We start from the raw sequence: 100,977 nt of genomic DNA on the forward strand, positions 1-100,977 counted from the left end.
CCGGCAGACCACACGCAGCCAGCAAGAGCCGGGCCCATGTGCTCGCTAGCGCCTGCTGCGTAAGAAACACACACGCCTCTCCCGGCGTCAAGCCACACGCACCTATCGTGGCTTAGTTTCCAGATGTCGGTGGTCTGGGCATGGTCTGGGGCTCCTCTGCTTGGCTCACCATCCGCAGTCAGGTGCCAGTCCAGCGGAAACCCTTTCCAGAGCTCCAGGGCCTTGTCCACGCTCACATCGTGGCCGGCGGTGTTCAGCTCCCGTGGCTGTAGGATTGAAGTCGCCGTTTCCTTCCGGGCTGTTGTCTGGGAGTGGGGTGCTCTCGGTCACGGGGACGCGCCAGCCGTCTCCCACCGTGTGGCTCCCTCCAGACCCCGAATACCACGGCAGCTTACCTCTGCAAGGCCAGCAAGAGAGATTCCGCTGGGAAGAACCCTACCACGACACACGACACACGACCATGAGAGAGATACCTATCACCTTTGCCGTACTTGAGTGGCTACAGGAGGGCTTTCTTTATACAGGACACTACGATGCCATCAGTCGAAGATCTCGGGGACCATGCTAGCCTTCTGCTCACCACCCAGGACCATGACCGTGCCTTCTGAAGGCTACGAAAGTGTGATTGGCCATGGAAATGTACGCATTTGCAAGTGTTTCTCTTTTTGCTTTGCCCGCCGGGAAGCTCAGAGCCAATGCCGTGGCCCACCTGTGGCAAGGGTTTAACACCACCCGATGTGGGTTTAGTGGACTAACTTGTCTCCACCTGTGGCAAGGGTTTAACACCACCCGATGTGGGTTTAGTGGACTAACTTGTCTCCACCTGTGGCAAGGGTTTAACGCCACCCGATGTGGGTTTAGTGGACTAACTTGTCTCCACCTGTGGCAAGGGTTTAACGCCACCCGATGTGGGTTTAGTGGACTAATTTGTCTCCCCATGTCTCGTCTCCTTTGTTTCTCAGGCTCCCTCACCTCTCTGTGTCTCCACCTCAACTCTCCGGACCCCAAGCAGGCCGAGAAGGACGCTTGCTGAACCCTCCCTGGTGTGGACAGGGCGATGCCACCCAGAGCAGTTGTGAGAACGAGCCCAGGAACCCAGCAAATGCACGTAGTAGAGAACCAGGACAGAAGCCGGTCTGGACTCCAGATGACCGGGTTTGAGAGCTCGGGCTACGGGCACTGGACGCCTTCAGTGAAAACACCCGCGGAGACAAAGGGGCCCGGAGCAGGTTGCTGGGAGCAGCAGGAAGATGGCAGGGCAGCGGCCCTTCCCCTGTCCTGAACCCAGAGCTGGGTCGTGGGATGTGGCATGAATGACCGTCCACAACGGGCCTCTGCCCACACGCTGACCCGTGGCGGGGAGGGTGATGCCGCTTCAGGGAAACGCAGGATGAGAAGGCCTGGGAAGTCCACGCACCAGCCCGCCCAGGACGCTCGGCTGTGGAACCGGCTGGCTTGGCCCAGCCGCCCTCCCGAGTCCCGGGGGGAAAGGGACTGCCGCAGCCTGTGCTTTCTCACGCTGTGTGGTCAGCTGCCCTCGTGAACTGGATGGGCCCTGACCCAGCGCCCCGGGTGCAATTGAGCGGACCTCCCAGGCACATGCCCCCGCCATGTGGGGGACACCGGGGCACCCCAAACCCTCGGAGCCTGGTCCAGGGACTCCCAGGCTGGGGAGAGAAACCACAGGCCACTGGAGGAGAGCCCGCAGTGCTGGGAGCAGAGGAGACCTCACGGGACAGGGTGGGGTCAGCACAGGGCCGACTTGGGGTGCTGTCTCCGCAGACTCCCCGAGCACCCCCTTCGGAGCACCCCCTTCGGAGCCTCTTTCCTGAGCTGCGTCTTTCTGGCCCAGCACACCCTTCCACACTCAGACCCAGGTTTGCATCAGAACGACTAAGGCGTGTGAGCCCTTAGCATACCCCAGGGCCGGGTCCGTGCGCCTAATTGTAGGGTTCACAACAGTTCAACGTGATCCCCGTTTTCCAGATGGGGAAACTGAGGCATGACACTCTGAGTGCATAGCTCAGAGGCCATCAGCAGGAGGAGCTCCTCTGCCTGTCCCCGCCCCTGCCCACCGCCCAGGCCCAGCTGGTATCCCAGGCTCGGGCCCTGGTCCTTTGGGTCCCTCTGCCCTCACCGCCCACCTGGTTTCGCTCCCTCGGTCTGGGCCAAGGACACAGCTCGGTGGCTTGCCTGTCACAGGCGTTTTCTAATCATCCAGCAGGTGCGCTCGGGTTCACGCCATGTGGTTTATGCCCATTTCACAGCTAAACGGAGCCTCTGGACGGTCAGGCATGCGTGTAAGGGCTGCTCCTCCGGGACCCACAACGTGCCCCGGACTGTGCAGGGGCGAAGGCTGTGGAACCAAAAGGTGCTCGGCTACGCGCCCTTCATCCCCGGGCAACACGGCACCCGCAGGAGGATGGCACCCCCAAGGTTAGGGGTCAGCGGCCCCACAAAACAGCCGAGGTGGGACTCAGTCTCCCCACGCACGAGATGGGGGAGGGAAGGAAGCCCCTGGCCAGCCGGGGGGGGGGGCCGCGGGGCCAGGGCTCGGCCGACGCACACCCACCTGCACCCCACCTCTCCTTCCACACCTGGGCTCCGACGGTCTTCGATTTTCCCTGTTGTCCCGCGCAGCTGAGGGGCACCTGCTCTGAGAGGTTTTCCCACTGGATGGCGAGCGAGGGGTCCGCCAGGGACCCTCGACCCTTCCCAGCCCCTCTCCTTCCAGCAGGTGCTGCGACCACCACACCCCCCTCCCCCCCCCCCCCCCCCCCCGTCGCGGGACCCTCCTGACGGCCGGGCCTGTGCCCGAAGGATGCCCCCAGTTTCTCACTCCACCGGGTAATCCTGCTGTCTCTCCCCTCTGGGCAGGGGTGAGGGGGGCGGGGGCTGGAGGAAGTTCTCTCTGCCAGGTCCCCGGAGAGGCTGCTGAGAGAGGCCTGTCTTCACGCCTCTGAGGCCCCGCAAGTTCGATAATAACAGAATGTTGTGTTGTGTTTGTGTTTTTTAAAAGTGAGGGGGAGGAAGACAGGGAAGCCCCCTCCCCGTTCCTGCCGCCGAAGTGCGGGATTTACTACGGAGGCAATTACAGAGGGAGGCCGCAGGACGGCTCTGGGGGGCCCCGGTGCTCGTTAGGGAGGTGTGCGGCCCCACAGTTACAGCTGTCTGCCGCGGAGGGAGGGGAGGGCGAGGAAGAAGGGGGGAGGCCAGAGAGGAGGCCAGAGTGGGGGAGGGGAGGGGCAAGGGAGGGAACAGGAGGAGCCTCAAGGCTCCCCCTCCCCTACCGGTGGGAGAAACTGAGGCCACCCTCGGCCTCCCCGCCCAGCTCTGCTTCTCCGCCGCCTGGGGCTCCCCCAAGGATTGGGCTCCAGCGTTCACGGTGTGGCGGGGGGAGGTGGGGGTGGCCTTTTCCAGGAGGAAAAGGGGAGGGGAGGCTGACCCTTGCCTTTCTGGGTCCCTCCACATGTCACTGGCTGGTGAGGGGCAGGGGAGGCTCCAGGACCTCCGCAGACCCCCCCCACCTTCATCCGGGCAGGGGGCAGCCCAGTCCTGGAGAGGGGACCCCCGCAAGGTTGGGAGGGCTGTCCCTTCTGGTCTCTTGCTGTTGCCCCCCACACTTGTGGGGCATGGGGGTCTCTGAGATTGTCCAAAGGACTAGGTCAGAGGGATGTTCTGTGTAGCTGGAACCCACAAGGCCAGCCGGGACAGCAGCCGGGCCCCCCAGTCCTGCAGACTGTGCCTGGGTCATGGCTGGCGGGGGGCTCAGGCGGTTCCCAGAACCCCCAGGCTCCTGTTTCCTCATCTGGAAAGTGGGTATAATTAGAGTGGCTGCCGCAGAGCTCCAGCTCCCCCAGCCTGCAGAAGTCACAATGGGGAAGGGGCAGGCAGCGGACCTGGGGCTCTGCCGGGTGCGTTACTCCCCAGGGGAATCTGGGACGCGCTCCAGCTCCTGGGCAGGAAGGAGCGCGGCAGCTGCGATTGAAGGGAGAAGGGCCTCCTCCCCTCAGTGGGACGCACCTGCCGGGCTCAGGAGTAAACAGTTCGCCCCCCCAACCGCACCCCCTCGTGGCATGAGGTCAGGTTCATTCTCTCCCCACCGCATCTATCATGAGCTCCATTTGTGCCAGCCGAGTGTGGAAGGAGCTGTTCTCAAGGCTTCCCGGCCCTCTTCTGCTTGGCCTCCCCTGGCTGGCACTGAAGGCTCGGTCCGACACCAGCCCCCACTCTGCTCCCACTTTATCTCATTGACTCATTCAACAAATACTTCCTTAATGCAGGAAACCTGGCCTGTGAGGAACCGGGGGACGGGTAAGGCCAAGCTCCCAGCTCCAGCCACTTCTTCCCCAGATCCCAAGGGGGCTTTCGTTCCTTGACTCACCTACCTGACGGGACTCCTACACACCCCACAAAACCCAGCATCCAAGTCCTCCAGCTGGGAAGGCTGCTGCCCTCCCCCCAGCCCTTACTCAGAAGGAAGGAGGGCCCTGTAGTCTGCCCCCTCCCCAAGCCCAGGAGATCCACAGGGTGGGTGGTGGGTCTGCACTGCCAGGTCTGCTCAGCAGGGAGCGGCCCAGCTGCCCGCCACCAGCTTGGACTCATAGGTTCTGCCTGGTGGGTGTGCCCCCCGGGGCCCCAGTCTCAACTTCCCAGGATCCCTCTGAGAGGGATCCCCCAACACCCAGGGAGGCAGCAAGGGTGTTGGGGGCAGCCAGCCCTGCGGGGATGGTGATGCGGAGTCCTGGCCTCCCCTGACTTCCTGGCCAAGCGGAAAGGTGCCATGTGTTCAGATAAATGGTGCGTTAATGGGGCGCCAGGTCAGGGCGAGGCTCCGCAGCCGGATGCCGCCCGGGGTTACCTGGGGCGGAGCCCCCCCCTCCTGGAGCAGGAGGGGCGTCGTGCTGGGGCCTCCTCCGGCGTCTGGAAGTTGGGCGCTCTCCCAGGCCGGTCCTGCCGGCCTCCGCGTGGGGAGCCGGGGCGGGGTGGGGGGGTCCTGAGGCCGCATACTCCCGGGGTGTCTAAGACGGCCTGCTGGCGTCCGCAGAGCCAGCGCCGCGACCCCAGACAAGGCGACTCCTGAAAGCGTCCCGAGGGCGGCCTAGGCGCAGCCCGGCCTGAGCCCCCTCCAGCCCCCAGCCTCCGCCAACCCACCCGCCGCGCCCCGCGCGCCCCCGGCTCCGGGATCCGCGCACCCCTTTCTGCAAGGCAGAGAGCGTCGTGGATTAAGTCTACATACATATTTACATTTTTAATTGTTGAAGGAACCTCCCTTCCGGGAAGAACCGGAGGGCGCTGAGGGCTGCGAGGGGGCGGGGGTCTCCCTTAGGGGCCGAGGCCCGGAGCTTGGCGGCGGGGGTGGCGCGTGGGCCTCTCTGGAGCCGCGCGCGCCCGACGCGGGTTTCGTTGCGCCGGGGAAGTCCTCCGCCTGCCGAGCCCGGGCCCCCAGCGGTCCGCGCAGCGGGGCGGTGGGGCGCCCTCGAGCTCCCCGGCCCTCCCTGTCCCCTCCTTCTTCCTCCTGGAGGCCTCCACCCGCGTCCAGCGGGCCTGGCCTCAGTTTCCCCGACTGCTCAATGCTGGGCAGACCCGCAGACTCCTCTCTAGCTCCTGAAGAAGGAGGGGCGATCTCCACAGACCCGAGAGAAGCGGGGTCGGGGCCTGACGGCGGGTGGGGCGCGTTCGTCTCCCGGCCCCCCCTCCAACTGGGCCTTACCCTATCTACAAGGGAGGCGCCCCAGGCTCTGTCCCCCCCCCCCCCCCCCGGCCGGACTGGAGACCCGCGCGGCGCAGGCTGCGCTCGGAGGAAGCGAAAGCAAGTGGAGGCGGAGGGCAGAGAGCGGGCAGACCTCAGGCGCCCTGGGATCCCTCAGCCCCTGCGGGTCACTCTCCAGATGGGGAAACCGAGGCAGGGACGGAGGTCGGGGCGCCCTGCGGCTCCTCCGCGTCCGGGTCGACCGCCCACCCCAGAGTATAGTGGGATGCTGTGGGGGGAGGGAGTCCCTCCTCTAACTGTGTTCGTGTAAGTCCCCGGCCGGCAGGGGAGGGGACGAGGACCCGGGGCCCCAGGGACACACACACGCCCCTGCGCCCCGCGAACGCCCAGCTCGGGCCCCCCCCCCCCGCGCAAACAAGAGCGATGTTTGCCGAGAGCGCGGCGGGCGGTGCGGCCCGGGAGCAATGAGGATTCGATGGAGCCGCTGCTGCGGCGGGGGCAGCGGGCCGGGCCGGCGCGGGGATCGATCGAGCGCAGCTGTCCCTGACACGCCCGCGGGAGCATCCACCCCGGGGGCCAGCGCCCTCGGGCGCCGCCGGCTGCGGGCGAGAAGCTCGGGACGTCCGGCCCGCCAGGGGCGCAGCCCCAGCGTCGTGGCGCCCCAGGGCCGGCCCTCGGAATGTCCCCGCGCCCAATGTCCGAAATTGGAACCTCCCCACGCCGGCGCGCACAGCCCCTCCAGGACCCCCGGCCAGGCCTGAAAAGCCCAGCACCCTCCCCCCAAAATCTAAATGAAGTCCAATGACCCCGCCCGAACGAAGGCGCCAAAGTCCGGCGGGAGGGTGCCGGCCTACAGGTGCGCGCCGGCCAGGAGTTGGGGGTGCCCGCAGGTTTGCGGGACTGGAACTAGGGGCGGGCACGGATGTCAGGCTCGCGCGCGGCTGGAGGGGGATATTCATAGCCTCTATTTATTAAGACCTTACTCTAATAAAAACAGGGGTGCGCAGCGGACGATGACCTCCATTTCCGTGGGGACAAATCAAATCGCAAAATTAGCCGCGGACCATGGAGGGATCTAGGGGAGCCTCTGCAAGGGAAAATCTTGGGTACACCCCCCTCCAATTTGTGGCCTGAATGTTGAGCCAGAACCAGAGGAGAGGAGGTGGACGGAGTTTTGAGCTTGGGAGGGGGGTGTGGTTGGAGCCGCGACATGGCTGGGCTCTCCGGGTGGGGAGAAGGTCCGAACTGGGCACAGAGAGGGTGGCCGTCGGCCGGGGGGCAGCCCAGCGCCAGCACACGCGATGTCCCAGAGTCCATCTCCAATTTTCCCCGGGGGGGGGGGGGGTGGCGGATACTGAGAGCATCCCCGAGGTGGCTAAGGTCCCTGTAGGAGCGAGAACGGGGGTCTCCCCGCCCCCATCCGGCCCACCCCTCCCCCGCCGCAATTTGCCTAATGACCCAAGATCGATCAGGGCCCGAGCCACCCTCCTGCCCCGAAGCCGGCTCAATTCTATTTTACTAATTACTAAAAGGCCGCTGGTGGGGGACGCCGGTTCAGGGGTTCCAGGGGGCCTCCTCCCTCGCTGGATGCCGGCAAATTTTTGTTCAGTCTCCCGGTAGGAGCGCAGCCTCTGTGGGGAGCGAGATCCCTGTTCCCCGAGGGAGTCCAAGTCCAGGCCAGCGTGAAGGAGGCGGGCGGGGGTGGGGGGGCTGCCTGCGCGGGTCCGCGGCCCTGCCCCTGGCCCTGCGGAGTCCTGGGTGTCCGGAGGCCGCAGAGCCGAGGGGGCTCAGTCTCCAAGCCACTGGCTGGCGTCTTTTATTTCAAAATGGACGCTTTCTTCGTTACAAAAGCCACACATGCTTGTTATTAAGAAAAAAGAAAAAAAAAGCAGTGATCCTCCAGCCGGAGAAGGAAGCAAAAGGCCCCGCAGCCAGGCCCCCCGTGGAGCATCCCTGGGCGCGCCTTGGGGGCTCCTGCCTTCCACCTTTGTATTCCCCGCCCCGACTCCTCCGCCCGGCCTGGTCTGCCACTTGGGCCTGGGGTGCGATCATTTTATGTAGGCTGATTGATTTTTAGATCCCACGATTATTTTTAATTATCTGTGATTGTTGGAGGGTAGGACTGGGGGGCTCAGGCTGGGGCTCAGCCCTGTGGAACCCGGCTCCTAGACTCCATCTGCGTGGGGTGGGGGATGTCAAGTTGTCTGGACCTGTCCCTCTCCCTGTCTTCCCACCCAGAAGATGGGTGTGACAATGTGTAACCTGGAATCCCACAGAAACCCCAGGATGGAGAAGCCCATGGACTTGGACCCCAGGCCACGCTAGCGCTTGCACAACATGGGGGAAACCAAGGCCAATCCAGGCCATGGTGCTCTCTACCTCGGGCCTGAGGCACACGGAGAATGGTGGCTTGACACCGGCTCAGGGCGGATGAGGAAAGAGTGCGTGCCTGGTAAACAGTAGGTGGCTACTAAATGCTGAGTCCTAAGCGCGAAGCACTGACGGGTCCCCTTTAGCCCTATCCCACCCCAGGACGTGGATCAGGCCATCCCACTGTCTGATCCCTGCAATCTGGGTCGCGGTCACCCAGGCCCCCCAACACCCCTCCCTCCCCCACGATGGTGGCCAGGAGAGCCCTCTCCTCCCCATGGAGGAAGGAAAGTAGACACAGAAAGGGCTCTGCATTGGGGGGGGGACAAGCTCAGCGGCTGGTCCACATCCACAGGGGAGGGGTGGGGGAGGGGCGAGCGGGTTTTCTGGGTGGGCGGCTCCCTGCTGGGGTGTTCTTTCCCCTGGAAGCTTACAGCCCACATCCTTCCCACCAAAATGGGAGTGGGGGGTGCTCAGCAGAGGCCTCACTAGTCCCCCCCCCCAAGGTAACCAAGAGGTTACCTTGTGTGGCAGATGATCTGGGGAAGGAGGAAGGGGGGGTTGATTCGGGATTCCGTCCCCCACTCTGGCCTCGAGACAGGGGTGCCCTTTGGGGTCTGGCCTGGTCACAGGGATGCATCTTAGCCCAGCAGAGGGACCATGGAAGGGGACTTCTCTCTGAGTGTGGGAGGCTCCCTGTTCCCCCTGGTTCCCAGGGGTCCCTGGGTCTCAAGTGTCTCCAGGGGGTGAGGAAAAGGAGCGCCTTCGCCCCCCACCCACAAGAGAAAACCTGGCGTTGGAAGCTGGGGCTTCTTAAGAACTGGAGAGGACACATCCTCTGTCCACGGGCTCTGGAAGAGGACGCGGACCCTTTAAGGGTCACCCCCTGAGCTGCTGCCACACAGGGGATGGAGGAAACTAGAAGAACTTGGAAGCGGGAGGTGTCTCTGGCCCCCTGAGGACAGGTGCTCCAGTGTGCAGCTGGGCAAACTGAGGGCCAGGAGCCCACATCTGGACGCAGATCCGGACATGCAAACAGGGGGGACCCAGCCCCAGGACCCCGCTTTCCAGCCCCAGACCCCCCAGAGAGGTGGGAAGGGGCCTGTGGCTCCTGGAGAGTGTTCGGACAGGGGAGCTGAGCCTGCAGGGACCCTGCCTTCGGGGGTCAGTGTGCTGGGGGGGGGGGGTTACAGGTGGACCCTGGGCCCTCACCCTGCCACATTCCTACGGGCTCCCTGGAGACGGACTGGGGGGCGTCAGGCAGGAAAGTAACCTTCCTGACCCTCTGGGGAGAGACACAGAAAAAGAGAGGCAGAGATGAGGGCCCCAGCCCACCTCGAGGGAGTCTGCCCTAGGAACCCCGCCTGCTGTGCCCGGTACACGGCTGGCCCTGGGGAGGCACGGGCGGGCGCAGAGGCAGGGGAGCCCCAGAAGCCCGATTCCGGCCCACTCCGGCCAGCCGGGCGCTCGAGGGGGCCGGAGCGGGCGGAGAGCGAGGCGGCGGGAGGCGGCGGCCAGGGGAGCGGGTGGGCGGGGGTGCTGACGTCAGACCCGGGCCCGGGCGCCGGCGGCCGCTCCCCCGCCACATCCTGGTGGCCGCGCTCGCAGCCGGGCCGGGCGGTGCGCCGCGCAGCCGGGCAGCCTCGCGCGCAGCCACCGGGGAGCGGGCGGGGGCCATGCGGCGGCCTTGAGCGCGCCGGGCCGGCGCCGAGGAGCGCGCGCGGCAGGCGAGCGGCCGAGCATGGAGCTGAGCCTGGAGAGCCTGGGGGGCCTGCACGGCGTGGCCCACGCGCAGGCGGGCGAGCTGCTGAGCCCGGGCCACGCGCGCTCGGCGGCGGCGCAGCACCGCGGCCTGGTGGCGCCCGGGCGCCCGGGCCTGGTGGCGGGCATGGCGAGCCTCCTGGACGGCGGCGGCGGCGGCGGGGGCGCCGGGGGCGCGGGCGCCACGGGCGGCGCGAGCGGCGGCGCTGACTTCCGCGGGGAGCTGGCGGGTCCGCTCCACCCGGCCATGGGCATGGCCTGCGAGGCGCCCGGCCTGGGCGGCACCTACACGACGCTCACGCCCCTGCAGCACCTGCCGCCTCTCGCGGCCGTGGCTGACAAGTTCCACCAGCATGCGGCGGCCGCGGCGGTGGCCGGGGCGCACGGCGGCCACCCCCACGCCCACCCGCACCCGGCGGCTGCGCCTCCCCCGCCGCCCCCGCCGCAGCGCCTGGCGGCCAGCGTGAGCGGCAGCTTCACCCTCATGCGCGACGAGCGCGCGGCGCTCGCCTCCGTGGGCCACCTCTACGGGCCCTATGGCAAGGAGCTGCCCGCCATGGGGTCCCCGCTGTCGCCTCTGCCCAACGCGCTGCCGCCCGCCCTGCACGGCGCCCCGCAGCCCCCGCCGCCGCCGCCGCCGCCGCTGGCCGCCTACGGCGCGCCGGGCCACCTGGCCGGGGACAAGCTGCTGCCGCCCGCCGCCTTCGAACCGCACGCCGCGCTGCTGGGGCGCGCCGAGGACGCGCTGGCTCGCGGGCTGCCCGGAGGCGGCGGCGGCGGCGGCGGCGGGGGCGCGGGCGGCGGGGGCACCGCGGGGCTGCTGGCGCCGCTGGGCGGGCTGGCGGCCGCCGGGGCGCACGGGTCCCACGCGGGCGGCGGCGGCCCGGGCGCGGGAGGCGGCGGCCCCGGGGCGGGCGCCGCGGCGGAGGAGATCAACACCAAGGAGGTGGCGCAGCGCATCACTGCCGAGCTGAAGCGCTACAGTATCCCGCAGGCCATCTTCGCGCAGCGCATCCTGTGCCGCTCCCAGGGCACGCTCTCCGACCTCCTGCGCAACCCCAAGCCCTGGAGCAAGCTCAAGTCTGGCCGGGAGACCTTCCGCAGGATGTGGAAGTGGCTGCAGGAGCCCGAGTTCCAGCGCATGTCGGCGCTGCGCCTCGCAGGTAGGAGCGCGGCGCGCAGCGGCGAGCCTAGGGCTCCAGCTCAGGGCTCCCCGGCGCCCAGCCGAGTGGCCGCGGGGCACCCCAGCCCCTTCTCAGGCCGGGGCCGCGCGCCCGGCCGCTGGCTCAGGACTCCCTGGCGGGAGGCTGGAGCGTGATCTGTGCCCCGGCCCCGTTAGTACTGTCGCCAAAAGGGAGAAAAGAATCGTGCCGCCTCCCCCCCGACCACCACCAACAGCCCGCCCGACCCCTTCGGGATCGGGGAGGGGTCCCTGGTTCCTTTTACACTGCGGGGAGGATCCCCGAAGCAGCCTGCAAGGTCGCTCATTGTGTGTGTGGCGCGGGGATGCTGTGCCCCAGACGCGCCGCTGCTGTCCCCTCCGGGAGCCACTCCCCTCCTCCCGAGGAGCCCCGGGCTGCGCTCCCAGCTCCCCGCAGAGAGCCCAGACCGCGCACCGGGCGCGGGCCGAGGCGGCCAGGGCCGGGCCCGCGCTCAGCCCTCGGCCCCAGCGCGCGCTTCTTTGTAGCTCGGCCTCAGCGATCGATAGCCCCCTCCCCCGCTCCGGCCGCTGGCAAAGGTCACCCGAGAACGGGCGGGGGAGGGGCGGCCCCGGGGACCCTCGCCCCCGCGGCCTGGAGGCCTTCACACCCGGGCCGGCTGCCCTGCGCGCGCGGTTGCTTCTGGCTCGGGAGCGCGCCCTCCTGCCTGGCTTTTCCGTTTTGTGTCTCCCTCATTTCTGCCTGTCTGTCGGGACAGGCCGCTGTCTGTCTGTCATTCCCTCGCTCTGGTTCTGCTCCTGCTCCTCGTCCTTTCTTCTACTCTCCGGTGCTCTGTCCGTCTCTCTCCGGCTGGCTCTCAGCCCCTGGCCCCCTGGGGACCGCGCTCCCTCCCCCCTCCCAGCTGACAACAGCTGGGTCCACACCTGCCCTCAGCGAGGCCGCCTGGCCAGGCCCCCCTCTCCCGGGTGCCTGTGGGGTGCAGGAGAGCCCCTGCCGCCGTCCCCACAATGGGCCTGACCTGGAGGGGGGTGTCTCTCCCTGGCCGCTGGGGGAGGGGGCTGCGGCTGCCCCAGCCATGGGGACAATAGCCGGCTCGGTGGCCGGATCGATCGCTTCTCTGCGCACAGGGGCAAGAGGAGCTGGAGGGCTGCCTCTCAAACCGGGCGCCGCGCCCCCCCCCCCCCAGCGAGCGGGGAGGCAGGGACGGATCGGAGCCTGGAGTCCACCCAGGGAGCGGGTGGCGCGGGGAGGAGGACCCGCGAGGGAGGCAGACGGGTCTGTGCCGTTTCCTCCCCTCCCCCACGCGTACCGGACAACCAGGGGGGAGCCTGCGCTCACACACGGCCTCAGTTTCCCCCGTGTGCCGTTGGGGTGACCAGCGGAGCCTCCTATAGGCTTCTCCCTCCTATGTGGCAGCTGACCCAGGGTGACAAGCTAGAAATGGCATGAGGAACCTAGACAGGGCTTGTGTGAGGGCAAAACCTGTTCTGTCCTGCCCCTCCCCCCCAGTCTCAGGACCTGGGTGTGCTCCCAGGGGTCTCTCAGTCACAGCAGCACACGCGGCCACAGCCTGCTGTGGGCAACACAGGTGACATCAGGGACCGGAACACACACCCCTGTACTCTGGCCACGGCCAGAGCCGGAAGGTTGGTGCGCTAAGTGGCACTCTTCGAGACCACTGCAGCCACCTCTGCCTAGTCCCCAGTGCAGGTACCGAAGGGGACAGGGTGTCTGACTTGGGCGCCCCGCAGAGAACACAGGCCACTTTCCATTTTTCTCACCGCCCTCCCCTTCAGTAACTTCACGGCCCATTCACGCGCTCAGCCGCACCTTCCGGGGCTCCAGAAGGACAGACGGCAGGCGGGGAGTCCCGAGCGGGGGGGGCTGCGGCGGGCTGAGTGGTGCCAGCGGGCAGAGACGCACTTGGGGCGTCCCTTCTGACGCACCTGCTCCGCGCCCCGGGCCCTGGGTGCCCCCCGCAACTCGCCGGCGCTCCGGGCCACGGCTGCACCACGGGGCTGGGCCTGGGAGGCAGGGGTGGCCGGCGGCAGGCGAGCGGTAATTAGGCGCCGGGCAGCGCAGAGGCCTTTAGTTCCGGTCGCTGCGCAAATGAAAAGCAGTTAAGTGGCGGCAAATCGTAGTGCTTACGGGGGGGGGGGGGGGGGGGGCAGCGGGGCGCGTCCCCCTCCCCAATGCTGTGCCCCACACCGTGGCCTGGCGCGCCCCCAGGTTCCCCAACCCCCGTGCCCCCCCCCCCCACGCCCGCGGCAGGGCTCCTTGCTCACCCTCCGCGGCTGCTGAGCCCTGGCCCTGGCCCAGCCCTCGCCCGCCGCCGGCCTGCCCGCTCCCTGCTCCGGGACGGGCCACCGGGCTGAGCTCACGCGCTGGGGCCCGGAGACAGAAGGACACAGACAGAGAGACGGACTGGGAGAAGCAGGGGTCCGCAGGGAGGGAGAGAGCGACACAAACAGAGAAGGAAAAGGACCAAACTGGAGGCAGAGAAACACAGAAACAAAGCTGGGGACAGAAAGAGAAGCCGCAGCAGGAACGGAGAAAGACAAAGACGGACGGGGAGAGACACGGCGACAGAGAAGGGCGGGCGCCGGAGGGAAGAGCCGGGCCACCTCCGGGCCGCGGAGTGGGGTCCCCCAGCCTGGGTCCCCCCCCCACCCCCGCCTCTCTCCTTCCCTAGTCCGGGGCTCAGGGGCAAGGGGCGGCTTTATTTCCTGTGAAGCACCTGAGGAATCTGGCTGGGCAGACCTCAGGGTCCACCCCACGGCCCTGTGCCTGCCTGGTCTCCGTGCCTCAGTTTACCCATCTGTAAACGGTTGGGGAGGCGGCAGGAGCCGGGTTCCGGGTCTAACGTTCTGAGATTCTGGGACCTGCTAATCGGGCCGTCCTGCGGCCCTGCCCCCCCCACCACCACTGGGGGCCTCCGCTTCCCACCCCACTCCAGGGTCCCGGGAGTGTAAGGCTTGCCAGCCGCCTCCTCCCGGAAGCCTCTCTGGCTCGAGCTCAAGCAGGAATTGTGGACTCGGCTGGGGCGGGGCGGTCGATGAATTCGAATTACCGTCTCTAATTCATCACTGCCGCTGGTCGATCGCTTTGGCCGTCTTCAAATATTGTTTAAATTGCAACTCTGGAGGAAAAGTATTTTTTGTAACTGATCAGAAAATATATATAAAATTAATACCAGGTGGAGGCAGTTGTCTTCCTCCTCCTCGTCTCGCTGGGGAGTCATGGAAACTGAGGCACGGAGGGAACTATCTCCGGGTTCAAGATACTGCTGAGGGGGCGGCAGGCCGGGCTGGGGGCTCTGGAAGGGACAGGAAGGAGCAGGAAAGGCAAACCAGCCCCTCACCCGGGGTCAGGCCGGCACTGCCTGCCTCTGGCCGCTTCCCCACTCTGCAGTCACCATCCCAGGGGGCAGGGGCATCGGCTGTGTCTGAGCGTGAAGGGGCCCAGCCCACAGGGTCAACCCAGCCCCCTGGGAGGGCTCGGTGTGCAGCTTCCCTAAGGCCCGCCCAGGGGCCCCTGAACTCCGTAAAAACCTCACTTGGAGCGGCAGGGGGCCCTCGCACCTTACAGATCCCCCCAGGACGTCCCACCAGGGGACTTGACCACATGGGCCTCACCGAGGCTCCCTCACTCACTGGTGGGGTGGGAGGTGAGGGTCTGAGTCTCACTTTTCTCATCTGAGAAATGGACCCAGTTAGATGCCCCCTAGTAGGTGCCTATGGAGGTCTTCTGGTCACCTACTTCCTTCAGGGCACAGTCCCAGACCCTGCACCCTGAGGCCACCTCGCTTAACCACCACCCCCCACGCACCTCTCCTCATCTTCAGGGGGTCCCCCAGGGCAGCCGGGATCTGAGAGATGCCTGGAGAGTGGACAGGGGGTCCGGTGGCCCCACAGCGACGCATGGGGTGAGGTGGACCAGGTCTGGGATTGTGTGTGTCCCAGCCCTGTGAGCTCTGCAGACACTCAGAGTGACCCTGGGTCCCCCCACTCCCAAACCGGGCCCTCCCTCCAAACTGCAAAACCGGGCTGGGACAACCCCAGGACCCTGCCCAGGTTCAGGGATTCTGTGCTGCGCCCGTGCAGACAGGGAGATGGGGAGGGGCAGGCTCTGAGATGGGGACCGGGCTGGCTGGGGTGCCCGAAGCCCCCTCCCCTCTCCTTGGCTCAGCCACCAGGAATGAGAGATGGAATCATCTGGAACGACCACTGAAGCTAGATGTGATTATTGTGCCCACTTTACAGACCAGCAAGCTGAGACCAAGACAACGGAGAGCAGTTCCCAAAGCCCCCACAGTGTGAGACAGAGCCAGTTCCAGCGGGAGAGAGAACAGACTCAGTTTCCCCAGTGAGAAACAGGGTGCCCCAGGGGAGGGGGATGCAGGCCCCATAGGCTGAGTCTGGAGGGGTTCCCGCCTCCGGCAAACGGGGGACCGTCCAGGCGAGTGGTCCAGCAGGGACAAAGGCTGGAAGAGGCCTCAGGGGACTGAGGCCACGACAGGAAGATGTCTCAAGGTCATGGCTAGTTCCAGTTTATAAGCAGCTTGGACCCTCAGGCAGGTGGACTGTGGGGGCTGGCTGGCAAGGCCTGCTTGTCTCCCCTGGGGCTCCTCGGAGGGTTACAGGATCCTGGGCCCACGTGAGCCCCCCCAGGGAGGGGGTGTGGGGACCAGGTCCCGGCTTCACGCATCTGACTCAGAGCCACCAGCATCCCTGCCGCTGCTTTCCCTGGACAACCACCTCCTCACTGAAGCTGCCCTCAGGGTCAGCCTGGGCTCAGCATTGGATTTCCAGCCCTCCCTGAGCCCCACACCCAGCAGCCCCTTCCCGTCTGTGTCTGCAAGACAGGGACAGTCACCCGCCCCCCCAGCACAGGTAAGCACCTGGACAGGTGCGCACAGTGAGGGGCCGATGCTGGTTTTCTTTGATTCCCAAGTCCCCTTAGCCTAACACCCCAGAACTGGGCGGCGCTCTGCTCCCTAACTTCTCTCCTGTTCCGGCTGCTTCTGGCAGCCATCACCACGCTAGTGAGTGACCTCTGGTGCTGCTTCCCTCTCCCCCTCCTCCTCCTCCTCCTCCTCCTCCAGGCTCCACTCCCACCCCGTGCCCTCTCCTTCAAAGCCGGAGGGCGGGCGGAGGGCTCTTACGGTCACTTTGGAGCTCGTCACACCCGTGCTTAGCATCCTGCCACCGCGTAGCCTCCCTAGATCCTAAGAGGCAGAGGAAGCTTCCTGCCCACAGCTACAGATGCCCTAGGTCCTGGCTGGTGGGCCCCTGAGCACAGAGGATGGGAGGTGGGGAAGCCCAGAGCGACTAAGAGGAGCTATGCGCCCCTGCGGCTGGCCTGCGCCTTTGTGTGTAGCAGCAAGCTCAGCTTAACCAGGGGAGCTCAAGCTGGTTTGAATCAAGTTTTTAATTAAATAGGGCCCTTGATCAATAAGGAAGGCAGTGCTAGCGGGGGAGGGGAGAGGCTAGGCCTGGAGCCAGGGGCTGCCGTGGGACCCTGGGCAGTGTGTGGCAGCTGCGGCCTCAGTTTCCCCTCTGCTAAGTAGGCGTAGGTGTGGGTGGGTTTAGGAAACCGCCCTGCCCGTAGACTTGTCCCTGGCAGGCAGATGTGGGGAGGCTTAGACCCAACAAGTCACAGATTCGCAGCAGATGGAAACAGGGACAAGGAGATGGGTCCATGACGGGTGACCGAGGAAGGGACCTGCAGGGGAGCAAAGCCAGGTGCGACCGGGGCGGTGGCGTTTCCCTGCGGCTGCACCCGCAGACGCACCCGCGTTCGCTCTGGGACACGCGGGCGCAGGCTCTGGCTCAGGAAGCCCATCCGTTGTGCTCGGATCTGGATCTGGCGTGTTGGGGGCCGCATGTGCCTCGGGACGGTGGCCGGGATCCCCCTCTCCCCCAGACCCGGGCAGGCGACTGGGTCATCCCTGCGCCCCCAGCTGGGCCCGCTGGAACACCTGTCTCGCGCGCCTCTAGTTACTGTCCGACTCCACTCCCCGGTGCTTGCGGTGGAGAAAGGGTCGCACCCAACCACGGTGACTGGGGAGCCCGAACCGCGCTTCTCCGAACGCCAGGCGCATCCGCCCGCGAGCTCGGGAAGCGTCAGGGCCTCGATTTCTCCCAAAAGGCGAGCGCCGCCGGGCATTGCCGTGGAGACCGGCCACGGAGATGTGCCGCACTCCGCGCCTCTGTCCTCCGCGCGCGTGCGGATCCCCTAAACCCGAGAGGAGGCAGCAGTGCTCTCGCCGTCCGCAGCCTGGCGGGACGTGCGGAGACCGCAGGCCCCTGTAGGGCACACGCGCGGGGGCGGCGGGGGAGCGCCGGGGTGTGCGCTCCGCGCCTCGTGGGCGCAGCGCTGGGAGCTTGGACACCAAGCGCGGGCTCCCTGGGACTGCGGCGGGGGTGCTTCGCGTGAGCCTGGGGTGGTGGCGGCGTCGGAGGCCTGCGACCAACGCTTCCCCCTCTCCCCGCGCGGGTCCCTTCCCCAGATGGAGACTAGAAGCCCCAGCCTAGTGGGAGCGCAGGGACTGGAGAGAGAAACAGGCCCCCAGCAGCAGGGGCGCCCGGGCCAAGCCGCTGCCTCCGTAGACAAGGCTGCGTTATCACCCCCAGTGCTGGACACATTCGCCTCCTTCCAGATTTAAGGGGAGCAAGACCCCGGCCTCCAGGACCCTCCTTCCTGCCGCCCGGCTCCTGTCCTACGAGCCTGAGCCGCCGCAACTTAACTGGGCAGCTAGAGTCACCGTTCCTTCTGCTTTCCTTCTCCTCTTTGTAAAAACAACGTCTCGGGAAGCCTGTTCTGTTTTGCTTCCTTCTCACCCAGAACATTCCACATCAGGAAAGAGAGTGCCTCCAGGGTCATTTGTGCTGGCTACGTCCTGTTCTTGTGGGCCGTTTCCCTCTTACCCCGGCCGTCTCCTAGCCAGAGGACAGTCAGGCTGTTCCAGACGGTTCCGGGCCAGCCCCTGACCACCTGCCCGGGAATACCCGAGTTCTGTGAGTTGATCTGTTGATTGGTTTTTCCTCATCACTGAGGTGCTGGGTCACGCCCCCCTTTCTGGGTTGGCCTCTCTGTTCTTTTCTTATCACGGGTTCCTTTCCGGTCATCTTTTTCAAATCCATTTCCAGCCGCTGGCCGCGGTGGCTTCTTAATAGGTTTTTAAAAAGAAACGCTGTGTGCAGGTTGGGGATGGGTGTGTCCGTGCACCGGCTCCGCTTCCCCGTGCGAGGGTGTCCGAATGGGGGGGGTCTCCACGGCCCACAGTCCGAGTGGGAGCCACCCCGACGACACCCCAGTCCCCTGCCCTCAGGCACTGCAGCCCCCAAATGGAGTCCCGGAGGGGTTCCTGCGGAAACGTTCATTTTCCGCTAAGTCTTTGAAAGGCTCAGAACTAATTTGAAAACGTGGCCATTAAGATCCCATCTGGGGAGCAGTGGAGGGGGGGGGAAGGCCGGCCACTGGCTGGGGGAGAGGTGGGGGGCCAGGCAGGGCAGGGGATGGGGACGGAGAGCGGCCGGCCGAGGGCACATGAGGAGGCTGAGGCCTGAGGGTCCTCGCCTGGGGGCAGGGGTCTGTCTGTGCACCTGTCTCCTTGGAGATGACTCCGCGCCCACCATGGGGACCCCTTTGGGCTCCCCCAGGGGTACAGGGTATAGATAAAGAGGGTCCATGTAGCGACTCCAGGTCCCCTTAGGGACTAGCTGTGTGACCTTGGGCAAGTCACCCACCATCTCTGGGCTGCGGAGGCCATAGGGCAGGCTTCAGGGCAGCTCAGGCCAGTGGGGACAAGCCATCAGGGTGGGGGCATCAGGGCTCCCCACATCTGGGCCTGGGCAGCTGGTGGCTGGGGCAGGACGCGTCGCCAAGGAAACCAGTCATCATCCCAGCCGGAGACCAGGCTCCGTATTGAATTGTCTGCTCCTCAAAGCCTAAGTTGAGCACAGGAGGTGGCCCAAAGGGGAGGGGCAGCGGCTCCAGCTCCAGCGCCGCCCACACCCCCCATCCTGAGCCCAGGTGCAGGGGTGCAGGGGAGAGGGCAAGCAGAGGAGCCGAGGTGTTGCCCTGGGCATGACACAGATGGAGGGACACAGAGGGACAGGTGCCCCCATGGCTGAATTCTGCTGCTGCGGCCCAGCTCCTGTCCCTCCATGTCAAACCCAGCCCTGAGCCGCTCTGGCTCATTCCTCTTGCCCTCCGGGCATCACTAGACACCCTCCCCCGCCCCGTCCAAGACCTGGGCTAGATAGCCAGGCCCACCCTGCACTCCTAGCTCTGTCCCCTGCTGGAGCGTCCCAGATGGGCTCCCGGCTGCCCCTCCCAGCCCCTCCCAGCCACCGCACACCTCCACCTCCACCGCTCCCTGCTCCAAGCCGGGTCAGCCCCGGCTTTCCCTCGTCCCTGGGATCATTAGTGACCCCTCTCAGACACCAGAGCTCGGCTGGCAAGTGAGGTCGCCCTGCCCCCAGCTGTCCCCAGCAGCCCCTGGCACACAGCAGCTGCTTGACAAAAGCATGAAGCAGGCCTGGAGGAAGGGACGGGCCCAGGGTCCCACCTGGGTGCTCCTCCGGAAGGCAACTCGATGCTCCAACCCCCTGCCCCGGGGCTCCCTCCTGCCCACAGACAGGGACCTCGGGGTCACGGGGTCCCCGTGCTCACCCGATAAAGCACGAAACCAGTGTGCACAGTGTGCGTGCAAGACCCCAAGCCAAGACCCTGTGTCCGCACGGACGGGGCAGGCAGCCAGGAGCCGGAGGGTCCGCATGGTCCCGGGCCACAGGCCCCCGCTCAGACACAGTGAGCCAGAAAGGGGCCGGGCACATCTCTGCTGCCACTAGCCTCTTCACATCACACCGCCAGGTTTTCCTGCGCCTCCCAGACATGCAGAAGTCTGCCGGCCCCCGGGCCTTCCCACACACCCTCGGGGCTCTCCCCTCCTCACCCCTCTCCCCTCCTCACCCCTCCAGACACCCGCGCCACTGCGCACAGCCCAGCCCTTCGCGTGCACCGATGGCTCTCGCTGGGGTGGCACAGGACGTCCCAGTTGCTTGCCTCAATCACACATCACCCTCCACCCCGCCAGGTGTTTGTGGTGGCCCCACGTGGACACCCCACAGGATGAGGGGGACAGGAAGATGCCCGCGTGGGCAGCCCACTGGAGCGGCACTGCCCCGCCCCCAGGCACCTGCTCCTGCCTGGTTCTGTGGCCCAGACAGTGTACCTCTGGGAGCCAGGATGGGAGGGGGGGAGGGGGAGGGGGAGGGGGGAGGGGGAGGGGGGAGGGGGAGGGGGGAGGGGGAGGGAGGAGGCCATTAGGTGACCTTGGGGGAACAGGTGCAACCGGCTCCCTCCCAGCAACCTGATCCTCTTCATCCGCGGAGGTGAGTGGCCTGGAGGCCCCGGCTGCTCCCTCCCTGACATCAGATGGGCTCCCTGACCCCCTGCTGGGGGTGCTCGGGGGTCCGCTCCCCTGAGCGGCCCACCCACGGGCCAGTGGCTGGCTGCGTCTCCCTGGGCGAGTCTGGGCTGAACCCCCTCCCTGCTCCCACCCCCTGCCAGGAGGGCGCGGAGAGGTGCCAGTCACCGGACAAACGGAGAAACGGAGAAACGCTGCCAGCCAGCTGTCTCCTGGGGCCCACCCTGCGCTGGGCAGCAGAGGGGACTCAGGCTCAGGCTTGAGCCCAGGAGGTCAGGACTGGGGGCCCCCGGGGAGCAGCGAGCCAGGCTCCTCTGGGGTGACCGCTGCGGGGACCTTGAGAGGTGGGTCGGACTTCTCGGGCTGGGGCAGGGTCTCCATCTGTGCCTGTCTGGGAAGATTCTGGGAGAGATGCAGAGGCCTGAGGCCAAACCTGAGGTGGGGGTGGGGACCTCATGGCCCTGTGACCCTCCATGGGTCTCAACACCTCATCTCAGCCCCACCATGACATTCAAGACTTTTCTGGCTCAATCCCTTCCCGTAGCTGGGAAGGCCCAGGCCATGTGAAGGTTTCCATCTGGAGCCTGAGGCCCCCCCCAGTGCACCTCCACCCTCCTGCCTGGACCCCTGCCCAGGGCCGGGGTGGCCAGCTGGCCGGGGCCCTTCGTGGCTCCCTTGCCGGTGCCCATCAGGGGCTTGGCCCCGGGAGGGGGGGACCCGGGTCTCCTCTGGAGCACCTGGGATCTTATCCCAGGGCCTCTGGGAACCCCCCCAGGACCCAGCCGCACCCCAGACCCTCTTCATCCCCGGACTCCAGAAAGAGCTAGAGCGGTAGGAGTGTGGGGCGCTAGTTGTTCTAGGATCAGAGCATCTCAGAATCGGTGGGGTGTTGTTTTTTTTGTTTTTTTTTTTTTTTTTTTTTTTTGTTTTTAGATTCTATTTACTTGTTTGTGGGAGCACAAGCAGGGGAGGGGCAGGCAGAGTGAGAGGGAGCAGCAGACTCCCTGCTGGGTGCATCCCAACACCCCGATCATGACTCAGCCAACGGCAGACTCCTCACCCACGGAGTCCCCCAGGCTTCCCAGAGTCAGTGGGTTTTAGTCCCTGGAGGCCTAGAGGGCGAACCCAGACCCACAGTCCGCGGGGCCCCTGGACGGAGGGGTCACTGCGGTGCTCCATCAACATAAAGAAAAGAAAGGAAGCAGCGTCCCAGGCCGGAGGACCTGTTGGGGGGCACTGACTTGCCCCTGGTCCCCCAAGCTTGTCTGGTAGCTCCCCCAGGGGCCGTGACAACCCTGGTGGGTGGCGAGGGTCTGTGTCTGGGGCCACTCCCCGCCCCCCAACCACAGGCTGGGAGCCCCTGGTGAGGGACACAGGGTTGAGTCCTCCTGAGCTGGGCACATAGGTGGTGGCCCTGCGGCGGGCCCTGCGGCGGGCCCCGCGGTGTGGACCCGGTTACTGGAGGAGGTGCTGGGTGCGGGCGAGGCCAACAGGAGGCGGGACAGACGGGGGAGGCCATAGGGAGAGGCGATATGGAGGTGGTGGCAGGGGAGGGGGTGATGCAAGCAGAGCGGGGGACGGAGGTGGTGGGGGTGTGGCGAGGGGGGCCCAGGCGGGGGCGGGGCAGGTGTGGGCAGAAGCGATACTGATGGAGGAGGCCCTGCCGGTAGAAGGGGGCGCAGGGAAGGGATGGCGGAGCGGGGGAGGGAGGGGGAAGCCACAGGGGCAGCCCCCAGTGGAGGTCTTCCTGGAAGAGGTGGCCACGGCGGCATCGCAGTAGGAGGCTGGTGGCTGGCACTGTGGGTGAGTGCAGGCTTCCCCGCGAGGCGCTCTCCCAGCCCCGCTCTGGGTCAGTCCCTGTCTGCCAGCCTGGGCTGTCAGTTCTGTAAAGGGGCCCAGGGGACACAAAGATGGCCGCGCTGGGCCCGTGGGAGTGCGCTTGGGCACCAGCCAGGATGCTCTTGAGGGGAAGGTGGCCATGCTGATGGGGGAGGGTTGGGGCCGCCCCCCTCCGACTGGCACTCACACCCCTGGGCCTCCAGGCTGGGCTCCGGGGGGCTGTGGGGGATGGAAACCAGGACAAAAGCTCCTCCGGTAAACAGCTCTGACGGGGCCCAGATCGATTCGGGCTGTGAGGAGCTGTAATTAGATTGAACACTGCACGGGGGTGGGGGGAGCCTCTTTTTGCTGTGATCGACAAAACACCAAGTTTTTTCATGACTCTGCTTGGCCCGGCCCCTCCCCCAGGCCCTGCCTCTGGGGCCCCCATTAGGCTCTTGATTGGAGAAGCGGAAGCAGTGGGAGAGAGGGGAACCTGGTCTTCACGCCCTCCCATTCTGGCCCATCGCTGTGGCTCTTGCACTGGCCCGGGCTGGACTTGGGCAAGGGCCTTACCCTCTCTGAGTGAACTAGGACAACACCTGCCTACTGGGTCGACAAGAGACACGCAAGGCTCTTGTGAGCTTGCTTTCTTTTCTTTTTTCTTACATAAGCTCTACGCCCAGTGGGTCTTGAACTCAGGACCCCGAGGTGGAGAGTTCCTGCTCTGTGCACCGAGCCAGCCAGGCGTCCCTCTGGTATCTCGGTCCCCACTGCAGACGTGCGATGAATTGGGGAGTAAAGTGAAGGAACAAGGGATGTGCACATCAGCCGAAGATGACAGCTGCTGGGCAGGCAGGGCCTCTGCTGAAATTCAAAGCCTAGGCCTGAGTCTTGACTCCTGCCCTGGACTTGATGCCGGAGACTCCACTTTCTCTTTGAAAGAAAGGGGGACCTCGCCCCTTCCCTGCCCCCCCCAAGGTGGCCAAGTTCCAAAGAGATGGGAGATCAGGCCCCTTCCTGGCCCTCCCTTCCAGGGTCTCTCTCTCTCTCTTTTTTTTTTAAGATTTATTTATTTATTTGACAGAGAGATAGGCAGAGGCAGGCAGAGAGAGAGAGGGAGAAGCAGGCTTCCCGCTGACCAGAGAGCCCGATGCGGGGCTCGATGCCAGGACCCTGGGACCACGACCTGAGGCCCAGCCCACTGAGCCACCCAAGCGCCCCAACTTCCAGCGTCTCTTAACGCAGACAAAATAGAGCTCAGGTCCTTGTCCCCTCTTCTGCACACGAAGGGCCCCCTGGAGCACAGCTCCCCGCCCGCTCCCCTGGCCATCCTTCCAGACGCCCACCTCACCCCACCACACCCTTCCCTCCGTGGGCTTCTCGGTGTCGAGAGGAACACAGTCTTTTGGCTGAACCCGTATTCAGCTTACATTATTATGCTTTTGGCGAACGCTGCCCACCTCCGAGTCACACAGAGTGCTAGGACGGCGTCTTTCTTTCTTGTACAACTCTTTGTTTTTCCAGGAGTTAGTAGTCGCCGATTACTGGTTCTTCCCACGCTCCCCAGCAAGACACAGACAGACTCACCACGACCTTCCACACGTTAGGCCGTGTCCCCTTGCCCCTTGGCTTGGTGCTGGGTGGGGCAGACCCCCGGGGCCATCCCAGTGCCTCTGACCCTGGTCTTCGAGGCTCGGCCCTCCCCATCACCTGGAGGATCCGCTCCTTTTCCTATAAGGAAATCACACCTCCTGAAGTCACAATTGCCTTTTTTAATTTACCTCCTCGTTTTGCTGAAACACATCCTCCAGGAGTCTTCTGAGAAAGGGTGCCCAGGAGTCAACTTTTGGAGACTTTCATCAGTCTGACTCGGTCTCCAGGCCGCCCTCCTGCTTGACGCCCGGCGAGCACACGATTTCAGCTGAACCGAATCTCCCTCAGAATTTCGAAGACATTGTTTCCCTGCCTCCTAGTTTTTGAGAAGCCAAAGCCACCAGGACTCTTAGGCCCTCCCGGGACGTCTGGCTTTCCTCTCTGGGAACTTTTAGTTTCCTCTCTTTATTGTACGTCTCAGAAATCTCACAAGGACGAGCCTCAGGGAATATCTTTGTTCACCCACTCAGCCGCACGCCATTGGCTCTTAAGCGGGACTCTCGCGTGTCCTTCAAACATGGATTTTTTTTTTTTTCATTATTTACTTGGGAATCTCTTCCTCCAGTTTTCGAATCCGAGGACAGGCCCGGCCGGTCCACACTCCGTTGTTCCCTTTCTCGCGTCTCCCATCTCAGCACCTGCCTTGCCCTGCTGCCGGGGATACTCGCTCAGCGCCGGGTCCAGTCCTTCGCCGGTCTGGCCCGGCCACTGTCTGTGTAATTCTAAGAGCGTCGTCTTCCCTTTTCACCGTCCTGCTCACGGCGCCGGATCCTGTTCTTGTTTCGTGGGTACAGCCCTCCTCCGCTCCGGGAGAGTCTGCTACAGCTTCCGCCTGCTTTTCCTCCTACCGTCCTCGCTCTGTCCCTCCCCTCCCCCTCCCTCCCCCTCCCTCCCCCTCCCTCCCCCTCCCTCCTGTTCCCTCCCCGGTTCCCCCTCCCCACCCTTCCCTCTTTCTCTATCTCCTTCTGTCTCGCCCCCTCTTCCCTCTCTCTCTCCCTCATTAGAGGCTTTTCTAAACTGTCCAGTAATCTCCAAATATCACCTTTATTTAATCATAAAACCTGAAAGCCCTGAAGCGCCGTGTGTTTCAGGTCAGAGGGAGACAGGGAGTGAAGTGGGGTGTCGGCCCAGGAGAACCCCTTGTCCCTGAGAAATGAGCCACAATACAGGGAACATTAATCTATTTCTGCAGACCTGTGTGGACATTGATCTGGCACGCCATCTGGCTCAGACTCTTCTGGAACCAAAAAAAAGCCCGTTTGGTGTGTAGTCCCAGTGGGTCACCAGGGCTGGGGGCAGGGCTCTCCTGGTGTAGCTCACAGCACCAGCGACTTGTGGACTTGTAGGGGTGACAGACTAGCGGCCGAGGAGGAGCTGGGGTGGGGAGGCACGGGAGCGTGGGCTCTCTACCTCCTGCAGTCCCTGACTAGTACCTGGCGGGGAAGCGGAGATCCTGAGAGATCCCTGGAGGGGCGTGGCCGGTGCTGGCTGGGGAGCTCATTTTTCCCACCCACTGGCCCCACTGTCTCCAGGGCAGGGTCCACTCTGGAGCTGGGGCCCCGTGGAGCAGCCTGGGGTCCTGCCAGGTGCCCTGAGGTGCCGCCAGCTCCCTTTTGCCAGCCACCGCCAGCTGGGGGCATTGGGGCAGCCTCCTGAAGCCTTCTCCCCGCTCCCAGTGCAAGGTGGAGGGGGGGGTCGGTCCTGCCGCCGCGGTCTTAGATCCTGCCGGCTCCAGGGGGTCCCTTGGGCAAGTGAGGGCCTCAGCCGGGGGTGGGGGGGGGAGGTGGGGGGAGCTGGGTCTCAGAGTCACATCAGCCTCAAGACACGGGGTCCCTAAGTGGGTCAGGCCTGCCGGACAGCCCCGGGAAGGAGGCAAGGACCAGTACTCCCGTCGCCGGGGAGGGGGGCTGGTTCCGGGGGTGACTCACACGCCCCAGTCGTTCCCAGCCTCTCCCACCCCGTTCCCAGCCTCTCCCACCCCGTCTACCTTGAGCCACAGAACTCGCGCGTCCTTTCCCGCAGCATCCAGGCGGCTGCGAGGCGCGCCCGCGGGGCGCCCGGGGCCCTGGGGGCGGGCCGGGCGCGGGGGTGCCGGCCGGTGGAGCAGTGCTCACGCCGCGCCCCGTCTTTGTCTCCCGTCCGCCGGCGCAGCGTGCAAGCGCAAGGAGCAGGAGCAGCGGCAGGAGCGCGCGCTGCAGCCCAAGAAGCAGCGCCTGGTGTTCACCGACCTGCAGCGCCGCACGCTCGTCGCCATTTTCAAGGAGAACAAGCGGCCGTCCAAGGAGATGCAGCTCACCATCTCGCAGCAGCTCGGCCTGGAGCTCAACACCGTCAGCAACTTCTTCATGAACGCGCGGCGCCGCTGCGTGAACCGCTGGGCCGAGGAGCCGGGCGCCGCCCCCGCGGGCCCCGCCGCCGCCGCCACCTTCTCCAAGGCCTGAGCCCGCGCCACCACCCCCCGCCCGGGCCCGGCCCGCGGGGGGCCCCGCCGGAGGGGTGCAGCCCGCGCCCCCCAGCCCAGTGCACAAGAAGGGCCCCTCCTCCCCCGCCTCCCGTCCCCCCCAGGCCAAAGGGAGCCCTCCACCCCCCCAGACGGGAGGGGGTGGCCGAAGGGGCTCCCCAGCTCCCTGCGTCCGGGACGCCCGGAGGGCCCCGGAGAGAACCAGGGCTCGCTGCGGCGTCCCCGAACGCGGGTCAAGAAGCACATACGAGAAATCTAAACCGGGTATTTGACAGAAGGAATTCGGAGCGCAAGCCCTTCGGCGCCAGCCCTCCTCCCCCGGCCCTGCCCGCCCCGAAGTCGCCAAAGCCTCCGCGTCGCGCGGGTCCTCGCCGCGCCCGCCCGCACCGCGACCAGCCCCGCCGGCAGAGCCGCCCCGGGCCGCCAGGCCTCCTCGTGCCAAGAGCCGCCTGCCTTAACGTCCGGCGCGGGGCCGCCGGGGACGCGCGGGGCCGCCGTCCGTCCGCTCTACCTGTAGGCACCTCGACGGCACCCCGGGGAGAGACACGGCCCGGGAAGCAGAGAAGCAAACCCGAAAGCCCGTCCGGATGTCGCGCGCAGAAACCAGCACCGGGAGCGCGCGGAGGGCGCCCCCATCCCTGCGTGCCGGGGCCACCTGCGAGGAACCTTCTGGAACTCCCCCAACACCTCCCGCGCTCGGGGCTGCCGCTCTGGGCCGGAGGAGACGCCGGGGGTCGAGCCTGGGCGGCGACTCTAGTCTACGAAGGGGGAGAGAAGACGCTGACGGCGCGGGATCCGCTTGCTCTTCTTTTGCCAAAAAAAAAAAAAAAAAAAAAAAAAAAAACCAAAACTGACGAGGGGGAAGGAAGGGTCGGAAATGAAGATGAGCAGCCCGCGCACCCCTGCTCGCCTCTCCTCCCTTCCTGGGGACCTCCAAGGTGACCTCCAGGGCTGGCCGGCGGCTGGATCCTGAGAACCCCCTTCCCGCGGTTCAAGGTCTGGAGGCTCGAAGGAACCTCACCCCCCAGCCCCTGCGCGCCCGCTGCCTCCCAGGGAGGTAGTCACCCCTGCCCCCTCGAGAATGCAAAAGACATTTCTAGTGAAATGCCCCCCCCCCCCAGGTAAAGGCTACCTCACGCAAACGTTCTTGTCTGTGATTGGATAAATCACGCCTGATACCAAAGATTTCCCCCCAGGACCTGTGCTGGAGGCTGAGTTCCCTCGCCCGCGACCAGGGGCGCCGCCCTGCCCTGCAGAGAGAGAGAGAGAGAGAGGGAGAGAGGATACTGAGGTCGATGAGTGCCTTTTTCTGGAACCAAAGATGCGTGTGGAATGTTCTCTTGTCCTTATCAACTCGCTGTTCTCCCAGCTTCCTAAGCAGCTGATCTGAGTGATGCTTCTAGAACCTTTGGGTGTTGGGACAGAGTCCTAAGAGTCCCTGTTCCCGCTCAGCAACCAGCCCCCACCCCAGCTCACACACACACACACTCACTCACACACTCTGCTGTCCTTGCTGGGCGCAGGAGCCCGGCTGGCTGGACCCCTTCCTTCCGCCTCCCAGGGTCACCTGGCCCCACTGGACTGAGTGCCCGCTTGCAGGGGCGGGGCTTTGGGGACACCCCCTGCTGGGTAAGTCCCTTGCTCTCCCCAGCATTTGAGGTCCAAGGGTCAGAGGCCAGAGATCTCCACTCTGTCCCATGCTGGATAGTTAGGAATTGGCTTGGGACCGATCTGGTTGTGGAACTTTCTAGTTATGGTGACCTGTGGGCAGATGGGGTCAAGCCCCACCAGCCAGAGTCACAGCCGCATTCCCGGATTCCGGGGTCCCTTTCAAACACACACACACACACACACACCAGCTCCAGCCCCCCCCCCAGGGGCCCTTAACCCCCCCATCTCCCCCCACTGCCCCCCCCCACCCAGCTGGTTGTCACATACCAAAGACCGTTCTCCACGCAGGGACTGACACCTCCAGCACAGCTCCTTCGAGCCTTTGACAATTTTCTCTGAAATACCTCAAAATATTTAATGTATAGTTTATGTGATTAAAAAAAAAAAATCCTTAGCTAGTTTTTGGAATACGTGACTTGAAGCTTTATACCGTTAAATTATAATTTTGCAGACGATGGTATGTCATTTCTTTGAGGAGTTCCGTGGGAGACACATTGAATGTCAGGGCAGTGAGAGCCCCCTGTGTCAGAGGCCAAGGGCAAGGCAGCGGAGCGAGAGGCAGAGCGCAGACCGGCGTTTACAGATTTCTTACTCAAACGAGTCCTTTAGGAAAGACAGGAAGAGAGAGAGTGTACCTTTCTGTTCTCTGGCGTGTTCTGTCCCTTGTTTTTTGGAGTCATGTCTAATAAGAGTATTTATTATTCTATGTGTTCTGTGTTCAAATGTAATTTAAGAAAAAAAGTAAGAAAAAATCCAAAAAAAAAAGGACAATGGAATTTGATTTGATGCATGACTAATGTGCTAGGCGGGCGGGGGGTGGGGCGGGCCAGGTCAGAGCCCAGGTTCCGTGTCGCATGGCTGTGTTTCGTGCCTGAGTTCGGTCGGTGCTCCTTCTCGCCGAGCCGTGTTCCTTCCCCCCTTTCTAAGGTCCGGCGGCGGGAGGGGGACGGGGCCTTGGGTGGCCAGGAAGATGGAGGAGGCCGCAGGGCCCGGTACCCAGAGCCCGGTCTGCACCTCCCGGTGTCCCTGCGCCTCCCGCCTGTGCCGACCGGGTGGGAGATCGAGGGCCTCCTGCTCCCGGTCTTGGGTGCAAGTGGGTGTCGCTGCCACCTCGGACCCCCGACCCCACCCCAGCTGGTTTCATGAGAGCATGAATTCCCAAGTGTCTTGTTCAGAGGAGAGAGACAATCAGCCAATTCGAGTCTTGTCGCCCAGGGTGGTGGGGCTAGGGTGTGCCCCAACTTCCCCCAGGTCAGGAGGGCCCTCCTGAGACACCCCCAACCCCCCCCCGCCCCCACAGGCACCCAGCCAAGCGCCACCCACACCGTCAGCCTCCCTGGCCCTGGGCTGGAAGGGAGCTCCCCTGTCTGGCCTGGGGTGTGGGGGGCAGGACCCCAGAGAACAGAGAGCTCCCCAAGTGCCCATCAACGGGGGCTCCGGGCGGTGTCCCTGCTGCTGAGCTCCCGCAGGCCCCAGGAACGGGGGTCGGGGTGTGGAAGGGAGGCCCTGGCCCTGAAGGAAGGAGGCCCCAGATGGGGGGGGGGCAGAGGGGGGCATGTTCCAGGACCTGCCCCCACACCCAGCCCATCATTGGCCCGGATTCGGCCGCTCCACTCCTGAAACCAAAGCAGTGTGAGCCACGCCAACCCGCCAGATCCCTGGGCTCCCCCCAAGGGCTGGTCCTTGGGTGGATACTCTGCAGCCCAGGTGAGGGAAGACCAAGGCGCCGTGTGGCCCTGAGTGTTTCATCAGTTCTGGACACTAGGGCTGTTTTCTGGGGAGACACAAAGTCCGGGTCATGCAAAGTCCCCCCGAATGCTAGAGGGCGCAGAAGCCCTCTCCCTCCCACCCTCAGGTGACAGGCTGAAAAGTTAAAAAATATATCTCTATCATCGTCATTGTTAACCATTGCTGTGCTGGATTTGTTGTTCCGTTTTTCTCCAATAAATTATTTTCTACTCAGTCACCTGGGCTTGTGTGCTGGCGGAAGGGGGGAGGGGGCGGTGCGCGGAGGGTGGGGGGTGGGAGTGGGCCTGGGGCGGAGGGTGGGGCTTTGGGGGAAGCGGGGGACCGGGCGGGAGGGGGTGGGGGCAGCCTGGTGGGGACGAGGTTGCGCGGGCCAGAGCTGGACCTGACCGGTGCCCTGGAGGGCCTCCCCTGCCCGCCCAAGAAAGGCTGGGGTGGGGGCGGGGCTCCCCCTGCGAGGCCCCATCGGGTCACCAGACGGCGGTGTTTGGGGCCCCAAGCCGCGGCCGGTCCCGGTTCAGGAACACGCGGAGCCGAGAGCAGGCCAAGGGGCGGCGCGCCCCGCTTTATTGGCGAGCGCGGGGCGCAGAGCCCGGCGTTCGGGGAGGGCCGCGCGCGCGGGTGGCCGGTGCCGGGGCTCCCGCGGCCGCTACAGCGAGGACAGCGTCGTCCCCGGGGGGGACGGACTCCGCGGGCGCGCGCGGGCCTCCGGGGGGCGGCGGGCGCGCGGCGGGCGCGGGGCTCCGGCCGGGGAGGGACGCCGCGCGCCGCCTGGGGCCCTGCAGCCGCTGCCGCCAGCCGGAGGACCAGCTCCTCCAGGACGCGAACGGGGCCTTCCACGGGGCCTCCCTGTCCTCCTGGCCCGCGGGCGGCGGCTCCCGGCGGGACCCGGACGGCCGGGCCTCGGGGGCGCCCGGGCTCGGCGCGTCCTCCGCGGACGCCGGGTCCTGGGGCGGCGGCCGCCTCCTCCCCGGGGCCCACGTGTTCGCGCGCGGCCGGAGCGACTCCCTGGCGCCCGGCTCTGGCTCGGGGGTCCCCGCGCGCGCCCCCAGCACGTCTCCGCCGAGCGCGGGCGCCTTGCGCAGGCTGGTGCCCTGCGTGATGAGGTCCGCGTAGCCCTCGCGGTGGGAGAAGGCGTAGCTGGAGCGGCGGCCGCGCGACCCCCGCTGCGGGTAGGGCCCGGGCTCCACCGCCGCGACCTCCTCGCTGGGGGCCTCCTCCCGCTCCTGCGGAACGGAGCCCGAGGTCACCGGCTGCCCCCGCTCTCGGGGCACCTGCCCGCAGCCCGTGCCACTCACAGCCCTTCCGTGGCCGCCACCGACTGACCCTTCCCTACCCGGAGAGCCCTGAGACTGACCGCGGTGCACCCCGTGTCCTTCCCTGGGACCGAACCCCGACCGGCCGCCAGCGGCCTGGGGTGCCCTCTGGTGGCAAAGCCAAGACAGGGGCGCCTGGGGCAGCCACGTGGCCAGTCCCCCGGGCAGAGGATGGCAGGTTCTGGCCACGTCTGGGTCCGTTTTTCCAGCCAATTCTAGGGCCCATCGCAGCTGCAACCCGCCCTTCTAGATCTGGGGGTTTTCCTCTGGGGCACTTCTATGTCCCTTCTCTTCCCTAAACCATTTCCAAGTTGCTCAGTCACCTGGACCCCCAAACCCCCATCCTCTGGGGGTGGGTCTTGTTATTGGTGCCCCGAGGGTCCTGGGCGTGTGCCTGGGTCTCCATCCCTCCCACTCCCAGCCCCTTGTCTTGGAGTTATGGCTCCCAGCACAGGCTCTGGCTGAGGGGACCCCCGCCCCCTCACCTTGGGGCCCGCCTTCTTGAGGGCCTGGCAAATGACGCGCAGGGCCAGTGTGGGCAGGGTGTTCAGGGACACATTCAGCAGAACGACCAGCAGGATGGAGGGCCGGGACAGCACGTTGCGGTCAGCATCTGGCAACAGGTCAGGGTCACAGCCCAGCCCCGGGTGGAGCCTCGCCAGAGCCTGTCGTGTGCCCCCTCCTGCTGACAGCCCGCCTGCCCCCTCTCCCTCTGCCCCCAGGACACCTCTGTGCCAACTCCTAGAAGGCACCGAACCCCCTCCACGGCACCACTGCGTGCCCCGTGAGAACACAGAAGCTCGGAGAGGGGCACGGCGGTGCACAGACGGGGATGTACCCGTCTCCAGGGCCTGCCACCCCGTCCCCTGCTGGGGGCTCACACAGAAACGGGAAGGTCTTGGGGGAGATCTGGAAGAGCCAGAGGCTCTGGCTGAGCGAAGTCGCAAGCACGTAGAAGAGGAGACTGAGGAAGACGGCGAGCACGGACAGCGCCGTCCAGTATCTGATGGCGAGTACGACCTGAAGGGGCAGGAGGGGCGGGTCGGGGCAGGGCTCCATGGAGGTGCCCCGGGGCCACGGATGGCACCTGCTAAGGCCCCCCCGGTAGGGTCACTGAGCGGGCACTCCTCAGTGGCTCGCATCTGAGGCCCCCCTGGGGCTGGACCGGCTGGGGTCCTGCCTACCTCCATGGTGATGGACAGCAGGCCCGACATGGCCACGACCACAGCGAAAGACTGATAGTCGCTGAAGCTGACGGGCCCGGCCGAGTCGTGGCTGACCCACAGGGGCACGAAGAAGTTGACCAGGGAGGTGACCGTGCCGTGGGCAAGGGCCTGGAGAAAGACCCAGTAGTTAAAGAGCTCGTCCTTCTGGCCGGCGATGTACAGCTCGGGCAGCTCCAGGCTCTGCTCGGCACTCACGTCCTGGGGGTGGGTGGGGCGGGGGGGAAGTGGCGGGCTCTTGGGACCAGGTGGGGAGAGGGGCGCAGCCCCATTCCCGCACCAGGCCCTCAGGACGGACACGGGAGCATCTCCGGGGAAGGAGGAGACAAGGCGCTGCTCACCTGCTCGAAGAGCCCGATGTAGAGGATGGGGAGCGCGCTGTACAACAGGTTGAAGAGGGCGAGGAACCAGCCTTCGTACAGAGGCTGGCAGAGAGGACATGGAGCGCGGTCAGCCAGGGGAGAGGAGCAAGGCTTTACCCGAGGGCACCACCCAAACCAGCTGGACCCCTGGGGAGGCTTCCAGGCGCACAGGGAAGCGGAGCTACAAGGAAGGCTGGTGTTGGACCAGGGCTGGGCTGTCTGAGGCCGGATGAAGACGGGAAGGTGAGAGGCAGAGTGGAAAAGCAGGGTCTAACTATTGCAAAACTGCACCTTTGGGTCCTTGTTTTAATGGGCTGGCTCCAGTGTAGAAATATGGGGGGGGGGGGGCGGGTTGGCTAGACGATGTGGGGTTTTCGGGTCATTTTAGGGTTGGGGGAACCCGGTGTGGAAGAGGCCTTCCGACGACAAAGCCGATCCGGTTACCAGAACACGAGCTCTGGAAACCCCTGATGGGCCTTCTGGTTTGGAACAAGTAAGTAAAAACAAGAAAATTTACGAGAACCAAGTTCCTCACTGTTGGAGAAAAGAACCCGCAGTGAGTCCATGGGAAAGGCTAGGCTGGGCCTTGTCCCTCGGGCCCGGAATCAGACGGACGGCCGGGGGCTCGCAGTGTTCAAAGTACACACACAGAGAGGACAGACAGACACGGAGAAGACACGGGACAGGTGTGTGTCTCCACGGGGGCGACACCCGTGCACTAGCAGCTCCTGCCGACCGCGCAGTCCAGAAGCGGCCAGTCCCAGCAAGCGCACCCGGCACGTCGAGTCTGGGGTCTGACCACCAGGACCCAGGTCTCCCTATGGGAAATGCAGCAGGAGTGTGGGGCCTCCCATGGCCCCTGAAAGCGGGGCTGTACTCGGAAAAGAGCAGGCACATGTCAAAGCGACAAATCAGGGACGATCGGAGCCACAACGGATGCAGTAGGAGAAACAGCCATGCGTCTACACTGATAGAAATCGACATTGGAAAATAAAGAGAAGAGTAAGCGGCAGTCCTTCCCGTTAACAAATGTGAGAAACAACAGCTCAACGCCGGGCAAAGATCCTGCTTTCCTCACTGCACTGGAAGTCGTCGCCAGAGCAATTAGGTAAGAAAAAGAAATAATTGCTATTTAACTAGAAAAGGAAGAAGGAAAACTATCTGTGTTTGCAGAGGACGTAATTCTATATGTAGAGAAGTCCCAAAAGGGTCCCCAGAAGTTTATGAAAGGCAGTAACCCGATTCAGCAAAGCTGCCGGGCACAGACCGAAAATCAAAACCTCACTCCTGTTTCTAGACACCGGCAAGGAACAATCCCAAAAACAAATTAAGAAAAGAATGCCACTCATAGAAACATCTGAAAAATACCTATAAGTAAAACAGTAAAAGGAACAGACAATACATCTTTATGCAGGGTGCGCCTGTGAAGCCCCCCAAACCCCTGGGTTTCAGTGACGGGGAGCTCACCCCCTCTCAGCTGGCCCTTCGAAGACACGTCCCTTCATGCAGGGCGAATCCGTGCCAGAGAGCCTCGTAGAGCTCCAGAGGGCACCTGTCTTGTTCACCTGATACCGCCTAGAGCCTCACAGTCAGCGGCCCAGCCCCCACACTGTTCTCCGGGGCCCCAGCTCTCCCCTTGGGTCCCCTAGACGGATAGACACGGGGGCATCTGCCCTGCCCCCACTTCAAAGCTCCAATTTGCCAAGACCCCTGCAAACGCTGGGCCCAGAGGGGGCGTGTGGCCGCTGCCCCGGCGGGGCCTACACAAAGCACACCTGGGCAGAGAAGCCGTTGTAGAAGGAGAACCAGATCTGCACCATCATGCTGGCCGCCGTCTTGTAGATGAAATAGCGCAGGAACTTGCAGACCCGCATGTAGGACCAGCGCCCGTGCACCAGCAGCAGCCGCTTCAGGAAGCAGAACTGGGCCAGCACGTAGTCGCTGTTCTGCACGGCCTGCAGGCCCTCCTGCCCCGCCAGCCCCACGCCGATGTCCGCGGCTGCGGGGACATGCGGCTGGTTAGCCTTCCGCCAGCCCCGGCCGGCCGCCCCGACCCCCGCCACCCCGGCTGCCCCCACCCCCCCCCCGCCGCCCCGACCCCCCCGGCCGCCCCGACCCCCCGCCGGCCGCCCCCACCCCCCCCCGGCCGCCCCGACCCCCGCCACCCCCGCCGGCCACCCCGACCCCAGCCAACCGCCCCAACCCCCCGCCGCCCCGACCCCCCCTGACCCCCCCCCACCCACTCTTGATCATGTTGATGTCGTTGGCGCCGTCCCCGATGGCCAGGGTCACCACGCGCTGGTATTTCTTGACCAGCGCCACAATCGAAGCCTTCTGCTTGGGCGTCACCCGGCAGCAGATGACCGCCTGGCACTGGGACGCCAGCTCCACGAAGGCCCGCTCCCGCCGCACCTCGGGGCTCTCGCTGGTGCTGCTGCTGGAGCCCGTGACCTGCGGCGTGACCGTGGCCCTCAGCTGGACGCCGAGGATCCGCCACATCAGGGACAGGCGTCGGTCCTGCTGGACGTCCTCCGTCTGCGCGTCCGGTTCCTGCCACGACGCATCCCCGTCTTCGTTCACATTGTGGACCAGCGCCCGGGGCTCCTTGCGCAGGGACAGCAGGAGCTGGTCCTGGCCATGGAGGGGGCATGCAGGGGGCTCATCACTCTCCGCGCACCCCTCCGCTCCGGGGGCGCCCCACACGGGCCCTCCTCCCAGGCCAGACGGTGACCCTCCGAGAACCGCCTCTCGGCGGCTCCTGCCGGCCCCCTCCCCAGTCCCGGGGGCTCTGCCGGCGGCCCCGAGCGGACACTGACCAGTAACTCCCCGCTGATGACCATGGCCACTTTGACGCGTGGCAGGAACAGGTGCTTCCGACGGCCTTTGCCGCGCGGCGCGCTGTTGTCGGTCTCCCAGTAGGCCTCCAGGATGCGGCTGCAGGGGCCCAGCTGGGCTCAGCCACGCGGCGGGCGCAGGCTTCCCTGCGCCCCCTTCCCGCTGGGCCTGGGTCTCCCCCTCTGGGAGTCCAGCCAGGCAAGGCTGAGGGCGGCCTGCAGACCCCGGGAGCCCCGCTTCTGCCCTGGCCCAGCCCCTTGTCTTACAGGATCTCCTTCTCCTCCAGGATGAGCATGTTCTCTGAGAGGAGCTGGCAGGCAAACCCGATGTTCACCGCGGTCTCTGCAAACCAGCCTGGCTCAGCACCACTGGGCCCCGCTCGCCGGCCACGCCCACCCTGCGGTGGAGACCCAGCCCCCACCCCATCATGCCCCTGCCCAGGCCCCCCTTGAGGACTGGCTCAGAGGGAGGCACGGACTCGGGCCGCCAACGGCCGCCGGCCCTGATGGTTTGGCCGCAGCTAGGAGCAAAGGGGCCCCCACTCCGGTCCTCCGGCGGGATCCTGGGGGCCAGGGCCAAGCTGTCACTGGATGGGGCATGCCTAGGCCCCCGGCACTTCTTGGAACCCACAAAGATGGTTTAATTTCTTTTAAAATTAGAAGGAAAAAAAGCAGCAGCAGCTTGGCTATGTTTGTCTTTATAGGACCACGGCCGCGAACTGACATCTTTTGACTATTTTGTCCGTCTGCACCACGTCCAGTGCCCACGAGAGCCCTGACGCCGCCTGGCCGCGCGCACGCCCAGCGGGCCCCAAAGAACCCGCAGGGGAGAGTAGGGGATCCGGGGCTCTCAGGACCCGAGCCCTGCGCAACCTCCAGCGTGCCCCGAGTTCTCGGAGCCCTGCCCGGCCCAAGGGGGTGAGGCATGGAGGCCAAACGCGCAGGAGGGCTCCGCACAGTGCAGGGCCTCCCGGCGGGACAGGGGGACCCCGGCACTTTGAACAGTTCCCCTTTCTCCCTTCCCCGGATGAGGTGGGGGGCCGGGCTGGGCCCGGCTGTGGGACAGGCTGTCGGGGGCGCTCCGGTCAGGAGAGGAGCTCCTGCCCACCAGGCCCCCCTCTCTGCGCGGGGCCGGGCCGCCCTGGGACCCACCTTGCTTATCCCCCGTGAGTACCCACACTTTGATGTTCCCCTGCTTGAGGCACTTGATGGTGTCACAGACGCCGTCCTGCAGTTTGTCCTCAATGGCCGTGGCTCCCAGCAGCTGGGGGGTGGGGGCAGCCTGAGCGGGAACCCGGCCCCCGGCAGAGGAGGGGGCGCCGCCCGGCCGCCCACGCCCCGCGCACCTGGAGGTCCTGCTCCATGTCCTCGTACACCTGGTGCAGCGCGTGGGCCCGGTTCTGCAGCAGGACGCTGGCCTCCTGGTGCCGCTGGCGCCACTCCTCGTACGCGTCCTCCCCTACCTGCTTGTAGGCCAGGCACAGGGTCCGCAGCGTCTGCTCAGCGAAGGACTGGGGGCCGGGGGCCGGCACCGCCCCGTCACCACCCTTCTCCCCCAAACCGCCCCCCACGCTCCGCTCCACTGGCCTGCGCACTGCCCCTTCCCTCTCCCGTGCTGGGAGCACCTCCCTTCGCCTCCTACAGCAACTTCTGAACATTCCTAAGACCCTCCCTGCCCCCCGCCTCGGTCAGCCCCAGGCCCTCCCTCCCTGCTTAGGAGTGTCTGGACACCCACCCCCCGCCCCAGGCTTTCTGCCCCAGTGGGCATTTGTTCTTGACTAGAAGTGGGTCTGAGAGGCCGGCTGGGGCACGACAGGGGCTCCCCGCACATCACAAGGCAGCGGTGCGAGGGCGTCACTGTTCTGCATGTGCTTCCCCGGCTTGGAGTCAGAGATCAGAGGCCCCCCCAACTCCCTCCCCCAGCAGAGCTCCACACTGCCCCCCACTCCCAGCAGACAGGGCTCTGTGGGAAGCCCCCAGCGGAGGGACACATGACGTTCTTTCCATAAACACCCCCACTGGCCCCTGCACCAGGTGATGCCGCAGACCTAGCAAAGCCCTTAGGGAGCCCTACAGGGTCAGGGCCAGAGAGAGGAAACCTGACGTGACAGGTCAGCCTTGTTAGGACTGGGGCAGGAAAATCCCCCTGGAGGTAATCACGTCTGAGACTTGAGGACTAGAAGATCCTGAGCCACAGAGTGGAGGAAGGCATTCTAAGCAGAGGGGTTAGGTGTGCAAAGGTCCTGAGGTATCATCTGAGCAAGGGGAAAAACTGTAAGCCAGAAACCGGGGTCCTGGGAAACCCCCTGGGGGCAAGGAGATACCAGGCTAGAGAGAGCAGCAGGCAACAGGCAGAGCCTCATCGGCTGGGCGGTGGAGTTTGGTCATCACCCATGGAGCAAAAGCCTCGAGGCAAGGAGAGCTGCGCATGTCTTGGACCCCAGCCTTGGCTAGGAGAAGGGAGGCAGTGTCCAGTCTAAAACCCAACCACAGGGTGTCCTTGTGTGACTTAGAAAAACATGTCCCCCCTGGACAGATAGAACTGAGAGTTCAGGTCCTTCCCAGTCCGTGTGTGTGCAGGCCTACATGTGCACGCTCACACTGGGGGAAGGTTGGGAAGTGTGCAACCTGGACAACTGTACACGGCCAGCAAGGGTACTTTCCATTCCTCTACACACTCTCCTCCTCTGTTCTTGTCCCCTCACGCCCCCCCACAGCCCCTCCTCCCACGGGGACTCACAGCCAAGGCCTCCTCCGTGGCCCACTCTTTCACGCCTCTCTTGTGCAAGCGCTCAAAGATAACCACGTCAGCGCCTTTGGTGTAGAGGTAGATGGAGCCCTCGGGGCTGCGGACTGCAGAGGGAGAGGCCCGGCTGCCACACGCTCTCCCCTGTGGCCCGCCGCCCCCGGGGCGCCGGCACTCACCCAGCACGGACATGCGCTTGCGTATGCTGTTGAAGTCCATCATGGCCAGAACTTTGTACACCCGCTTCTCCCCCAGCTCCAACACCGTGATGCTGTCCTGCGTGCGTGCCACGAACACGTACCCGAAGTTCCGGGCCGCCGTGACCAGTGCCTCCTCGTCAGGGGATGCCGCCTGGTACACCAGCTGGCCTGGTCAGGGAGGGAACCACGCGCTGGGCAGGGCGCCATCCCCGGGAGCCTGCCCTCCACCAGGACCCGCCACCCCTACAGCGGGTCCCGCCGGTGTCTCCAGAGCGCGGGGCCCAGAAGGCGGTCACAGACGTCTCCCGGGCTCATGTGACCATGGACAGCAAGCACAGCTCTCAAGTCACAGCCTGGACACCCCGCGATCCCGAAGACAGGGGAAGGGGGCCTGGCGGTGGGGCCGGGCCATCTCTCAGGCCGGGGGAGTGGGCCGGGGGAGCGGGCGGGCGCACTCACGGTCCTCCTCCTGCACCATCACGGTGTGGCAGATGGCCAGCAGGCGCCAGAACTCGCGCACCGTCTTGTCCTCGTTGTCCCGGACGGCGCCCAGGAGCGCAGCGTTTTGGTAAAGCAACTTCCCATCAGCAAATTCGTTCCAGAGGTAGGGGTTCTCCTGCGGAGCCGGAGCGCGGTGCGTGGGCTCTGGGCGCATCCCTGCCTCCACCGCTGCACCTCCCACCCCCGCGTGACCCGGCGGCCAGGGCTCACCTTATGTGGGGTGTCCTCCTCTTCATCGGGGCCTGGGGAAAGACCCCCTCGTCAGGCCTCAGCTCCCCCAGATCCACGGGGACCCCACAGCCCCCAGCCTCATAGTCAGGCTTCCTGGGGCCACCAGATACAGCGGACAAGCTGGGCCTGAGGCTCTGGACCCCACACTCCAAGCCACCAAGGACCCCCAGCCTCTGCTCTGCCTTCTGTATGAAGGAGGCCAAGACACAGCCACAGTTTCTGGGGATCCCAGAGGGCAGCCGGAGCACACAGCTGCACGGAGGGCCCTCCGTGGTCTCTCCTCACAACTTGGACTCGGCTGCTGATTTGGAAAAACTGGGCGGTTCCACATGAAAACCTGGGTCCGCGGCCCTTCTAGAAACATCTGAAGACCTAGCAGGGGGTAGATACTGCCCACGGCCGACCCCGCTGCTCCCTCTCGCCCCTCGGGCCCAGGCTGAAGGTGGGGTGCGGTTTCTAGCTCTGTCTCCCATGGACCACCCGGGCGGGTCCTCTGTCACCTCCCCAGTGCCACCCCCGGGCCCTGGTTTCCAGAGAGGACAGATGAGCCCCGCCTGGCACGGTCCCCGCGGTCTGTGAGCTGAGAACGACGCTCCTGTTCCCAGAGCCCAGGGAAGACTCGGACCTCGTGGGACCCCTGGAGCAGCCCGTGACCGTCCGCACCAGCTCTGGCCGCGAAGACCCAGAGCGGAGCCCCGTCCCGGCGCGGGGGCGGGGGCACCCACCATAGGTGATGCCCCCGATGCAGCATTTCTTGAAGGTCATGATGTTCTGGGTGAGCGTGCCGGTCTTGTCCGAGAAGACGTACTGCACCTGGCCCAGCTGGTCATTGAGGCTGGTGCTGCGGGCCCTGGCGGGCTGGTCCTGCGGGGCGTAGTACATCTCCACGTCCCAGTTGATGAACATGCTGTTCCCCAGGTAGATGAACTCGACCCTGCAAGGCACGCGGGGTCACGCTCCAGCCCCCATGCCGGCGGGCGGGGGGTGCGGGGGCGGCGGCCGGACCCACATGATGAACATGGCCATGGGCACCATGACACTCAGCAGGATGAGGAAGCCCCAGAAGATGAAGAAGGTCTCTGCGGCCACGCTGTACAGGTACCGGGAGGACACGTAGTAGTGCCTGGCCTTGAACTCCGTCACCTTGAACCAGAAGCCCAAGCTCAGGGCCATGGAGACCAGCACCAGGGAGACGAAGATCTGCAGGGAGGGACGGAGGGGGGTGGTGGAGCCCCGGGCAGCTCACGGGTCCCCCCGGAGACCCACCAGCAGGGGGACGGCCCCCTCCCCAGCCAGCCCTGCCTGCGGGCCCAGCAGAGGGGCCCGGAGGGCGGGGGGCAGAGAGGGGTCCGCTGGGCGGCTCTCATCTGACCCTGTGGCTGTGGTTTCATTTTTCTTCTAAAGATTTTATTTATTGGGCGCCTGCGTGGCTCAGTGGGTTAAAGCCTCTGCCTTCGGCTCAGGTCATGATCTCAGGGTCCTGGGATCAAGCCCCGCATCGGGCTCTCTGCTCGGTGGGGAGCCTGCTTCCTCCTCTCTCTCTACCTGCCTCTCCGGCTGCTTGTGATCTCTGTCTATCAAATAAATAAATAAAGTCTTTTTTAAAAAAAGACTTTATTTATTTATTTGAGAGAGAGAGTGAGACAGGAAACATAAGCAGGGGGAGAGGCAGAGAGAGGAGGAAGCAGGCTCCCAGCTGAACAGAGCCTGATGCGGGGCTCGATCTCGGGATCCCGGGATCATGACTGGAGCCGAAGGCAGAAAGTTCCCTGACCAAGCCCCCCAGGCGCCCTGATTTCTTCAGTTAACTTCAAAAGAGATAATTAAGGAAAAAGGGCCGTCTGCTGTCAGAGGAGGGAGGCAAGACTATCGCGACCTCCTGCAGGCCTGGAAAACATCGCCATCAGCATTTCCTTCCCAAGGACACTCCTGCTTGGCCCTTCTCTTCCGGGAAGGCTCCGGTCCACAGCCCCGGGCCGGGATCGGGCCGCGGGTCCGCACCCCCGCCGGCCGCAGGCTCACCAGCACCACCAGCCGGTTCACCAGCCGGTCGATCTTGGTTCTCTTCAGGCGGATCCTGCCACAGTTCTTCATGATCTTGGTGTCAAAGCCTGCGAGGTCAGCGTCCACTCAGCCCCGCCCGCCGGGCCGCCCGACCTCTTTCTCTCCAGCCGCCCCCACGTCCGTCCGGGGCACACCCCTCCCGTCTTCAGCCACGGCAAGGGCGCCGGCCGCCTCAGCCCCTGCTACGCCGCAGGGACCCGGGCCGGGCCGTGCGACCTCCTGCCGGTGCTTCGGGCCCCGCCGGGGGCCGTACCCGCATAGATGACCATCCCGTAGCAGGTGTCCGTGTTGCGAACCCTGCAGCCGCGCAGAAGTATGTTGCCGCTGTCCAGGGGGTGCTTTCTGCCGTCCCAGTCCAGGCACCCCACAAAGTGGTGCAGGCGGCTGCTGGGCTCTTCACACACCACCTTGCCTGGGGGCAGCGGGGGGGCAGGGAGCCGAGGCTCGGCGTGGCCCGGCGGCCCTCCCGCTCTAGCCACCCTCACGGGCCCGGCCCTGCCCCACGCCGCCCCCACAGGACTCACACCCCCTCGCAGAAGCCCTCCCCTTGGAGCCCCCTTGCTCATGGGTAGCACCCTGGGATGTCACGAGACGTCACTCTGGGGCGGGCCCCACTGACGTCTGTGAGCTCCGGGAGGGGGAGGGGGAGAGGGGGGGAGAGGGAGGGAGAGGGGGAGGGGGCACCGGCCTCGTCCTGGTCACGTTGGGGTCCCCAGAACCCAGCCCAGCCCCCGGCCTACAACATCCGCTCAGTAAACCTGGAGGGGGAGAAGGAGAGGACACCTCCATCCAGCACCCTGAAACCACAGGGGACAAAGGGGGTCCCGCAGAGTGTTCTAGGTAGTGGGAGAGGGCCGTTCTGTCCCCACCGCCCAGAGACCGGGGCTTCCAGCCCCACTTGTGTTTGAGAAAATAAACTGAGGGTCAAAGGATGGCCCAGGGCAGGGGAAAATGACAATGAGCGGTGGCCTGGGACCCCGGCAGGAGAAAGCGGGGGGGCCACAGGCCTGCTCCAGGACTAGAGCCGGAGCTGGTCCTGAATGGAGACGGGAGCTGTCCACTGGCGGGCCTGGCGGGGGGCAGGGGAGCCAAGGGGCAAGCCTGGGACCCCCTCACCTCTCTGAACCCGGTCTCCCCGCTCTGAAAGCTGGGCCATGCCTCGCAGGACCCCCCTGGGGCGGCTGGGGCAGGTGGAGGCCCAGAGGGAGGGACGGGGGCAGCCGCCCTCCACACAAGCAAGGCTTTTCCCAGATGCGGTGACCGACTGGCCATGAGCTCAAGACCCAGCTTCTGCTCCGTGACCCGTCAGAGCACCGTGCCTTTCCGGCAAGCCGGGGATAAGGAAAGTCGCCCCTTGCTGGGGTGTGACGAACCCTAACGGTACCCCCAGGGATGAAAGGTCCTGCTTTCCAGGCAGCAAAGGAGACACGCCCAGGACGCCCTGTCCCGTGGGCCCTTCCCACCCACACGCACGTCTTTAGCCCATGTCCACCGGCTGCCTTTTCGCATCAGCAGCCGAACGTGCGGTCATAAGCCCGACCAACGCCACCCTCGTGCCGTCACCACGGGAAACGCCCCGTGCTCGCGCTGATGGCGGGGCCGCGACACCAGCCCGGGGCGAGCCCGCCTCTTGAAGGCTGCTCCGGCCCCCAACATCCCCGAAACCCAGCAAGGTGGGGAACTTGGGCACCCACTGCATAGGGGGCAGGCGGAGGCCCGGGAGGGGCGGATGGGTCTGTGGCCGCTCACCTCGGAAGGAAGCCATGCTCCTCACACTGGTCAGCTGGAGGTGGGTGACCAGCGGGGCCTGCCGGAACTTCAAGTTGGTCTCCCTGGAGATGAGACGCGGAGCGGGCAGAAGGCGGGGGTCTCGCTAAGCCCCTAGTGGGTGCCGGGCCCGGAGAGCAGGGCCTCGCTGCTTCTCCGTGCGCCGAGGCGGCACGCGGAGCACGCGAGGGCCCCGGGGACGTCGGTGCGAAGGCGGCTGCTTGCCGGCCCCGCTGGCTTGCAGGTGCCCCACACATGCTCACGGGGCAAGCGACCAGCAGGCCCAAGCAGGCGTGCGGTGCCGACTCCCCGGCCACCGGGGCCCGTCTCGCCCCCGGAGCCCCCAACCCCTGCGGTGACCCCTGCTCACCCGTCGATGTCTGCGGTCTCCACGTAGCACAGACTGCTGGGCTCCGTGCTGGCCAGCAGGAGCAGGTCGGCCTGGCGCGGGGCGGGGGAATGAGGCAAACAGAGCTGCCGGGGGGCGGGGGGGGCAGGAGGAAAAGGAGCCGGACGCCGCCCCTGCCCCGGCCCAGCCGCCAGCTCACCGGGACGATGTTGTCTCTGTGCAGACAGACCACGTCTCCCACACACAGGTTCGCCCATTTCTTCCACAGGAAGCTGCGGAGGTGGGGGTGGCGGCAGGTGCGCAGGGGCGGGGCTCCCACGCCCAGACTCCACCGCCCCCCGCTCAGAGAGGTCTTGGCTCCAGCAGGCCTCGGTCCTCCCGGATGGCCAGGCGGCCCTGACCCCCCACTCCCAGGTCCCTCTCAGGCCTCCCCCGCACCGCACCCCTTCAGACCCTCAGCCTCCACCCCTACTGCCGGGCCCACCCAGGCTTGGGGGACAGGAGCTGCCAGGGAAGTTGGGGCTGAGAAGCCACAGAGAAGGCACCACTGGACTCGAGCAGGACGTCCAGGAGCCGAAGCTTCCAGGCGTTCTGCCAGCGGCTCCTCCCTGTCGTGCACCCCCCCAGCGCTGGAAGCCACTGGCCGCCCCCACCGTCCAGCCACCCTCCACCGGGCCGCGGGGCCTCACCTCTTCCCCACCAGGATCTGGCAGGGCCTGTTGTTGATGAGCCTGTCGCTCCTGTGTCGCCCCTGGGCTGACAAGGGCCGGGTCAGAGGGACGGCCCCAACCCCTCCCTACCACCCCTGCCCCCGGCCGCCCGGTAAGGGCCCACGTGCAGAGAAGCCACCCACACAGGCGGCCCCTGGCCAGAGCAGGAAGCGGATTCTGCCCCCCACCCTCTGCCCGCGGGAGTGCCCGCCCCCGCCCCCACCTGCCCCCCCATGCGCCGCGCGCCCCCAGCCACACTCACGATGTCGTCCACCAAGTCGCGGGTGGCCCGGATGACAAGGAGGCACACGAGTGGGGCAAAAAGAGTGAACCAGGGCAGCGTGGAGATCTCAGGGAAGCCCTGCCGTGGAGGGGGGTCATGCCAGGCCGTCCCCCCGGCGCCACCCGGACCGTCTCCCCTGCCCTCACACCCAGCACAGCCAGCCTCTCAACCCGGGCCCCGGGTCCATTTGCTGACCACCTCAGCCAGGGCCAGGACGACCACCTCTGGCCCCTCTGGCCCTTCTCCCGGCCCTGAGTGCTCCCCAGAGCGGTCCTTCCCCTCCGTGTCCAGCTGCCCACAGACCAGCCTGGCTGGGCGGTCCCTGTCCCCACCCCTGGCGCCCACCACGTGCTGTGACGTCACCCCCAGTCCCCAGGTGCTGAAGCCACTGCCAGGTCCCCGATGCCTAGCACAGGACCTGCACCCAGTAGGTGCTCAATGAGCTTTTATTGCATCTTTACTCAGAACAAAAGGAGATGACCCTGGTGAGGGTCAGGGTGCTCTGGATACAGGCTACCCTCTGAGAGAGGGAGAGGACCCAGCTGGAAACCAATCCCCCTCGCCGGGACCACCCCGGCAGTGGGAAGTCGCCCAGCAGGTTCTGAGAACATGCACTGGACCCCTGCTTCCTCCTTGCCTTCTGGGGTTGACTAGGAAGGCTGCGGCCAAGAGGTCCGCTGTCCATGGGGGCGGGGGACGTGGCCCCCTTGGACCAGAAGGAGCCACGCAGGCACCCGTCATCATTCAACATACATAGAGCCCCTCCTCTGTGCCAGGCCCCGGGCCGGGTGGTAGGGCCCCAGCGGTGAGTGTGGGGCACCGGACATGGACTCACTAGCCACAGGCAACAGTACAGTTAACCCGCCCTGGGTCTCCAGAACCCTGGGGCAAGGGTGGTCAGGGGCGGCTCCCCAGAGGAGGCAGGGTGAGCCAGGGCTGACCCTGAGGGCTGCCCCCACCCCACCCCACCTGGAGGATGATGATGAGAAGGAAGTAGAGGTTGGAGATGCGGCAGAACTGCTCATACAGGTTCAAAGGCAAGAAGGAGAAGACGTTGTACTTGGCCGTGTTGATGACATTGCTCTGGAACGGGAGCCAGCACAGCATTGCCGCCCAGGCCGGGGACCCCCACCTACCCCGCCCGCCCCTTGGCCGCCCCAGCCTCGACCCTGCAGCTGCTGAACACAAGGTCCTGACCCCGAGTTTACTGAGCGCCCAAGGCTGCAGCCGGAGTCTCTGAGCCCCACCGGGTGTGAAGACCCAGGGCGGGAGCCACGTCCTTGGGGTTGCCCAGAGTGAGACGCACACAAGGAGCTCAGGGTAGAGCCCCACTGACGCACTGCCCTTCCGAGGGTTCTGAGTAACTCCTGTTAACTCCAGCTGGGGCGGGGCGGAGGCGGCCAGGGACAGCGACCCCGGCACAAGGCTCGGAGTGGGGGTGCGGGGTGCCACGGGGGAGGGCGGGAGCCGAGGGCCGGGGCGCGCACCTTATGCTTCTGCCTCTGCCAACACAGGAAGCTCTTCTTGAACTGGTTGTTGTAGGCCCTGCTGTTGGCTTTCACCTCCCAGGTGAACGCTGAAGCCAGAGGGAGCAGCGCGGGGGGCGAGGCCTCAGACAAACACAGGCTGACGACACCCCAGGGGACGGATAATGGGCCCCCAGGGCTCCCGGCACGGGGCACACTCCGCGCGGCCAGGGAGCCGGTAAACAAGCAGGACTTGCTCCCTCCTCCAGGAAGCTTGCCAGACGCCAGCCGGTTTCCGAGGATCGGGCCCCGGCCCCACACCCTGGGCCAATCCCTAGGCTATGAGAACAGGCTCCGGGAGACCCCTTCACACCCGCTCCTTCTGCAGAAGGGGTAGACGGAGGCCCAGTGAGGGGCTCCCAGGTGGCGGGCTGCGGCCCTAGGTTTCAGTCGTCAGGTGTGCGACCATCTGTAACCCGAGGAGAGCCCCACGCTGGGTCTGTTGTGTCGGTGTGGGGGGCCTCCTCAGTCCCCCACCTCGGCCACTAAGCTCTGTGGAGCCCCTCCCCACTCCCCCAGACCCAGGACGCGCACCTGAGTTCTCCTCCTCCAAGTCCTCTCGGTAGGCGAGACTGCCCATGCTGGTGGGGCTGTGGGGAGAGAGACCAAGGTCACACCAGGGGCCCAGCCCTTGCCGGACGAGCTGGACCACTGCCCCATTCTCTGCCCTCCCAGAACTCCAGGCCTGAGACCGGACCCTCTAAACTGCCCCTTCCCATGACCACCAGCTGTCCCACCGCAGGGCCCTCAAGTCCCAGCCCCTGGCTGTGTCCTTCTCCGGGTATCCTCAGGTCCAGTGGGGCCCAGGCTGACCCCCATACCTGCAACAGCCTCACATCCAGCAGCCCCCGAGCGGGCACTAGAGCCCGGCCCTTAGGAGGCCCCGCCGCCCGTCCTGGTGCGCCCACACCCACCCCTCCCAGGCTGTCCTGCCACCCCCTCCCGCCCCAACCCCCGCTCCCCACATGCCCAGCCCACTTGGGCGCTGCTCCATTTGCCGACTGACTCCGCGGCCCCAGGGTCCCATGTTGGATCTGGAAGCGTGTCTATGAGGGCTGAGCTACGCAGAGGGTCTGACCGTGGTCTTGGGACAGCTGACCGTGATGGGGGAGATGGGGGCACACACCATGCCTTTCACGGAGCCTGGAATGCTGCCGCCACCCACTTCACGCTGGATTCTTGCCCTCCCATGCCAGGAACTTGAGTCTAACCAGGGGACCCTCAGCAGCTCCCCGAGTGACCCCACCCACCCACCCAGCTCTCGGCACCCCCCACCCGAGCCTTTGCCGGCTGTTTCTTCCACCAGGAGTAGGTAGCTCAGCAGGGCAGCCTGGCCGGGGCCTCCTCACCCTTCTGGTCTCAGCTCATACTTCTCAGACCGACCCCGCTTGTTCAGACGGCTCCTTGGGGCTCCCCCTCTGCCTAGAGCGTCCCCCATCCCAGGGCTGATGCCCCCTCTCTCCTCTGCTTCTCTCCCTGTCTGGGCTGCCTACTAAATTCAGAAATGTTCAGGGCAGAGACCGCTGGCATCTGAGTCAACAGCGTCCCCAGGCCCCGCGGGGGAGGACCTGGCTCTGAGCCAGCTCCCTGGCTCCCAGGAGCCTGAGCCAGGCGGGTGCCCATTCTCCAGATGAGGAACAGTGAGGTCCAGAGTGAGCGAGGCTTAGCCCAGCGGGACCCACAGGCGGGGAGGCCCAGCGGGGTTCAGGTGGGCCGCAGAAATGCATAGGTGGCCAGAATGCCCTCCAAGGTCATGCGGGGGCAGGAACTCGCCCCTTGCCCCCCGGGCTGGCTGCCCCCTGCCTTCCCACCCTCCGCTCACCAGAAGACTCGAGCATCCCGCAGCGGCGGTGGCCCAGGCGCTGGACACTCCCTGGACGGGAGACCTGAGTCCACAGCACCCCGGGCGCTGCGGCACCCCCACTGGACTCCGCCCCTCGCGAACCTCCGGCGACGCCCCGCCGCGGCCGCCGCGACCTCACACCTCCAGGCTGGGCGGAGGCCAGAGAGGGTGCGCGGGCACCCGGGGACGCACAGCAGCGGGGGCGCCGCCGCTCACCTGCGCGGGCCTGGGCGGGCGGTCCGCGGGTGGCCAGGGCGGTGGACGCGGCGCAGCTGTTAGCCCGGTGCCAACCGGCCTGAAACGGGCGGCGCGGGCGCGACCGAGGGGCGGGCCCAGGACGGCCTGGGGGCGGGGCCTTCCAGAACTGGGCGGGGCCGGGATGACCCTGGGGGTGGGGCCTTGTCAAGCTGGGCGGGATCCGGGCGGGGCCGGGATGGTCCTGGGGGGGTGGGGCCTTGTGGAGTTGGGCGGGGCCAGAGCCGCCTGGGCCCCGGGCTTGGCAAATGGGCGGGCCCCAAGGGGCGGGGGCGGGGCGGCCCCGGGAGGGCGGGGGTGTGGCTTCTCAAGCTGGGCGGGTCCTGGGCGGAGCATGGGTGGTCCTCGGGGCGGGGACTTGCTAAGTTTTTCGGGCCCAAGGGGCGGGGCCGGGGCAAGGCAGGGTGGAGTCTCGCCGAGAGCGGCCTGTTCGGGGGCGGAGCCTCACCTAGAGGACCAGGGTAGGGGGCGCCGGTCAGAGGTGGAGGCTGGGGCGGTCTCTGCAATGGTGCGGCCCAGAGGAGGGGCGGGCCCAGATCCAGGGCTGGGGCTTTGCAAGTTGAGGGGTGCCAAGGTAGGGGCAGGCTGGGGAGGGTCAGTGGGCGGGGCCTCGCACAGCAGGGCCAGGGTACCAATGAGCTGGCAGTTAGGAGCGGGGCCTCCGGTGACCTGGCCAAGGTTGGATGGGGCCGGAGTGGGGCTGGGAGCACGGGAGAGACGCGCAGGTGATCACAGGTCCCAGCCGTGTGCCCGGGCTTGCACCCACTCATCCTGTACCGTCTAGCAAAGCCCCTGCTATGCACAGGTGCAGTGCCGCGCGCAGGGCTGGGGAAGCTGATGGAGGAAGCCCATGAGGTTCCAGCCCAGGGCATGTCCACCCAGCGAGCAGCAGGACCCCAGGGCCCTTCCTGAAGGTGACAGGGGTGGCAGACGGCCATGAGGGGGGTCAGCGGCAAGGCCCAGAGGTGGACGACTTGGCCCAGGATGGGAGGGGCTGCTGAAGCTAGCTCCCCTGCGTGGCGCTCGAGGGGCAGACAGGAGAGACTGGTGAGTGCGGTCTGTCTTATTTTCACTTTTCCAAACCACCTGCAGTGTCTAGGAAGGGAGCACTTTCCCACTCTCACCGCCCTTCCCTCTAGGTCCTGGGATCCGTCCCTCTGGCCCACTCCCGATCCAACAGACCTGGTACCTGCTCCTGATCCCAGGCCCCGGCCTGCCGTCTAGGCCTGGGGCTGGGGCCCTTCATAGAAACACCTGTGAGCAGATGTTGGGTGAATGAATGAATGCGTCAGGGCACGGAGAGGACGGCGCACAGGATGTGACCTCCCCCATCGGAGCCCCTGCCTCCCACTCCTTGTTCTTTGAAAGCCTGGTCTGTACATCCTCCTTGGCCTGGGGTGGGGCAGGCAGGTAAACCTCTCATTTATTCATTCAACAAACACCGAACAGCCTACCCAGTAGTAAATGGGAAAGAGCCTGGGGTGGTGGCGGGGGAGGGGCACTGCACAAACTTTTCAGTCTCCAGAGAGACCTTGCTGGTCCGAGGCCCCATTCCCTCCCTCGGATCTGCAAAGGCCCTGTGGCCTCCAGGAGTCAGCATCTTTGGGCAGTGGAGACCTTGCAGCCCCTTCCCCCCGCCTCCCTGGGGGCCCTCCTTATGCTCTGGGGAGGAAGCAGTTACCACCAGAAGCACAGAAACGAGGTGGGGGCTGCTCCTGGGGGGACCCAGTCGCTGAAGGGTCCGACTCTTTTTGCTTTCAGCCGAGGGCTTGACCTCAAGGTGGTGGGATCCCAGCCCTGCGTCCGGCCGGTGCTAGGCACGGAGCCTACTTGAGATTCTCGCTCTCCCTCTGCCTTCCTCCAAACAAAAACAAAAACACAGAACCTGTGCCACTGGTTTAGCAAACAACTACCTGTTTGTGGAAGAGAAAGTCAAAACAGTCACAAGAAGGACCTCAGGGGGACACAACAGCAGCTGGGGCCCCAAATCAGCCAACATTCCCCCCAAGGGCCTCCCGGGATCCAGAGGGCAACCAGTCCTCGGCAGCGATGGCCCAGGACGCCTCAGAGGTAGAGACTGCTATGTCCTCAGCCTGGGACCCTGCTCTCCTGGCCTTCGGCGGAAGCTTGACAGAGTAGCAGGGGGCCTCCTCCAGGAGGTCCTCCCTCCAGCACCTGTGTGTTCCTGCCTCCAGACCTAGGTCCTCCCTCCAGCACCTGCCCCCTCCACTAGGTCATTTCTGGCTTCATTTTGCATTTTAAATGAACTAAAAGTAGAGACCTGAACAGCCCCAGCCCTTCCACCCCCAAGAGGCACAATGATCCACAAAAGCCTGACTGTATCCCTGGGTGCTGTGCACAGAGCATGCCCTGGGAGCAGCGGACAGGCACACATGCTGGGTGGGCGACACCCTCTCAGACCCCCCGCAGATTCACAGCCCTGCAAGGGCGAGGCACGGTGGCTCCCTGGGTCTCCTCACCCCCACCCCGCCCCCCGCGGGCCAGCCAGGCGGCTCCACTCACAGGACAGGGGTACCACCTCCCCCATCACGGCGCCCCTGGGGAGCCAGGCCACCCAGGGATCTGCGTCTGCATCTCTAGGCCCGGGGACAGCTCAGGCACTGGAGATGGTCCTCAGCAAGTCGGACAAGGATGTGCTCCTGCTTTCTCGGTCAGCGGCGGGTCCTGACCACCAGGCTTACCTGGCACTAAGACCACCACCAGATGCCACACGAACTAAAATCCATACAAACATTTATTCTGTCCCTGCCTCGGGTTGGGGAAGAAGGGCTGGGGAGGCTGCAGGCCTTTACAGACAGCCCCCGGGGAGGGGGAGGCTTCGGCCGGAAGACAGGGTCCAGAGGCTGAGGCGCCCTGAAGGGGCCCGGAAGGCAAGGCCCTGGGGAGGGGAGTGGCGGGGGGTGGGGGCTGGCTTGGTTCCCAGAGGTCATGGAGTCCAGTTCCCACCCGTCCGGCCCAGGCCAGGCTGGACTCTTGGTCCTGGTGGCTGCCCAAGTGCCAGCTTGTTGACCCCCGGCCCCCCAACTTCTCCCCCTCCCCCAACAGGGAAGGCAGCACCAGGGTCTTGCTTCTCCGGGTAGGGAAAAGACAACTGTGCGAGTCGCCAGGTTTAAGTTACAAATAATAAAAATAACAATACAAAATAAAAAAACCCCTGTCTCAAACACACCCACGAAAAGCCTGCCCGGCCGGAGAGCCAGGAGGCCTGGCTGCCAGGGACGCAGCAGGCTCGGGGGCCGGGGGGAGCGGGGAACGTCTGTCCGGCCTCCTCGGGGAGTCAGCAGCAGTCTCAGAGGACAGAAGGCAGGGGCGGCGCAGGGGGCCGGGTGGGGGGCAGGGCTCCAGGTGGTCTCCGTGCGGGGCTCTCGTGCCGCCGGCTCGTCCCGCTCTCTCTGTTGCCATGTCTTGGCGACGTGGACAGGGTTAGCTCTCGAGATTTATTGCACTGTTTTGGAAGAGGCTGGGGCAGAGGCCGGGCCGGGCCGGGGCCGCGGGGAAGGCGGGAGGGCGGCAGCGGTCACCGCTTGGTCTTGGCGTCTTCTCGGATCTTCCAGATGACCAGGTGCATGCAGGCGCTGGCGTCCTCGCTGGAGCTGTGCCCATCCACTGTGGGGCACGGGGGAGCGGTGCGTCAGGGTGGGCGCCCCCCGGCTCGGCCCGCACCCCCACCGCCCGCCAGCTCACCATTGTCCTGGATGATCTGTCTGAGGTAGTCGGCCATGAGGTTCCGCAGGGAGCGCTTGTACGGGAGGCCCAGGCGGTGCGGGAAGAGCACGGACGTGTCCACCACAGTGCTGTGGATGACCTGTGGGCAGGCGGTCGGGCACACTCCACGGGGGCCCGGGCAAGAAGGGGCCCCACAGGACCGCCCAGCCGCCACCCCTCACCGTGCTGAGCGCCCGGGGCCCAGGACAGCCCCAGCTACCCTCCCAGACCCTTGGCGAGCGCAGCCTGGGGCGGACAGTACCTTCAAGGCCAGCAGGTCGCTCTCCAGGCTGTGTCCGATGAGAACGGTGTCGGCACTGAACATGCTCAGCAGGACGGCCTGGACGTCCCGGAGCGAGATGCTCGTGTCGGCGAGGTCGGCCGCCGTCACCCCTGAAAACCTGCAGCGGGCAGAGTTGGGGCCTGAGGGTAGCGACGGAGGGTTCCGGGCTTCCCAAGCCAGGGGCGCGGAGGGGGGCGGGGCAGCGGGGCCTCACCTGGTGTTGTAGTCCACGATCTCGTTGTCCGGCTTGACGAAGGTGTCGTACACCACGTGCATGTCTGTGTCCACTACCGTGACGCGCGTCAGCTCCAGGCCATACGTGGTGTAGGACTGCGCAGCCGGGAGGCTCGTATGACAACGCGCCCGCCCCGCCCCGCCCCCCGGGGGAGCTCCCGGGGCTGCTCTGGGAGCCTGAGCCGTCGAGAACCCAGGGTGCCCTCACGAAGCCCCGGCAGCCCCCTGCACGCCAGGCCCGGGGTATGGCGGCGCCGCTCCGCGCACCTGGGGCGAGCCGAGGGCCGAGGCCAGAGCCGCTCCGTGGTGGTGTGGGAAACGCCCGCTCTCCACGTCCGAGCCACCAGGGAGACGGCACCCGCCGCAGGCCACGCTCTTCCCCTCACCTGCTGTCCTGAGACCCACGCCGGCTTCAGGCTGCAGACGCAGGCGCCAGGCGACCGAGCACGCGCAACTCACCATTTCACAGTCGAGGGCGAAGATCCCGGGGTGAGCGTCTTCCGAAAGTTCTTTATCGAAAGTCTTGACAAAGCCTTCGAGGTTCTCCTTCCGGCCGTCCTGCACGTGTTGCTGCGGACGGCGGGGGGAAGGCCGCTGAGGGCGGCGGACGCCCCGCTCTTTCCAAGGCCGCCGTCAGAGGCACACGGGTCGAAGGACAGGAAAGGGGGTCAGGGCTCCGGCGCGGGCTGCCCCTCATTTCCAGCCGGGCCGAGGCCGCTCCCCACAGGGAGAGCACCGAGCGGGGGCCGCAAGTCCTACCTTGGCGACCTGACAGCCAGTGGAGCCGATGGCGGCTGAGCAGCACGTGTACTGGGTCTCCCAGCCGCCGGCCACTGGAAGAGAGGTGGCAGTCAGGGCCGGGCCCGCGGGCAGCCCAGCATGCGCCTCCTCCACGCGCGCACGATGGGGACCCCCAACAGGCCCGGGCATCTCTAGCCTCCTTCTTGGGGGTCTCACCCCGGTTCCGGCGGAGCCGCCCCCAGTGGTAGTAGCACTCCTCCTCACGCACGCAGCGGCCGGACGCAGACACGAGGTACTCGGTGCCACACCGGCAGCAGATCCGGCAGGACGCTGCGGGGCGGGCAGGGGTGGGGGCTAGGTGCAGGCGTCAGGCCCCCGACTGCCCCTCCGCCCAGAGGCCGCTCCGCCCACCGCCCCCATCCAGCCCCGGCACCACTGCTTGGGGCCACTCACAGTCCTTGGGCTTCTTCTCCTCGGCCGTGAAGAGGACGGCCCCCCCCGGCCGCTCGGGGTGAGGGAAGGGGTAGCCATTCTCTTTGAGCTGGTCCTCGGTGAGCAGATACTCCTTGAGACGGCCATACAGGGCGGCCCCTGGGGACGGCCGGGACCGGTGGTCAGCCCATAGCAAGGCCGGGGAGGGCCAGGCAGGTGAGCAGGGGCGGGCCTGGCGGGTGCCGTGGCCGCGGCTGAGCGCCCGGGACGGCCTGGCTGGGCCGCGGGTGGGACTGGGCTCACCTTTCAGGTCCTCCACTCGGGGGCTGCTCGGGCGGCTGAGCGAGAAGCTGGTCTTGGTGGCCAATTTGCCCCCCAGCACCATCTCATGGGACACAAGCCTCCGGCCACTGGTTTCTGTAGGTGGGGGCAGGGCAAACTGGGCTTGGACTCCCGAGTGCACCCCGTCCTCCGGGGGGCCTGTCAGGAAAGGCCTGACTGCCCGTGACCTGGGGGCAGCCATCCTGCCCCACCTTAACTCGGGGACCAGCTGCTGGTGGCAGTCCTAGGGGACAGGGGAGACCTACGGGCCTCCAGAGGCTCCGTGGACCCACCCTGTGCAGGGGGAGCTGTGGGGGGCGGAGGAGCAGGGAAGCGAGCACACGGATGGCTTAATGTGCCTCCGAGAGGCAGGGGGGCTCCCAGAGCTGACCCACACAGCAGGCCCGGCTTCGCCCCTGAAGAGGCCGCCCACCAGCGGGGCCCTCAGCCCAGAGCCGCTCGCTGCAGAGGGCTGTCAACAGCAAGGAGACGCGGTGGTGCGGGCCCGTGGCCCCGGCCGCCTCCCCAGAAACCCGCTGCCCAGAGCTGCACCCGCCACCGGCCCCTCCCACGGCCTCTCCAGGGACGGTGTCTGGCGCTCCGGGCGGCAGAGAGACCCCGGCCCTGGGTCCCGCGCTGCAGGCGCAAGCCTGACCCTTGCAGACGCAAGCGCCCAGCCGCCCGGCCCGACCTACTGGTGAGCCCGGGCGCGGAGCTGGGGACCAGGCCCCGCAGCTTCTTCAGTGTGTTCACGGCCACGTTCAGGTAGATGTTCTTGCTGGGGCTGCGGTCATAGGCCACCTTCTCCTCGTTCAGCGCCTGGCCACGGACACACAGCTCAGGCCTGGGCTCCCGGGCTTGAGGCCCAGCAGCCGCCCCTCGGCCCCGGCCCTGGCTCCCTGCCAGGCTCGCACACCTTCTCTATGGCTTCCTGGTTTGAGGAGCAGAACTTGAGGCACTCCTCAATGAACAGGTTGAGATACCGTTGGCGGATGACCGTGGGGACTTTGCCCCCAAACTCTTTCGGGATAATGGGCTTCTTTAAACTCTAGGGAAGACACAGATCTGTCGGGAGGTGGCATGTCCCCGCCTGGTCCTCTGACGCATTTCTCGGAATCCCCAGGGCGTCGCACACGCAGTGGACCCTGACGGACCCTCTGGGCTCCGGTGACCAGGAGGGTGGCCGCTGGTTCGCCATGCCAACAGATGACGCTGGCAGTGTGGACGAGGGGGGGAGACTGAGGCCAGGTGAGGGCGGGGCACAGGGCACCTGCGCCGCACCCCCTGCTCAGTGTCTCTGAACCAGGCAGAGGGCGGGGGGAGGCTCCCGCAGGGCAGACAGAGGCACACTCACCTGTAAAGACGGGCTGTGGGCGACGCGCTTGGGGGTGATGGTGGTGGTGGTCTTGGACGCCATGCCTGACAACGTGCGCGCCTTCAGGGGCTGGCTGCCCGGCTCGGGGCCATCGGGAGGTTGGCTGCTGCTGGCGGCGAGGGCCCTCTTGGCACCTGTGGGGGCTGGCGGGGCACAGGGGGCGTGAGCGCAGGAGGACAGCACGCCCATCACCGAGCTGCAGAGCACCAGGCAGCCGCGGTCCTTCAGCGCCAGCAGGACGTGCATCTCGGAGCACAGGGGGAAGGGCCGGGCTGCGGGGCACGGGCTGTGGAAGGACATTAGGCTCTATCTGCGTCCGGGCAAGTCCATCGAGAAGGGGGGAACGCTAACGAGGCTCTGGAGGCCGGCTCAGGCGACGTCGCCGCCGGGGGGGTCTGGCGAGTGGCAGGCCACGCGGGGAGCCTCTGCCACATGTTCCGGCCCCCGACTCCGAGGCGCTGACTATGAGGGGGACAGGCCCTGACTCCTGGGCGGAGGACCAGAGGGTATGGGACACCCCCGGCCCGGTCACTGTGACCAGCGGGCCTGCCCGCCGCCGCCTGTGTGTTCTGCTGCTCCCTTTGATGAGGTCACAAACCAAACAGTCTCCCGCCCCCCCACCCACGGAGGGGGGCACCCGCCTGCGGGGCCATTTCCGAGGGCTGCAGGCAGATGGTGCGGGCGTGCGTGTGCTCAGGGCCTCGGACCAGCCCTGCTCCCGGGCCCAGCCACGACAGGAGAATGGGGACATGAGGACAGCAGGGGGCCCGGGGCCCGGGCTCTCGGGAAGGACGCTGGCAGCACCAGCCGGCTGTGGCCCATCCCACAGCAGGGTCTGCCTCTGCCAACTTGAGCGGAGAACACGCACTTCTCAGGGTCGGCAAGTCTGCTCTCGGGTTCACTGAGACAGAAACGCCGCAGGGGCACGCGGGCTTGTGACAAAAGGAAAGCCGGCACCAGGCAGGACTCCCAAGACCTCAGGTGGGTCCCACTGCCACTCAGGGAGGCGCCCCCGTGCCTCCGAATGCCAGGCCCCCTGCCCCCAGCGCGCATGGCCAGGCCCACGTGCCAGGACCAACTGCGCAGCTCGGCCGCGGGCAGCAGCTGTGGGTTTGAGAGCTGCCGCCCGGGCCTCTCATGGTTCAGGGCCCTTGCCCTTGGCCGCAGCTACAGACCTTCAGCCAATAGCTCTCACCATTGGGTCCTAACGGGGGAGCTCAGGGTGGGAGCGGATCAGAACGCGCTCAGCTTATCCTGAAGAAGGTTCCAGGAACCAGGGAGAGGCAGGGGTGGCTACGGGTACCTGTGTTCATAGAACCACCTCGCGGGGCCGCCCTTGGGCTCGGTTCCTCAAGGGGGTGTCGGAACCAGCAGCGAGGGAATCCCCCGAGGAGTCGGTCAGACAGCAAGGGCCTCCCCCTGAGAAGCGCACTCTGCATCTGGACAAGGCCCCCTGAGGCCCCTCCAGACACCGCTGAACCAGAGACACCCACTGAGCGTCCCGCCCGTGCGACCACAGAGCTGTGACCCGGCTTCCTGAGCGCGGAGCGCACCCCGCAGAGCAGGGGACAGGACCAGACTGCCCCCAAGGCCTCCAGACCAGGGGAGAGCCTCCAGTCACACCACACACACAACCCCGCGGCCAGCTCCCTGTTCCTGGCATGGCTGTCTAGGGCCCAGTGCCACACGCAGACCGGCCCCCAGGAGGCTCGCGGCCTCTGATACCCGAGAAGCCCGGGGGAGGCAAGGACACACAGACCAGGGACAGAGGGAGAATCCCAGGGAGACCTCTGGCTCGGGGCCTCAGAGGGAGGCTCTGGGTCTGTGAGCCGACAAGGGATGGGAGGCAGGCAGCCCTCAGACCCTCTACCAGCACCAAAGCCAGGAAAGGCCCAGGGCCACTGGGCGCATCATCACGCCTGACCGCTAACTGTCGGAGAGACCTTTATCCCCATCTCCCAGGGAAGCACACTGAGGCCCCCGCTGGGCCCTGCTCAAGGCCACCAGAAGCGGAGAAGCGGAGCCTTGGGCCCTCCCACGGCGCAGAGCCACTGTGCCCTGGGACTCACCGGCAGCCAGGCGGGGGTTGGGGACGTGCGCGATCCTCCTCTTCTCGCCAGGGGCTGAGATGTGGACGGAGGAGGGCTTCTCCGCTGGCTGCTGGGGGGCCTGCAGCCAGCTGGCGGAGTCCCTCTGGGCCTGCTGGGCCCGCCGATAGCACACCTCCTGGGCGGTGGGAGGCCGGGCGGGGGGAGCTGGGCCTCTCCTCACGGGCTCCGCCTGGGTGACGACAAACCCCAGGGAGCGGCTGTAGGCTGGGGGCACCCAGACAAGATCGCGCGGGGCGAACACCTGGCGGCACGGCCAAGGGCAGGAAGGCGCGGGCTCTGGGGCCTGGGTGCAGCGGGCGACCCTGGGGCCTTCTTCTGAGCCCTTCGATACCCAGGCGGGAACCAAGGAGCTCAGCATGTTAGGCCTCAAATTCATGTCTCCGAGCTGTCCCGGAGCGGATCCCCTCGTGGCCCTGCCCGCTTGGCTTCTGCCTTCAGAATGCCCAGGCCGTGCCTCTGGCCCTGATAACAGGCACACCCACTCGTGGGGGGGGTCCCCGCGCCCGTCCAATGCCGCTGGCTCCAGTCCTCTCCAGTCTCCGGCTTCACCCGGGGAGGGGCCCAGGGACGGACTCCGCCGGATCTCCCAGGTTCCCGGCCTGGAGCCCCAGCCTCTGCCCCGTCCTCCCGCCGGCTGGCTCGCCTTAGCCACCAGCACCCGCTCCTGTCTTCATGGCGGAAACCAGGGCTCAGAAAGGTGGGGCCACTTCTCTGGGATCACACAGCACATCCCCCAGCCAGCACCAGGCTGGGCTGTGTGACCCCACTGGAGGAGGGCCACTCCAGGGCCACCCGTCACGTCCCCCTCCCTGCCCTGTGCCACCCGCCAGCGGGGGAACACAGGGATGTGGCGTCTGCACACAGGCCTCCTCTGTCCTGCCGACCTCCGCTCAGCACCCAGAAGCAGGTGCTCACCTCCTTGCCTGGCTTGGAGAGATGAGAAATCCTCCTCTTCTGCCCGGGGAACAGAGTGGTCAGCCCCGAATGCCCCTTGTCTTCGGTCTTCTCTTCCTTGGGGGTCTGAAACACATACCGGGCCCTCAGCGAGGCTCCACCCCTTGGGCCCCACCCCCCCACCCCACCTCAGCTCCCAGACCTCCGGATTGGGGGTGGGGGCGGGGGGGTGGAGGCAGTGACGCACTCAAGGGAGGGGCTCCCAGGGCTTGAGATACAACGTGGGGCCCTCACCTCCAAGCCCTGCCGGTTCATAGGGGAGGAAACAGGTTCCCCAGCACATCGTCGACAGACATACCACAGCCAAAGGGTGACGCGGGCCTTGGCCAAAAGGGTCTCCAGCCCAGACCACTACCTCCTGCTCCCCTCCCTCGCCCACTCACAGGGGCAGCCCAGAAACACAGGCACCAGGCAGAGAAATCTACGGGGCACCACCTCAAAGGTCTGTAAGCACAGCAGGGCAGGAGAAGACCGGGCGGCCCTAACGGAACCTCACCACCCTCCCAGAAGCGGTGAGTTTCAGCTTTGCGGAAAGCAAGCTCCCCCTGGCGGCCGGCACAGGGACACGTGCCAGCCAACCCAGAAAGGCGGGGGCCAGGTCGGGTTTGGGGGACAGAGGAGAGGGAGGGAGAGGTGGGTGACACACAGCCCAGCCCAGCCTGGTCTCTGTGCATCTCAGAACGCCGCCCCGGGAGCCTGCTGGGTGGCCTTAAGCCTGCTCCCAGTGGACAAGGCGGGGGGCGGGGAAGGGCGGCAGCGGGCAGGCCCCCGGAGGGAGGAGGCTCACCTGCCGGGCCAGCCGGCCCCTGTCCTCCGTCTTGACGCTGGTGGACTCGTTGAAGATGCGCAGACACTCCTCCATGGGGTCCGAGTCAAAGTCGACCTCCTTCTCCAGGGCGGAGTAGTCCACACCCCCGCCCGGCCCCGAGGAGGACGAGGAGCACGAGGAGGGAGAGGCAGGGGCAGGCCTGGTGGGCTGGGGGGCCTTGAGGCGCTTGCGCGGGCCCCGAGCGGGCGAGCCGCCCAGGCTGCTGTCGGAGTCCGAGTCCGAGTCCGAGTCGGAGGTGGAGCTGAGGCGGGGCGGGGCGGCGGGGGGCGCCGCGGGTCCCGGGCCCTCATCCTCGCTCTCATCCCCGAAGAGGTCTGCGTGGCTCAGGGCCCGCTTCTGCAGCTTCGGGGCGTCCCGGGGGGGCCCCTCGTCCAGGGAGCGGGCCTTCCGCTCCGCCAGCTTGCCCGACGCGGTCTTCCCGCCGGTCCTGTTCGGCAGCTGGGGGACACCCCCACGGTCAGGCCGGCTTTTCCCTGAGCTGGCCACCAGGGTGGCCGAAGATGGCTTTTTCTTGGTCCCTTCGGGCGGCTCGGTCCTATGCCGGGGGCTGCCAGCCTGCGGGCCCTTCCGGTCTGCACAGGGCTTCCCGGCTGGCCTCCCGCGCGCTCCGCCTCCGCCCTTGTCCTTCTTCCGGATGCCGTCCTTGAGGCTGGGGACGGCCGCTGCCCCACTCTTCTTCTTGGGTCTTCCCTGCTTGGAGCCACTGGGCTCCTGGGAGGCCCTGGCCGGAGAGCTGGGCTTGGCCACGGGCGTCCCCCCAGGGTCCTTGGGGGGCTGCCCGAGGTCCTCCACGTCATACTGCACCGCCATCTCCTTGGTCTCCCGCGGGCCGCCCTCCTCAGCGTCCTGGCCCTCCCTGGAGCCTGACTGCCCAGGCGCCTTGCTCTCAGGGCCCGCCTGAGCTCTCGGGGGGCTGGTGGTGATAGGCACAACGGCCGGAGTCGCGGCGGCATCGTCATCGGAGTCTGAAAACCTGGCATCGCAGCCGGCAAAGGGGTCGCAGGGCTTCTTGAGGGCAGGTGTGTAGGGCTCACTGCCCCGGGAGCCCCTGGGCCTTTTGGGGGCCCTGTCGTCCTTGGAGCTGGCCCTGCTGAGCAGCCGGGCGGAGAAGTTGGACAGTGGGTCATACTCCAGGTCCGTGGACGGCTTGGAGTCGTCCAGCACGTACTTGCTGCTGGGGACGGGGCGGCCGTGTCGCTGGGGCTGGCTCACAGCCTTGGGGACGTACTCCAGGGTGCCACCGCCCCCCCCACCTCGGCCCTGCGCCCGACCCAGAGAGGCCAGGGAGTACTTGCTACCTGGCTCGGTGGCAGCGGCCAGAGGACTAGGCTGGTAGCTGGCATCAGGGCCCAACAGGCTGCGGCGGCCACCAGGGTTGTAATCAAAGGACAGTGGGAAGGCATCCTCGTCCAGGCCGGCGGTGGGGCAAGTGGCAGGGCCACGGGGCGCCACGGCGGGGGCCTCAGTGGAGCTGTGTTCGCGGGCCGTCTCCAGGAGCTCTTGGTACCTCCGCTGCTCGAGCTCTACCTCCGAGCGCACGGCCTCGATGGCCTGGTTGACCAGCTCCAGTTCCAGGATGTCCGAGCGGGGCTCGTCCCCCCGGCCCAGCGCTCCATTCTCCCTCTGCACGGGGGGCTTGGGCAGCTCGGGGTTGTACGGATCATAACCGAGCCCTGAAAGGGGAAGCGGGAGGAGAGAGCCGTGAGCGGCCGCTCCGGCAGCGCGGCACGAGCCCACGCCGGCCACTGCCCTGGTCCGTGCCTCAGCCCTGACGCCACAGCGAAGGGCCACGAACCAGCACAGAACCAGGACCTACTGGGGGGCTGGGCCTCCGGCAAACCCCCAGAGAGGCTCTGCCAACAGGCCAAAGGCTCCAGAGTGCCCCCCACCCCCGTCAGCAGGCAGGCGGAGTGAGGAAGCAGAACTGGGCCCCAGAGGTACGGCCGCTTGGTCCACAGACCTCTCGGCAAAGGTCGTGGAACGGGCACGAGGGAGGAGACGGACCGGACAAGTGCCATCCGGGAGCTGGGGTGCGGAGGCGAGTCCGCGGGCCTGGCCCAGGGTGAAGCCGTAGCAGGTACTTCCTCCCGCAGCGCAGGGCCGGCCAGCAGGCAGGGCACAGACCCAGCCGGCGTGGGGGCAGGACGTGCACAGCTCCCCAGAGTTAGGGCCTGGGGGAGGGGGAGCCGAGGGCCACCCTGGAAAGGTCACCTGTAGGGCTCCCTGCAGATGCCCGGAGAACAAGGCCGCTCACGGCTAGGGAGCCCCACAATGCTTTTCAGGGAAAGGTGAGGCAGAAGAATGCCCTCCAAGCCACGGTCCCGTGGTGGGAAAAAGAAAAAGCATGGTATGTTCAAATCACATTCTGAGAACACCGAGTGGGGTGCGGCCAAGTTTACATCCAAGATTTTATTTATTTGACAGAGATCACAAGTAGGCAGAGAGGCAGGTGAAGGAGCCGGGGGAAGCAGGTCCCCGCGGAGCACAGAGCCCGATGAGGGGCTCGATCCGAGGACCCTGAGACCATGACCTGAACCGAAAGCAGAGGCTTTAACCCACTGAGCCCCCCAGGCACCACAAGCTTACATCCTCTTAATGTTTTTTAAAAGTTTATGATTATTGTTTATTTTAGTATCCTCCACAGCCAACCAGGAGCTTGAACTCGTGACCCCAACATTGGGGGTCACACGGTCTTCCCACGGAGCCGACCTGGGGTCCCAACCTCGTGAGGTTCACACGTGAAGAGTCCGCACCGGCGCCGGCAGCTGCGGGACAGAGAACCGGGCCCCGCGCGGCGCTCCAGGCCCCGTGCTCGAGCCCCACACAAGCAAACCACCGCTGTGTACAGGAAGCTCCTGGGCCGCGCTCACGCCCAGACAGGAGCACAGAAGCTACATAAAGGCTGAGCCAACCAAGCCCGACGTCCCCAGAAAGAGATGACACACAAACACAGCGCGGGCGAGCACTCCGGAATCCCGAGTTCATCACCGGGAGCCGGCGGAGCGGCGCCCGAGCGGCTGGGTCAGCTGAGCGGCTGCCTCCGGCGCGGGTCCTGACCCGGGCTCCCGCACCGGGCTTCCTCCTCTGCGGGGAGCCTGCTTATTGCTTCTCCCGCTCCCTCCATCCTGACTTGGCTCATTCTCCCTCTCACATCAATAAACTCTTTAAAAATAAAAATTTTAAAAAAAAGGAAATCCTATCTGAAATTTTATTTATGTTCCTTTGAAGACTTTATTTATTTGAGAGAGGGAGCGAGTGAGAGCACAAGGGAGGTAATGGGCAGCGGGAGCAGCAGATCCCCGCTGAGCAGGGAGCCCAAAGCGGGGCTCGATCCCAGGTCCCCGGGATCACAGCCCGAGTCAAAGGCAGATGCTTAACCCACTGAGCCACCCACGCGCTCTCCTATCTGAAATTTTTTTTTTTTAAAGATTTTATGTATTTATTTGACAGACAGAGATCACAAGCAGGCAGAGAGAGGCAGGCAGAGAAAGAGGGGGAAGCAGGCTCCCTGCTGAGCAGAGAGCCCGATGCGGGGCTCGATCCCAGGACCCTGAGATCATGACCTGAGCCGAAGGCAGAGGCTTTAACCCACTGAGCCACCCAGGCACCCCATCCTATCTGAAATTTTAAAATAAAAAAAAAAAAACAACGTGAACTTTTCTTTTCTTCCTAAAGACTCTATTTGACAGAGCATGAGTTCACGCAGAAGCCGGGGGAGCAGCAGGAGGCGGAGGCGGAGGCAGAAGGAGGCAGCGAGAGCCCGATGCGGGGCTCGGTCCCAGGACCCCGGGATCACGACCTGAGTCAAAGTCTGACGCTTCACCGAATGAGCCCCCGAGGACCCACGTATGAACCTTGCAAATCACTCACCACTAATCCCAGCTGTCCGCCTGGAACTAGTGTAGTGTTGTGTCCCAGCCATATTCAAACAACTTTTTAAAAAGTCTAATCACAGATGACTCTCTAGCACCCCGAAAGCAAACCCAGCCAGACCTCATGCCCTGTGGTTGGAAAGTAGCAGCGGTTTCTCCCCTGGAGCCACAGGAAGGGGCCCGCCGGCCACCCCTGGAGTTAGCCCTGGGGACCGACTCTGGACCTTGGCCCTCCAGAGCCGTCAGAGGATGAGTCCGCGGTCTTAAAGCACCCAGGCCGTGGTGAGGCGCCCCCGCAGCCCCAGCACACTCCAAGCCACATCACTGAGCGAGAGAGCATAGGGAACAGAAACCCGCCGCTGGCCGCCAGCCGTGGGAAGAGGGAGCTGTGCGGGGCCTGTGGCTGGGCCGGGGCTGCCTGGGGCCCGAGGGAGGAAGGGGCCGTGGTAGGCCTGTTGCCTGGCGTTTAACCTGGAATCCCGGCCTGGGTAGTAGTTACAGGAAAGGAAGTGATGCTTCAGACCACCAAGGACACACCAGGACTGTGAGTCCGAGACAGGGAGGAAAGTCAGCGCTCACCGTCCCGGAGCTGGGGTGCCAGGGCGCGGTCAGCTCGTGCCCCCGTCACAGCCGGAAACTCCCAGACATGGGGTGGGGAGCCGGGGGGCAGGACTCACAGCCACCCCGTCAGAGGCAGAGGGCCGCCCTCCCAGCCGACCCTCCCTCACAACCGGCCCGAAGGCAGCAACGGGAGACCCCCTCCGGCCCGACACTGCCTGAGGAACGGAGGCAGTGCCCTCCCCTCCGAAGTCCTGGCTGCCAGCAGAGAGGGGCCCGGTGGGCCACAAGCTGGGGGGCACTTACTGGGCACTTGCACGGAGGCGCTGCACTGCTGGATCTCAAGGGGGCCTCCAGCCCACCTCATGGGAATACGGCCCCCGGGGCTGGTCACAGATGAATGGGTGGGCTTCTCCCTACCCTTGCCAGGGAGAGGGGCTTCGAACACTACGCACATCCGGGGCACCCGGGGGGCTCTGTTGGTGAGGCGGCCGCCTTCGGCTCAGGTGGTGGTCCTGGGAGGAAGCCCCACATCGGGCTCCCCGCCGAGCTTCTCCCTCTGCCCCTCCCCCTGCTTGTGTGATCTCTGTTAAATAAATAAATAAAATCTTTTTTTAATATAACTTTTTTTTTTAAAAGATTTTATTTATTTATTTGACAGACAGAGATCACAAGGAGGCAGAGAGGCAGGCAGAGAGAGAGAGGAGGAAGCAGGCTCCCCACTGAGCAGAGAGTCCGATGCGGGGCTCGATCCCAGGACCCTGAGAGCATGACCTGAGCCGAAGGCAGAGGCTTTAACCCACTGAGCCACCCAGGCACGCCAAATAAAATCTTTAAAAAAAATTTTTTTAATTTTAAAAATGCACATCAGCCAGGAGCCCCTCAACCCTGTTTCAAAGTCATGAGGTCAGGGGCGCTGGGTGGCTCAGTGGGTTAAAGCCTCTGCCTTCGGCTCAGCTCATGGTCTCAGGGTCCTGGGATCGAGCCCCACATTGGGCTCTCTGCTCAGCAGGGAGCCTGCTTCCTCCTCTCTCTCTGCCTGCCTCTCTGCCTCTTTGTGATCTCTGTCTGTCAAACAAATAAATAAAATCTTTTTTAAAAAATTAAAAAACAGAAACAAAGAAATTGAGATCAGAGTTCAGACCTCAGGCCACCTCACAGTTCGGAAGGGTTTCCCCCAAGCGGAGGTGTGCTTAGGTCGAGACCCCACAGGAGGGACAGAGAAGGGTCTGCGGAGGCCCGAAGGCTGCCTCGTTAACGAACCCCGTCATTAACTAGGGGGTGGGGGGACCTGAGGTCAAGGGGCATGGAGGTGGGCTGTCTAGTCTCTTGCGTTGGAGCCTGTATCAGGCATCCCAAGGGCAACCGCACTGGGTCCACCCCCACGAGCTTCCAGGCAGCCTGGCCTCTCAGATGGGGAGGGGTCCCAGGAGCTAGACTCTGAAGCGGGTGCAGCTCCTGGCTAAGCCCAGGCCAAGCTCCAAGTCCCTTGACGTGCGTGTCCCCGAAGCCCTGCCCACGTGGGCTGTTGTCAGCCCCAGCCGGAGGCGGCCTGCCCAGCCACAGAGCAGAAGAAACCACACTCAGTGGGCCTACAGAGGTCAAGGCCAAGCCCCGGCCCCCCTGGGGCCTCAGGTTCCCAGCCGGTACTATGAGACTCTGTCAGCAGCCCAAGGGGCTCCAGGCAGGTCTAGAAGCTTCGAGCACAGCTGCCAAGAACTCCGTTACAGCCTCAGGCTTCAAAGTGAGCACATGGGGCCCAGAGTTCGGCCCACTGAGCCCCAGCCAAGTTACCTAAGGCTTCGGGGAGGGGACCTTCCTGGGATCTAGTCCCCCGCCCTGCCCTGCTTCGGAGGGCCGGGACCTCAGGAGACCTCTAGGAACTGGAGAAGCTCCCCAAGAAAATGTTTTACAAGCTACAGGGCGTTCCTGGGGCACTGCCCACTGACCCGTGGGAGCACGTTGGAAGGCTTCGGGTAGGTGGCATCAAGAGGTCAGGAAGGGCTGTGGGGCGCCCTGGACACACCTTCTAATTCTCAGGGGATTTATCTGGATGGAAGCCAAGGGGCGGTTCCCTTGAGGGTCTGCGCCGGGTAAGCACGCACTTGGTAAACAAGATTAACTAGACTGTTTTTGCCAAATACCCCTTCCCATACCCACACCAGACCGCAGCCCACCTAGGCCCCACACCCCCCAGGACCTGCCCAGCCGGAAGAGAGAGCTGCCCTCCCCGCCCCAGCTCTGGTGTCCTGCCACTCTCTGACCGCCCGCTTCTGAAACAGGCTTCCAGGACGCTGGACAGCAGGTGGGCTTCCCCAGCCTCACAAGAGAAAGCCAAAGCCCCACCATCCAGGGCCATGGCTCCCTGAGTGCGAGAGCCCACATGGGGCCGGCCGAGAGTCACTGTGCAGACCACGAGGGGCAGAGAGGGCCACAGACAGGGCAGTGCTGCCTCCCGAGTCCTGGGCAGCCGCCTCCGATCCCTCCCAACCTCCCCTCTGCCGAGCGACACCCTATCCTGGGCCCCGTCTGTGAGTCTGCGCCCACCGCACCCAGCTCTAGAAAACACGGAGCACCCTCCTACAGAGGCATGCGGGGTTAACAAGACAGCCGAGCACAGAGGCCCCACTGGGGGAGGCCCCCAAGCCCCACCATAAACCCCAGGAGGCGCTCAGGCCCGCCCTCAAGATTGTCCTGCCCCCCGTCTGCCCATTCCACAGATGAGGAGGCTGGGGCTCGGAGCCGGACTGCTCCCTAAGCTTCAGGCAGCTGGCGAGAAGGCTGACCCCAAAGCCTCGGTCCTCCCCGCCCGGAAAGCAGTCCTGCGGCTGCCAGCCGACCTCGTCGGCCTTCTGAAGGGCCGGCTGTGGCCCCAGCCGCCTCCTACGCGGCCCGAGGTCCAACAAGGCTAAGGACAGCCGCACCGCCGTCCCGCCCGGGCTTCGAGCCCCGATAAGACCCCAGCGCAACTCGCCTCCAACCCGGGGCAGCCAGAGCCTGGGGACCCCGTGCGGGGGCAGCAGGGCGCAGGAAAGAGACTGTCCCCACAGCCCTGAGATAAGCAGAATGCCAGGGCTACTCAGCAGAGAGACTGAAGCCACCCAGGTTCCAGGAGCTGCATTAGAGGCAGCGGGGGCACCCTGGTAAGGCCACAGTGGTAGGGCACTGGCTACCCGCCAGCCCTGGCTGGGCTAGGATGCAGGGCAGGGCCAACTGGGGCCCAGAAGGTCTGAGACCCACCCCTCACTTTGGGCTTTTCTGGCCAGCCCCCAAAAGGGGCCAGAGTAGCCCCCCTCCCAGGGCCGCAGAGGGGCTCGCCACCACTACTCCTCTCCGGGCCCAGAGTCAGTATTCCTGACGACCTTCCTACCCACCCCAGGGTAGGATGCCTTCACCCCCCACTCCTGGACATCCCAGTGCCCACCGGACAGGGCAGGAACCTGAAGCTGGGGGTCAAAGTACCTGGCCATCCAGAGCGAGGAGTTCTGGGGCCACCTGGGGCACCCCAGACATCTAGGAAGAAAAGAGCGACAGCCAACAGAAGGGGTGCTCAAGAGGGCACACGGGGGGGCCCTGCTATGCACCTGATGAGGAGGCTGGTCTGCGCCAAGGGGAGCAGGGCCTGGCGTCCACCTCTGCCTCCAGGGCAGGCTGCTGCTGGACGGCTCCGCACACCAGCTCAAAGCTCCGAGCCCCGGACAGCCTCCCCTCGCTGCCCCCCCCAAAAGCAAGTGCAAGGGCTCCAGCGGAAAGAAAAGAAAGAGGGCCCCAGGCAGCCCTGAGACCACCACCCGACTGGGCACGCTCTGGCCATCAAGGACCACACACAAGGGAGCTCCCCCCACCCCGCCCCCCGAGGCCTGATCCCAGGAGGACCAGAACGAGAGTGTCCTGGGGGCAACCAAGGCCCAGCGCGGAGCCTGCTGGCAGGGAACCATGGTCGTGGGGGGACCTTGGCTGCGCTGCAAAACCACAGGGAAGCCTCGAGGGCCGGACGAAATCACAAAGAGCGCTCGGAAATACGCGCAGCCAGAGGGGTGCTGCCCTCTGCTGCCCTCATCACCAGCGCATGAGGGCCACCAAGTCGCCGGCACGGTCCCGACACGGAAAACATCGAGGGTTCTCTCGCGCCAGCCCTGGTACATTTCCTAGTCCGCAAACGTGGTGGCGGGTGGGGTCCCGGGGGTCACCTTCCCCCAAGACGGAGGCCCAGGGACACCACAGCGTCTTCAGGGTGAAGCAGGGGCGGAGAGAAGGAAAGCCACACCTCTCACGGCCGGCGGCGGAGCCGAGGGGGGGGGCAGGTGTCCCCCAAGAAGAGCCTACGCCCCAAGGCCACACGCGAGCGTCGGTGCCTTTTATCACTTGACCCACACGTGGGTGCTGGGGGGTGGGGGGACGAGGGAAGGCTTCCCAGGTGGGCCAGCCCCCACCCCTCCTTCACACAGGACCAGATTCCTGCCCAGAGCCCGATGCCCTCTGTCTCCACAACTCCTCCGGGCAGCCCTCCAGGATCCTCCCTGCAGAACGGGTGGGACGCAGTTGCTCAGACAAGCCTGTGCTCCTCCCCAGGGACCCAGTACAATGCCGGGGCACGGGTGCACGGCGAGGGAGGCCCCAGGGCTTTCCGGTCCTCCAGAAAAGGCTTCCAGGAACAGTATACCCCCATCCTTGCTCTTTGAGGGTCCCCCGGCCCACTGTGCTAGGGTAGGGGACACAGATCTCTCGGGACAAACAACTGTTTTGTGTGCCCATGACCTGGGAGGGGACGGATCTGGCCTCCAGGACACACAGGGACAAGAATGACCAGGATGCACCTGGAGTGAACGTAGTCCCGTGGCACTCGGACACGCCACCCATGTCCCCTTCCTGGGCCTTGCCCCCTCCTTGTCCAGCCGCTCCACACACTGACGGCCTGGCTCCCCTCCACACCCAGGTCGCAAGTGAGCTGGCCGGTTCGTGGAGTGAGCGAGCGAGTGAGTGAAGGAAATCCTGACCGCGGGCCCGGGGGCCCCGTGCCTTGAGAGCACCCGCTCCCCTGGACACAGGCCCCTGTGGTGGCCGGAGGAGACAGTCCCTGCGGCACAGACAGCCCCCCGAAGCCACACAGGAAAGTCAACGGGCCCTGAGCACAGCCCTCCGTCACCGTCTCTGGGCTGGACTGGGGAGGACTGGAGTGGACTGGCCGGACCATAGCAGCCTCAGGACCATCACAAGTCAGGGACCCCTGCCGGAGCCGCTGGAGGTGGCGGAAATGCAAGAGAGCAACGAGCCCCCTTCCCTCCCACCTCAGTCCCTCCACACCACACAACAGAACATTCCAGGCCTTCCACTGCCCTGTCTCCCAGCCCCCATCTCCTAGATGATCATCCCCGTTCTTGCTCCCAGCCACCAGGCAAACTTCTACTCATCCTCCAAAGCCCAGCTCAGGAATCACCTGCTGGGGGACACTTGCCTGATGTCTGCAAATCCCAGGGCCCACGGCGCTCTCTCCTGGACCCCGGGCCGCATCTGCGCCGGGGGACACCGACCCTAGGCTTCCAGAATGCCCCCCACCCTGCACCGTCCCACAGGTGCGCAATGAATTCAGACACACCCAGAAGACAGCAGGGCCCAAGTGCACCTGCGCGTGAACACAGGTCCAGGCCCAGGCATGGCTTGTGCAATGGCCAAGCCCCACCCTCAGGGTGCCCGGGTTCTGGGCCCCCCAGCAGCTGCCCACCCCGTTTTCCTCCAGCAAATGAAAGCCACGAGTGGTAGGCAGCTCCCCTGGGCCTGCCCCCAGCCAGCCTGCCGTGGCCAGGCCCTCGGCGCGACCATTGCCAGAAAACCTCTAGCTAGGAAACGCCACCAGGCCACAGGCCCCCAGATGGTGAGCACACACACCTGGTCCCCCGAAAGGCACCGGCCAAGCACAGCACAGACTCCGGAGGGCACAGCTCACTGAGGAGCAGAGCTAGGAGACCCTCCAGGACCCCCGGCCTGCAGTCCACCCCAAGGGCTCCCAGCCTCAGTGGCCCGGGCACCTCTTCCCTCTCTTGGCTTCCTTCCCGGCACCCGGCTCTTGCTGTGCGTCAGACCACAGCACCCGGCCTCCCCCCTGCACAGGCCAGCAGAGAGCTGAAGGCTCCCGCAGGCCCGCCCTGGCAGCCCCAAGCGTGGCTCTGTCAAGAGGCCCCAGAGTGCAGAGGGAGCGCGGGCACAGCGAAGCAGACAAGAACGTTCCCACGACACCGACTGTCCACAGAGGGCCCAAGTCATTACCCGTTTTACAGAAGGGCCAGCGGGGGCACAGGCTGCGATGCTGACCCAGTGGGGGCCAGGCCCGCCCCGCCACCCCCCAGGACAGGCTCTTTGCACAACAGAAAGTGAAGCCAGACCGCCTTCCCTACGGTGGCACTGCCCTGCCCCGGCTGCAGCCAAGGGGCCTGTTCCTCTCCTCGGAGCCCCTGGAGGACTCGGGGTGGGGCACGCTCAAGCACCATGTGCATCCCCTGCTCCACCGAAACCCCGGCAGGCTGTGCCCGCCACCCCTGCCCGGGCCGGGCGCCGAGCGGGCGTCGCGTGCTCACCTGGCAGCAGAGCGCTCCAGCCCGAAACCAACCTGCGGGTGTGGGGGAGGGGCGCGTGGGGCGCCGTGGGGGACTGAGCAGCAACCCCAGCCCCCACCCACCCTGTGCCAGGCGCAGCCTCCCCAGACAGCGCCCAGCGTCCCAGGGGCGGGACCGCAGGGGAGCCCCACAGCTCTGCTAGCGTGGAGAAAAACACTTTAAAACCCCAAAGCAGCGGTACGTGTGCGGCTTCTCCCAGGTCAGGGGAAGAGGGCCACTTGCGGAGGTCTCAGGCCCTCCGAGGGGCTGCCAGCGGCAGGACGCCAGGATGGCCTCTCGCCTCCGAAAACAGAATCCAAGGTCATCAGCGCGGCAGGACCACGACGCACAAGAGCCGCCAAGGCCTCTTCCGTGGGGCAGGGGTCTGCCGCGGGCGACTCACAAAGCCCCCTTCCTCCGACTGTTCAGGACCCCCGAGGTTTTTAAAACGAACATGACTCCGAGTCAGACGTTGCTCCGAGTGGTGAGGAAAAGGCTCTGAACAGAGAACGCGGGGGCTTCGCCCGCTGGGGCTGCCAGGAGCGCCGCGGCCTTGAGGCCGGCCAGGCCCGGCGTAGGCGCATCCAGGGCTCTGGGAAGCCCAGGACCTCGCCTCTGAGCCCAGCCCCGCCGACAGCCAGAACCAGCCGACAGCAGGACCACCACCAGCGGAAGCGTCTCCTCGGGGAGGCCTGCAAGGCTGGGTCCCTGGGGGCGGCCGCACCTTGGGAGCGGTGGGGGGGGCACTTAGCTTAAAAAGAGTCAGGTGGCCTCTGCGAGAAGCAGCGGGTGACCGAGACACCGGGAACGTCCGCTGCTGTCGCGACCCAGGCAGGGGGTACTGCCCGCACAGAGCAAGTGGGGGCCGGGGAGGCTGCTCCGTGCTTCCCGGCGCCCGGGACACGCCCTCCCACGCCCATCCCCCCACCCCCCACCCAGAGCGCGACTGGCCCCCACGGCCAGTTTCCACTCTCCCCCAGCCAGCTTCAGAGCTCCCGGACAAAGCCGGAGGCCCAATGGGTCAGGCTCCAGGCCACGCTGCCCCCCGCTAGCAAAGGCATCGCGGGCTCCCTGCACACCCTGGCCAGGCCTCCAGACACGAAAGGCGATGCTGCCCTCTGCGCGGTTTCCTCTCAGGATCTGATCTTTATCAGTTCAGGAAAGACAAGTCCCCCTACCCGTGTCCCCCTGCCCCCCGCCGCCCGCCTTCACTTGTGCCCAGGAAGCGCAGGACGCAGCAGGGCGCCCTTCCCCCCCATCTCCGAAGACACCAGCACATGCCGGTGGGAAGTGGCCCCCATGAAACCCGCCGGCACGCGGCCCCCAGAGGGAGCAGCTGACGGGTGGTGGGGTCGGCGGGCCTGCCCCGCGCCGTTGTCCCCTGGGGGCTGTCTGTGACCATGGCTGTACCCCTCCAGCTCCAAGTCAGCCCACAGAGGAAACACATCCCGCCCTCTGCGGGGAAGCACCCCTTTCCTGCTCCGACCCTCCGCGGCCTGACTTCTCTCCACTCCACAAAGGGCCCTACCAGGGCAGTGCTGTGTGTACACACACACACACACACACACACACACACACGGCCCTGACCACACCCGCCTTCCAGCCTGTCCTCAGGTCTCGGTGCTCCAGTCCTGCAGCTCTGTCCTTCCCAGAACTGCTGTTCCCGGCCAGCCCCGGGGCTGAGCGCTGAGCCCGACACACAGAGGGGCCCCGCTGTGCGTGAGGGACACACACGTACTGGGCGGCGGGCACTGGAGGAAGGTGATGAGTGCAGCAAGGGCCTGACCGCCCGGACTCAATCCCATCTCCCACTTACCGGCCATGCGCACCCGGGAGAGTGGCTCCCCATCTCTGGGCCTCAGTTTCCTCATCTGTAAAACGGGGACAATCATCCCTACCATTGAGAGTTCTAGAGAGCCCGCCGGAGTGTGCGCTGCCAGAGCTGGGCAATGCCACACCCGAGTTTGGAGGTGGGAGTCCTGAAGCCCACACCGGGTGGGTGGGCAGTGGGGCTGGGCCGGCAGGGCCGGAAGCAACAGGATCCCCCTGCCCAGCCCCCTCACAGGACTCAGACTCCGCTGAAAGGCTCAAGCGCCCACTGGCCCAAGACCAGAGGTGCTGGGCCTCACAGGGACCCCCACACCCCACCTGCAGGCAGCTCCCACCCAGCACCTTAGCAGCTCTGGAGCTTAAAAATGAGTCCAAGCAAACCTGGCCCAGCCCACCCTTGCCAGAGCACCTCTGCTTGGACCACGCACACCTGGACTGCTGCAGCCTCTTCCCGCCGGAAAGAAACTTGTCAAAATCTGGAGCAGGGGAAGCCGAAAGGCAGGGAACGGATGAGGCACCCACTCTCCCCTGGCCTCTTCAGAAGGCAGCAGCCCCATCAGCACGGCACAGAGAAAGAAACAGAGGCCCCACAGCAAGAGAGAGGCTGAGCTGGGATCTGACCCTGCCCCTTGCAGGGGAGGCAGCATTCTATCTGAAACGGGCCTTTCCTTTCCTGCAAAGGAAAATGAAGACCCACTGGGGAAAGGGGCAGGCGGCTGCATCTTTCCCCACGGCAAGCGGGGCACACATCACCAAACGGGTTCCCTTTGAGAAACCAACTGGCCACCTGTGAGGCAGAAAGAAACGTAAAAAGCGACTTACCGTGAGAAGAACACAGGAGGCAAGAACTCCCACCCCAGAGTTCAGGCGGCTGGAAGGCAACTCGAGGACCTGGGGCCAGGTCGAAAGTCAGCGGGATGGGGGTGTGGTCCTGCCCTCTCCCAACGCTTAGTAAACGGTCAGGAACCCAGAAATCAGGGGACTCTTTGCAAAGTGCAATGCACAGTGCCAACAGGTAAGTGCACGGACTGAAGACCCTCACCGGGCGAGCCGGGCGCCAACTCGCTTGTGCTCCCCCCACCGCCCACCGGCCCCGCGGGAGCTGGGAGTAGCAGCTGCGGATTCCACGGTACCAGCGGGCACGGGTGTGTTTTCTCCTCAACAGCAGGCTCCTGGCGGCCACACTGGAAGGCCCCCCCCGCTCTGCACGCCCCGTGCCGGCCAGGGGCGTGGAACCCAGGAGCCCCTGCATCGGGCTGGCCGGACAAGCACATTTACTGACCAATTAGAAAATCCTACTTTCCCTTTCCTGACCAAGTGGAAAACTAGGCCTGTTATCCGACCGCAGCCAGTGCGCCCCTCGTTGGAGGAAGGTGCCGCAGCAATCATTGCTCACGGGGAAAACACAGACGAAACTCGACACGGGCGGGACGAGGAGGTCGCGGTCTGACGGAAAGGGGGAGCCAGTCCTGAAGGACAGAGGTCACCGGTGGGAGCCTGGGTTTCCCTCAGAAGCAACGACAGCACTTCATCCTTTCTCTGGCCTCTCCTGCGACGCCCCCGTTCGGACGGTCTCAGCCCAAACCGCACCCGCCCTCCAAGAAGCCCGCCTGAGTCGTGCCCGCTTTCAGCAAGCCCCGCCGCGACAAGGACAATCACCGCGCTGCTGCGACGTGCCGTCCACCGACACCTCCGCGCAACCGAAAGCAGGTGATTGATTCCCGGAAGCTCCTCCCCTCCCGTCCCAGTCCCCGGGCTTTCACGTCCTCCCCGTCGGTCGCGCCGGACACACAGTAGTGGCTCCCAAGACCCTCCTGAGGCACTACTGGCGACAGCAGGGGCCGCGGCCGGAGGCGCGGAGGCGGAGAGCGGCGCGGCCACAGACCGGCGCGGCCCCAAGCCCCCGGCGCTGGGGGAGCCCGGGCGCGAGGAGAGGCAGGAGCCCAGGGCCCGCCGACCGGTGCCGGCCGCGCTCGGCGTTCGGCCCGCGTTAGCCCACCGCACGCCCGCGGCGGCTCCGGGAGGGCACGGCCCCGGCCGGCTGACCCGCCCGCTCCCGGAAGCGCAGGCTCGCCGACAGCCCGCGCCGTGCACCCGGCCCGGGGGCGGGTGGTCCCGGTGGTCCCGGGCCCGGCTCGGGAGCCGACGCCCACCGGCGTGCGGAGCGCGGCCTGGGCCGAGAACCGGGCGCCGGGTCGGCGCCGGCCGCAGGGTCTAGGCCGGGCCGGGGAGCCGAGCCCCGCTCGGGCATTACCTGCTGCGGGGGGCGCCGCTCCGCCGCCGACGAGCGCGCCGGGGCCCCGGGCCCCGCGGTGCCGGAAGTGGCAGTAAGGCCGCCGGCAGGGCCCCCCGGGCGCCCCAGCCCAGTAGGGGCAGTCGATGGCCCGGAAGAAGCCGGTGGAGCGTAGCATGGTCCGTCCCGAAGCGGGACCCCGGCCCGGAGCCGCCCGGGCCCCCGGGCCGCTCACTGGCGCCGCGGTCGCCGCCGCCCGCGCCTCCCGGACCCCGCGGCCGCCATCTTGCTCCGAGGCCCCCGCAGGCCCCCGGGACGCCGCCGCAAGGGACCTCGGGAGCGGCTGCCCGCGGCGCGCCTGACCAGAGACGCGGGCGCTCGAGGGAGCGCGGCGCGGCGCGGGCGCGCGGGCTGGGACCGGCAGCCGCGGGAGGACGTGCAGAGGACGCGGGCGGCGCGGCCTGCAGCCTCCCGGAGCGTCGCCGGCGCCGCCGCCCGGCCCTCCGAGGCGGCGGCACAGCCATCTTGAGCCCGAGGCCCCGACGGCGCCCGAGCTGTCCACGGCGCGCCTGATCGGGGGAAAAAGAACAAAAATCTCTCAGGACCCAGCGGTCAGTCCCTGGCTTTTAATTGGCGTTTTAGTAGCGCGTTGCCCTGAAGTGCCCCCTGCTGGACGAGGCGAGTCCTGCGGGCGCGTCTTCCCGGGACCCCGGAACGCGCCCGGGTCACCCCTAAACGCACCTGCTCGTGGGCAGCGCGATGCCCAGCCCCACGGGGCCCCTCTGGGCGCCTGCCGGCCGCCGGGGCCCGCCCGGGGCGCCACGCTGGAGCCCGCCAACGGGGGCCCGGGCGGGACGGGGGAGGCTCTCGGCCTGGGGGCGGGGCAGGCCCGCGTCTCCGCGGCCCGTGGGGAGACTGGGGCGCGGCCGGGCCCCGCCGTAGCGCCGGCCACGCTGGGTCTCCGGGCCGTGAGTCCGCGCTGCGGGCTCCGGGGTTCCTTAAAACACAGCGTCGTCGGGCCGAGCCTCGCGTGTCGGCGGGACTCCGCGCTGGGGCGGCCGCTCTGGAGGGCGGCGTGGCGGGTCCCCGCAAGTGCCGGGTGCGGCCGCCGCACGAGCCAGCGGCCCCCCTGCATGCGCGGCCGACGGGGAGGAAAGCGGGCGCCTGAGGAGAGACCCGCACGCCCCTGCCCGCAGCCGCAGGACTCCCCGGAGCGGCCGCCGGGACAGCCCACGTCTGCCGCCAGAAGAGTGGACAACATGCGGCACGTCCACGCAACGGAGTGTCACTGCCCAGACGGAGGAGGGACCCTGACCCCTGCCACACGCGGGGGGACCCCGAGGACACGGGTCAGCGAAAGCGGCCAGACCCAGAAGGACCGTCCCGCAGGACCCCACTCCCAGGAGGGCCCCAGAGGAGTCCCGTCCACGCAGACGGAGAGGAGGGGGCAGGGGCAGGGGCGGGCAGTCTGTGCTTCGTGGGGACAGAGTCTCCGCGTGGGGGGATGGAAGGTTCAGGAGCCGGAGGGTGCGGGTGGTCACAGGACAGGGTGAGTGTGCTTCACGCCGCTGTGCGCTGGCTCAGTGGGTTAGGCTGCTGCCTTCAGCTCGTGTCATGATCTCGGGGTCCTGGGATCGAGTCCCGCATCGGGCTCTCTGCTCGGCAGGGAGCCTGCTTCCTCCTCTCTGCCTGCCTCTCTGCCTACTTGTGATCGCTCTGTCAAATAAATAAGTAGAATCTTTAAAAAAAAAAAAAATGCAACGTTTTATGTTACGTATTTTTACCACAATCGCATTAATTAAGAAGTACGGCAGGAGGGCCGCTGGGATGGGAAGGGTCCGAGATGACTCTGCAGACGACACAATCTAATTTTGTTTTTCAGATTTTATTTATTTATTCGACAGAGACTTACTGAGAGAGGGAGCACGTGCGGAGGGAGTGCGGAGGGAGAACCCGGCTTCCCACCGAGCAGGGAGTCCCAGGCAGGGCTGGACCCCAGCACCCGGGCCGGTGGCCAGGACCTGAGCCGAGGACAGACGCTCCGCCGAGGGAGCCACCCAGGCGTCCAGGCCGGAGACAGCTGGAGGCTGTGCACACCAGGAGGGGACCGGGAGCTGGAGCGCCGGAAACAGTGAAGGATTTCTCCCCTTGACAGTCCCCTGTCCCTGGGGGTGTCCACCACGGCAGCCTCCCACACCTCCCCGTGCGCCCAACAGTGTCGGGACATTATTGACTTTCCGCTCTCCTCAGCCCGAGGATCTCGGGGTCAGAACCCAGCCGGACACAGAATCTGCAACACGTATCTGTAAAGCGGGGCAATGCGAAAGAGTGAACGTGCCCTCCGTTCGTGGGGGGGGGGGCGTGTGCAGAAACCTGGATCTCATGCGCCCACCTGGGGTAAGACTTTAGTGATGAAAACAAGAAATGGCAGAGGCAGATGGAGGCGTCTCCAACAGGGCACCCGGGGAGGGGGGGGGGGCTCTCCCCTCTGTTTGAGTCCACTTGGTGGAATTTTTTTCCCTTTTTTATTTAGGGGAAAGTCCCGTTAACAGAATCAATCATTTTATTTTCTTAAGATTTTTTTTTAAAAGATTTATTTATTTATTTATTGGACAGAGAGATCACAAGTAGGCAGAGAGGCAGGCAGAGAGAGAGAGAGAGAGAAGCAGACTCCCTGCTGAGCAGAGAGCCCGACGCGGGACTCGATCCCAGGACCCCGAGATCATGACCTGTGCTGAAGGCAGTGGCTTAACCCACTGAGCCACCCAGGCGCCCCAAGATTTTGTTTTTAAGTGATCTCTGTACCCCCGGTGGGGCTTGAACCCATGACCCTGAGATCAAGAGTCACGTGCTCCACTGACTGGGCCACCCCGGCGCCACCAGAGAGCGCCCGTGATTGATTACTTAATATTATTATCAATAATTATCAATTATTCATAATTATTTTGGAAGTGAAAATTCAGGGGCATATTTGTACATTCACTGTTCTGCGCAGCCGTCACCTCTACCTAACTCCAGAATATTCTGAAGCCAACGAGATACCCCGTCCCCATCAGCAGTCATCCTTCCCCTCCCCCGCCCCCTACCCCCCCCAGCCCCCTTCCTGTCTGTGGAGGAGTGTGTCTGGGCGTGTCACACCCCATGTGGCCTCCGTGCACCTCGTGGGCTCGGGGTCCGTCGTGGGCTCGGGGTCCGTCCCCGGGGCAGCGCGTGGGTGCCTCGCTCCTGGTTACAGCTGAGTGCAGGCGTGTGTGTGTTGGTTTCATGTGTCTGGCCACGGGTCGAAGGGCGTCTGTGCCTCGTGAACTGTGCAGCTCTGGACACGCATGTGGTTGCTTTCCGTGTGTGTGTTTGAGCCCCAGGGTTTTGAGTAGGAGTTTTTCAAATGATGTGAATGTGTCCGTTGCCCATGTTTAAAACGTGGGGAGATGCACCCACAACTGCCCACCACAGCCGCCGTATGAACAACTGGCCACCCCAGGTCCAGCAGCTGCTGATAGCCACGGACCCCGTGACCACAGGATGGCCCCCTCCCAGCCTCCTGCTGTCCTCACCCCAGCCATTGGGCCCCTCACACGGGGGTCCGTCAACACCTGTCATCACCAAGATCAGAAAGGCAGGCCCCCGAGAGTGGCCCGACAAGGTGTGTGAAGTGAAGCTCACCTAGTCTCCATCCGCACTCGCGGGTGGGCCTTGGACGTCCATTTAGCAAATATTCACCAAGTGCCCATCACGTGCCAGACACAGCGCTAGAAGAACCGGTGAACAGCGGGAAGATCCCCCTGGTGGAGGTGGTGCTCCAGGTGTGGGAGACAGACAAGAAGACATAAGGAAAGGAGACAACACGATCCAAGTGCGGGGTGAGGGCACGGCGTGCGTCTGATAAGAGGTGGTTCCTGTAGTCGTCTGAGGACCGTGGGGGTTGAGCCGTTCAGCAGAAGGTAACGCGGGGGAAGGGCGTTCCAGGCAGCAAGCACAGCCAGTGCAAAGGCCCTGGGGCAGCACTGGGTTGGCCGATTGGAGGAACAGGGAGGAGGTTCACGCGGCTGGAGCAGGGTAGGCAAGGGGGAGAGAGGGAGGAGTGCAGGGCCCTGGAGACATCAGTGAAGACTTGGGCTTTTCCCGGAGGAGCCCCAGAGGGCTGTAAGCAGAGTGGGACGCGAGGCAGGTGCTCATGGGCGCCCTCTGGTGGCCACGGAGAGGGGACACATCAGACTGGGGGCGTTGGGAGAGGGGGCAGGAAGGAGACCAGGGTAGAGGCACCTGCTGTGGTCCAGGTGGCCAATGATGGGGTGGAACTGGGCCCACGCTGGATGTGCTTTGAAGTTAGAGCTCCAGGGAGGTTTCCGGATGGAATGGATGTGGTTAGAGACGCTCAAGGTCAAGGGTGACCCCAAGGATTCTGGCCTGCACCTGGAAAGATGGAGAGGCCCGTGCCTGAAGGGGAGGTGGGACTGGGCAACCTGGCGGTGGGAATGGGCACTTTGACGGTCTGGAGTTGAGGTCCGACTGGCGTGGGACCAGGGAGTGTCCTGGGCACATAAGGGCATGTGAGTGTACTAGGAGGGGGTCCTGAGCCCGGGGTGGAGGATATCCGAGGGGGTCAGGGATCCCCGAGGCCACATGACCAGGAAGCGTCCAGAAGGCCGCAGGGGACGTCTTCGAGCTGTGCAGAGCACATGGGATGGGGTCCCAAGAGAGACAGGCAGGAGGGGCTGTCCCCGAATTCCAGGGACTCTGCCCAAAGGGGCAGAAAAGCCAGGTGGAGTGGGAAGGGGGCAGTGGGACCGGGGTCCAAGGAGCAATGTCTGCGGGCCTGCGGGGCAGAGCCAGGGAAAAGGGGACAAAGCGAAGCAGGGGTTAGCGGATACAGGAGGGAGGCCGTCCTTGCGGAAGGGCGAGGGACCCCTGCCCAGCGCGGCCGCAGGGCGAGGACCCCGGGGCAGGGCTCAGCGGGAGCCGGCGGGGCAATGCTAGGAACGGCCACCAGATGGCGGGGCCTTCGCCTTCCCGGGGCGGACTCGGGGAAGGCCCTGGGGAGGGTCTGCGCGCCCCCACCGGAGCCACACCCGCCCTCGGGGCCCTGCAAACCGCGGGGATCTGGGCGTCTATTCCCTAGGAAAGGGGTGCACGACCCTCATCAGCTTCCCGGGGTCGCTGAGTCCTCCCCAAGGGGCTCCCCGGCCCTGTGCCCTCCAATCTGGAGCGGGCGGACGGCAGGCGTGCGATACGTGAGCAGACCCGCCGGGCGCGCCACGGAGGGCGGTGGAGGCAGCGGGGTCCGGGGACCCTCTCGGATCAACGCTGTCACGCCCACCAGCAGCCCCACGGGCAGGGGCTCCCCCAGCTCCCGGAGCCCAAAAGGGGCGGGCGCCGTGTCACCGCGCCTCGGTTGCCCGGTAACGGCAAGGAGGGGGGCGCAGCCGCGCTGACGCGTGGGTGAGGCGGGGCAGCGGCCCCCTCCCCAGGCCGTGTCCCAGCCAGTGGCGTCTTTCCAGGGTCCCCAGCGGGAGGCTGGGGGACACAGGCACTCAGCTGGCCGGCTGAAGGCCAGGGGTGGGAAAAACCACACGGGCACAAGAGTCGGGTTTAAAAAAGGGCTTGTTTAATTAAATACAAGGAAGAGGCCAGGCAGGACAGGGGAAGGGGGGCGCCCCCTGAAAGCACAAACCCCGGGGGGGCCCTCCCCCTTTCCCCCCTTGAGATGCCACAGCTAAGTGGCTGGAACCAGGTCCCAGTGACCTCCAGCTCCTTGGGGGCAGAGGGGCACAGGTCTCTCCAGGCCCCTGGACACTGGACAGGGGCCAGGGATGAGTCCCCGGCTTCCGGGCCCCTCAAACCCAGAGCCCACCTCCTGTGGGGAGGCACCAGCCAGGGATGGGACAACCAAGAGGACGCCCGTAAGGTCACAGGGGGAAAGGGGACCCCAGCCTGCCCCCACAGACTAAGGCATCTCACCAACACTGCCAGAGAGGAGGATTTAGGGTACAGGCGGACCAGGCCAGCAAGGATCCGCCCAGAGACCAGGCAAGACGACCCTTCCCAGTCCAGCTCCGAAAGGGCTTCCCTGGCCTCCTCCCCAGGACCCCCAGCACCCGTCCCTGGATGCTGCCAGGCCGGGTCTGGTCCACACCTATGCCATCCAAACCCCCAGCCCCCTAAAGGGGAGACAGAAAGGTTCTGGAACACAGGCAGGTGCCACAAACCTCCTGCAGCCAACAGTGGGACGCAGGTCCTTTCAGGGTCTTGGGACAGGGAGCCTGGGTGCTCTCCCATTGTAGGATGGGGGTCCTCAGTCCCTGTCCAAAATGAAACCCAACCCAAGCTGTGGTGGGAATGCACCAGGAGAGGACACAGCACTTACCCCTCCCTACCCTAAGTTCAGATCAAGCAGACCTTCTCCCCAACACCCACCCACCCCGCCCAGGACAGCAGACCACCCACAGGGCCCAGGTCAGGAAAGGGATTGGTGCCTGAAAAAATATTCTACCCGGTCCAAAAAACGAGCTATCCCATGGGGTGCAGGGCTCAGCCCTCATGCTTCCCGCCCTCACAGGCGGGACCCCAGCCTCTGCTCCAGAGGCCCCGGGACCGGGGCTACCCGCCAGGAAGAAGGGCCAGTGGCAGGGCGGGCCGGCCCCCACACCTCCACGTGCAGGGGACGGGGGCTTTATGCTCGATGCTGTCGTGGTCCCGAACAGGAGGGACTGACTGATTGTCACACCATGCTGTGGAAGGCCAAAGTCGGGGACTGGACTCTGACAGGCGCAGTCCTCACTCACACGCACACACCCACCCAGAGGGGGAGCAGCTCCCCGCCCCCCTCCTTCCCACCAGCAGAGACAGAGGAAAATAAATAAGGAGGCATTTGCCCCAGCCGCAGCCGTGTTACCCCCTCCCCTCCGTGTGAGTCAAATGCTCTTTGGAAGAACCCGTTTCTCTCCCTCCCCACCCCAGTCTTAGGAGCAAATCCTGGATCCTACTGCCTCCCCCTCCCCCACCCCCACTGCCGGGGAGCTGGGTGGCAGGGCAGAACCTGTGGACACCTGAGATTTAGTACCCGGATGGGGGTGGCTGGGGCCACGCCCCAATTCCCTGAACATCTCCAATGGCTTTCAGAGGGGTGAGGGGCCCCAGGCGCGGTGGGCAGGGGTGCCGCGGTAACCCCTGGTTCATCTAAGGCTCTTTGCACACATCATCCCAACCTGGAGAGGGGGGCTGGGGAGGGCAGGGTCCAAGCACCGGTCAGGTGCACCTTTCCTGGGCTGCTCACCAGCACCCCCCAGACTCACCCTCTCCAAAGCAGGGAGGTGGCGATGGGGGGAGGGGAGCGCCTGCTGGCCGCCCACCAGGGGTTCCTGTGTAACACGTGGGAAGAGAATTATCCGACATGGCTATTTACAGACGCGGGCCCCAGCCACCGCTCCCGAGGACCACCCGCACCCCGGCCGGCCGTCGGGGACCGGGGCCATCGGTCCGTGGCCCGCCCCTGGCTGTGGACAGCAGGCGGTTTGCTGGTGCTCCGAGCCCAGGCCCAGCAGGGGTGCGGCAGGGCGGGCTGGAGAGGGCCCTACAGGCCGGAGGGGGCCGGGCTGGGCGCGGGGCTGGGCGCGGGGCTGCCGGCCAGGCTGCAGGGCAGCGAGTCGCTGGGCGAGGTGCTGCGGGCGCCCGGGCGCCGGAGCAGTTCCGGGCGGAAGCCGGGGTGGCGGCGCGCGTGCTTGGTCAGGTGGTCGCTGCGGGTGAAGCGCTTGGAGCAGAGCGGGCAGGGGAAGCGCTTCTCGCCGGTGTGCGTCCGGTGGTGGCGGGCCAGCTCGTCGGAGCGCGCGAACTTCTTGTCGCAGCCTGGCCAGTCGCAGGCAAAGGGGCGTTCGCCTGGGCAGAGAGGGCAGAGGACAGACGGCGGCGATCAGCGCGGGGCCGGGGGTGGGGGGGGGGACACGGCTGGCGGGGCCCTCGCCGCAGGCCCCGCGGTCCGGGCCGTGGGGCTCCCCCCGCCCCCACCCCCGCCGCAGCCGCCCGCGGGTTCCGGAGGCTGGACTCTGGGGGGGACGTAAAGAAACCCCCCACTCATTTCACGAAGCCCCTAAGGAACTCTCCTGCCCTTCGCTCCCCAGGACCCGGTAGTCATTCCACGAGCAGTTTCCGTGGCTGCGAAGCAGAACGGGCGGAGGCCGAGCTCTGCCAGGCCCGCCCCACTCCCACCGCACCACGGCCTGGGGACAGGTCTGCGCCCACCCCCGGGGCACGCGGGGCTCGGCGGGGGCTGCTCCCTCCGCCAGTGGGTCCCGCCCCACCTCAGCTGGGGGGGGGGGGCGCGTACCGGAGGCTCCCAGGTGCTCCCGGTGCCCGGCCCACCCAGTGACCCTTGTGGCCTCCCATGCCCCAGCCCACCCACTGACCCTGTCGCGGGCCATGTGGAGGGAACACAGCGCCACCTGCAGCCCCAGAGCCCAGGGTGGGGAAGGGCACAAGGCCCTGGCAGAGAAGGCCCCTGGCAGGTCACCGCGCTGCCGGGAAGGGGAAGGCTTGGAGGCGGCGGCCACCGGCCTTACCCCGCCCCCACGGAACCGACGGGCAGGGGAGGCGAGGGGAGGGGAGGGGAGGGGAGGGGAGGCGAGGGGCGGGCCGCCACCAGGCAACTTCCTCCCCAGACCCCTCCCACCTCCCAGGCTGGCCTCGCCCATCCTGCCCCGGCCAGCCGCCGCCAGCCCCTAGCGCCTGTCGCCACCCACCCCTCCTGCCTGGGGTGCCGGCTCCCCATCGGTTCAGCCCGGTCCCCAGCGAGCGTTGTCAGCATCTCCCCACCCCAGGGGGAGTCCCCCCTGGACTCCGGCCACGCCCCAGGCCGAGGGGTCCTGAGGAACCCGGAGCTTGTGCCCCTGCGCGGGGTACCTAGAGGCCGGACTCCAGCGGTTGTTTCGTTCAGGAGTTTTGGAGAGTGCGTGTGACGCGGGTCCGGAGAGAATGTGGGCGCGTGAGCCGTGGCGCCCGCACCCCCGTGTGACACCCTTTGTGGCACTGGATGGAGCTCCAGGTGCAAAAGGCAGAGGCTGGACTCCGGGGGGCCACCGCGGGGTCAGGCCCAGGCTGGGCACTGTGGTGACTCAGTCAGCGAACACACCAGAAGGGGGTGCCTGGCCCGGGGTCTGAGAAAGGCCCCCCAACAGGGTAGATGGTGGCCGAGGGCAGAGGAAACCCGGAGCGTGGGGGACAGGACAATGGGACGGACACGGTGGGGGAGCAGGGTGGGGATTCTCAGCGTGTGCCAGGGACATCCCAGCTCTGAAATCCAAGGGACTGTCCTTAGGTGACGGGCTGGGAGGAGAGGAGGTAGGAGACAGGAGAGGCAGGGAGAGCGCCGGGCCATCACCCATGTCCCAGAGGAGAACGAAACCCTCCCCTTCCCCACCCCTTCTTCCAGGCCGCCCCCAAGACCAAAGGAGGCAGCGGCGTCCAGCAAGTCCCCCCATGAAGATCTGTGGGTTTCTCCCAGCAGCGGAGAATCCAGGTGTGCTAGTCACCTACCCCGGGGTGAAGAGGGGGCCTTACACATCTGTACCCAAGACCTTGCGGACTACAAACTTCTGGGGCTGCACCCCTCCCCGGAACGATCCCAAAGGCAGGCAGAGGGACCTCCGCAAAGCCAACCTCTACAGAACCCGGGGGGCTCAAAAAAGCCCGGGAAAGGACCCCGGCCCCACCCGGTTGGTGGAAGTGCTGGGACCGGACAGTCCCCCCAGGGCTGCAGGCTGCGGGAGGGGAGTCCGGTTTCGGGGGCGGGGCTGCTGGCTCTAGGCCAGTCCTGGTGCCCGGGGGCGCCCCCTCCGAGGGGCACGCAGTCCTGTCGCCATCTTGCAGCGCGCAGGCGGGGAGAAGCAGAAGGGAAGGGGGGGCCATCCCGCTGCTGGCGCGCCCCGCAGTTGGCTCACTTCCCCATTTCGGGCGGGCGGCGGGACTGGCACCCGCCTCCCCGCCTCCCGCAGTTCCACTTTGCAACGAGCAGGTTGCAAGAGCCGTGCCAGCGCGCACTGGGGCAGGACGCGTGCAGCCGCCGGGAACACAGCTGCCGCACGTAGCTCGGTGGCGGCAGGGCCATCCGCAGCCCAGCCGGCCTCGCTCACGTGGTCCCCGCTCGCGCTAGGGCGGGGGCGGCCCCGCTGGGGTCGACTTGCCGGCTGGACGCCTGCCAGCCCCGCCCCACACCCAGTTGCTGGGGAACTCACGTGCACACGTGGGTGGCGGGACCCCGTGCGCAGGCTTCCCGCCCCCACAACGTCGGGCGAATGCCTGCGAGATACCAGGCCCTGTCCCCCTCCCACGGTCCACTAGCCAGGGCGGGGAGGGGGCTGCGCTTAGGAAGCTCAGAGCCAGTGGGGCCGCAGGTGCCACCTCCCGCTGCCCCAGAGCAGACTGGAACCTGGGCTGGAGGAGATGCGGTGGGCGGGGCCCTGCGGACAAGACCTTTTGACTTGGGCTGGGCTGGGGTGACCTGGGGACACTTGCAGTCACCACAGTGCCATGCTGGCTCAGAAGAAATGGAGGCCAAGAGGTCCTGGAGACCAGATAAAGAGGGGACCGGGAAGGTGGTACCGGAGCCAAGCAGCACCACTTGGCCTGCCTGGCCTTCCCGGACAGGGCCAAGGACCCGACTCCTACAACCAACCTTCGCCATGACCTCCTGAGGTCATCCCTTGGGTAGGGAGGGAGCTGTGTCCGACAGCTGACCCTTGCACCAATGCCCACCTACCCAGCACGCGCAGTGGAGTTGGGCCAGGTGAGAGAATTTCGGGAGAGCTCCAGAGGGCCGGGCTGCAGCAGGCAGCAGGCAGCACGCCAGGGGCTTCCTGAAGCTCCCCCCACCCCGGGATTCCAGAAAGAACCCAAAGAACAGCTGTGGAGGTGCAGCAGAAGGGGGAGCTGATGGGGAGGTCTGGAGAGCAGGGCCTGGGGTCTGCCTCCAGCAAGCTCCTAGGATGGCTGTACAGAGACCCCCTACATAATCTCTTCACCCAACGTGGGGCACGAACTCAAACCCTGAGATCAAGAGTCCCATGCCCCAATGAGCAACCGGCCAGGCGCCCCCTGGGCCCTGCCCCCCAAACACAAGGCTTACCACCTACCCACCCCCACATCCCCACTCCTCCTGTCGGCTTCCCCTTTCAGTCGTCCTGTTGTTGCCACCAAAGGCGGAGACAGGCCATGTCCCTGGCCTGCTCACAGGAAATCCCATCAGTAACCCCTTCAGAGTATCTCCAGACCCCACACTGGCTGTACACCCAGCTCTTGCCTGGACTAGTGCAGTAGCCCATCAGCTTGGGGCTAAGCCACCTAGTCTGTGCTCTGCTTTTCAAATCCCAGAACTACTCCCTGACCCACGATCAAAGCCGAAAGGGTTTACCTTGACCCCTCACCCTCCCTCGACTTCTTCAGTGCTCACACACCGTGTTCCGGCTGCCTAGACTCTCTCCCCTGTCGCTCTGCCCCTTCTGTGTATACCCTCACACCTAAGATGGACCTCTCCTTACCCCACAGGTACACTCCACTGTCTCCTTTTTTGGCTTCTCCCAGGTGTGAGACCTGCCCCTTCACCTGACTGCCAAGTGGAGGGCACAGGCCTGACCCGCCGTGGGCACTCCACGCATCTGTGTGAAGCCTCGGGGGCCAGAGGGCCAAGCTCGGTGCAGCAGCAGCTGACGGGGTGTTCACCCTCTTGTCCGCCCCCGTGCCCCCGACCGAGGCACTGCGGCTACTGCAGCTCCTCACCCCTCCTTCCTCCCTGCAGACCCGCACTGCGCGCTCGCTTCCCTCCCATTCCCTCCCAGACGGGCCTCTGTGGCCCAGGGGGTGAGCCGTTAACAGCTCCCACAACCCCCCCCCAGCATGTGTGGTCAGAAGACCCACTGTTCAGGGAAGGCACTGGGCGAAGGTTCAAGTCAGGGCAGCCCCCTTCGGAGGGAGCCGGCTCCTCGCATGGTATCGCGTACCAGCTCCCGGGCCATCTGGGCGACCTTTATCAGGGAGCCTGGGTGGGGGGCGGTTATCGCCCCCTGCAATGTTGGGGCCCTCCCCCACTCCCCAGTTCCAGCTGCTCTCTGCATGTGTGGAGGAGGGAGCTAGGGGGAGCCCCCACCGTAAGCCGCCAGTCTCCCCAGCCCCACCTGTCCTCAAAGGCACTGCCCAGGGGAGGTAGGTAGGGGGATAGGGTCTGCTGTCCACTCGGCCCCGGGGAGGATGGTGGCCACTTCCCCTCTGGGCCTCAGGGTCCCCATCTGCCTCTCCCCCGGGGGCCTCTTCGGCCAAGAATCCCACCACCCCCACCCTGCCCCCTCCTTGGGCTACTCAGAATAACTGGGGTCCACCCCGGCTACCTCTGACTCTCCACGTCCAGGGGCTTCTCCCCTGCACCCCGTCTGTGGGCTGGCCCACCCCTTTCGCTCCCAGGCGGGGCGCCTGCCCTCCTTAACTCCTCTCCCGGACCCTAATCCCAGCTCCGTAAACGGATTTTCCTCTGCAAAGCCGGGCCTGCCTTCCTGGCCACCCTCCATCCCCTGCCCTTGGGATTAAACGGAACCCTTCACCTGGCCTGACCCTCCCCGCCTCACACCTCCGCCTCAGCCTCCCAACTCCTGCCCCAGGGCCCCTGTCCCCATGCCCTGCAGCCAGCGACATCCTGCTCCTGGGACACACCCCTTTCTGCCCCACAGGACCCCGAGGTATTAGCAGAGAGACCTCTTCCTGCATGGCTGTGGCCATTACCCCCTGCCCAAGGGTCCAGGCTGTGAGGACACAGGGACGAGGAGGCCCCACAGAACCGCCCGTGCTCAGCGCTCACCTCCCATGCCTGACCCGAGACAGGGTTCGAGAGTAAAACGGGGGGTCTCACCTGGGGGTGATCCTGCAACTACCCCAGGGGACACGAGTTACTGGCATCAAGTGGGTGCAGCCAGGGATCCTGCCAAGACCCCCCCAGGGTGCCCTGGACAACCACGGAGAGTGGTGTCCGTGGCCCCATGGGGATCCAACCTTGCCCTAGAAGCTCCACTCCTGGGTCTGAGCTCCCTCTTGCTGGTGGGGGCCTGAGAGTCCAGCAGGAGCAGAGCTCGTGCCCGCTTGGAACCGGGGACTCTGGGGCAGGGGAACAGTCCGGATATGGAGGTTGGGAGAGCAGTAGACAGCCAGCCTCTCCTCCCGCCCCCGCCCCATCGCGCCTCTCACTCTCCGTCTCCATAGCAACGGCGTCAACTTCTCCTGAAGCTTCCAAAGTCCTTCCCCACCCCACGTAGGAGAGCTCCGTGCCGGGGCTCCAGGCCAGACCCAGGGGACCACAGGACAGCCCTGCCCCTGCCACTGGGTGGCCCTCCCCAGCCTCCGCGCTCCTGTGCCAAGCGGAGCAGGGACACTGGACTCTGGCCAGGCTCCTGCCCGGGCCCTCAGTCTGCTCCTCTGGGGAATGGGGCTGGGCCCGGACTGGGATTCTCCTTACAGAGAGAGAGAGCGATCCTCAGGCAGGGCAGGGGAGGGCAGGCTTCTCTCCCGGGGGACGTTCCCCCCCACCCCCAGGCCCACTCCCGGCCACAGGCAACACCAAGCTAGCCTGGGGACACCCAGGGCCAGCATGACTTCCCCTCCCCCAAGCCAGGCGTAACAGCAGCGCCCCCCTCGACTAAGAGCCAGAAAAACTCACAGGCCCTTACGCAACCACGAAGCCAGGGTTGGGGGGGGGGGCGACTCCATGAATGAGCAGTCTTGGGCACACAGGTGACGGAGACCCTCGGAAACCAGAACATCAAGGGGCCCTGAGTCAGGCTTTCCCAACCTCAGAAGCAGACGGTGTGCCCAGGAGCCGTGCCCTCCAGGCTCCCACGCAGCACTGTGGGGAGGCCTCTGAGGACCGCTCCCATGGGGGCTAAGGATCCGTGAGGGATGGCGTCCTGCCTGCCCCCAACCCACTACTCACCCGCTCCGCTGGGACACTCCCCCCACCCCAGCTGGGCCTCGGGAACCTAGAGTTCTCATTTAAAACGAGGAGAGCAATACTGACATCCTGGCCCAGCAAGGAGTCCCTCGACTTCGAGGCGACCACAACTGCTTGGGGCCTCTGAGCCTCAGGTCGAAGGACTCTAGGCCGTTCTGAAGTTGTCTCTTGGGACCTGTGCTGGGAGGTGGCCTGGCCACTGCCTCCCACTGACCCAGAAGCTGGACAGGACCCAGAAAAGAAAATAAATCAAATCAGTACCCTGGGTTGGGGGGAGGGGTCCAAAAGGCTCTCGGCGCCTCACCGTCCAACAACGGGACAGGAGTAGGAGCACAAGAGTGGGAAAAACGGGGTCCCTCTCCGGACAGTCTCTCTGCGTCAGCACCCCGGCTGCCCAAACAGGCCGACTCACTTAGGATGATCCAGGGCCCTCCTCAGACCCCAGCTCCACACCCAGAGAGGAATAAACACCCAGCGGCTGCTGGGGAAGTGGGGCGGCTCCAGGAGGCAATGCAGACCCTGCCCGTCGGCCCGGTGCCCCTGGTATCCCGCCGGTGCTCACAAGCGGGGCAGAGACTCCAGGTCCCTATGGGCAGGGGTGAGGACTGCAAGGGAGACGGGGAGCGCCAAAAGCAGGGAGAACACCGGGCATCTGAGGTCCCACAAGGAGCCTGGGGCTGCACGCACCCTAATCCCACCACACCACAGGGCCAGGCCTGCTTTCCTGTGCCCTCTCCACAAGGGGACTGCGTCCACAGCGCCCTGGCTGCACCAGACCCCCACCGAGACCCTGAGAAGGCAGAATTCTGCACCCTTTATACAGGCAAAAACACTGAACTCCAAGATGGGTCATGGGCTAGAAAGCAGCAGTGCACCCTCATGTCAGTACCCAGATGCCCCCCCCAGGGCAGGAGGGACCCCCCCCCAATACTCTCAATACTCAAGCCCAGGCCAGCTTCCAACACCCACCTTCCCCCAACCCCAACCCAAACTCCCAACTTGGACAAGAGCATTCTCGGGGTGGAGGGTGGGGGACCCCAGGCGGACAAGGGAAGGGGTGAAGGGGTGATGGCTGTGACCCTCCCTCAGACTCCCCGAGCTATTCCCTCACCCTCGGCTGAGAAGCGAGAGGTGACAAGTGTCACGGATCCCTCACCCCATCCCTGCCACCTAACGCGTGAGGACCTGACGCCCTCGAGGGTCCCCCTGTCAAATCCGCCCCCCACTCCCGCATCCAGACTCAGGCCTCAACCCGCGCACTCAGCAAGCCCCGCCGCCTTATTAAAACTCACGAGGGGGGACAATAAACGTGTGGGGCGCCCCCCCACCCCGGCCCCCACGCCAGCTGCTCTGCTGCCCTCTGGGGTGATTCGTCGCTGCCACCCCCCTCTCTACAGATAGGGAAACTGAGGCAAAGAACGGGAAGACAGGACAGTCAGAGCGGGTGCTCCGGCCGCGGCATCCACTCCCCCGACGCGAACGCGACAGGAAACAGAGAGAAACTGGGCCGACGGGGGAAGGGACGGTCCGGGAGCCCCGATTCCGCCCACGGACCCCGTCGCGCCGCGCGCCCCGCGAGCCCCTGCAGCGGCCACGCTCCCGCCCGCCGACCGCGCGCCGCCCGACCGCGTGGCCGCCACGCCCCCTGCGCGCGCCCCACCCACCGAGGCCCCGCCCTCCCGGCCGGCGCGGCGGCGGCGGCGGCGGCCGCCCGGGCGCGCCCCCCTCCCCGCCCCCCACGCGCCACGCAGTTTTGGGGTCCCGGAGGGGGAAGGGGCGCAGGAGACCGCGCGCGCGGGCCGGGAGGACGGGGCTCACCTGTGTGCGTCCGCAGGTGCGACTTGAGGTGTGAGGACTTGTAGTACGCCTTGGCGCAGCCTGGGAAGGGACAGCGGTGGCTCTTGGCGGCGGCGGGCGCGGCGCCGGGGGCGCGGCCAGAGGACGGGGACGAGGCGGCCGAGGAGGAGGAGGCGGGCGAGGCGCCCCCCGGGGCGGCGCCGGGCCCGCTGCGCAGGTCGGCCAGGATGCTGGCGGCCAGCAGGTGGGGCGCAGCGGCGGCGGCGGCGGCGGCGGGGCCCGGGCCGGAGGCGGCGGGGGGCGGCGGTGGCGGGCCCGGGGGCCCGGGCGGGGCGGCCTCGCGGCGCGGCGCGCGCACCTCCAAGCCGGCGGCGGGGCCCGCGCCCTCGGGGCCCGGCCGCCCGCGGTGCACCACGGCGCCCGAGGAGATGGCCATGAGCACGTCGGCAGCGAAGTAATCCACGCACGCCACGGCCGCCGACATGCCGGGCAAGGGCGCGCGGCGCGGGCCGAGCGGGCTGAAAGGAGGCGGCGGGAGCGGTGCCCGTCCGGCCGGCGGCGGCTGCTCGAGTGCGGGAGGCGGAGGAGGAGGAGGAGGAGGCGGAGGCCGGCGCGCGCCGCCGCCGCCGCCGCCCGCGCTTGGCCCGCCCCGCCCCGCCTGACGCGCCCTGACGCACCGGAGCCCGCGGGGGCGGCCGCGGCCCGCCCCGCCCGGAGGACGCCCCCTCGGGGCGCGCGGCCACGCCCCCCGCCGGCGCGCCCTCCGCCGCCCTGCCCGCCGCGCGCGGCCGCCGGGGGCGGGGTCTGGACCGCAGGAGCCGCCCCCGGCGCGCCCACTCCGACCCCGGAGCTCGGTTCCGCCGGCTTCCCGAAGCGCGCCCTCCCCTCGCGGGACCCCGAGCCCGAGACCCCGCCCGCGCGCGCCCCCTTGCCCTTCTCGGAGTACCCCCGCCTCACCTCGCCAAGCTCCGCCCTTCCCCGGTACGGTCCTCCTCGCGGGAGCGCCCCGCCCCATCTGGGCACGCCCCTCCCGCCCGGCGCAGCCCGCCCTCCTCGGCGCGCGCCCCGCCCCCTCGCGGGCGCGCCCACCCCACGCCGGGGCGCGCGGCCGGCGGGAGCCCGCCCCTTCCCCGGACGCTTCCACCCTGGCCCCGGGCGCGCCCCCGTTCTCGATGGGGGAGGGCTTCGCTCCCCACGTGGCCCGGTGGGGGTGCGGAAGCGGCCAGCCCCGCCCCCCGGCCACGTGCGCGACCCTTCCCCCTCTCCTTCACCCTGACCTGGGCCCTGCTGGACCGCGCTCCCCTCCGTCGCCCCGCGTTTCCCGGAGCCCCGTGGCCGGGCACGGGACGAGTGGGGCGCCCCGCCCAGCCGCGTCCGGCGAACCGGCGTTCGTTTCTCCTCCTGCACCCCCCTCGGGAGTCACTTGTGCGCACCCCACGGGGGGTGGGGAGGGCCGGTGTGGGCGGGCGGAGGAGCAGAGTCTGGGGGTCGGGAAGGGGAGCCGGGCGGGGTTGCAAAGAGCTGGGCGAGGCAGAGCGACCGGCCCTGCCGATACGCGGGGTTGGAACATCGCTCCCCGCCGCCGGGCGCGGATCCTGGGGACTGGGGCTGGGAAAAGTGGGGCCTGTGGAAGCCCTGAGGACGTCCGGGCCAGGTAGTTTAATGGGGAGGGCGCCGATGGCCGGAGTCAGCCAAGCCGGCAGTCCGAGGCCGGGGTCACTCGGAAGTGGGACAACAGGGTGGCCCTCTCTGCAGCGACCACGGCCCCGCCTCTTCCTAGGCTGGCTGTGGGGGCCCAGCGATGGCCAGAGCGGCCTCCTGGGGGCACAGCTGCTGCTGCCTGCGTGCGGGACAGCGGCCCGGACCCTGGCCCCATCCTCGACTCTCTCTTCATTCTGCCACCTCGCTAGCGGCTGTCTGCTCCCGTCCGGGCCCCCCACCCCCACCCTGCACGTGGCTGTATGGGGACAGCCGGAGACCCAGTGTTGACCGAAGGCTGCCCAGGCGAAGGACGGCCCCTTGACGGGCCGAACACCATCCAGGGGGGCACCTGGCGAGCACTGCAGTCATCATTTCTGTGCCCCGCCCCCGTGACTTTGAAGGTTTAGGTGAGCCCCCTGGGCCAGTCTACAGCCCCCACCCCGCCCCTCCACTGCCCAGTCACACAGAAGCAGCTCTCCCAAGTTCAGACAAGGCAGGCAGCCCTGGAGCCTACCCCTGACCCCAGCTGACACCAGGCACGGAGGCAAGCAGCCGGACAGGAAAGAGGCCAGGACCCATTTGTCGTTTCCAGGAATGTTTATTGTGCCCAGAGGAGCACCCAGCAACGTGCCCTCAAGGAGCTCAAGGTCTAGGGCAGGACAGCTGGGAGTCAGGAAAGGGCATAGGTGGGTAGGCACGGGACCACCCAATGCAGGAAGGGGGGCTGGGGCATGTGTGCCACAGGCAGCCACACCTGGGCCTCCAGCAGACATGGCCGGGGGCAGCACTCAGGGCCACGGCAGGGACCTGGGGCGGCGACAAGGTCGTGCCTTCTTCCCACGGGCAGAGGGTGTGAGCAGACAGGTCAGGGCTGCCGTCCTGGCAGTCCACAGCAGGCTGCGTGGCCCCACACAAGACATGCCTCCCAGTGGACCCATGGGCTTTGTCTGGGGCCACACTGGCCACTCTGCAGGCAGGAGTCCCCGGACCGGGGCCTGTGTTCCAGCCACAGGCTGTGTGTGCCCACACCCTGAGCCACCACTGTGTGCACAAGCCCCAGTGCCCAATGATGCCCACCGCACTTGGACTCCATGCTCCCCTCTGCTTTTTGTCACCCTAAGACCCTTCAAGTTGTCGCCCCCATTTCACAGATGAGGAAATCAGGACTGGCAGAGGCCAGAGACACGGGCAAAGCTGAGACAGCACAGGGTTTGGGGGAAGTACGGAGCCGGTCCGAGCACTCCCGGCAGCCAGTCCCTCCACTCTTCCCATCTCTACCCTGCTCTGATGGCACTCAGGGGGTCAGGAGGGCGCTCACTGGCTGCTAGACGGGGGCAGGGCAGGGGGAGGCCACTGGCCCTGGAGGGGAGGTAGGTCTGGGGCACAGGTGAGCGGAGAGTTAACAACAAGCGGAGGCCTGCGCAGCAGGGATGCCCCAGGCCTGTGTACCCACCAGGAAGATGCCCCAAACCGGTCAGGCTCAGAACCAAGGCTGCAGTGTGCGTGCGTGTGTGTGTGTGTGTGTGTGTACACGTGTGCATATACACATGCTGGGATGGCCCTATCTTTTTTAAGACAGTAAAGACTTTATATTTGATTTTAGTAATTTTAATAACAGGGCACGTGGCTGGCTCAGTGGGTTGAGCCTCTGCCTTCAGCTCAGTCATGATCCCAGGGTCCTGGGATCAAGCCCCGCATTGGGCTCTCTGCTCAGTGGGGAGTCTGCTTCCCCCTCTCCCTCTGCCTGCCTCTCTGCCTGCTTGTGATCTCTGTCAAATAAGTAAAATGAAAAATCCTTAAAAAATAATAATAATTTTAATAGTACTTTGTATACTATTCAACTTTTTTTTAACCCATGCGTGTTAATTCCTTTTATTTTTTAAATTTTTAAAAAGATTTTATTTACTTATTTATCAGAGAGAAAGAGAGAGAGCGAGCGAGCGAGGCACAAGCAGGCAGAGGCAGAGGGAGAAGCAGGCTCCCCGCTGAGCTAGGAGCCCAGATTCAGGACTCGATTCCAGGATTCTAGGATCATGACCTGAGCCAAAGATAGTGGCTTAACCGACTGAGCCACCAAGGCATCCCTCTTTTTAAAATTTTTGTAAGTAGGCTCCACACCCAGTATGAAGGGTTTGAACTCAGGACCCTGAGATTGAGACCTGAGTGGAGATCCAGTAGGAGGCTTAACTAACTGAGCCCCCCAGGGAGCCCCCTTTTGTTCTTTTTATTATTATTTTTTTAATTTGTTAGGGGCACCTGGGGGGCTCAGTGGGTTAAAGCCTCTGCCTTCGGCTCAGGTCATGATCCCAAGGTTGTGGGATCGAGCCCCACATGGGCTCTGCTCAGCAGGAAGCCTGCTTGTGATCTCTGTCAAATAAATAAAATCTTTAAAAAAAAAAGATTTTATTTATTTGACAGAGACACAGCTAGAGAGGGAGCACAAGGAGGGGGAATGGGAGAGGGAGAAGCTGGCCCCCCTGCCGAGCAGGGGGCCTGATGCGGGGCTCGATTCCAGGACCCCAGGATCATGACCCGAGCCAAGGGCAGACACTCAACAACTGAGCCAGCCAGGCACCTCCCTTTTGTTCTTTTTAAATGTCAGCAGGTGTCATGCAGTGTAATTATAGGTCATGCATCCTTTCTTTCTTATGCTTTTCTATATGAAAAATTATTTATTTTTTTAAAGGTTTTATTCGTATTTGACAGAGATCACAAGTAGGCACAGAGGTAGGCGGAGAGAGAGGGGGAAGCAGGCTCTCCACTGAGCAGAGAGCCCGATGCGGGGCTCCATCCCAGGGCCCTGGGATCATGACCTGAGCTGAAGGCAGAGGCTTTCACCCACTGAGCCACCCAGGCGCCCGAAAAATTATTTTCTAAATAAATCCCCCTCCATGTGTAGCCTGGACTCAGAGACTCCCTTCCAAAGAACAGAGCAGGGAAGGGGACGGGAATCCGACTGTGGGGAGGCCCCGAAGCCTCTACCTCGGCCTAGCAGTGGAGATCAAGGTCAACTCAGAGGGACGTCGGGGAGCATCGGGAACCCTTAGCAGGAGAGGACCAGACACAACTGCGCTCTTGACTACTCTTGACTCTCTGAACTCTGTGTTCTTCCCCAAAACCCATAACCCTCAGCCCAGATTAGGGGACTTCTTAGAAAATACCTGAGCAGTCCCCAAACTGTCAAGCTCGTGAAAAACAAGGTACAACTGAAGAAGTGTCCTAGATTTCGAGAGAGTAAGCAGACACGACGGGTACACAGCTGCTGGACAGAGAAGGACCCTAGTGGCAGAGCCCAGGAGGTCGGACGAAGGTCTGGAGGCGGCTGATGGGAGCGCACACACGTGAGTTTCTTGCTTCACACAAGGTATCAACACGAGGGGCACGGCAGGGTCCGTGAGACTCTATACTGGCTCTTTTGTAAACCTCAAAGTACTCCAAGACGAAAATCTTAATTTTTTTTTTTTTTTTTTTAAGACATCTCTGTGCCCCACAAGGGGCTCAAACTCACAACCCTGAGATCAAGAGTCGCGTGCTCCATCGACTGAGCCGGCCCGGTGCCCGCAAGATGGAGGTTTTAAAACAAACACGAAAGGGGCACCTGGGTGGCTCAGTGGGTTAAGCCGCTGCCTTCGGCTCAGGTCATGATCTCAGGGTCCTGGGATCGAGTCCCGCATCGGGCTCTCTGCTCAGCGGGGAGCCTGCTTCCTTCTCTCTCTCTCTGCCTGCCTCTCAGTGTACTTGTAATTTCTCTCTGTCAAATAAATAAATAAAATCTTTAAAAAAAAAAAAAAAAAAAAACACGAAGAAGGGTGCCTGGGGGCTTGGTCGGTTAAGCGTGCGACTCTTGTTCTCAGCTCAGGACGGGATCTCAGGGTCCTGAGTTCAAGCCCCATGTAGGGCTCCACACTGGGCGGGGAGCCCAGTTAGAAATAAAATAAATGCGGACGGACACCTGGGCAGCTCCGTCGGTTAAGAGTCTGCCTTCAGGGTGCCTGGGTGGTTCAGTGGGTTAAGCCTCTGCCTTTGGCTCAGGTCATGATCTCAGGGTCCTGGGATCGAGTCCCGCATCGGCCTCTCTGCTCAGCAGGGAGCCTGCTTCCCTTCCTCTCTCTCTCTCTGCCTGCCTCTCTGCCTGCTTGTGATCTCTCTCTGTCAAGTAAATAAATAAAATCTTAAAAAAAAAAATAAAGAGGGCGCCTGGGTGGCTCAGTGGGTTAAGCCGCTGCCTTCGGCTCAGGTCATGATCTCAGGGTCCTGGGATCGAGTCCCGCATCGGGCTCTCTGCTCAGCGGGGAGCCTGCTTCCCTCTCTCTCTCTCTCTCTGCCTGCCTCTCCATCTACTTGTGATTTCTCTCTGTCAAATAAATAAATAAAATCTTTAAAAAAAAAAATAAAAAATAAAGAAAGAAGAAAATAACTGTTAAAAAAAAAAAAAGAGTCTGCCTTCAGCTGGGATCACCACCCCAGGGTGCTCGGATCGAGCCCTGCGTCTGGTTCCCTGCTGGGCAGGGAGCCTGCTTCCCCCGATCTGTCTGCCTGCCTTTCTGCCTGCTTGTGATCTCTGTCTTTCTCTGTCAAATAAAGAAAGAAAATCCTTGAAAACAAAGAAGCGAGCAAACAAAAGAGGGAACCCAGGAGTCCTGCTCAGTAACGGGATTAGCAGGCTCCCTGGAGGCAGCACCTCCCTTGCTTGTCCAAGTGTAGATGTGCTACCTTTGACCCACCAATGCCACTCCTGTAAAGGTACCCCAGAACAACCCCAGCCTGTGTGTTGTCGTGTGGTTTCCAATGGGGGTGAAGAAGGAACCCCAGCAGGTGGCTTGCTAGGTCAGGGGGCCGCATGGGAGGACCCGGCTGCAGGGCCTCCCCACTCCCCTGGTCGCCACCCACCCTGCCTAGGGAGAGGAAGACCCTTCTGCCAGATGGTCCTCTCTCGCACGGGGCAAGCGGCGCTCCACTGGGCCTGGTGGTCACCACACGGAGGGCCCTGGCTCAGCCCCTCAGAGCCGAGTGAGGGCAGCCAGGCCCTGACCCGCCCTGGTCTCACCAGCATGGGTTCTGCACAGGTGGCTCTGGTCTGTGTGTGGCCTGGTACCAGGCACAGGGGTCCGGCAGCACAGAGCGCGCTATCCAGCAGGGGCACCCCCGTGTCCAGTCTCTGAGCCGCAGGGGAGCCCAGGGCCTAAGCCTGGCTGGGGCGCTGGGACTTCTCTGGGAGCAACTTGGCCTGAGCCATTTCCCTTGTAAGTGGGGACACTGGGGACAGCAACCCGGTGACCCAGGGCTGTCACAAACATTGACTGGGAGGGAGATAGGAGCTCTGAAATGGCAGGGAAGGGGACCCTGATGCCAGCTTGGCACCCCTCCAATGCAGTACCACAGCTCCCAGGCTGGTCCCGCACCCCGACCGGGACCCTGCCCCGCGGGAGCGCCCACACCTTAGCTCAGGGTCCTCAGGGCCGGCACCCACCAGAGGCTCCATCTCACATCTGGGCCCTGCCAGGCAAGGGCTCCGCGCACAGCCGCGGCCACTGTGCTGGACGGAACAGAACCCTAAGCCCGGTCTCTTCCAGAATCTGGGGGGCCCTGCGGTTCCGGTGGAGGTGGAGATGGCAGAGGCAGCAGAGCGGGTCCCACCAGCTCAGTCTACAGGGAGCTGGGACCCCAGACGGAAGGACAGGAGGGTGGACGGCCTGGCCTTGGGTGCGGGGCCCCATGCGAAGTCCAGTCTGGACTTCATGGCCCCGGGGTGAGCAGCATCCTCACCGCCCCAGGCCTGACCCCCAGGGAGGGGCCCATGCCCAGCTGTGTCCCCGGGGCTCTCTAGGTACCGGGACATACCCAGACCATGGGAGCCGGGGGTCTAAGCTGTGGCAGGTCAGGAGTCACGGGGAGTCGAGGGGCGCCCGCCCAGGGCGCAGGTGCTGGTGGGCCTGCTGGGCAGCAGGAGAACGCTGCTGCCGGGTGTGAACACATGTGTTGTGGAAAATCCACAAAATGGAGAACCGAAAGTTGGCCCTTCTCCCAGGCAGCCTGGCCCATGGGCCATACCAAGCAGAAAGGAAGGGGGGGGGCACATATCCTGGAATGTACCACTGGCTTCCCCATCACTGCTGCACACGGTCCGACCCCCACCCCCGAGGCTGAGGGTGAGCCCTGGGGCGGGGGGCGCTCCACCCAGAAAGAGGTGATCCTCCAGGCACAGGGCCTGGGGGCTGGTCAGCCTGATGAGCCCTTGGTCCACAGCAGCCTGCCTCAGTTTATCCCTTACACGCAGTGAGTGGGCGCTACCGTAGGAGCAACCAGCACTCGGTTTCAACCCAGGTGACCCCTGGCACGGTGACTATCCAAGGGCCGGGGAGGGGGACACGCAGTGATGCTTTCGGAATGCTTCCTGTCACTGAGTGTCATGCAGAACTAGTATCACACAAAGTACGTTGGCATCCTCAGCTGTGCATTCTGACAGGACAATTTCCATCTGACTTCAACGAGGGGACACGGGGTCTTGGCGCATTCAGTAAAGAAGACGGTGGCGCCCAGGTGAGGGGGGACAATGCAAGGGCTGGAAACAGACCCACTCGCACTCGGAGCCCAGCGTGCGGTAAGGACAGACTGTCCACAGGGGCAGGAGTGGCTTCTGTGGGAAACGGAGTCAGGGAAACCTATTCGGAAAAGCAGTTTGGGCTCCCACAGTCCTTCCCGGAAGCACTTTCCCAAATTAGACCAAAAATTTAAATATATATGTAAAAAAGAAACCATTACATTTCCAGAAAAACACATCAAATGTTTTATAATCTTGGAGTAGAGAAAATACTTCTGAGCATGACATAAAATGCAGAAACAATATATGAAAACAGCTATCAATTAATAATAATGATTTTAAATGCTTAGCAAAAATGGTATGAATTTTTTAGAAATCGGAGGAAAAAAACACAGTCCAAGTCAAAAACAAATTATAGATGGGGGGAGAAACAGGAAATGGGTTAATTTCCTTCATATGTAAAGTGCTCCTAGAAAACAATAACACCAACAACCCAATGGAAAAGTGGTTGAAGAATATTAAATACAAGCGGCTTTTACATATGTACACATTCATAACAGATACAGACTTTTGAAGTGATTATATAAGTGGCAAAAATTAAATTGGACTAGGGGCGCCTGAGTGGCTCAGTGGGCTAAAGCCTCTGCCTTCTGCTCAGGTCATGATCCCAGGGTCCTGCGATGGAGCCCCATTGGGCTCTCTGCTCAGCAGGGAGGCCTGTTTCCCTTCTTCTCTCTGCCTGCTTGTGATCTGTCAAATAAATAAATAAAATCTTTAAAAATAAATAAATAAACTGGACAAAACTATTGCTACGTTTCATTTCCCTTTAGGAAACACAAGTAAGTAAAGCTATAATGAAATACTATTTTAGGGGGCCTGCGTGGCTCAGTGGGTTAAAGCCTCTGCCTTCGGCTCAGGTCACCATCCCAGACTCCTGGGATGGATCCCCGAGTCGGGCTCTCTGCTCAGCAGGGAGCCTGCTTCCCCCCTCTCTCTGCCTGCCTCTATGCCTCCTCGTGATCTCTGTCTGTCAAATAAATACATAAAATATTAAAAAAAAAAAAAAAGAAATACTATTTTACCCCAACCAGATGTGCAAACCCAAGCATCAGAAATGGGCGTCAGGCCCGTCCTTCCTCGGTGCTTGGTGGGAGGCAACCCCGTAAGGCCTGTTACAGAGATGGAGCACAGATTCAGAGACCTGTGACAAGCCCTTGGACCCAGCACTCCCGCCCTAAAGAACGTAGCTTCAGGCTGACCTGCAGAAATGTTCCCGCTCGGATACAAAGACACTTGTACAAGCTTAATCAATCTAGCCTTGCTTGTTACAAAAAGCCTAGAAAGAACCGAAATTTCTACCAACAGGAAACAATAAATCCCGCGCTAACACCATAGGATGACACAATTGAAATGAATGGCCCAGGACAGGGAGAGCTCCTCCCCCCACAGCTATGTTGGCCAAAAGGGTTACATGTAAAGGGAATGAAGTTTTGCATCAACACATCGGATGTGCGCGCTCAGACTTTCTTCCTTGACGCATGAGAAAGAGCCCAGGAGGGGGGAGCCGGGCCCTGGAGGTCAGGGGCTGGAGGCGCGCCAGTTTTTCCCCAACGCCCTTCCAAACTCCCGAACTGTTTACTCTGTGCATCCAAGAACATTTCGGTTCCAATTCTAAACAAGCTGTTTTCAGCTTACTGGGTTTGCGGCACTCCGGCTCCCGGGGCACCTGCCCACGGATGGGGTCCCAGGGCAGCGGGGAGGGGGTGGGGTGTGCTTCGGGGAAGAAACACTGTAGCAGCAGACGGAGAAAGTCAGGCCTGTTGAGGAACACGAGCCACGCCGGGGTCATTTGTGCCAGGCCGGGACGCAGGGCATGTCAGCAACAACGGCCGACCTCTGGCATGCAAAGGCCCTGTGGCGGGCAGGGACACTCTCTCCGGAGTGCAGCGCTGCTCCTCAGCGCCGGGTCGTATCAAACGGCCCTGAGCGCCCGGCGACCGGCGCCCGTGGGGCCCGGGAGAGACGGGGCACCAGCCGCCCGCGCCTCGGCCCCTTTCCCAGGCAAGGGCACTGCGGCGTCGGAGAAGGGCGGGGCGGGACCCCCGGGCCCGGGGGCGCGCGGAGTCCCGGCGGCAGGCCTCGAGGGAGGGGAGTCCTCGAGCGCGCCCCCGCCCCGTCACGGCGACAGGGCGGCACGGACACGCGGCCCGTCCCCCGGGCACGTGGCGAGCACGCAGGGGACGGAGCACCCGGGCCCGAGTCCCCGCCGCGACCCCGGCTCTGCGTCCTCTCCGACGCCGACGTCCGCGCGGGCCCGCCCCACGGCAGCCCGTGCTGCGGGCGGGGAGGTCGGGGCGCGCAAAGGAGCGGGCGCCGGGAGGGCTGCGGGGTGCGAGCGGCGGCCACTTACCCCTCCTCCCGGGTCCCGCGGGCCGCCGCCGCCGCCGCCTCGGCGCGCGGTACCGCCACTTCCGCTTCCGCCCCGGCCGCGCCCCAAACGGCGCCAGCCCCGCCCCCAGGACGAAGCCCCGCCCCGCCCTTAAAGGGGCCGCGGAACCCAGGAGGCCTCCGACTGAACTCTGGGCCCCGCCAACGCCAAGCGGGCTGAGTCGCCACGGACCGTTCTCGCTCTGGGGAAGCGCAGAGGACCCCCAGGGGCTGGTGGTGAGGTCCAGGGAAACCCTGGCTCAGCCCTGCTTTCAATGGCTCCCCGGGAGGCCACGCTCTGATGGCCCCAAGACGGAAGTGCTCCCCCATCCCAGTCCCTGCTCCCTTTCCAGGGGGCACCCCGCTGGGCCTCTGGACCTGCCAGGGTCACGGTGGGTTCGGTGGGTTCTCCTGGCTCTCCGTGCAGGCGAGGGCGGTGAGGACG

At 65.3% G+C, this 100,977-nt stretch overlaps 5 protein-coding genes and 1 long non-coding RNA gene across 16 annotated transcripts; 3 read left to right on the forward strand and 3 right to left on the reverse strand.

The window, feature by feature from the left end:
* Window positions 1-9,824: 9,824 nt before the first annotated feature.
* On the forward strand, window positions 9,825-26,355 carry ONECUT3 (one cut homeobox 3). The gene is made up of 2 exons (XM_059165117.1): window positions 9,825-11,007; window positions 26,066-26,355. Exons 1-2 carry the CDS (start codon window positions 9,825-9,827, stop codon window positions 26,353-26,355), a joined length of 1,473 nt encoding a protein of 490 aa, XP_059021100.1.
* A 3,985-nt stretch (window positions 26,356-30,340) lies between these two features.
* Window positions 30,341-48,111, reverse strand: ATP8B3 (ATPase phospholipid transporting 8B3). Of its 7 annotated transcripts, none has more exons than XM_059159300.1 (28): window positions 47,964-48,111; window positions 46,439-46,494; window positions 45,866-46,004; window positions 45,348-45,461; window positions 44,358-44,456; window positions 44,075-44,136; window positions 43,585-43,657; window positions 43,407-43,477; window positions 43,019-43,101; window positions 41,523-41,681; window positions 41,228-41,316; window positions 40,215-40,405; window positions 39,931-40,139; window positions 39,185-39,216; window positions 38,933-39,089; window positions 38,453-38,641; window positions 38,268-38,380; window positions 36,874-37,038; window positions 36,680-36,791; window positions 35,795-35,870; window positions 35,510-35,627; window positions 34,937-35,324; window positions 34,469-34,692; window positions 32,673-32,756; window positions 32,293-32,532; window positions 31,990-32,128; window positions 31,594-31,721; window positions 30,341-31,018 (listed from the first exon to the last, which is right to left on the reverse strand). In XM_059159300.1, exons 9-28 carry the CDS (start codon window positions 43,032-43,034, stop codon window positions 30,359-30,361), a joined length of 3,489 nt encoding a protein of 1,162 aa, XP_059015283.1. In that variant the 5' UTR covers window positions 43,035-43,101; window positions 43,407-43,477; window positions 43,585-43,657; window positions 44,075-44,136; window positions 44,358-44,456; window positions 45,348-45,461; window positions 45,866-46,004; window positions 46,439-46,494; window positions 47,964-48,111; the 3' UTR covers window positions 30,341-30,358. The 7 variants fall into 7 exon arrangements, with proteins under 7 accessions (XP_059015283.1, XP_059015281.1, XP_059015280.1 ...); XM_059159298.1 differs by having other exon boundaries at window positions 40,215-40,348; window positions 45,866-45,954; window positions 47,964-48,099; XM_059159297.1 differs by having other exon boundaries at window positions 36,874-36,990; window positions 45,866-45,954; window positions 47,964-48,099.
* A 2,628-nt stretch (window positions 48,112-50,739) lies between these two features.
* Window positions 50,740-74,385, reverse strand: REXO1 (RNA exonuclease 1 homolog). Of its 5 annotated transcripts, XM_059159302.1 has the most exons (18): window positions 72,681-73,748; window positions 72,287-72,531; window positions 71,845-71,899; window positions 58,967-60,681; window positions 58,141-58,245; window positions 57,184-57,394; window positions 55,094-55,257; window positions 54,656-54,787; window positions 54,435-54,558; window positions 53,722-53,835; window positions 53,440-53,577; window positions 53,203-53,316; window positions 53,005-53,078; window positions 52,705-52,815; window positions 52,226-52,341; window positions 51,991-52,129; window positions 51,708-51,828; window positions 50,740-51,629 (listed from the first exon to the last, which is right to left on the reverse strand). In XM_059159302.1, the coding sequence occupies exons 1-18, from the start codon at window positions 73,108-73,110 to the stop codon at window positions 51,541-51,543; spliced, it is 4,197 nt and encodes a 1,398-aa protein (XP_059015285.1). In that variant the 5' UTR covers window positions 73,111-73,748; the 3' UTR covers window positions 50,740-51,540. The 5 variants fall into 5 exon arrangements, with proteins under 5 accessions (XP_059015285.1, XP_059015287.1, XP_059015286.1 ...); XM_059159304.1 differs by lacking the exons at window positions 71,845-71,899; window positions 72,287-72,531; window positions 72,681-73,748 and adding an exon at window positions 74,113-74,385; XM_059159303.1 differs by lacking the exons at window positions 71,845-71,899; window positions 72,287-72,531 and having other exon boundaries at window positions 72,681-73,739.
* LOC131823222 (uncharacterized) lies at window positions 55,731-61,729 on the forward strand. The gene is made up of 3 exons (XR_009350523.1): window positions 55,731-56,095; window positions 58,565-58,691; window positions 61,641-61,729. It is a non-coding gene; the product is annotated as an uncharacterized LOC131823222 (long non-coding RNA).
* LOC131826049 (collagen alpha-1(II) chain-like) lies at window positions 74,268-76,666 on the forward strand. The gene is made up of 3 exons (XM_059165320.1): window positions 74,268-74,397; window positions 74,458-75,440; window positions 75,996-76,666. Exons 1-3 carry the CDS (start codon window positions 74,268-74,270, stop codon window positions 76,224-76,226), a joined length of 1,344 nt encoding a protein of 447 aa, XP_059021303.1. The 3' UTR covers window positions 76,227-76,666.
* A 3,008-nt stretch (window positions 76,667-79,674) lies between these two features.
* Window positions 79,675-90,531, reverse strand: KLF16 (KLF transcription factor 16). The gene is made up of 2 exons (XM_059159307.1): window positions 89,885-90,531; window positions 79,675-81,963 (listed from the first exon to the last, which is right to left on the reverse strand). The coding sequence occupies exons 1-2, from the start codon at window positions 90,345-90,347 to the stop codon at window positions 81,662-81,664; spliced, it is 765 nt and encodes a 254-aa protein (XP_059015290.1). The 5' UTR covers window positions 90,348-90,531; the 3' UTR covers window positions 79,675-81,661.
* Window positions 90,532-100,977: the final 10,446 nt, after the last annotated feature.

The sequence above is a fragment of the Mustela lutreola genome, chromosome 2 (assembly GCF_030435805.1).
Source record: "Mustela lutreola isolate mMusLut2 chromosome 2, mMusLut2.pri, whole genome shotgun sequence".
NCBI classification, from domain to species: Eukaryota; Metazoa; Chordata; class Mammalia; order Carnivora; family Mustelidae; genus Mustela; species Mustela lutreola.

Coding starts and splice junctions, on each gene's coding strand:
- ONECUT3 (XM_059165117.1), top strand. CDS start 9,825: ATGGAGCTGAGCCTGGAGAGCCTGGGGGGCCTGCACGGCGTGGCCCAC. Junction 11,008..26,065: donor GTCGGCGCTGCGCCTCGCAG/GTAGGAGCGCGG, acceptor CCGCCGGCGCAG/CGTGCAAGCGCAAGGAGCAG.
- ATP8B3 (XM_059159294.1), bottom strand. CDS start 46,484: ATGGGCAGTCTCGCCTACCGAGAGGACTTGGAGGAGGAGAACTCAG. Junction 40,406..41,227: donor TGAACCGGCTGGTGGTGCTG/GTGAGCCTGCGG, acceptor CCCTCCCTGCAG/ATCTTCGTCTCCCTGGTGCT. Junction 38,642..38,932: donor GATGGTGCAGGAGGAGGACC/GTGAGTGCGCCC, acceptor CTCCCTGACCAG/GCCAGCTGGTGTACCAGGCG.
- REXO1 (XM_059159302.1), bottom strand. CDS start 73,110: ATGCAGGGGCTCCTGGGTTCCACGCCCCTGGCCGGCACGGGGCGTGCA. Junction 72,532..72,680: donor CCTCCTGTGTTCTTCTCACG/GTAAGTCGCTTT, acceptor TTTCCTTTGCAG/GAAAGGAAAGGCCCGTTTCA. Junction 53,317..53,439: donor GGAGAAGAAGCCCAAGGACT/GTGAGTGGCCCC, acceptor CCCGCCCCGCAG/CGTCCTGCCGGATCTGCTGC.
- LOC131826049 (XM_059165320.1), top strand. CDS start 74,268: ATGGTCCGTCCCGAAGCGGGACCCCGGCCCGGAGCCGCCCGGGCCCCC. Junction 74,398..74,457: donor TTGCTCCGAGGCCCCCGCAG/GCCCCCGGGACG, acceptor GCGCCTGACCAG/AGACGCGGGCGCTCGAGGGA. Junction 75,441..75,995: donor GGGGGACCCCGAGGACACGG/GTCAGCGAAAGC, acceptor TTTATTCGACAG/AGACTTACTGAGAGAGGGAG.
- KLF16 (XM_059159307.1), bottom strand. CDS start 90,347: ATGTCGGCGGCCGTGGCGTGCGTGGATTACTTCGCTGCCGACGTGCTC. Junction 81,964..89,884: donor GCACCTGCGGACGCACACAG/GTGAGCCCCGTC, acceptor CTCTCTGCCCAG/GCGAACGCCCCTTTGCCTGC.